Raw genomic sequence first — 144,179 nt, 5'->3', positions numbered from 1 at the left:
TCAGGTGAGTGCCCCCGAGCATGAAGGTCGCAGACAGTTTGCTAAAAAGTCGCGTAAATGGGATAGGCCCTTTACAGTGAATGCAACGCCGGAGACCCGGGATCGATCCTGACTGAGGGTGATGTATGTATGGAGTTTGCACGTTCTCCCCATGATCTGCGTGGGCTTTCTCCGAGATCTTCGGTTTCCTCCCACACTCCAAAGACGTACAGGTTTGTACGTTAATTGGCTTGGTAAATGTAAAAATTGTCCCTAGTGGGTGTAGGATAGTGTTAATGTGCGGGGATCGCTGGTTGGCGCAGATTCGATGGATCAAAGGGCCTGTTTCCACTCTGTATCTCTAAACTAAACTCAACTAAACTACGTAGCTATTATCCTACAACTATACAGCTCTTCAACAATACTACACAACAATTCTTCAACAGTTCTACACAATACTAATTTTCGCTTGAGAATGAAACACTACGGACCTCTTGCTCTACCGTCAACTTGTTTTTTTCCTCTAAATATGTTTTGTACTAACATTTTGTTTTAACACAGTCCTCTTTTTTACTATCTTGCAGAATTATATGTGTAAGTTATGTATAAATTATAATTTTGTGTGTCTGAGTCTATGATGCTACTGAACAAATGATTTTCATTGTACCTGTACCTCACCAAACTTGTGCATATGATGATAAATTCAATTTGACTTGACTTGAGAGTCCAAATGTCTCTCCTAATAATTGATTGTAGCATTTTTCCAAAAATAGTTGTTAGGCTAATTGGCTTACAACTCTTGTGGCTTTGTCTCACACCCGTTTTGAATAAGTGCTCTCACATTGGCAATTTTCCATCCTCTGGCACTGTTTCAAAAATCAAGGATATTTGAAAGGTTATAATTAATGCATCCACTACCGCAGTGCACACTTCTTTTAGGAACCTAGCCATCCAAGCCAGGTTACTTATCGGTTAGTTTACCTAATTCCAATTCTCACAGGATGGTGATAGTGTTTAATTTCTCCCCGGCATTATCCATTAGTCATAGAGTCACAGAAACAGCATGGAAACTTGTCCATTTGGCCCAATTTATCCATGCCGAAGAAGATGCCAATTTACATTAGGGTGGCATAATGGCACAGCGGTAGAGTTGCTACCTTAGCTCACCAGGGACCCGGGTTCCATCCTGATTACAGGTTCTGTCTGCATGGAGTTTGTACATTCTCCCTGTGACCTCGTGGATTTTCCCAGGTGCTCTGGTTTCCTCTCACCTTCCAAAGATGTGCAGGTTTGTAGCTTAATTGACCTCTGTATATTGTCCCTAGTGTATAGGATAGAACTAGCGTGTGAGTAATGGATGATCAGTGTGGATTCAGTAGGCCGAAAGACCTGTTTTCCATTATGATTTTCTAATACAAAATTAGTCCCATTTTCTTGCATTTGGCCCATATTCTACCAAACTTTTCCTATCCATGTAGCTGTTCAAATGCCATTTAAATGTTGTTTTGTACCTAGATCAACCTCTTTCTCTGGCACAGATTGATCAGTGACAAGCATCACAGATTTGTTGGTGGGAAATCCTGATTATCTAATTGAATTTTTTGAAGAGCCATCTCAAGTTTCATCAAGTTTATATTAATCCCATTTACCCCAAACTCAACCTCCAGCCTTCAATGCCAAGTATTCATTTAAATACACTTACATGTTCATAAATATCTCCCGCCATCATTGCCTAAGGTGGTATGTTACAGATTTCAACCACTTCCTATTGTGTGATGTTGTACATAGAACTCCAGCTGCTGCCCAAATGACATTTTGCTTAAATGTACCTTAATTGATGAGATTCAGCCTTCTGCAGAGTAGCTTTCTATAGGTGTGTGGTGGAATGCATACTGACTGGTCACATCATAATCTGGTTTGGTAACTTGAACACCTAAGAACAAAGGAGCCTGCACAAAATGATGGATATTCCCTGGTCCACCACGGGAATAGACCTCCCCACCATTGAAGGGATCTACAGGTTGCGTTACCTCAAGAAGGTTGCTAGTATCATCAAAGACCCACACCACCATGGGCATGTTATCATCTCACTGCTACCATCAGGAAGAAAATACAGGACTTCGAGAACCGTTCCCTCCAAGTTCAAGAACAACTTCTTTCCATCAAGCATCAGCTCTTCAACCACCCTGCACAACCCAAAATATCCTTATCTCAGCATTGAACTGCTATGGGTTTAGCTACTCTATGTACTTTAGCTTGCATTATTATGGTCAGGTAGTGTAAATGATAATTAATTTTATATTTATTTGTTGTAATGGTGAGTTTAATGTACCACTAAAGCTGCAGCATCCTAGTGTCAAACAGTCTAAAAAATGCCACCTTCAAACAGTCCAATCTTTCACTATTTATTAGCTACTAAAATAATGCTTACAACGACTTTCTATAGCTGATGGTTTTCTGAGGAAGTTGGTTAAAATATAGCCTCTGCTGTGAGAGTGCCATAGGCCAGTGGAGAATGTGTGGAGTAGTTAACTAACAAAGAGCGAGTGGCACGGGCGCATAGCTGGTAGAGTCGCTGTACAACAGCGCCAGAAACCTGGGTATAACCATGACCTTGGATGCTGTCTAACTGGAGTTTGCACGTTCTTCTTGTGACCAGGTAGGATTCTTCCAGGTGTTCCGGTTTCATCTCATATCTAAAAGACATGCGGGTTTATAGGTTTATTGCCCTTTACAAACAGCGCCGCTAATATGTAGGGATTGGAGGAGAAAGTGGGATTACATAGAACATAGAACTAGTGTAAACGGATAATTGGCATGGATTTGAAGGACAAAAAGACCTTTCCTTGTTGTGTCTCTAATCCTAAAACTAAGATGGGCTACAATAATGTGGAAAGTAGCAGTTTACAAAACAACTGAATTGTTCACTTAATTACTGAATAACAAATTTGGACTTGAATCATACAAAATTGTGGCAGAAACATGATAACCCTTGTGGACTGTCCCAGTGTAATATATTATTCCTACACTCTTGTACTTAGGTATGATTATAAATACCTATGATTATAACTATATATAATAAGATTTTTACTGAACTGTAACCAAACAAGGAATTTCATCTTATAGAAACTTACAAAATTCTTAAGGGGTTGGACAGGCTGGATGCAGGAAGATTGCTCCCGATGTTAGGGAAGTCCAGAACTAGGGGGTCACAGCTTAAGGATAAGGGGGAAATCTTTTATGACCTAGATGAGGAAAACATTTTTCACATAGAGAGTGGGGAATCTCTGGAATTCTCTGCCACAAAAGGTAGTTGAGGCCAGTTCATTGGCTATATTTAAGAGGGAGTTAGATGTGGCCCTTGTGGCTAAAGGGATCAGGGGGTATGGAGAGAAGGCAAGTACAGGATACTGAGTTGGATGATCAGCCATGATCATATTGAATGGCGGTGCAGGTTCGAAGGGCCGAATGGCCTACTCCTGCACCTATTTTCTATGTTTCTATGTTTCATTGTACCTGGCACTGTAAGCACTGTAAGACAGCAACTCTACTGCTGCACCACCGTGCCGCCCTGAGACAGCTGACAACAAAGTAGCATTGATCAAATACTAGAGAACAGAGCATTGCAGTGAGATGGGCAACGTTTAAAGGCGATGTGCAGGGCAAGTTTTTTGTACACAGCAGAGTGTACTCAGGAGTGGTGGTTGAGATAGATAAGATAATGGTGGATAAGAGGCTTTTAGATAGGCAGATGGATATGATGGGAATGGAGGGATATGGATCATGTGTAGACAGTGGAGATTAGTTTGGCATTATGTTTGGCTCAGACTGAAGGGCTGAAGGATCTGTGTTTGTACGGTACCATTCTATGTTTTATACGGTGAAATAAATCCCAGATAAGTGATGTGGGTGGAACAATACCTTAGCCAAATTCACTTCCTCCTCTGCTGCAACGAGTCAGTCTGAAGGGTCTGTTTCCGTGCAGTATGACTCTATGACTCCAACCGTTCTATGATTCAGATTGCGGAAACTTCTTCTTGTGAAGAGTTGAGACTGGATCATAACCTGCATGAACAATCCATCATAATGTTTAAAGGATTTTCTTTTCAGCTGTAATCAAATATTGACAAGGAGTTATATATTAATTAGCACCAGGCACACTTAGCTTATCTTAAAATGTCTTACAATAAATAGAGTGCATTTTGAAGTGTGTTGCCAATCCTGATGCAAGAAAAACAGAACAGGACTCTCACACAGTCAGCAATGTGTTAACAGTTAAAAATTTTATTTCTGTTACCTTGATTGAAAATAAATATTAACCACGGCATTGGGTATAACTCCCCAGATCTTGAGCTAATGCCCAGGGACCACTTTAGGTTAGTTTAGTTTAGTTTAGTTAGTTTAGTTTAGTTTAGTTTAGTTTAGTTTAGTTTAGTTTAGTTTAGTTTAGTTTAGTTTAGTTTAGTTTAGTTTGGAGATACAGCATGGAAACAGGCCGTTCAGCCAACCAAGTCCACGCCAACCAACAATCACCCATACATTAGTTTTATCCTATAAACTAGAGACAATTTACAGAAACTAATAAAACTATAAAGTTGTATGTCTTTGGGATGTGGGAATAACCGGAGCACCTGAAGAAAACCTACATGGTCACAGGCAGAACATACATACTCCATACAGACAGCACCCATGGTTAGCAACGAACTGTATCTCTGGCTCTGTAATGAAGCAACACTACCGCTGTACCACTGTGCAGCCCAGGGTGGAGTCAGATAGTGCACTATTTTCTGCACACTGTATTGGGGTGTCACCGAGAGTTTTGCACATAAATCTTAAGCTTTGGACTTACACCCTCAACTTAGAGAGAAGGCAGTGAGACTGTTAATAAGCCACAGCTAACATTTGAAACCACAGGAAATAGCAAGATGCTGGTGGTTTTTGTATGTTCAAGAAAGCAGCACTGGTTACAGACATTTGAATATCTGAAGAAAAATCAAGTCTGCAATTTATCCCATCAGATAAAGCGTAAAAAGAAGTTTAATTTGATACCTAACTCATTCTCATATCTTCAGTATTTAAATATTTATGGCGATTTCCATACTCGGAAATTAGCATCATGTTCCCTATTGCTTTTTCATTGACAACTCAAAAGCTGTGATTGAGGCCATTCAAATGCTCATAACGTTCTTAAAAATTAAGAGAACTGAATGAAATTTCAGTTATCATAGATTGAAGCATTCTGAAACAAATATGAAACATCTTACTTGGATGACCTGAAATTAAAGCATATAATTAGTTAATTACCTAATTGTAGCCAATTACAAAATTGACCGTTGTGACGGAAATAGTAATAAACACCCAGCCTGCCTTGAAAATTCAAAAATGTGATATTCTCAAGATCAGAACTTTAATATTACTGTATTATATGCTGCAGGTCCATAACAGATAGGTAAAGAAATTACAATTTCTAGCAAAAGACCAAGTCTTTATGGAGAAGATCAGCTACTAGCTAGTACATTGGCATTTCATAATCAGTAGCATCATCATACTCCTCAGTTGCAACCAATAAGCAACTCTGTACACCTTGTTTTCCCTCACCTTTTCAATTTTGGCATTGTAAACTACAAGTTTTTGCTCTTCAAACCACGTATGACATACCTTTCTATCCACTATTTTTCCATTTAGAATGTCCTGTAGAATCTCTGTGAATGCTGTTTAAATCAGTCTCTTTCAATTTTTCTCTAGTGTTTTCCTCTCTTTCGTGTCCCGAGCATGCTCCTTGCCTTTCTGTCGCTTGATGATTTCTGCCCTCAATTCCTTCTGTTTTTCCTTCCATCTGTTCCTCTGCAATCTCCCCCATGTCACTGCCTTACAGAGCACCTCCTCCCTACATTGCTCCTCGAGATTATCAAGGTAATTGACTGTTCTATTCTTGCAGGCCCGCATCCCACATGACAAATAACACATGGTGGCATTGGGAGATTTCTGTTACGATGAGCTAAACATCCACATTATTTCCTCTGCATCAATGTTGTGTGATCTTGCTGATGCAGTCTCCTCCTTCAGTTTCTCAAGTACATCAAGTTAAAAGTATTTACTATACTGCCTCTCCAACACAGTGATGACAGCTTGAAGACAGCTCCTCATCTTTGAACTGAACTGTGGATGTACTGGTAGCTCCCGAAGAGGGCATCAAGATGTACCTCCTCACCGAATAAATCTTCCTTTGCCAATATCAAGTTGTCTGGATCTTCTGTGGCTTCCTTTAAAGCAGCAATCACCCCTTTAACCACTTTGATGCCATCAACATGGTTGATCTGATTCTGGCTTGAAGTGTAGAAGCGCTTCATCCAAGGCCCAGTCAGATATTTGCCATGTAAGCCCAATATCTGAAGTTCTACTTTTGCTTCAGCCTGGGTGAAGCCATGGAGGATGGCGCTTTTCAACCCCCATAGGATGTTCCGCTATTCAGCAGGGCAACAAAGTCATCATAATGTTGTATGAACTTGCCACTAATATGAAACAGTATATGCAATCTGTTGCCACGGTACCGTGGGAGGACACTTTGGGGGATGTTCCTGTCATCCAAAAACGCGACAAATCCTTTTGGGTCCCCTTTTCCGTTCTTGTACCGAAGTTTGCTCATCTGCAGTATGGCATTTAATGCTAGACTGTCTTTCCCAAACAAGAATTTTCCTCTGGATTGGTTCTGCATTTTGAGGGCTGAGCGAACTAATGTTGCGATGGAGTCAAGAGGATGCAAGTGGCAGTAGGGCTCATTCAAAGATGAATCACTACTCACAATCCTAATAGCAGCATGTTTAGCTGCACTCCAGTCACTTATTGTGTTTGAAATGGTATTGATTATCTTTTGCCTGGTATCTTGAAAATCTGCTTGCTCATTGAAATAAGTGTAAGTTTTATACAAATTGTCAACTGTTTCGCCAATATGTTGCACATAGTCATCAACACTCCCACCAGCCAATTCATCGACTGCTGCAGAAAGACATTTGTCTGTGGTGGTGAAGTGTACACTGTTAATGTGGGTCTCTTCCTGGGTGATTGCATCAAAACCCACAGTCAAACCCTTTGTTGCTAGGATCATCTCTGTTGTTTGCAACTCAGCAATAACTACCAATTCTCGGGCCATAACTTCAACTGCACTGCGTCGAGGAAAATGATCCAGATTAAGTTCACTCCGCTTGTAGAACTGGCTTATCAGGATTGGAATGTTTGCTGTGGGAGTTTTGTTTACAACTCAGTCAAACACATGCATCCTTGTTGTTGAGGAGTAACACCTTTGACGACAATACTGGCAGCCTGCAGAGTTTCGATTGTTTATTTGACGACAAGATTGCCAAAATCAAGGCGGCTCACATCCTATTCCCGATCCTTTAATTTTTCATGAACTTTTCTGTACTGGTGAATTGAAACAGTTTTTCTTACCGCATGAAACTTTAGCAATTGTCTGTGTGCTTTTTTAAGTCTCAAAAATTCTGCCTTGGTTTCAGCAAGCTCTCGTGTAAAAGTTTCCGCCCACGTAATTTGGTTTTGAGTTCCTGAACCTTTCTGTCCATTAAATCTATTTGGTTTTGCTTTCTCTTTAAGGCTTGATTAACTGCACATTTGGGAATTTTCAAATGTACCCTAAGTTCACTGATCTTTGTGTGATACTTTTGTGTAAGAGCAGCCTTGGATTCGGACAGAAATTTTAGTCCTTTCTTCAATTTCTGTTTCCTTGGTGAAAGACTTAGAAATTCTCTGCTACATCTTGTTGAAACACTACATGTTGATAGTATTGGTTCAGGTGAGGCAGCAGCTGTCGTTGGCGTTGCTAGATTCAGTGGAGGATGCAGACTATGTCTATGTCCTCAGTGTCTTGAAATATGGGCACTTGGCTTTTGGCTGATGTCAAGGATTCAGGATCTTGAGCACCAGGCGGTGGAATGTCATCTAAAGAAATGTGTTGACTGCCCTCTGGAAGATTAAAAGATTCAACACAAATTTTCATAAATGCTCCAACTCATGCTCTCCACACCTCGAACATCTGGCTGTGAAGTGCCATCCTACCTCCCAAGGGAATTCACGTCCATCATCCTGACCACGGTCTACATCCCACCCCAGGCAGTCATCCGTCTGGCACTCGAGGAGCTGCACGCTGTGGTCAACAAACACCAGAATTCTTACCCCAAGGCATTTACCACCATAGCCGGGGACTTCATAAAGACAAACCTCAAGAAATCGCTCCCTAACTTCCACCAACATGTCTCCTGCTGCACCAGAGGACCAAACACCCTCGACCACTGCTACACCACCATCAAGAATCCCTACCGCTCTATCCCTCGCCCTCACTTTGGTAAATCTGACCATACCGTAGTGCTGCTTCTTCCTGCCTACAGGCAGCAATTAAAGAGCGCACCCCCAGAGGTGAGGACAGTACAGAGCTGGTCAGGGAAAGGGGGGCAGATGAACAACTCCAGGACTGTTTGGAGTCTGAAAACTGGGCAAATTTCAAGGACTCAGCAACGGACTTGAACGAATACGCCACAGTTGTTACAGACTTCATAAAGAAATGTGTGGAGGACTGCATCCCCACAAAAATCGTCTGAGTGTTTCCCAATCAGAAACCTTGGATGAACTTTGAGATCTGCACTCTTCTGAAGACCAGACACCGGGCATTCATCTGATGATACAGTGGTCTACCAGAAGTCCAGATACGACCTTGGTAAGGCCATCAAAAAGGCCAAAAGGGACCTGCTCCAAACTGGAGGATGAGACAGATGTTCGGCAGCTATGGCGGGGCCTGAATGCAATCACCTCCTACAAGGCGAAATCAGGAGGCAGCTCGAATGTCGGCGAAACATCACTCTCTGACGAGCTCAATGTGGTTTACGCATGCTTTGATAGGGAGAAAACTGATGTGCCTTCCCAAGCCCCCATTCGCTATTTCAGTCACAGTCACAGTGCCAATGCCAGGAAATCCTTCTAAAAACCTGTGCGGTCCAACTGCTGGAGTTTTTGCGGACATTTTCAACCTCTCACTTATGAGGTCTGAGGTTCCCACCTGCTTTATAAGGGCATCAATTATACCGGTGCCCAAGAAGAGCAAGGTGACATGCCTCAATGACTATCGACCAGTGGCACTAACATCTGTGGTGATGAAGTGCTTTGAGAGGTTGATCATGGCCCAAATCAACTCCTACCTCGACAAATACCTGTACCCACTGCAGTTCGCTTACCGCCACAACAGGTCAACGGTGGATGCGATCTCACTGGCTCTCCACTCCGCTCTGGACCACTTGGACAACAAAACTCATATGTCAGACTGCTATTCATTGATTACAGCTCTGCATTTAATACAATCATCCCCTTCAAGCTGGTTACCAAACTCGCAGAACTGGGTCTCGGCGCATCCCTCTGCAATTGGATCCTCGACTTCCTCATTCACAGACCACAGTCTGTTCATGTTGGTGGAAATGTGTCAGCCTCGATAACAATCAGCACGGGAGCAAATCAAGGCTGCGTGCTCAGCCCCCTGCTGTACTCACTCTATACTCATGACTGCGTAGCCGGTCATAGTGCGAACTCCATCATCAATTTCGCTGACGACACCACTGTTGTGGGGCGTATCACTGATGGGGATGAGTCAGAGTATAGAAGAGAGATCGAGCGACTGTCCATATGGTGCCAGCACAATAACCTGGCCCTCAACACCAGCAAAACCAAGGAACTGATTGGGGACATTGGAAGGAGTAGGATGGGGACCCACAGTCCCGTTTATGTCTCTGACCTCTCTTCCATCGAGGGGATCTATCGCAATCGCTGCCTCAAAAAGGCTGGCAGTATCATCAAGGACCCAGATCATTCTGGCCACACACTCATCTCCCCGCTAACTTCACTAGATGGTACAGGAGCCTGAAGACTGCAACGACCAGGTTCAGGAATAGCTACTTCCCCACAGCCATCAGGCTATTAAACTTGGCTCGGACAAAACTCTGAACATTAATAGCCCATTATCTGTTTATTTGCACTTTATCAGTTTATTTATTCATGTGTGTATATATTTATTTAATGGTATATGGACACACTGAACAGTTCTGTAGTCATGCCTAGTATGTTCTGTTGTGCTGAAGCAAAGCAAGAATTTCATTGTCCTATCAGGGACACATGACAATAAACTCTCTTGAATCTTGAAGCTTGAGTTCCTTGGGTTTTTTAAACTTAAGCAAAGTCCAGTTAACGAGAGCCTTCACTATTCACTTAACAGCACCAAATGAATAGCCTTCTGCATCCGACAAAGAGAAATGTGAACTCAGCGATTTCTCTGTTTTGGACAGACTTTTTCCAAATGAGGTATACAAGTACAAGATGTGTCCATTTTTAAGATCCCTCTTGGACTCGGGCATGACAGAGAAATTCACCAAGTTGTACTCTAGCTATGCCTGGCTGGGCTTTTGGATTGACAATTTTGCATTTCTTCTTCGGAGACATCTGTTTATAATGTAAATTTAAAAAAAACACTGAACAGCATTAACAGAAACAAGTTATTATTTGCAGTTTTAGGAAAAAAAGGTAGAAATGATAAAGTTAAACGCTAAAAAAAATAGTAAATACCCAACAAGAAATTCATATACATCAGTTTCATCAAATCATTTTAATCATGAATTTAATCATCAATTTCATCTAAATTCAATTACTAGATCTAAACATCTATCCATTTCTTAAGAAAAGGTAAACATTTTTAAATAGCCTAAATGTCCAAATAATATTCACACAAGAATTCACAATATAACATGATTTTTAAATCTCACTGACATGAACTTATAGGCGAAAAGGAAGGAATTTAATGTTGAATTCCCATAAATTAATTCAGAAACATCCACTCAAAATATAATCAAAATTATTGTTTTTTGTACAATACATGTGACTCAAACTGTTGTGAATAGATAGCATGGGCATAGCCCACTCTGATAGAGTGGGCTATGCCCATGCTAATGAAAAGTATCGACACCAGCTTATGTTCCTTTTATCAAAGTATCATAGAAAGACAAAGCCTTACAGATGTACATAACACAGACATAAGTTCAACTCATTGGAGTTTGCAATGACCTTGAGTAAAGCTAACTAGGTTATACCCACTTCCTATGCCTCATATTTATGATCTGTAGTCTTCAAGCACTCAATTCAGGCACTTCTGATAATACAGTGAGGGTTTCTGCTTTCATTGACCTAGTGAGCTCCAACTCCCCACCCTTCGGCAAAAATATCTTTCCTTCATCTTCTACCAATTAACTTTAATCTATATTATAGAAACATAGAAAATAGGTGCAGGAGTAGGCCATTCAGCCCTTCGAGCCTGCACCGCCATTCAATATGATCATGGCTGATCATCCAACTCAGTATCCCATCCCTGCCTTCTCTCCATACCCCCTGATCCCTTTAGCCACAAGGGCCACATCTAACTCCCTATTAAATATAGCCAATGAACTGGCCTCAACTACCTTCTGTGGTAGAGAATAGTAAGATTAAACGAGAACTTACCAGTTTGAAGTTTGATCGTTATTTTATGAAGAGTAGCGTTGAGGGAATACGTGAAGAACCCCGCCAGGACGCATGCGTGTCATTTTTCAAAGCAGCGGTGTGAAATCACAGATAAATGTAATGACTAAACATAGTAAGATTAGAGAAGAGATACCAGTTGAGTATATGATCAAGGGTGGGAGCGGCGGGCACGTATTCCCTCAACGCTACTCCGCATAAAATAACGATCAAACTTCAAACTGGTAAGTTCTCGTTTAATCTTACTATTTTACTTCGGAGTCACATGAGTGACTACGTGAAGATTTTAAAGCTCTGTGATTTCATGCCGTGGAAAAGAGTCCATGCATCACATCTGCCTTGATTATGGGGAGAATAGTGTTAACATCATTAGACATCAATACGATATTGAAAACAACGAAAAATTTATTAACACCAAATCATAGCCCCTATTTATGGGGTAAATCATATTACAGAACTTAAAAGTGTTTCTGCAAATATTCCAGGTTCAATGACTGGTTTATTATAAAAAGGTTGGAAAGTTCTCTTCGTTGGCCATCCTGCTGTCTTGAGGATTTGGTCCATTGGAACATCCAATTGCATTGCTGCTGATGTGGCTGCAGCCCTGGTGGAGTGAGATTTAAAAATATTAGTGTCTACTCCAGCCTTTATTAGGGCCTGTTTTAGCCATCTTGAGATGGTCTGGACTGTCACTTTTTTTGTGTGGCTGTTTGTAGCTGATTAAAAGTGCCATTTCTTTGCCTCTGATGATCCATGTGTATTCTATATATAATAGTAAGCGAGTTACAATACAGAGGTGATCATCCGTCGAGTAGGCCCTGAAATCTATTTTTAGCCCCGCCGACCCCTGTCTGTTCTGTTTGACTAATTCATGGATATGAAAAGTCAAATTCCCAGATGAACTAGTCAAGTTGTCCAGCCTTAGTTTCTGTAGTGACTGGACCCTTTGTGCCGTGACCAAGGCCATCAGCATGACTGTTTTCATTGTTAGTTTCTGTAGGGACAGAGCTGTAGGTGGAGACCAGTTTCTTAACATGGTCAGTACAATGCTCACATCCCAAATTTGGGAGTACCTGGTTCTTGGAGGATTAGTATTGAAAATGCCCCTCATGAATTTGGTTACCAGGGGGTGTGTCCCTACAGAATGACACTCTGTTCCTTGCCACAGGTATGTTGACAGAGCACTTCTGGCACAGTTGATGGCACTATAACTGAACCCCTCATCGTAATGGAGGCTGCCAGAAATTACAGAACAGACGGGATGTTGATTGATCTGTGGTTGAGGTTATTGTTGTGACAGTACTTTCCCCATTTCTTGATGTACACCGTACTGTTTTTTGGTGGACTGTCTGTGGGCTGATGCAATCATATCCACTGTTCGGTCCGTCAGCCCAGGTGTAGTAGAGGTGCTTTCAAACTCTACAAATTAATAGGTTTGTATAATTATTACATGGGTGACTTTCCTTTGTTACTGGATGGACCAGTAAATTAGGTCTATGATGGATGGTGATGCATGGTTCTAAAACCATGTCGAGTATCACCGGAAACCATGGTTGAGTAGGCCAATCGGGTACTATCAAAATACCAGACGCAGAGTCTTGCTGTATTTTCCTTAATACCCGACTGATGAGGCAGAAAGGAGGGAATGCATAAATAAACCCCCCAATGCAGTGAAAATGCATCTGTTGCCGCTGCCCCAGGGTCTGGTTCCCATGAAACATAGTTTGATAACTGATGATTGAGCCTGGATGCGAAAAGATCAATATCTGATGTTCCATACCGTGCTGTAATTTCAGCAAATACATTTTTATCCAACATCCATTCAGTGTTTTCATTGAATTTGCGTGACCCGGTGTCTGCCCCTAAATTTAGTTTACGTGGTAAGTAGGTAGCTGATATCCAAATATCTCTCTGGATACACCATTGCCAAATTGTGTTGGCCAGATTGTCACATGATGTCGATTTGTTTCCACCCATATGGTTGATATATGCTACCACGGTGGTGTTGTCAATTTGTAGTCTAACATGCTGGTGATATAACCCATAACAATATGACTTAAGGCCATGGAATGCACTTAACATTTCCAGGTAGTTTATGCCCAGTGTTTGTAATAATGATGCCTCCTGTGCATTCCATCTCCCTCCACAGCTGGAGATGGAATTGGTAGCACCCCAACCAAGTGCACTGGTATCAGTTTGTAATACAATAGACGGGTTGCTGATAATTATTGGATTGGGACAATACCTAATGTTATGTTCCCACCATTTTAGTTCCATTATGGCCTCTGTTGGTAGCTTCATTGGTCTGTCAAAATGGCCACCATTAATTTTGAGTGCTCTTATTTTTGCTCTCTGTAAATTTCGATAGTGTACAGGTCCGAATTGTGTGGCTGGAAATGCAGCCACTATCTTCCCAATTATTCTAGCTACCAGTCTAATGGATGGTTTGGTGATGTCAATAATTTCGCTACAAGCCTCTATTAAGGCTGTAACCTTTTCTTTCGGCAAAGTCACTGACATGAGAACCGAGTTAATGGTGAACCCCAGATAATCCATTTTTGTTGAAGGCGTTAATTTAGACTTAACTGGGTGGATGATAAACCCCAGTTTTTCAAACAATTGTTTTGTGGCTGTTACCGCTTGTTTAGCCAATTCCAAAGTTTTGCCAACAATAAGTATGTCATCTAGATATGCCAATACCATGTGTTTTTGTTTCCGCAGTAACGCTAGGGTTGGTTTCAACATTTTTGTGAACAGCCTGGGGGCTGATGTTAGGTCATTAGGTAGTGCCCAGTATTGCCAGTGCTGACCCATCCAGTTGAATTTTAAATAACATCTGTGGTCACCTCTTATGGGTACTGTATAGTAAGCATCTTTTAAATCGATGCTTGCCATTTAGTAACCTTTGGAAATCAATTGCTTAGCAGTAACAAAGGGTTCCATCTTGAAATGAATATATTGTACGAAGGTATTTAAAGTAGTCAAATCGATGATGATGCGGCAACCACCATCTTTCTTGTTTTTTATAAAGATGTTGGACACAAATTCCTGTGATTCGTGTTGGGTTTTCTCAATTACTCCTTTTTTATAAAGCCGCTGTAGTTCAGCATGTGCTTGTGATTTTTCTATGCCTGTAAGCACGAACATTCGGTTCAGTACATGCTGAACTGGAGGGTTATGTTTTTGTATAAATTCTATGGTATAATCCTGGATACTGCTTAGATTATAAGTGTCGGTAGTTAACTTATTCCATGCATTCAAATAGTATCGTAATCTCCCACCAACTTCCATGCTCCCTTTAATTCTTAAGGAACCAGACCCACCTACCTCCATGGTTACCAGTGGTAGGTGTGTTACTTTTTCGGCATCCTCCGTGGACGTTGAGGCGCCGTTGTCTGGGTCTGTAGTTGGGTTGTTGTTGAGGGTTTGTGCATTTTCCAGGAAGGCCGGTCTGGGCCATGGCCTAAAAAAGACGGATGTTGGGTGTTCCTGGTTTTTGCGCTTTCTCCAGTTTGTCTTGGCCGACTGGTGGGGGCGTATGGGGTGATGTTTTTGGCCGTAGTAGCTTTTGGATGCTGCTTTTATAAACCCCAGGGTTTTAGACTTCGTCAAGTTCTTTGGCCTGTTTGGATAAGTCCCCTCCAAATAGTAGTAATGGTGGTTTGGAGGTTCCAGGTTTGCAGAGGCCTGCAAATTTGGTGTCTAAAGCCGGTTGGATGGCACTCTTCCTAATATTGTTTAACTCGTATTGTGAGTTGCAGAGTAAAGCCAGTGTATCTTGGTGGTCTAGGGTCATGTTTTGTTCATTCAATGTGCGGGCAAAAGCCGTAATTCCTGCTGTTAGGACTTTTAGGACGTTCTGTATTTTTAAGTCCCTGGCTCTAATTGATGCCCCGACATGTTTCCAGATGCACTGGTTGACACTGGGAACATTTAGCGACTTGCAGTTCCCTGGTGGTAAGTGTCGTGCCGTGGTGTCCAGTAATGCCTGTCCCTGTAGTTGGTTAAAAGACATGTAGTCAATGCTTGCCGCTATTTTCGGCTCCAGGATTTGGCCAGTTTGGTCGGGTTGGATAAACTGGGACACCATATCCAACATGTTTTCTTTCACCCCATGTACACTAGGGGTATGTTGATCACTCCCCTCTTCAGGGTCAGCCCAGAATTGACCCTCCGTGCTCCCCTCTGATGAGGGAGAAACACTGTGCAGTCCCACAAGGGGTACTGCTGTGGGGCTTACTAACTGCCCACTGTGGCTAGCCTCCATCTCCCGGAGCCTGCCACTTGGAGTATTTCCTCCAGCAGCCGCTGCAACTGGCTCTTATGCTGTCGGGCATAGGCTACTCACGGCTGCTCCTGATCCTGCAGCTGCTCCAACAGGCCCCAATGCTCACGGGCACTGGCCGCTCGCGGCTGTTCCTGGTCCTGCAGCCGCTCCAACCGGCTCCAATGCTCACGGGCACTGGCCGCTCGCGGCTGTTCCTGGTCCTGCAGCCGCTCCAACAAGCTCCAATGCTCACGTGCACTGGCCGCTCGCGGCTGCTCGTAATCCTCCAGCCGCTCCAACCGGCCCCAATGCTCACAGGCAATGTCCGCTCGCGGCTGCTCAAAGTCAGACTCATCGGAGTCTGCCATTCTGTCTGTTTTTTGCTTCGCTTTCCTGCCCGGCCGTGGTGTAGATTTGGCCGGTGCGGGAGCGAAGTCGGGCACAGCTGTTCCCATTTTGGGAGATTGGCGTGCCGTCGGCTGCTGCTGCTGGCTGCCCGCAACTCCGCGGTTCTCCCCCGCCAGCTTTTACGCAGCCTTCCTTCTTGTGGATCTGTCCATGCTTCCACCTGTAAGGTAAGTGGGAAGAATGCAGAGTCTCCTTACCTGCTGTCCCCGGCTTTTAAATTCTGCCACTAAGGGGAACGTTGTTCCCCCTGCTGTGACTCGTTGCAATGCGTGTAGCGATATGACACGCATGCGTCCTGGCGGGGTTCTTCACGTAGTCACTCACGTGACTCCGAAGTAAAATTCCACAGATTCACCACTCTCTGTGTAAAAAATGATTTTCTCATCTTGGTCCTAAAAGACTTCCCTCTTATCCTTAAACTGTGAACCCTAGTTCTGGCCTTCCCCAACATCAGGAATAATCTTCCTGCATCTAGCCTGTCCAACCCCTTAAGAATTTTGTAAGTTTCTATAAGATCCCCCCCTCAATCTTCTAAATTCTAGCGAGTACAAGCCGAGTCTATCCAGTATTTCTTCATATGAAAGTCCTGACATCTCAGGAATCAGTCTGGTAAACATTCTCTGTACTCCCTCTATGGCAAGAATGTCTTTCCTCAGATTAGGAGACCAAAACTGTACGCAATACTCCAGGTGTGGTCTCACCAAGACCCTGTACAACTGCAGTAGAACCTCCCTGTTCTTATACTCAAATCCTTTTGCTATGAATGCTAACATGCCATTTGCTTTCTTCACTGCCTGCTGCACCTGCATGCCTGCTTTCAATGACTGGTGTACCATGACACCCAGGTCTCGTTGCATCTCCCCTTTTCCTAATCGGCCACCATTCAGATAATAGTCTACTTTCCTGTTTTTGCCACCAAAGTCGATAACCTCACATTTATCCACATTATACTGCATCTGCCATGCATTTGCCCACTCACCCAGCCTATCCAAGTCACCTTGCAGCCTCCTAGCATCCTCCTCACAGCTAACACTGCCCCCCAGCTTCGTGTCATCCGCAAACTTGGAGATGTTGCATTCAATTCCCTCATCCAGATCATTAATATATACTGTAAATAGCTGGGGTCCCAGCACTGAGCCTTGCGGTACCCCACTAATTGCCTGCCATTCTGAAAAGGACCTGTTTACTCCTACTCTTTGCTTCCTGTCTGCCAGCCAGTTCTCTATCCACATCAAGAGTTGAGATAAATAAGTTCTTCCTGTTCAATCTATGCAGCATCTTACAGTGTTATATTCATGAATTAAATCTCCTTTAGGTTTTTGGTTTAGTTTGGTTTACTTTAGAGGTACAGTAAAGAAACAGGCCCTTTGACTTACTGAGTCCACACTGTCGATCACCTGTTCACATTAGTTCTATGCTATCCTACTTTTCCACACACTATCCATGCATGGCAATTTTAGAGGCCCATTAATTTACAAACCTGTACTTCCTTGGAATGTTGGAGAAAACTGGAGCACACAGAGGAAACCCATGCAGTTACAAGGAAAATGTGAAAACCCCATGCAGACATCACCCAAGTCTCTGGCACTGTGAGGTAGATGTTCTACTAGCTGTGCCACCGTGCCGCCCCAATGTGGTACTGAAAACTAACCAACCACAGCCAAGATAGTTTCTCCCCTTCAAGTCATGGAGTAATGTCCCTGTCCCATTTAGGAAACCTGAACGGAAACCTCCGGAGACTTTGTACCCCACCCAAGGTTTCCGTGCAGTTCCCGGAGGTTCCCGGAGGTTTTTTATCAGTCTCCCTAATGGTCGAAAATGGTTTCCGCTTCTTCTATGTTCCGGTGATTATTTCCAAATATTCAAAACTTGCCGCGACTAAAGTTTTACCTTCCACTACCTGCAACCTCCGGCAACCACCTTCAACTAGCATCGCAGCCGGCTTCGACTGAAAAATTACCGATTTTAAAAACGGCAACCTATTTTTAGTTGCGGCCGGTTTTGAATTTTTTGAAATAATCGCCGGAACATAGAAGAAGCGGAAACCACTTTCGACCATTAGGGAGACTGACAAAAACCTCCGGGAACCGCACGGAAACCTTGGGTGGGGTGCAAAGTCTCCAGAGGTTTCCGTTCAGGTTTCCTAAGTGAGACAGGGGCATAATACAACACAGAAACGGAACTTCAGCCCATCAAGCCCATGCCAAGCATCAAGTAACATCTGTCCTGTTTATTAATCAGCATTTGGTCCTTGGCCTCTATATCGGAGTATTATAAGTTCTCGTCGAGATATTTTAACTAAAATTTTGCAACCCAGGGAACATTCTCTCAGAATCCTTTTGTGCCCACACATTATTTGTGTAGTGTGGCATCAATAAATAAACTCAATAGCTTATCTGACTCTTAGTACCAAATGAGATTTGAGTCCACTAAATATGAGGTAAGCTTGGGACTCTTTCAAGTAGGTGCATTTTATTTGTGACTGATTTTTTGCAGTTCCCATACTGTGCAATATGTTGTGTAATCTTGGATCATCTTCAAATACTTTAATGTTTTGAGAAAGAATGATTGAGTGAAGAATTAGGAACAGAAAGCTGGCTTGCTTTCCCTTCCCATCAAAGAGATTCGAAGTAAAATGTTATCAGGACTGAGATCAGCTAAATCAGCAGAAAGAGACCTGGGATTTAACCATTCTCTACCAATCAATTATTATGGAGTCAAACAGTTGTGCAGCATAGAAACAGGCCCTTCGGCCAAACACATCTATGCTAACAATCGTGTCTTTTTATACTAATTCCACTTGCATGTGTTAATATCATATTCCTCTATGCCTTGATCATTCACATATTTGTCCAGATGCCTCTTACATGTTGTTATTATTCCTGCCTCTACAGCTCATTCCAGATCCAATTGCTCTGTGTGTGAAAAAAGTACCCTTCAGATCACATTTAAACCATCTCCTCTAAACCACCTTTATTCCAAGCACAATGGACTCAGCCGGTCCAATCTCTCCTGATAACTAGCCCTCCATTCCAGGCAACATCCTTGTGAATATGTTTTGCACCCTCCCCTGCTTATGTGCATGTATCCTTGCTGTGGTCTGGCAACCAGAACTGTATACAATACTCAAGTACAGCCTAACTAGTATTTTATATAACTGTAACATGACGTCCCAACTCTTGTACACATTGTCTCAGTCAATGAAGGCAAGCATGCCACTTATCTTCAATCTGTCCATTTGTGTTGCCACCTTCAGAGAACGATGTACTTGCACACCAAGATCATTTTGTTCAAAAACAAACTGGAGCAAAAGAGGATGAGGAGTGATCTTATACAGGTGCATAACACTATGAGGGGAATAGATAGGGAAAATAAGCAGTATTTTACCAAAAATAAGGGGAATAAAGAACCAGGTTTAAGGTAAGAGGTAAAATATTTAATAGGAAAACAATAGTGAGAGAGGCAAGTTTTTCACACAGATGGAGGTGGGTACATGAATGAGCTGCTAGAGGATGTAGTTGAGGGAGGTACTATAACGTTTAGAAGGCACATGAACAGGTACACGGATAGGAAATGTTTAGAGGGTTATGGACCAAATGCATTGGGACTAGTGTAGATGGAGCATCTTGGTCAGCAGGGGAAATTAGGGCTGAAGAGCCTCTTTCCATGCTATATGACTCTTTATGGCTCCATAACAACTCACTGGCACTGTCATTTGCTGTGCATGTCTTTCCCAAAATGTATCCTTTTGCACTTCCCTGAGTTAAATGCCATCCACCATTCCCTTGCATAATTCCCCAGTTGGTCTGTAGCCTGCTGTAACCTTAGACAACCTTCAGCACTTTTTATTATACCTACAATTTTGCGTCACATAAAATTACTTATCATGCCGCCTACAGCCTTATGCAAATCATTAATATATGTCAAGCAACAGAGGAACCAGCATCGATCCCAATGCACACCAAAGTTCTCATGCCTCCAATCTGAAAAGTATTCACTACCAAGCCAATTTTGTATCCAATTAGCGAGCTCGCACTGGATTCAATGTTTCTAACTTGGATACCATGCATGGCCTTGTCAAATGCCTTGCTGAGGTCCATTAAGAGAACAATTACCTGCATCAAGCCACCTACCACCATCAAGCCACCTTCCTACCACCCTGCCTTCATCAATCCTTTTAGACACCTTTTCAAAATCTCAATCTAATTCATAAACATGTACAAAACTATGCTGTCTGTTGCTAATCATTTCTTACCAATCATTTCCAAATGTTAGTAAATGCTGTCCCTCAGAATTCCTTCCAGTAACTTTCTTACTACTAATGTATGGCTCTTTCTTCGTTTATTCTTCTGTCTGTCTCTTGCTCTCCCTCTCTTTCTCTTTTTCACTAATTAGTCATAGAGGCATTGAGTGATACAGTGTGGAAACAGGCCCTTCAGCCCAACTTGTCCACACCGCCCAACAATGTCCCAGCTACACTAGTCCTACTTGACTGCGCTTGGACCATATCCTTCCAAACTTTTCCTATCCATGTACCTGTCCAACTGTTTCTTAAATGTTGGGATAGTCCCAGCCTCAACTACCTCCTCTGGCAGCTTATTCCATACACCCACCACCCTTTGTATGAAAAAATTACCCCTCGGATTCCTGTTAAATCTTTCCCCTTCACATTGAACCTATGTCCTCTGATCCTCGATTCCCCTACTCTGAGCAAGAGACTGTGTGCATCTACCTGATCTATTCCTCTCATGATATTGTACATCTCCATAAGATCACCTCTCATCTTCCTGCGCTCCAAGGAATAGAGACCCAGCCTACTCAACCTCTCCCTATAGCTCACACCCTCTAGTCTTGACAACATTCATAAATCTTTTCTGAACCTTTCCAAGCTTGACAATATCTTTCCTATAACATGGTGCCCAGAGCTGAACACAATATTCCAAATGCAGTCTCACCAACGTCTTATACAACCTTATATACCTGGTACTCAACCTTCAAGGAACCATGCACCTGTACTCCTAGATCCCTCTGGTCCCTTCTGGCAGTTTCTGTTGAATGAAAGGATAATTATATAATGTCTGTAGACGTGGAGAAATCAGATCATTACATTTTTTATAAAATTCAGAGTTTAAACCATCAGGGCCTGCTGCCTTTCCGTTTTCCAAAGATCTAATGGACTTTTCAATATCTTTTACTGATATTTCAGCACCCAATAATTCTCTCTCTTTCAGGTCTAAGCCTGTAAGATTACATTTCTGTAAGAATGTTTCCATTCTCGCAGGACTATCTGTCGTTTTGGCTGAAGTGTTTGATTATATTGTAAAAATCTGTCATTGATATCCTTGGGCTATGTGAGTATTTCTCCCATATCTGATCTAATTTTATGAATTGTTTTTTCCCCATCCAATTTACGAAGTTGACGGGCTATTAATTGTTGTGGTTTATCACCAAAATCAAATTGTAGTTGTTTAGTGGGTTGATAAAGTTTTATGAGTTGATCTGAATATATTTGATTTAACTTATATTTAAGTGCAGAGATTTTATTATATTTTATCATGGAAGGGACTGCCGCATTCTCTTAAAATTAGTTTTTAATAATGCTCAGGGTCCGGTTTCAATATTCTCAACTTGCAGTTGTTTCATATCTTGGAGTGTGCCAACAAAGCAAACTAAAAAACCTGCAGGATACAGCTAAAACTCTACAGGTTATCAATCTCTACAATGCTACTTGCTGGTTCAAACCCAATCAGCCATGTTGTGTCCCTTCTTTATTGGTCCTGATCCAAGGGGAACGGTTGGCAATACCTCCTTACCATTGTCCGGAGAAGGGGTTGTTGTTCACAGTTCTGTCTGGGTGTTTATCGATTACAACCTTGAGTTCACAAGCTGTTCCTTGTCTCTGGGCTTAAGTTCACAGATTGCTCTTTTTAAGGAGTCAACCGTTTCTAACAAACTCACTCCAGCAATTCTCTTCAAATCCCTCCAGCGTTCCGTTCCTTTCACAGATGTTGCCTGCAGTGGCGTAGGGTGGGTTTTGAGCACCCGGGGCAGTTTAAAGTTTTGCGCCTCCTCATTAGCGGGGGTGGCGGGATGGGGGCAGGGGCGGGGGGGGGGCAGAGGCGGGGGCGGGGCGGGGCGGGGGCGAGGCGGGGGCGGGTGGGGGGGGGGGGGGGGGGGGGTGCAGGGGGGGGCAGAGGGGGGGAAGGCAGCGGCGGCTGGGACAGCGGCAGTGGCGACCAGAACTCGGAGCTGGGGCGGCGGCAGCGGCGGCCTGGCCCGCGCTGTTTTTATACTCAGAGCTCCAGGTAACCCCTCCGCGCTCCAACGGCTCCCCAGGCCTCTTAATTTTATTTTTTAAATGTATTCAATCATTGTTTTTTTTTTTTTTTTTTTTTTTTTTGCGCCCCTAAAAATTTAGCGCCGGGGCAAAATGGCCCTCCCCCCCACCCCCCCCACGCTATGCCACTGGCTGCCTGACCCACTGAGTTAATCTAGCATTTGGTATTTTGCCCAAAATTGCAGCTTCTGCAGTTCCTTGTGTCTCCATTCCTCTGTTCATTACAAAATCATGTTGACTATCTCTGATCAGTCACTATCTTTCCAAGTGATCATTAATCTTCTCTTTCACAGGTTTTCTTTTCCCCAGTATCTTCCTCGCCACTGATGTTAGGTTCAAAACTTCAAGGCATGGGATTTAAAATCTGGAAACACAGATATTTACTCTTTGACAATATGGGTTACAGCTGGAAGCATAGGTTTTAAATATCTAAGGCTGTGTGTTTTTAAACAAGGCTGAACGTTTTTTTTGTGCAGGAAGGAACTGCAGATGCTTTGTCAATATGGGAATGGGAAGGATTGGCGAGACCAAGCACAGACTGGGCAATCATTTTGTTGAACACCTTCGCTCAGTCCGCCTTGGCCTTTCTCTTGCCATCTCCCGGTTGCCAAATGCTTAAACTGCTCTTCACATTCCCACACAGATCGCTCCATTGTCAGAGTGAGGCTTAATGGAAATTGGAGTAACAGCACCTCATATTTCACTTGGCAGCTCACCCCCAACTCTAACTTTGTAACCTTACCTCCCCACTCTAGTCCCCCATCTGACTAGTTTCATAGTCGTTCTGCTTAGTTTCATTGCTTGCATCCACTCGATATCACATTCTCCACAGCCAACAATAAATCATTGTGGACTCCACTTTTCCTTGATCATAGTTGCTGGATTTGATTTGTCCCTTTGCATACCTTTCATTCATTTAGTCTTTGTACCTTTTTATGTCTCTACTTTCCTTCACCCGCTGACTCTCAGTCTGAAGAAGGGTCTGGGCCTGAAAATACATCTATTCCTTTCCTCCAGAGATACTGCCTGACCCGCTGAGTTACTCTAGCATTTTGTCTATCTTTGCACAGTTTTTTATTGTGTTTTTAAATCAACAGGTGTGGAGGTTTAATTTCTGAATGTTCAGGTCTCTGGACTTGCATCTGTAGTTGTTTTCGATTTCAACGTGCGGGAATTTAAATCTCCAAAGTGTGCTTTTAATGTTTCCAATCAAGAAGCTTGGGCTTTGGTGCATTTCGTTAGAAGAGTGGCATTTTAACGCCTGGAAGTGCAGTTTAAAAAAAATGTTGCCATATCGGGTTTTAATGTTTGAAAACGTAATGGGGCTGCCCCACTTGTTTCCCGAGTTTCCCCTGATTTTAAATCCCGATACTCTGGCTTTTAATGCTTAAAGGCGTAGATTTGAAAAGTTGGAGGCGTAGGTTTTTATACCTTAAACAGGCTGATTTTTAAACCCGAAAACACGTCATTGCATGAAAGTGTTTTAAACCTGGAAACGAGTTTTAATGCCTTCAGACATGCCCTCGAGTCCAGATAATTTTATACCTAAAAGTTGTTTTTATATATGAGGAAAAAGGTGTTTGAAAATCTAGACAAATGCATTTAATGTTGGAAAGTGTGTGTTTTAAAACATGGAAGGGGAAACTTTTAAAGTTTCATTACAGATTTATTTTTCAGGAATAAAATCATTTATTGAGTTTTTAAATCATTAATTTACATTTTTTTCATTGTTAACAATGAGGTATTTAGAACCTGGAAGTGCGGCTTTTAAAAAAAAAAAGCATCTTCATTTATTTACATAATTTAGTTTTTAAACCTAGGATGGTGTATTTATAACCTCATGCCGAACTAGTCTGAACGAAAAGCGCAGTCTTTGTGCACAGAAAATATGTGTTTGTGAACATTGTGTTAATTTTCGAAGATATGGGTTTTCTTTAGGCAAAACACAACGTGCTGCAGGATCTTTAGTGGGTCAGACGGCATATGTGGAGGGTAGACAGAAATGCTGGAGAAACTCAGCGGGTGAGGCAGCATCTATGGAGCGAAGGAAATAGGCAACGTTTTGGGTCGAAATAGGCAACCCTTCAGGTGTGGGCGGCGCGGCCGGTGTCGCAGCAGCCTCTGCAGTCTGTCAGTGTTTTTTTTTTGTTTTTTTGTCCTGTTGAGGGTTTAGTTTGTAGCTGTTTATCGGGTTTTTTTTAAATGTGTATGTGTGGGGGGTGGGGGGTGGGTGGGGGAAACTTTTAATCTCTTCCCTGCATGGGGACCCGACCTTTTCCCTGTCGGAGTTCCGTTGCCGTTGGGGCCTAGCGCCGTGGGGCGGCCTCCACCGGAACGACCTGGAGGCTCAAGTCATGGAGCCTGTGGAGCTGGGGAGCTGCTGAGGAGCCGCGGAGCCTGTGGAGCCTGCTGTGGAGCTGAGGAGCTGCTGAGGAGCTGCTGTGGAGCTGCTGAGGAGCTGCTGTGGAGCTGCCGTGGAGCCTGCTGAGGAGCTGCTGAGGAGCCTGCCGAGGAGCTGCTGAGGAGCTGCTGCAGACTTACCTACGTGGAGCTGGCCGGCTTCGGGGCATGGAGAGCGGCGGTGGCGCGTTGCTGCGGCCCGGCTCCAGTGGATGGAACATCGGGAGCTGCTTTGCGGGGCACCGGCAGCGGCGACTTCTCCCGCCCGAATTGCGGGGTTGAGAGTGACCTGGAGGGGGGCCCTACAACGCCCGGCGCGGCCTTAATTTGCCGCGGACTAGCGCCCGCCGGGGGCTTTGACCTCGACTTCGGGAGGGAAATGGAGTGCAGGGGAGAGACAAAAACTTTGCCTTCCATCACAGTGAGGAGGAGAGCCACTGTGATGGATGTTTATGTGAATAGTGTTGGTGTGTGTTTCAGACCTTCTTCATATGTGGAGGGAATGGACGTTGTTAGTTTCCTGCTTCAGCCTGAAGGATCCCGACCCGAAACATCCAATATCTCGTCCTTCCACAGTTTCTGCCTGACATGCTGAGCTCCTTCAGCACTTGGTGTTTTGCAAGTTTGCAGTATCTGCAGTTCCTTGTGGATTTTCAAACATGGATAGGGAAGTTTTTAATACGATAGGGTACATATTCTATTAAACCTGAACGGTGAGATTTTGTAAAACCAGGAGCATGGTACTTTGGAAGTTAGACAGGCCCAGAGCATCTGAAAGTTGTAAAACTGTGAAAGAGCAGATCTTTGGTGCTTGGGCATCCTTGTCGTGCATGTTTGTTGAGGGATCGAGGCGCTGAATTTGATAAAGTGCATTTTAAAAATCTGTAAGTGCAAATTCTCCTGGAAAAGATGATTTATAAAGTTGTAGAACATGGAAGCATGGTTTCATAATGCCTTTTTTTTAAATCCGGGAAGTAGTGTTTATGATGCCACAGAGATAGTGAACCAGCCTACAGCCGTGGGATGTTTCACAAAGAATGCGTGAACTCTTGATTCCAAGATTTTAAGTGTAGGTTTTTAAACCTAGAAGAATGGGATTTGAATGCTTTCTTTCTTCTAATATTTGATTCTGGAAGCATAGGTTTATGTTGGTCAAGTTGCTCGCTTTCTTTTCTGATGAAATGTTGATTTAATTCTGGGAGATATGCTTTTCCTGCACTGAAATGTGGATGTTTTTTTACTTACTTTACACCTTAAGGTTTTACACCTTAAAACCTGCCTAGGAACTTGGTTGCATGGGCTTTATTGCATCAGCGGGAATGTTCTTAGGCCTGAAGAAGCTTATTTTTAGCACGGAACCAGGCCCTCTCATCTCATACATGGCGACCAAGATGCCCATCTACATTAGTCCCATTTTTCCACGTTTGACCCAATTCACTCTAAACCTTTCCTATCCATATGGTGAATCTCTGGAACTCTCTGCCACAGAAGGTAATTGAGGCCAGTTCATTGGCTATATTTAAGAGGGAGTTAGATGTGGCCCTTGTGGCTAAAGGGATCAGGGGGTATGGAAAAAAGGCAGGTATGGGATACTGAGTTGGATGATCAGCCATGATCATATTGAATGGCGGTGCAGGCTCGAAGGGCCGAATGGCCTACTCGTGCACCTATTTTCTGTGTTTCTATGTTTCTATATGCCGGTGTCTGCCTCAACCACTTCCTCTGGCACCTTGTTCCATATACACACCTCCCTCCCTCTGTGTGGAAAAAGTTGCATGTCAGCATCCTTTTAAATCTTTCCCTTCTCACCATAAACCTACGCCCTCTAGTTCATGATTCCCATACACCTGGGAAAAAGAAAGTGTGCGTTAACCATATCTATGCTCCTCGTGACTTTATACGCCTGCTATCCATTCTGCGGCACTTTATCAAAGGGCTTCTGAAAATCCAACTAAGCACCATACACTAATTCCTGTTATTTACCTCCTGAAAGAATTACAACAAATTTGTCAAGCAACATATCCACTACGCAAAACCGTGCTGACTTTGGCATTTTTTCATGTGCTTCTAATTATACAGAAGCCCCCTTCTTAATAATGGATTCTAAATTCTAACCATAGGCTAACCAGCCTATCGTTTCCTCTCTTTTGCTTCACTCCCTTCTTGAACAGTGGAGTAACATTTGCAATTTTCTAGTCCCCTGGGACAACTACTGACTCTAGTTGTTGTTGAAAGATCACCACTAATGCCTCCACAATCTCTAAAGTTACCTGTTTCAGGACTCTGGGGTGCAGTCCATCTGGTCCAGGTGAGTTATGCACCTTCAATCCTTTCAACTTCCAAGCAGTTTTTTGCCCATGCTGAACAAGATGACCAAGTTATGCTAGTCCCCCCCTTCCTCTCGTTTGTTGTATATCCCTCTAAACTTATTCTATCCATGTAGCTGTCCAAATGTTTCATAAATGTTATTATTATTACTGCCTCAACTACCTCCTCTGGCAGCTCGTTCCATGTACCCACCACCCGCTGTGTGAAAAAGTTGCCCCCTCAGTTTTCACACTGGTTCTTGATTCCCCTACTCTGGGTAAAATACTCTGTCCATTCACCTTATCTATTTCTCTCATGATTTTCTACACCTCTCTATGATCACCCCTCAGCCCCCTGCACTCCAAAGAATAAAGACTTAGCCTGGCCAATTTTTTTTTGTTTTAGAGATACAACGTGTAAACAGTCCGCACCGACCAGCAATCCCTGCACATTAACATTACCCTACACACACGAGGGACAATTTACAATTGTACCAAAGCCAATTAACCTACAAATCTGTACGTCTTTGGAGTGCGGGAAGAAACCAAAGATCCTGGAGAAAACCCACACAGGTCATGGGGAGAACATACAAACTCCATGCAGACAGCACACATAGTCGGGATCGAACCTGGGTCTCTGGCGCTGCAAGTACTGTAAGGCAACAACTCTACTGCTGCGCCACCTTGCCACCTAATAGCTCAGGCCCTCAAGTTCTGGCAACGTCCTCGTAAATCTTCATTGCACTCTTTCCAGCTTGACAACCCTTCCCATGGCAGGGTGATCAAAAGTGAACACAATACTCCAAATGTTGCCTTACCAATGTCTTGTACATAGTACTCAAGAAGGGTCCCAACCCAAAACATTGCATATCCATTTCCTCCAGAGATGCTGCCTGTGTGCCGAGTTACTTCAGCATGTTGTGTTACACTACTTTGTCAAGGCCAGTTAAAGATTGCCAATAAAAGCCCTCCTGAATGGAATTTGTTGATAACAATTCTTCTACATCTTCAACTAAGGATTTTGTCATACTTGGACTGTGATCCAATTTGTTATGAATATTGAAAGGATCTGAAGAAGTCCCAGCCCAAAATGTCACCTATCCATGTTTCCAGAGATTCTACCGGACCCATTGAGTTTCTCCAGCACTTTGTATCTTTTTTGCAAACCACCATCTGCAGTTCCTCACATCTTCAGTCATTGATATCTGTTGACTAATGCTTGCAGTGATTCATCAAGAATGGGAGGAGCTGCTTGCTAATAACGTCCTGCTCGGAATTATAGTTCTATATCTCTTGCTAGATCTGGGGGTCCTTTGGTGATGTGGATTTAGGTGCTCATGCACATCTTCAAATTCTGTTCAGTCAAAGCGGTCATGGTGGCGCAGAAGTCGGTCACGGTGGCGCAGTGGTAGAGTTGCTGCCTTACATCGAATGCAGCGCCGAAGACCCGAGTTTGATCCCGACTATGGGCACTGTCTGTACAGAGTTTGTACGTCTCCCCGTGACTTGTTTTCTGTTTTGGGTTTTCTCCGAGATATTCGGTTTCCATCCACACTCCAAAGACGTACACGTTTGTAGGTTAATTGGCTTGGTAAATGTAAAAATTGTCCCTAGTGGGTGTAGGATAGTATTAATGTGCGGGGATCGCTGGTCGGTGCGGACCCGGTGGGCCGAAGGGCCTGTTTCTGCGCTACATCTCTAAACTACAGTAAACTAAACTAAGTGTTGGGAGATGTCCAAGAATGCATAAGGTACTATGAGGAAACTTTTTTACACAAAGGGTGGTCTGTATATGGAACGAGCTGCCGGAGGAGGTAGTTCTGGCAGGAGCTGTCACAAAGTTTAAGATAAAATTGGACAGGCACATGCAGAGGATAGGTTCAGAGGGATATGGCCCAAAAGCAGGCAGGTGGAACTGGTGTAGATGGGGCATATTAGTCAGCGAAGGCAAGATGGGCAGAAGGGTTTTTATGCATGCTGTATGATTCTTGGTAGGTTCCATTTTGGTACTCATGTCTAATGCACAGTCATGCCATTTCAAATTGATTTTCATTCATTTTACAATTGACTTTGAGCATACCGAAAATAAGTGCAAATAAAATGTTATAAGCTCATACTTAGAAATATAGTTTTGAAGTGCATTGTTATTTAAATATTTGTATCGTCTGACCCTCTGAGTTTTTACGACAAAAATATGCAGAAAGATTGACCTGAGCACTCATAACTTTACCTTGCTTTCATGTTTTACCTCAATATGCATATCAACGATAAATATAACCAGTTGCATCCGTTTGGGGTTTGTTTAAGAACTTGTTTCCTGAGCAACTCATTTTGTTAAATTAATATTTTCCTACTCAGAACATGTGATCAGCAGCAGATAAAGGAAAGCAGAACACTTATTCTAATCATTAAAATCTTTGTTCATATGCCAGCATAAAGGGTCCAGTGGATTTTTAAGTATCTTTTTCAGTTTTTTAGAGATACAGAGGCCCTTCAGCCCACCGAATCGACACTGACCAACGATCACCTGCAAGCTCTGTTATCCCAATTTTGTATCCTGCACACGAGGGATAATTTATGGAAACCAACTAACCTACAAACATGTTGTTCAAGAAGGAACTGCAGATGCTGGAAAATCGAAGGTACACAGAAATGCTGGAGAAACTCAACGGGTGCAGCAGCATCTATGGAGCGAAGGAAATAGGCAATGTTTCGGGCTGAAACCCTTCTGCCCTTTATTCTATTCCAACTACTTTTTATTTGCCCTTCTCTCAAGAAGGGTCTGAAGAAAAGTTTCAGCCCGAAACGTTGCCTATTTCCTTCGCTCCATAGATGCTGATGCACCCGCTGAGTTTCTCCAGCATTTCTGTGTACCAACCTACAAACATGTCTTTGGAGTGTGGGAAAAAAACCAGAGCACCTGGAAAAAACCAAGGAGAATGTACACACTACACACAGACAGCACCCGTAGTCAGTATCAAAGCCAGATATCTGGTACTATGAGGCAGCAGCTTTGGCACTGTAGGGCAGCAACTCTACCACTGTGAAAATGTGCTGCCCTTTATTCTATTCCAGCTACTCTAGTTGAACTTTGTATTCATCATGATCACCAGCCAAGAAGGGTGTCTTCATGCGCCAGCATAAAAGGTCTCATAATTGTTTTCCACTACGTTTTATTTGCCTCTCTCTCAAGAATTTCCAGCTGGGGATGCAATTATATGCCACTGCTTAAAATCTCACCAAATTGGTCAAATATCTTTAGGGATTATTTATGATTATTTCATGGTAGGGTCGCAAGGTCATGCAGCCCCTTCAGCCCAGCTCATCCATGCCGACCATGATGCCCAATTCGAGCTAGTCCCATTTACCCACATTTGGCAAATATTCCTCCAACCATTTCATATCCCCATCTCCCACAATGGGTATCAGTGCAGGATTTTGTTGACCTGCACCTCTCTCGCGTATAATGTATCTTTAGTTAATGACAGACTAACTAATTAAACAAGAATTTTAACCAAAGCTATATTCTGTATCTGGTTAACCAAACTGAGGAAATAGAAATTGCGGCACATTTGGATAGCAGTAATAGGATAGCAGTAACATGCCGAGTCAGCATGGATTTACGAAGGGGAAATCATGCTTGACTAATCTTCTGGAATTGTTTGAGGGTGTAACTAGGATAATGGATAAGGGAGAGCCAGTGCATGTAGTGTACCTGGACTTTCAGAAAGCCTTTGATAAGGTCCCACATAGAGGCCTCAATAGAACCCGACCACGGGTGAACATAGAGGAAGTGAACTGAACTTTGCTGCCTTCCCTCACAATGGGAAACGTTGATCCTGCTGTGGGAGGATGTTTTTTAAGTTTAATGTTATATTCTATAATGTTGTGTTCATTTTATTTGTGTGCTGCAATGGCAACTCATATTTCACTACACCAATTGGTGTATATGACAATAAATGTCCTTTGTCCTTTGTCCCTTAGTCCCTGTATCATCTACTTCCTCTGGCACCTCGTTCCATATACCCATCACATTTTTGTGTGAAAAAATTACATGCTTGGATTCCTATTAAATCTTTTCCCCTTCACCTTAAACCTATGTCCTCTGGTCCTTGATTCCCAGACTATGGGCAAGAGACTCTGTGCTTCTGCCCTATCTATTCCTCTCATGATTTTATACACCTTTATAAGATTACCCCTCATCCTCAGGCATTCCAAGGAATAAAGTCCCAGCATACTGAACCTCTCCATATAGCTCAGACCCTCGAGTCCTGGCAACATCCTCGTAAATCGTTTAACTGGATTAGATCATATTTTCTCGAAGGAGAGATTGGGAAAATTTGAATTGTTTTCTCTGGAGCATCTATAGTATATAAAATCACGAGATTCATAGATAGGGTAGACAGTCAGAACCTCTTTCCTAAGGTGGGAATTGTTAAAGACATGGGGAATAGCTTTAAGTTGAGAGGGGCAGAGTTTAATGGAGCTGTGTGGAGCAAGTTATTTTTTAACACAGAGAATAGTGACAGATTGGAATGCACTGCCAGGAGTGCTGGGTGAGGCAGGTACGATAAAAGCATTTGAGAGGCTTTTAGATAGGCACAGGATATGCAGGGAATTGAAGGATATGGATCACGCGCAGGGAAATGAGATTAGTTTATCTTGGCATCATCGGTGAGCCTGTTCCTGAGCTGTACTTTTCTGTGATCTATATTATACGGTTTACTAATGCCCTTCAGCAGAGGAGATCCATATTTCTCTGGTCTGGGTATGTATGACTTCAAATACATTAATGTGTAGATCTTATTAAAGATGAAACGGCTTTCTGAGAATATTTAGAAGCATCTAAGTGCAAGGGGAATTGAAGATGAGTAAAATCCAATAAGTACACAGAACGTTTTATCTATCTATCTTCCCTGCTCCTGCACATATTTAACCCCCAACCCCATGTCGCCTGCCACTTCTGTGTAACAGCCCATCAGTTCACGTTTGACACTGCTCCCCTCTACCTTCCTTTCTGGTGTACTGTCCATATATCTCTCTCCTGTGACAAACACATCAAGACACCTATTTTCTCCCATGGAGAGTGATATTCGTCCCCTTATGATGCACCCTTAAGCCTACTCAGAATACTCCTGAACCCACCCTGTCATTTAAAGACTTGCTGCATTTTGAAAGGCTGCTTCGAGCCAAGACTTCGAGCCAAGACTTGGATAGAGTGGATGTGGAGAGAATGTTTCCACCAGTGGGAGAGTCTAGGACCAGTGGTGCACTGGGTCTAAAAATATTGGTTGCCAGGAGACAAAGGGGGCCCACTTCATCAGGGGCCCACTTGATATAGGGGGCCCACTTCATCAGGGGCCCACTTGATATAGGGGGCCCACTGCATCAGGGGCCCACTTGCCATCGGGCAAGCTGCCAATCCGCCACTTTCTAGGACTAGAGCCTCAGAATTTAAGAACGTTCCTTTAGGAAAGTGATGAGAAAGAATTTCTTTAGTCCGAAGGTGTTAAATCTGTGGAATTCTTTGCCACAGAAGGCTATGGAGGCCAAGTCAATGGATATTCTTAAAGCAGAGATAGATTGATTCTTGATTATTATGGGTGTCAGGGGTGATGGGGAGAAGGCAGGAAATGGGGTTTGGAGGGTTAGATGATCAGCCATGATTGAATGGCCTAATTCTGCTCCTATTACTTATGAGTATGACTTTATGAAACCACTGAATCATGGAACATTGAACAGTACAGCACAGGAGCATGCCCTTTCGTCCACATATCTGTGGCCTATAATAACAAAATAAATCCAGTTTAGTTTGGAGATATAGGTGGAAAGCGGCCCATAGGCAAGTCCACGATGACCATCGATCTCCCGTACACTCGCTCCATGTCCTACAAAGTAGGGATAATTTACAGAGGCCAATTAACCTACAAACCTGCACATCTATGGAATGTGGGAGGAAACTGGTGCACCCAGAGAAAACCCATATGGTCAGAGAGAGAACATATAAACTCCAAACAGACAGGGTCAAAGCTGGGCTACTATTGCTGTGAGGCAGCAGCTCTACCACTGCTCCACTCTACTGCTCGCTCTCCCTATTGACAATAAATTGAAAGGAAGAATAGAACTCTAAATACCCATTCAATTCATGGCCAATCTTACCCATGATACCTACTGTGTTTCTAAAAAACAATGTTGAAAACATTTCCTTTCAAGATAAGCGAATAGAGTTCTAAATTACCTCACTAATGTCATCTATGAACTTTCAAAAGTTCATCAATGCTATTAATCCACTGGCATTAATGGAAGCCCAGGGTTTGTATGGCTTGAGGGTGCAACCGATAGTACTTATACTTCACAGCTCCAAGGATCTAGGTTCGATCCTGATCTCTGCTGCCGACTGCATGAATTTTTTTCCACTGGATGCTCTGGTTTTCTTCCACATTTCAAAAATGTGCTGGTCAGTAAATTAATTTAATTTGCCCCTTGTGCATGAAATAATTGTATTCAACTTTTAAGAAACAATTAGACAGGTACATTTAAACTATTGCAGATACCAATCAATAATTTAAATTGTAATGATATAAACATCAGTTCCACTTTTTTATTGGGTCAACATGTGACCTTTGGGTTGTGCTAATGTGTAATGTCCCTGGTATGGAACAAGTGATCACAGAGGAAATGCACACCAACAACTAAACTGGAAGAGTGAATGAATTATTCTAAGAACTTAACCTAACAACCACTCATCTTCACAGGAAGTATATGCTGGTTTCTACATTCCAGGATGCTACATGTTTTGTGTGTGTGTGTGTGTGTGTGTGTGTGTGTGCGTGTGAGTGAAGAATGACGTGAGCTGTGTAATAAAATGCTATTCATATGATCAAAAGCAAAACTGGCTTTATCTCTAGGAACTATCTCTATTATCACAATCATCTCTAGGAACATCATAGCTGGAATTTTTTCAGCCAGCACCAAGTCAGACTGGGTGGACCAACCTCAAAATAAAAATCCAATATTGACTCAGTTCTGCAGTCCACATTTCTCTTGTTTTCCATGGTGAGTGACTCTTTAATACCAATTAGAGTCATACAACATGGAAACATGCCCTTCTGCCCAACTTGCCCCTGCGACCTAGATGCCCCATCTACATTAGTCACACGTGCCTGCATTTAACCCATATCCCGCTAAACCTTTACCGATTCAAACTTGGAGCCAACCAAGCTGTCCAACAATATTAACACATCATTACAATTCCAAATTGGATCAATTCAAAATAATTTTAGTTCAAGGTACAAGTTCAAAACACATGATGCAATCATAAAGAAAGCCCTTCATCATCACTGCTTCTTTAGAAGTTTGAGGAGATTTGTGTGACACATTGCCGCAGCGGTAGATTTGCTGCCTTACAGTGCCTGAGAGACCTTACAGAGACCTTACAGTACCTTACAGAGACCTGACTACGGATGCTGTCTGCACGGAGTTTGTACGTTCTCCCTGTGACCGTGTGGGTTTTCTACAGGTGTTCTGGTTTCCTCTCACACTCCAAAGACCATACAGGTTTGTAAGTTAATTGGTTTTGGTAAAAATCGTAAATTGTGCCTAGTGTGTCGGCACTGCAAGTATACGGGGTGATTGCTGGTCAGCACAGTCTTGGTGGGCTTGTTTCCATGCTGTTTCTCTAAAGTAAAGTCTAAAGTAAACTAAACTAAAGAGATTCATTATGTAGACGAATACTCTCGTGAACTTCTACAGGTGTACAGTGGAGATCACATTGACTGGTTGTATCATGGCCTGGTTCAGTAACCTGCCCAGGAATGAAGGAAATTAAAATAACTGGTGAACACAGCCCAGCCCAATATGGCTATTAACCTCGGCACCACCTCAGATGTTCCAATTGAGACAAATGGACAAACACATCTGCCAAAGATGTGGGGACAGAATCTCCTTGATCCAAGCAGTCCCACAGACTTGGCTTTGACTTAGCCCCGACTTGGGGTTGCCAAGCTGCTCCCCCATGGAGCCTAATCGGGACTAGCTGTGCAGATCGGCGCTCTGCACAGCGAGGTCGGTATAAATCATCTTTATTTATTATACTTACCAGACAGGTTGCACCTGCTAGTGACTCCGAGTCCTTGCTCCCTTCTGGAGCTTCAACGGAGTATTTCAGGGAGGAAATAGAGCGCAACCCTGTACCAGGTGTTGTTTCCTCAGGCCTCTGGCCCCCATATGACTCGGATGAGCCGGCATTATAATCGGATTCACCTCTTTCTGATAGTCCGCTAGACAGAGTGGGAGAAATACTGCAACCCTCACAGGCAAATTACTGGAGCCGTCTGTAATGCCTCCAGTATACGGACACAGTTCATGTGATTTAAACAGAAGCATGGCCACATTGGATCAAAGATTCGACTGCTTTGTCGATATTCACATGGTTGGGGTTTCTTATGAAAGATCTCCAACAGTCCCCTCTACTGAGCGGAAATTATCATGATGCAACCCTGCACCAGGTATTGCTCCACAGGTGTCTAATAGACGCAGCTGAAAAAAGGCTTCCCAAGCCAGGAGCTCCTTTCTGGAGCCTCAATGGAGTTCCTCCGAACAGCCACATGCTCCAGTGGAGCTCCATTCTGTGCCGTATTGGCAAGTCACATTTTACAACACCATATGGTGTATGATAATAAATGTCATATCTGTTGTGATAGTCACAAACGTGACCGAAAAGCAACTGCTATTAAAAACTGCCAGCTCTATTTATCTTACCTTAATCTTACCTTATATCCGCACCGGCAGCACCAACTCCTAATGGAGCTTCCACGGCGGCCTCCAAATCCGGCCGCCTGCTCCCATTCGGAGCTCCAAAGCCGGCAGCCGCAATATCAAAACCGAGCTCCTATGGAGCTTCCACGGCGGCCTCCAAATCCGGCCGCCTGCTCCCATTCGGAGCTCCAACAGCGGCAGGCGCAATATTGCATCTAGCTCCTAATGGAGCCTCCACGGCGGCCCAAGTCCGGCCGTCTCCATCAGCTACTCCGGGCCCGGTGTCCGCAGCGGCTGCTGAAAGTAAAATTACTTACCTGCCGGAGCAGTTGCGAACTGCTCCGACTCGCGCCCCATGCGTTCCGCGTATTGACGAACATGCGGGCTGGCGGGCACTTCACGTGACTTTGAAATAAAATCATAGACCAGACCTCACAATAGACAATAGACAATAGACAATAGGTGCAGGAGTAGGTCATTCGGCTCTTCGAGCCATGGCTGATTATCCACAATCAGTACCCCGTTCCTGCCTTTTCCCCATATCTCCTGACTCCACTATTTTTAGGCAGGCAGTACACGTATCACCACATTTCTGGTGCTGACAAAGTGACAAAAGTTCACCAAACAGTCCTATCTGATGCCTGCCGCTCCACATGGCAGCAGGCGGCCCCCTCATCAGGTTCACCCTTCATTCTCCGCGCCTCCCCTATGCTCTCGGTGGTCCCCCTCCCCCCACCTCCCCTTACTCTAGGAGACTTGTTATTCTTGAGCATTTTTAAAATAAAATATTAATGTGGAAAACGATCGGAAATTCCCAAATCATTTCCTTTCCAAATAAGAAAGGAAGTGGTGAAACAAAAGTGCGAAACACCAGTGCGATTTAATGACCAAAAGTTAACATTAGGATGCCTAATTTGCTCTCACACTTTGAGGAAATAAATATTATCAGTAACAGAAAACATTCATCTCCTGAAATTCTTGGCAACATTCACAATGTTTATGCAAATTTTCATGTGTTATGTAAACATACCAAGGAGCTTTAGAGCTAGTTACGGTAGGGGTGCTGTCCTGTACGGCGGCCTGTCCTGCAGCTGTCCGTTTTCTTCACTTTTTTTTATTATTTTTAGTGCGTTAAAGTGTGTAGTCGGGGGGTCTAATCTTTTTATGTGTGGGGGGTGGTGGGGGGGAAGGGGGAAACTGCTTTTCAAGTCCCTACCTGGTCGGTGAGGCTGCCTTCCTCCGAGCAGCACCTTCGACCTGTCCTCGCGGCCTATCAGCGGGTCCTGGAGCAACGTTTTCTGAGGGGACCTGGCCAGAACCTCGGCTTTGGCGGCGACGCAGCGCTGGGGCACTGTCGCGGAGCAGGCAGAGCGGGCGATGCCTTGCCTGGGTCGCCACGCTGGAACTCCAGTATGCTGGGACCACCGATGAAAACATCGTGGAGCCGCGGTTCTGTGGAGCGGCCAGCTGCGGCGCTGAACTTTACATCTCGGAGCCTGGGATCTTTCGCTGAGATCGCCAGTGTGTGAAGCTTCGTCCAGCACGGTCTGTTGGACTGGAGGCCGCGGTCTCCGGTAAGAGGGCGGCCGTTCCTGGCACCCCAAGCCGCTGAGGGTTCTACCGACGCCGGAGTACCATCACCCGGCGTGAATGGCCGGGAACATCGGGCCCCGTAACGGCGACTGTGGAGGCCTCAATAGGCCTGAATCTGGGTGGACAAGAGGATGGGGACTGGACTTTGTGGGACTGGACTGGACTGGGATGTTTTATGTTTTAATGTTAAATTTCTTGAATGCTATGTTGTGTTTTTATTAGTGTGCTGCAAGGACATCTGAATTTCCCCTGAATAAGGGGATTAATAAAGTAATAATCTAATCTAATCTAATAGGATATTGCAGCAAAGTTCAATTAATGGCATGAACAACACACACATCTGGTCAAGAAGGATCCAAATAAAATGTTTGAGCCCTTGGAACAGACAAAACATAATTACTCTAGGGGCACTGTGATTCCTATTAATAAGTATTTCATCGGTTTTAATACACTTTGAGGTACTCAGAGGTCATTAAACAATCTAACAAAACATCTCCTCATTCTACAGTGGTGCAGTGCCAGAGTCCTGGGTTCGATCCTAACCTCGGATGCTGTCTATGCGCAGTTTGTACGTTCACCCTGTAACAGCGAGGGTTTCCTCTTGGTGCTCCGGTTTCCTCCCACATTCCAAAGACATGCAGGTTTGAAAGTTAATTGGTTTTCATTAACATGCCCCTAATGTGTGGAAGAGAACTAGCGTAGGGGTGATCGATGGCCTGTGAGGACTCAGTGGGCTGAAGGGCCTGTTTCCAGGCCATATCCCTCAACTCTAATGTTAGCTTTGCCGATTATTTCAGGAGTTGAATCTTTTATTGTACTATTAACGATATTTAATTGTGGCCATACAAAGCTGAAGTTGTAATTAATGGACTTTTGAGTTTTATTAATAGAACATAGAAGGTAGAACAGTACAACACAGGAATTATCCAATTGGCCCACAATCTTTGTGCCGAACATGATGCCTAACTGAAGTAATCTCAGCTGCCTGCACATGATTCATATTCCTCTATTCCCTGCACTTCTGTGTGCCTATCCAAAAGCCTCTTAAAATAATTACTATTGTATCTGCCTCCACTATCATCCCAGGCACTGTGTTCCAGGCCTTCTCCACCCTCTAAACAGTTATTACTTAAACATTTATTACTTTTATTGGAAAGCAGTGACATGATCGGTCGAAGTCAACATGGATTTACGAAGGGGAAATCATGCTCGACTAATCTTCTGGAATTTTTTGAGGACGTAACAAGTAGAATGAATAAGGGAGAGCCAGTGGATGTAGTGTATCTGGACTTTCAAAAAGCCTCTGACAAAGTCCCACACATGAGATTCAGAGGTTAGTGTGCAAAATTAGAACACATGTTATTAGGGGTGGGGTATTGACATGGATAGAGAACTGGTTGGCAGACAGGAAGCAAAGAGTGGGAATTACTATAACGAGTACTTTTCAGAATGGCAGGCAGTGTCTCGTGGGGGTGCCGCAAGGCTCTGTGCTGGGACCACAGTTATTTACAATCTATATTAATGATTTAGATGAGGAAATTAAAAATGACACCACCAAGTTTGCGGTTGACACAAAGCTGGGTGGCAGTGTGAGCTGCGAGGAGAATGCTATGAGGCTGGAGAGTGACTTGGATAGGTTGGGAGAGTGAGCAGATGCATGGCAGATGCAGTATAATGTTGATAAATGTGAGGTTAGTCACTTTGGTGGCAAGAACAGGAAGGCAGATTATTATCCGAATGGTGTCAGATTAGGAAAAGGGGAGGTGCAACGAGACCTGGGTGTGCTTGTACATCAGTCATTGAAAGTAGGCATGGAGGTAGAGCAGAAAGTGAAGAAAGCTAATGTTGCCCTTCATTGCGAGAGGATTTGAGTTTAGGAGCAAGGAGGTCCTACTGCAGTGTACAGGGTCCTGGTGGGGCCGTACCTGGAGTATTGTGTGCAATTTTGGTCTCCTAATTTGAGGAAACACATTATTGCTATTGAGGGAGTGCAGTGTAGGTTCACCTGGTTAATTCCCGGGATAGCAGGACTGACATATGATGAAAGAATGGATTGACTAGGCTTGTGTTCACTGGAATTTAGGATGAGGGGAGGATCTTATAGAAACATATAAAATTATTAAAGGATTGGACAGGCTAGACACAGTAAAAATGTTCCTGATGTTGGAGGAGTCCAGAACCAGGGGGTTACAGTTTAAGAATAAGGAGTAGGCCATTAAGGACTGAGATGAGGAAAAACTTTTTCACCTAGAGAGTTGTGAATCTGTGGAATTCTGTGCCACAGAAGGCAGTGGAGGCCAATTCACTGGATGTTTTCATGAGAGTTGGATTTCGCTCTTAGGGCTAAAGGAATCAAGGGACATGGGGGAAAAGCAGGAACGAGGTACTGATTTTAGATGATCAGCCATGATCATATTGAATGGCAGTACTCCTGCACCTATTTTTCTATGTTTCTATGCATCTTCACACTGTGGATGGCTTGATTGTAATCATGTATAGTCTTTCCTCTGACTGAAAAGCAGGCAACAAAAAAGCTTTTCACTGTAACTCAGTACATGTGGCAATAAATCAAACAAACAAACAAAAGCAAAAAAACTCCACTGGTCACTGACCAGTGAGAATATCGACCTTCCACCATGACTACTGTCTTCTATGAATAAGTCAGTTCTGAATGACCAAGTCATTGTGAATCCCTTACATCTTAATCTTCTGGATCCACGATCAGCTGGCATTTAAACGACTCCCACGAGTCCCCTGTAGATTTGCCGATTAACAACGGATCCCAATCTACCTTCCTTAGCTCCTGCAAATGGACATTGTAATCTGCATTGCCCCAATTCAGTATCTTCCCTCAACATCCAGACCCGTCCCTATTCAAAACGATCTGAAAACTTATAGAGTTGTAATCATGTTCCCCAAATTCTTCTTCTTCCACTGCAACACCAATCACCTGACCAGGTTTGCTTTCCAATACAAGGTCCAGTATGGTCTCTCCTCGTGTCCTCGAGGAATAATTTGACATTAGACAGGTACATGTATAGGACAGGTTTGGAGGAATATGGGCCAAGCGCAGGCAAGTGGGACTAGTGTAGCTGGGACATTGTTGGCCGGTGTGGGCAAGTTGGGCCGAAGGGCCTGTTTCCACAATGTACCACTCTATGACAATGATTAGTTTAATAAAGCAAATCTTTTCCAAATTATTAGCCAGCAGGAATTTTAGCCATGGAGATTATTCAAAGTACTTCTCTAAGGATGCTCAAAATTCATCAATTGATATTCATGCACGTGTGGTATAACCTGATTCTTATTATTTTTATGTAATAACAAGAAACTGCAGATGCTGGTTTGCACTAAAGAAAGACACAAAATGCTAGATTAACTCATGATCCACAAATGGGGGGGGCGTCGGGGAAAGTGGGGGGTGGGTGGAGAATGGGAGAAGGGAGGGGAGAGAGGGAGAAGGGGATGTGAGGGGAGGGGATAGTGGCTAAGGGGGAGAAGAGTGGAGCGGGGAGAAGGGAGGAAGAGGGGGGAAGGGAAGAAGGGGGGGTAGAGGGGAGGGAAGAAGGGTGCGGGGGGAGTGGAGAAGGAGGGATGGGGGCGGAAGGGGGGGAGAGGGGATTTCAGTCCACACTCACTTAATCCATCCCCGTGAAAACTTATAGAGACGGTGATCGGATCTGGAACCGGACCAATACATCTATAAATAAAACTGAACGACTCAGACATCTTTTTCATTTGCACAATTGATTTTATTGTATTAATTTTAATATATTAACTAGACCAAGTGTAGACCAGTTGGGTCTGTTTCCCCAATGAGCGTTTGTGTGGGGGGGGGGGGGGGGGGGGGCGGCAGCGGCATCACACTTTACATTAACCACCCCCCAAACACACAGGTGGGGGGGAGGGGTAGAGGGGTAGGGGGGTGGGAGAGGGGAGGGTGAGAAGAGGGGAGGGAGGGGAAAGGGAGAGGAGGAAACGGGAGAGATTTGGGAGGGAGAGGAGAGCGGGGTAGGAGGAGGAGAGAGGGGGAGGAGAGTGGGTAGTGGGAGGAGAGTGGGGAGGGCAGGACGGGGGGGGGTGAGAGGGGTAGGGGGGTGGGAGAGGTGTAGCGGGGTGTGGTGCAAGAGAGAGGGAAGGGGGGGGTGGGGGGGAGATGGGGGTGAAGAGGGGGGGGAGGGGGGGGGGAGTGAGGGGTGGGAGGAGAGGAGGGAGAGGAGTGAGGAGAGAAGAAGATGGAGAGGGGGGGAGAGAGGGAAGGGGGGGGGAGGGGGGGGAGGAGGAGCGTGGGGTGGGGGAGGGGATGAGAGGGGTGGGGGATGGGGGAGAGAGGGTGGTGGAGGGGGAAGAGAGGGAGGAGTGGGGAGGAGGGGGGGAAGGAGGAGGGAGAGGGGGGGAGAGTGTGTGGAGGGAATTGGAGAGTGGTAGGGGGGGGGAGGGGGGTAGGGGGAGGGGGGGAGGGTTGGGGGTTGGGGGGGGAGGAGGGGAGGGGAGAGGGGTGAGGAGAGAGTGAGAGGGGGAGAGAGGGGGGAGGGGGAAAGGGGAGGAGAGAGGGGTGGGAGAGGGGGGGGGAAAAGAGTGTGGGGGTGGGGGAGAGAGAGAGGGGGAGGAGGACGGGATGGAGGAGGGAGGAGGGGGGAAGAGTGTTGAGGGAGGGGGGAAGGGAGTGGGGGAGAGAGAGGGAGGATGGGGTGGGAGGAGGGAGTGGGAGGAGAGGGAGAGGGGTGAGGAGAGGGGTGAGGAGAGAGGGGTGGGGAGGGGGAGGAGCAAGGGGAGGGGGAGAAGTGTAGGGGAGGGGAGAGGGAGGGGAGGAGGGGGATGGGTTAGGGGAGGAGAGAGAGGGAGAAGAGTGTGGAGGGAGGGGAAGAGTGGGGAGGGGAAGGGAGTGGGGCAGAGAGGGAAGGAGGGTGGGGGGAGGGAGGGGGGGGGGGGGGGGGAGAGGGACGGGGAGTGGGGGGAGAGATGGATGGGGGGTGGTAGGAGAGGGAGAGGGGTGAGGAGAGGCCGATGGAGAGGGGGGGGGAGGAGTGAGGGGTGGGGGAGGGGGGGAGATAGGGATGGGGGAGGGGGAGAGAGGAGGTGTGGGGGGGGGGGGAGAGAGAGGTGGGGGGGGGAGAGAGGTGTGGGAGAGGGAGGGGAGGAGGGAGATGGGGTAGTGGGGTGCGGTCAGAGGGAAGGGGGTGGGGGAGAAAGGGATGGGGGGTGGGAGGAGGAGGGGGGAAGGGAGGGGTGAGGAGAGGGGAGATGGAGAGAGGGGAGGAGAGAGGGGTGATGTAGGGGAGGAGAGAGGGGAGGGGGGAGAGAGAGGTGTGGGGGAGGAGGGAGGGAGGGGAGGAGGGGGGAAGGGAAGGAGAGGAGGGAGGGAGAGGGAGGGAGGGAGGGAGAAGGGGGAGGAGGGGGAAGAGGAATGGGGATGGGAGGGGGAGGGGAGGGGGAGAGGGGAGGGGTGAGGAGTGGGAGATGGAGAGGGGGAGGAGAGAAGGGTGGGGAGGGGAGGAGAGAGGGATGGGGAGGGGGAGAGAGGTGTGGGGGGGGGGGTGGGGGGGGGAGGGGGAGGGAGGGAGAGTAGGGGAGGGAGGGGAAGAGTGTGGAGAGAGGGGGGGAGATGGGGGGGGGGTAAGAGGGGTGGGGGGTAAGGGATGGGGGGGAGGAGAGGGGAGAGGGAGAGGGGTGAGGGAGAGAGGGAGGAGAGAGGGGCGGGAGAGAGGGGGGGGGGGAGAGAGGTGGGGGGGGGGAGGAGGGAGGGGAGGAAGGAGATGGGGTAGGGGGAGAGGGGAAGTGTGGAGAGGGAGAAGGGGGTAGGGGAGAGGGATGGGGGTGAGAGGAGGAGGAGAAGGAGAGGGGTGAGGGGAGGGAGATGGAGAGGGGGAGGAGAGATTGGTGGGGAGGGGAGAAGAGAGGGGAGGGGGAGAGAGGTGTGGAGGGGGAGGGAGGGGTGGAGGGAGGGGGTTAGGGGAGGGAGGGGGAAGAGTGTGTGGAGGGAGTGGGAGAGGGGGGGGGGGAGAGAGAGGGGGGAAAGAGTGGGTGAGGGAGAGTGGGAGGGGGGGGGGGGGGGGGAGAGAAGTGGAAGAGTGGGGAATGAGGGAGGAGGAGTGGTGGAAGAGGGACAGAGGGGTAGGGGAAGGGGTGGGGGAAGAGAAGGGATGGAGGGGCAAGGGAGGGGGGGAGAGAGGGGTGGGGGAGGGAGAAAGAAATTCCTCCTCTTTACCATTCTAAAGGTACGTCCTTTTATTTGGTGGCTCTGCCTTCTGGTCCTAGACTCTTCCACCACGTCCTCTCCACCTCCACTCTGTCTTGGCCTGAAGATTTTTCTTGAGCTTATTACCAAGGCATTTGTTGCACATCACTTTATTATGTGAGATTAAAGCGACTTCAAGACAAAAGGAATTATAACTCTCAGTTCTATCACACTGACACCCATGTCCCATGTCTACTGTCCTGTCCACCGTCACCAAATGCAAGGAATTTATGTACGTCTTCGCAATGACATCAACTGCTTAATGGAATCTGCCATTTTTACTTGGCGTTTACTTTTTGATATTTTATCTTGCACCTGAAACTTGGTAAGGAGAATAAAGCGGTGATGCCTGAAACATCCTATGACCAAACAATTGTCACTCGGAAACCTCTGGAGACTTTGCGCCCCACCCAAGGTTTCCATGCGGTTCCCGGAGTTTCCCGGAGGTTTTTCTCAGTCTCCCTAATGCGATGCTAGTTGAAGGTGGTTGCCGGAGGTTGAAGGTAGTGGATGGTAAGACCTTCCACTACCTGCAACCTCTGGCAACCACCACCAACTAGCATCGCAACCGGCTTCGACTAAACAATTACCGATTTAAAAAACGGCAACCTATTTTTAGTCGCGGCCGGTTTTGAATTTTTTGAAATAATCGCCGGAACATAGAAGAAGCAGAAACCACTTTCGACCATTAGGGAGACTGACAAAAACCTCCGGGAACCTCCGGGAACCGCACGGAAACCTTGGGTGGGGCGCAAAGTCTCCAGAGGTTTCCGTTCAGGTTTCCTAAGTGGGACAGGGGCATTACCCAAAACATCATGATACATAATGCTGTGTGGAGATTAAAGAAGAGTAGCAAATGTACTATGAATGGTAAGACCCTAAGTTTAGGGTTATTATTGTCATGCTTACTGAGGTACAGTGAAAAGTTTTTTCTTGCATACTATGCATAAGCACAATCAAGCCAAACTCAAGTATAATAAGTAGAACAAAGGGATAAAGGGTGTATATGAACAAAGGTCTACAAAGGTGGCAACACAGATAGATTGGGTAATGAAGGCAAGTTACATGCCTTCATTGGCTAGGGTATAAGAGTATAAGAGCTGAGAGGTTATGATACCAATTTATAAGTCATTGGTTAGACCACAGCTGAAATGATATGCTCAGTTCAGGTCACTACAGTATAGGAAGGATACGATCGTACTGCAGAGGGTGCAGGAGAGATTCACTGGGATTAAACATTTCATGTCTGGGATGAAATAATTTACTTATGAGGAGAGTCTAAATTGGCTAAGCCTATTTCCTTGGAGCAGAAGAGGGTACGGGGGAAGCTGATGAGGCATAGAAAAGTATGAGAGGCATAGATAGGGTGGATAATAAGATTTTTCCGCCACGGCACATGTATGGAGACAAGGCAGGTACAGGATACTGAGTTGGATGATCAGCCATGATCATATTGAATGGCGGTGCAGGCTCGAAGGGCCGAATGGCCTGCTCCTGCACCTATTTTCTATGTTTCTATGTTTTCTATGTATCTCAGCGAGCATAGATTAAAAGTGAGGAGTAAGATGCTTTGAGGAGATCTGAGGATATGAAGAAACTTTTCATGCATACTGCTGAGGCAAATAATTTAGTTTATTTTAAGTTTCACGATACAGTATAGAAACAAGCCCTTCAGCCCACCGCGTCCATGCCGGCCATTGTAAACCATTCACTCTAGTTTTATGTTATCCAACTCTCCCATCCACTCTCCATACCTTAGGAGCATTTACAGAGGTCAATTAAACTACAATCCTGTAAATGTATGGTATGTGGGAGGTAACAGGGGGCCAAGCAAACTCCACATAGACAGCATCCAAAGTCAGGATCAAACCCAGGTCTCTGGCGCTGTGAGGCTCCAGCTCTACCAGCTGCACCATACTCTTCCAACATTTATGAAGCATCTGGATGAACACTTGAATCAGCAATACATTGCTCATGCTGAGCTGAAAGATCTGTTTCTCTGATGTATAAATCTATGACCATGAAGGCCAATGAAGCAAGATGGTCCATTGTCAGTCAAGGTCCTATGGTCCTTGAGTACGTGCTGAGAATGATGAAGGATGAGAATGGATACACCATGTAGAAACAAGGAATTGCAGATTCTGCAGTCTTGACCAAAACACAAAATGCTGGATAAACTCAGCAGGTCATTTGGATGAGAACATGCATGGCAAGATTAGCAAGTTTGCAGATGATACAAAAGTGGGTGGTTTTGCAGATAGTGAAGATGGTTGTGAAAAATTGCAGCAGGATCTTGATCGATTTGCCAGATGGGCTGAGGAATGGATGATGGAATTTAATACAGAGAAATGTGAGGTGTTGCATTTTGGGAAGTCTAACATGGGCATGACCTACACAGTGAATGGTAGGGCTCTGGGGAGTGTTGTAGAGCAGAGGGAGCTAGGAGTGTAGGTGCATGGTTTCTTGAAGGTGGAGTCGCAGGAGATCGGGTGGTCAAAAGGCTTTTGGCACATTGGCCTTCATCAATCAGAGTATTGCGTATAGAAGTTGCGAGATCATGTTGCAGTTGTATAAGACGTTGGTTAGACCGCATTTGGAGTATTGTGTTCAGTTATGGGCACCATGTTAACGGAAATATGTTGTCTAGCTGGAAATGGTTACAGAGAAGATTTACAAGGATGTTGCCAGGACTCGAGGGTATGAGCTAGAGAGAGAGAGGTTGAATGGGTTGGGTCATGAAGTGCAGGAGGATAAGGGAAGATCTTATAGTGGTGTATAAAATCATGAGGGGGATAGATCGGGTAGATGCACAGAGTCTCTTGCCCAGAGTAGGTGAATCGAGGACCAGGAGATATAGGTTTAAGGTGAAGGGGAAAAGATTTAATAGGAACCTGAGGGGTAACTTTTTCACACAAATGTGGGTGTATGGAACAAGCTGCCAGAGGTGGTAGTTGAGGCAGGGACTATCCCAACATTTAAGAAACAGTTGGGCAGGTACATGGACAGGACAGGTTTGGAGAGATATGGATCAAACATGGGCAGATGGGATTAGTGTAGTTGGAACATGTTGGTCAGTGAGGGCATGTTGGGCCGAAGGGCATGTTTATGACTAAGCAGCATCTGTGAATGGATTTGATAGGCTACATTTTGGGTTGGGACCTTTCTTCAGACTACACCATAGTTATCTGATAAACGTCCTGTAGAGCATGACATTTAAAATAAACTACAGATGCTGGAAATCGGAAATTAAACAGGAAACACTAGAAACAATCCATCATGTCAGGCAGCACTACCAACTTTGTTTCTCTTGCCTCAGCAACATCCTGACATGCTGAGTCTTGTTGTTGAAAGCAGGGATTACTTTTTCTCATCTTGACAATACACACATGAATCCCTGTTTCCTGTACCCTCTGGGCTTCTCTATGTCCATTATTACCAGATGCCTGGAGAAAGGAATAGGTGACTGTTCAGGTCGAGACCCTTCTTCAGACTGAGAGTCAGTGGAAAGAGAAACGGGAGATATAGACGGTGATGTAGAGAGAGATGAGGAACAAATGAATGAAAGATATGCATATGTAATGATAATAAAGGAAACAGGCCAGTGCTAGCTATTTGATTGGTAAGAACGAGTGCAGACAATGAGAATCAACAAGATGACTGAAGCTGGTGCAACTTGGGTGGGGGAGGGATGGAGAGAGAGGGAATGCAGGGGTTAGATAAATCAATATTCATACCACTGGGTTATAAGCTGCCCAAGCAAAATATGAGATGCCAGTCCTCCAATTTGCATTTAGCCTCATTCTGGCAATGGAGGAGGCCTAGGACAGAAAGGTCAGTGTGGGAATGGGAAGGGGAAATAAAATGTTTGGCAAGGTTCAGGCAGACTGAATGAAGGTGTTCAGTGAAACAATCACCCACTGTTTCACTGAGCATCTTGGCTCAGTCCACCTGGACCTACCTGATAGGGCGATCATTTCGATCATCGTTTCATAGTGGTACTTATGAGGTTTTTTGATAGGATATTTATGGAGTGGAAAGATATGGAGATCGTACAGGCGGAGGAGATATGTTTAACTGAGCATCATGTTCAAACACAGATAGCAGCCTGTTCTTTTGCTGCACTGTTTATGTTCTGAATCTAGTGTTAATAGATAATTTGACCCACATTTTATCTCTTGAGGGGAAAGCGTGTGATTGGTAACTCCACCCTAAATGGTGCTGCAAAGTAACTGACAACATCTCTCTTTGCTTAACTTGTCTCCAGCTTCAGGTATCTTCTTTTATACATGCATTCTGCCATTTCAGGAACCAACATTTACTGGTGCATTATTGGGTGCAACCTAATTATTAGCTATAATGACATATATCATGGATATGGAACCATATACCACAGGAACAAGCCCTTCAGCCCACGAGGTCTGTGCCGAACATCATCCTAAAACAAACTCTTATCAGCCTGTACATAATCTGTGCTAATCTAAAAGCCTTGTAAACTACACAATTGTATCTATTTCCACCTCTAGTCCTGGCAATGTGTTCCAAGCACCCATCAGCAACTGTGTAAAATACTTGCCCTGCACATCTCCTTTCAACTTTGCCCTTCACACCTTAAAGTTATGTCCTCTAGTATTTGAAACTTTAATCCTGGGGAAAGGTTTCAGACTGTCTACCATATCTGTGCCTGACATAATTTTATATACTTAATCTCTTCTCCGAAGGTTGTATAAAATCAGTAATGAGCTTTAGTTTTTAGAGATACAGTGCCAAAACGGGTCCTTCGGCCCACTGCCCAGAGATCACGCAGACCGATGATCACATTGTCCCTAGTATGTAGGATAGTGTTCATTTCACTACTTTACCAAATCCAATCAACCTACAAGCCTGTATGTCTTTGGAGTGTGGGAGGAAACCGGACCACCTGGAGGAAACCTACTCAGGCACAGAGAGAACATACAAACCCTGTACAGACAGCACCTGTAGTCAGGATCAAACCAAGGTCACTAGCACTATAAAGCAGCATCTCTACAGCTACACCACGTTGCTACCCCAACCATGGTCACAGGCCCTTTGTCCCCGCCATGTCCATGCTTTTGGTCCACCGGGCTGCGCATGGATCTGCTCAATAATGCGGCATTTTCACCAAAATTGTTTTTTTCTGTTCCCATCTTTGTGAACTCTATAGTTGTAGAGTTCAATGTTCACTGCTCTTTGCAATGTTTGCAATTCTGTTGTAACACAGGTAGTTCAACATTGCTGTGATTGGTCTGCACTAGTCAATTAGTCTGCAATTGACTGGTGGTTATATTAGCTTCAAACGGTAGCATTAAACAAACAAAGTTAGCTAGCTTACCCAAAATAAACACTTCTCTCTGTTGGAACTATGTTAATGGATAACGCAGCAGTCTTAAATCCAAATTAATACGCAATATCTTGGTGAAATAAATCCATTCCTCTCGCTTCAAGGCAGCTTTCAAGACAACCTATCCTCAAGTGGCAGTGATCGGTTTGACAAGACAACATATCCTCAAGTGGCTGTGAGGCTCTTAATGCTCAACTTTAAAAGCTGAACAAGTGGTCAGATTTAATCAGGGTTTTTTCTATGGTATAATCTTTTGTAATAGAGTAGGCAGAGATAAGGAAGGTTGGTAATAATGTTAGTTATAGACATTTGTAGCAATTCTGTTACGGCATTCTGTTTATTGAGCTATTCTGTCCTGATGAACAGCGTTGTCCAGTATAAATATAGGATGGCACATGGGTGATGCATATGGCTCAAGCAACAGGCGGATTTCCCCTGGGTGCTCCAGTTTTCTCAAACATCCCAAAGGCGAGCTGGGTTAATAGTTTAATTAGCTCCTGAACATTTCCTCCACAGTAGGTGGTTGATGGAAGAATCACGGTGGTTTTAATGAATAGTGGTGAAAGAATAGGTTATAGGGAGGAGATATAAGCAAAGGAATAATGTTGGTAGGGTTGCTTTGAAAGCTGGCATTGACTTGATAGACCAAATGATCTACCACTATGTTAAAACAATGTGTGAAAAATATAAGATCCCTTGTTCCACTGTCAGTCAGTTCCCTGGTCCCGGTTGTGGTCAGGTCATTGGCGTGAGGTGGGCATTTATACTTGGAATCAGGAAAGCCCTGAGATCCAGTGAGAGGACACTTTGAGAAAGAATGTGTAGGATGGAACTGCAGATGCAGGTTTACACCGAAGAGAGACACAAAATTCTGGAGTAACTCAGCGAGACAGGCAGCATCTCTGGATAGAAGGAATGGGTGATTAAGGGTCTGGTCCCAAAACATCACCCATTCCTTCTCTCCAAAGATGCTGCCTGTCCCGCTGAGTTGCTCCAGCATTTTGTATCTATACTCTGAAAGAAATTCAAGCACAGTATTAGGTAGGCGCCAGGGTCTATAATTACTGCAAGGAAATGAGAACAGCAGGGAGGGCAATGACTGACAAATGTGCAAAGAGAAAATAGCTCAGAGCTGGAGATCTGAAATTAAAAAAAATAAAACTCTGGAAGTTATCAACAGGATATTCAAAGCCATTTTATGCATATCTTTAATTACAATATGGTGACCTGGAATAATGTGTGACACTAAATTCAGGGAATACATGAATATGCATCTTTTACCCATGGCAGCAGCAGGTATTCAATCCTTTGTACATAGGGCACAAAGCTCTGGAGCAACTCAGCAGGTCAGGCGGCATCTCTGGAGGACATTGAGAAGGGTCCCGATCCAAACTGTTGCATACCCATGTCCTCCAAGGATGCAACCTGACCCGCGTTTTGTGTTCTATGCAAAATTCCGACATTTCCTGTTCTTTAAACATCCGAATAAATTATCCTAAATGCAGCTCAAGATCATATCCCCAAAATTAATTTGTTGAAAGGGAGCTTGTGATATCCACATGATCGCTTTGTGAACCCATATGCCCAGGTTATCAATCCAGACCACTTAAACCTCCTACTCCCAGTTACTTATTTCGTAGCTTACAATTTTGAGGTGCTTTTACCTTATAATTTGGGTAGCAGTGACAGATTATCTACTATGTTGGACCTCACTCTTCCGGCACTGAGAATTTACCTTCCAGGTGCTGACATTATGGTGTGCTAGATCACACTGTCCTGATATCCCGATCTCAGTCAGTTATCTATTAGAGGAACCTTTTCAATAGTGGCCCAAAAGGAGGCGAGAAAAGATCAGAGGGAAGATGTTTATCTATAACCAAGCGTGCCAAGGCACATTACAGAGAAAGTATCAAGAAATAGAAAAATTGCAACCAATTGTTAATTATCTTCCACAACTTTACAACTGATTCAATTTGTGACGCTCATTGCTTTTACATGCACTAGCATTTGCTAATTTGTTAATCTTGTTCATCAGAATTTGCATATATTTGGGTTTGAATGCAGTTTTAAAAATATCTCTGTACAATGAATTCTTGATAGATTTACTCAGTTTCCAATTATACTGTCTTCCTTTGACTGCTTTCAGTTAAATCACTAATCTGAACGTCAATTGCTTTGAGATCCGGTCTTGCATTGATAGCTGCATTCAGTGACAAAAATAATGAGATATGCAAGTGGCATAGTCATAGAACCATACAGTGTGGAAACAGACCCTTCGGCACAACTTGCCCACACCAACCAACATGTCCCATCTGCACTAGTCCCATGTGCCTGCATTTGGCCCATATACATCTAAACCTGTCCTATTGATGTACCTGTCTAGTTCCTTCTTAAACATTGTGATAGTACCTGCCTCAACTACCTCCTCAAGCAGCTCGTTCCATACACCCACCACCCTTTGCGTGAAAATGTTACCCCTCAAATTCCTATAAAATCTTTCCCACTTCACATTAAACCTATGCCCTCTTGTTCTCAATTCCCCAACTCTATGCAAGAGACTCTGTGCATCTACCAGATCTATTCCTCTCATGATTTTATACACCTCTATAAGATCATCCTTCATCCTCCTGGCAGAAGGATGGCAGCCCCACCAATATTCTGTCTGTTTTTTTGTCTATTTTTGTTTATTTGTAGTGCATTTAAAACGTTTGTGCAAATGTTCCTGCGTTGTTTTATCTGGGGGGGAGGAGGAGGGGGTCGGGGGAATTTATTTTTCAGTTTCTTACCTTGCCGGAAATGCGATTGTTTTCCGGGTTGCATCTCCGGCCGATCTGCGGCCTAATACCGATGGAGTTGGAGGCTTCCTTGGACTGACCTTGAATGCCCCCGCGGGGCGTGGACTTTACATCGGAGCTGATCCCTTACCTGGGATCGCTCCAACCACGGCCTGCGAACTTTACCATCTAGCTTGCAGTCTCGGGAGAGGCTAGTCTGGAAGCTCCAATGACGCAGAGGCTCAACGAGCCCCACAGGGGGAGCTGACATCCCCCCCAATGCAGGAGCTGATCGCCCCGACGCGGAGGGCCTGCCGCAAGCTACGGGAGTCAAGATCGTCCCGTCAACGGAGTGCTCGAGAGAGCAAACAAGGGAAGAGATTGAACTTTTTTTTTGCCTTGTTTTGTGTGTTCTGTTGCTTTTTATTTGTATGACTGACTTGGTAAATGAAATTCCTCGTATGTTGCAAAACATACTTGGCTAATAAAGTATTATTGTCATTGTGATTATGACTGTGATTTGGTTAATTTTAGAAACAAATATTGCAAAGGCCACAGAATGCTTTTGTTTAAAGTGCACAGATTATCTGATGATTGATCAATGCCCAAGTAATCAAGACAAGGAGGAAATGAAACAATGAACTGCAGATGGAAAGATAGACACAAAGTGCTGGAGCAACTTAGCGGGTCAGGCAATATCTCTGCAGATAAAGAAGAAAAAACATCCTTTTTCACCAGAGATGCTGCCTGACATGCTAAGTTACTCAAGCACTTTATGTCTATTCAAGGAAGAAATGACGGGCAGATCCAAGCAAAATCAACTCCAGAACAAATTAGGATATTCATAGCATTGAGATATTTATTAGTTCATTGCTCAGGATGTCATTTGGCAGTCTGGAGATTTTATCGCAGATGATCATAACCTGATAAGGGAGGGTGAGTCATAGAGTCACAATATCACAATGTCAGAGAGCAAGGAAACAAATCCTTTTGTCTAACTCGTCCATGCCAACCAACATGCTCTATCTGAATGCTGTTATAATATCTGCCTCAACTGCCTCCTCTGGCAGCTTGTTCCACATGCCTATCATTCTCTGAGTGAATAGTTGCATAATGGATATTAAAGGAATCAATTCCAGACCTTGGACCTCAACTGAAGGAATGGCCATTAATGCTAGAGTACTTAAAATACTGGATATGTAGGAAGTAAATATTTCAGAGGGTTGGAAATGTTGCAAAAATGAGGAATGGAAGAAGTCACAGTGAGATTTGAGAGCAGAGATGATTGTTCTCGTCAGCTAAGTATCTTCATCTCTTTGGGACAGAGAATTGCCATCATTCACTCATCCTCTGAGTAAAGACAATTCTTCTCAAGTTAATTTTAAATGGATGAGCTTTCTTTCTGAGATTCTGGCCTATAATTCTAGACCATCCAGCCAGGAGTAACACACAATGAGCATATTCACTTTCAATTCCCTAACAATTTTATATGTTACAAAATAATCATCTCTTAATCTTCTAAATTAAAGGGAGTATGGACTAATTATATTTAACCACACCTTGTAGATCAACCCTCACTCCACTGGAATCAATCAAAACAAAATGTGTTGCTCCCTTTTAGACAAACAATTATAGTTCAACAGAAGCGATAAGTTTGTTGCAAGGAACACCAGTCATTTCCTTTGTAGGCCCTCAGCAGGAAATCTAACTAAACTTTAGACTTTAGAGATACCGGGCGGAAACAGGCTATTTGGCACACCGAGTCAGTGCCGACCAATGATCATCCCATACACTAGCAGTATCCTCCACATGAGGGACAATTTACAATTTTATTTTACCAAAGCCAATTAACCGACAAACCCGTAGCCCTACGTCTTTACAGTGTGGGAGGAAATTGGAGTACCCAGAGAAACCCCACGCGGTCAGAAGGAGAGTGCACAAACTCCGAACAGACAGCACCCGTAGTCAGGATCAAACCTGGGTCTCTGGCGCTGTAAGGCTGTAACTCTACCACTGTGCCAACGTGCTGTCCTAATGTATATGGGTATCTTGTTCTGCAAGGATATTTGACCAAACGGCCTGCACTATTTCTGTTTCAGATTCTCAAAAGTACAATTGATTGCCATTATTTTTTAATATGTTGCATCTTTTGCTATGAAGACAATCAGAAAATATTTGTTTTAACATCTTAGTTAGTGCTTTAATTAGGGGATTAAAGTGCCCTATCATGGTTCTTCTCTTTCTCAACATCATTTAGTTTAGGGAAGTTTAACTCACATCTTTTGCACAGTTGTGAAATATTTTCAGATTATTTGTCTAGTTTTGCTTGTTCATTTTATTTACTATGCCACCACACTTTATCACTTTATAAGGTCATAAGGTCATAAGTGATAGGAGCAGAATTTGGCCATTCAGCCCATCAAGTCCACCATTCAATCATGGCTAATCCATCTCTCCCTCCAAACCCCATTCTCCTGCCTTCTCCCCATAACCCCTGACACCCGCACTAATCAAGAATCTTTCTATCTCTGCCTTAAAAATATCCATTGGTTTGGCCACCACAGCCTTCTTGATTTCTTGATTATTCTTCAAAGTAACCCCTTTCTGGGGTTTCTGTTTGTGTTTGGCAATGGGGGAAATTTTATTTTAGTCTATTAACCTGTCCCCTCATTGTTATTCTGAAAGCTAATGGAGAATTTTACTATTTTATGATTGTCCTACTTCATCACTCAACAGGTACTCCTGATCCTGCATATATTTATGTAATGTTTACATTTTGAGTGAATGCAATTCAGAAAGTTATTAATATTTAGATACTAAATGAATAAAGATGTTGATGGTGTATAATGTGAGATCTCAAATGCGAGAGTAGATTCAAGAACATCTACTATCAATAAGATTTTATTATTGAAATGCTTGATAGATACAGTATGTAAACAGGTCCTTCAACCCACTGAGTCCACACCACCCATTCAGACTAGTTCCATGTTATCTCACTTTATCATTCACTCCCTACTAGACTAGAACCAATTTATGGAGGCTAATTAACCTACTAACTGGCACATCTTTAGGATATCGGAGAAACCCAAACTTCCTGAAGGAAACTCATGGGGTCACAGAGAGAACGTGCAAACTCTACACAGACAACACATGAAGTAGGATTGAACCCAGGTATCTCATCCTGTGAGACAGCAGCTTTACCAGCTGTGCCACTGTGCCACTGTGCCACCTTATAAAGGATGTATAGATAGTGGATCCAGAGAGGTTGAGCTGGTGCTCATCAGTGTTGACCATGATGCCATTAATTAACTCTGAATCAAATCCACCCTAGATCTAAAATTGTAAATGATATCACATTTCTGAGCATCTTACACATAGATTAGGGGTCATATTGCATGGAAGTAGGCTCAATTTGTCCATGCGAATCAATTTGCCTATTTAAGCTGGTTTCACATGCCTGTGTTTAGCAATGTTACAAAATTTTGAGATTTAAAAAATCAAGTCTGCAATTTATCCCATCAGATAAAGCATAACAATAAGTTTAATTTGACACCAAATTCACTTTCATATCTCAAGTAATAAAAAAGTTATTGCCATTTTCATACTCGGAAATTAGCATCTTGTTCCCTATTGATTTTCTATGGACATAACAAAAAAGCTGTGATCGAGGACAGTCAAAAGCCCATAACCTTCTTAAAAATTAAGAGAACTGAATGAAATTTTCAGTTATCATAGATTGAACCATTCTGAAACAAATATAAAATAATCTTACTTGGAGGACCTGAAATTAAAGCATATAATTAGTTAGTTACCCAATTGTAGCTAATTTCAAACTTCAATGACTAGATCTAAACATCTATCCATTTCTTAATAAATGATTAACATTTTTAAATAGCCTAAGTGTCCAAATAATATTCACAAATAATTCGCAATAAAACATGATTTTTAAATTTAATTAGGCCAAATGGAAGGAATTTAGTGTCCAATTGCTGTAAATTAAAGTCAATTTAAATCAGCTTTCTAGTGGGTTCCTGTGAACGCGCTGGTTTAGAACGTTCACATTGCAGTGGATTTGTGCCCCCAAATGCCCAGAAAAATACTGCGGGATATAAAGAGCCCAAAATGAACTATTCGCTATAGAAAACTTTATTTACAGGGTTCTTAAGAAGCCCCTTTTAATGTAAAAATAAGGTACATACCTTTAATTGTTTGCTTTATAAAACCCTGGGGCTGCGAGAGGTCGCGGGTTTAAAGAGTGGTTTTTAAACTACTAAAACTATTATACAAGGCCATAAAAACTAATAATACCTTTTGCGACGGGGTCTTTCAGCGATTTTCCGTTAATGATTTACTAGGCTGAACATTTTCGATTGGAACAGCCTAGTAAAAATCGCGTTTTAAACCCGCCCCCTCTAAACAGCGCCAAAATCACACACACGGGGCTGGGACAGATTCTCAATGACGATTCAGGTAGGTTTTGTAACATACCTACTGTGTTCAACCAATATCCCTCTATACCTTTCCTATCCGTGTTGCTGTCCAAATGTATATCAAACTGTTGTTATTGGACTTACCTCAATCACTTCCTCTGATAGCTCGTTCCATATACAAATCACCCTCTTTGTGGACAAATCTGCCGCTCAGGTTCCTAGTAAATCCTTCACCTCTCACATTAATCCACAATAAACCCTCTGGTTCTTGATTCCCCAATCCTGGGAAAAAACACTGTGCAATGCACCTCAAGATTTTTATCATTTCTGTAAAATCGCCCTTCAGTCTCGAACAACGAAAGTCGTAGCCTGCCCAACCTCTCACTTTAATTTGGTCCCTTGAGTCCATGGCAATATATTTATAAATCTCATCTGCACACTTGAGAGAAGGAATGGGTGACGTTTCGGGTCAAGACCCTTCATCTGAAGAAGGGTCTTGACCCAAAACATCATCCATTCTTCCTCTCCAGATATGCTGCCTATCCCGCTGAGTTACTCCAGCATTTTGTGTCCATCTTCGGTTTAAACCAGCAACTGCATTTCCTTCCTACACATTTTATTTGCAAATTCATTTTTTTGGCCACTGTGCTGCCTGACACCTGAAAATCAACAAATACAAACTTCTCAATTATAACTCGACAAGCATAATTTTTCTTAGAAAACAGAGATTAGGCAAAAAATAATTTATTCAGATATAAATATGAACAACAATAACATCAATTTTACAATATAAAAAATATGTCCACATTATCATTTAAAACAAAAACCTTTGGACTAATTCCTTACAAGAATCTCAATGAGAGAATCGCATAATAAATAAATAAATACTATATAATTTTTGATTATTACATTCCTTGGAAACTAGATCATAAAAAAAACAACATATTCAATTAATCTCATCAATTAATTTGAAAATATCGTAAGCATTTGAATTGAATCAAATCACTGATTAATTAACCTGTTGGTGTAGCATGCTGTAACGTTTCCCTTTCAAGGTTTTTCAGTCTAACCAAAGTCCAATGTTATCTTGGGTTTAAGTGTCTTCTGCTCCGGCTGTTTCTGTTAATGACTTGTAAAAGGTCAGTGAACCTTGTCAGGAACTCTTGAGACCTCACTTTCGCCACTTCAGGCTGCCGGCAGTCTATTCTTGACTAAAATGTATTTGAAATGTTTGATCAGTGGAAAGAAAATTCAAAATGGTGATTCTGTAAGAAGATATTCTAAAGAGATGTGACATACCGAGTTTCCCTTTTCTACTTCTAAGTTTGACAGGATGCGTTCCATAACAACGCTGAGTTCACCACGATTGCCATTCGACACGTTGACTTTCTTCAATCCTTCGTGGAACTTGCCAAGAACCCCGTTACTACATGCAATATCCTAATGGGAAAAGCAACAGTGAATTAGTTTTAGTGCATTAATTGTTTACCTTTAACGGTGAGCTTTTGTCTATCGGGATTCTGCTGTAAATCATCTACTTGTGATATTAACTTAATTATTGCCTTTCTGTTAGCACAGCCTGAACAGCCACAGCAATCATTCAGTCCTGAATTTCGCAATGTATTACATTTCTTTGTATTAGTACCCTCCACCTATTGACAAATAAAATTTTAAAAGGCCAAAGTATCGGACGTTAAACCAGGATGGGACATATGCAATAAATGGTAGGATGCTGGAGAGTGTTGTAGAATAGGCAGACTTGGGAGTACAGGTTAATTGTCCCATGAAACTGGCAACACAGGTAGACAGGGTGATGAAGAAAGTTTGGCATGCTGGCCTTCTTCGGTAAGGGCGTTGAGTATAGGCGTTAGGAGTTGCGTTACAACTGTGATGCAACAGAAGACCTGTTGGGCTGCGGAATACCAGGTGGGCCATGCAACTGAATGCAGGAGGCTCAGCAAGCTGCAGCCTGCAGAGGAAAGCTGCCACACCATCCCCCGAAGGTCAGAGACAAGACAGGAGGGAGCTGGTGACGATGAACATGAGGTGCAAGGCCAGTAGGCGAGCAAACACAGGGGTCTTGTCTTCCACACCGTCAATGCCAGCTGTGGGTGATGCCTCTGGGGTCACAAAGGCAGATGGGCAAGGAGAAGGACATGGGTTCACTGGATGATCCAGACAAAGGTGATGGCTGGAGGCATGCCACAGCCTGGGATTCGCCTGGATCAGGCTCTGCTCTATAAGAACTAGAGTGCAGACCGGACTGGACATCAGAATGGCACCAAAATGTAGCGCCTCTTGCAGGCCGTCTCAATGAGTGTTTATATACACACTTAGCTAATCAAGGATTGTGCTTAGGTCTGACAATACATTACTGAACTACTCAATTTTACTTCGGAGTCATGTGAGTGACTACGTGAAGAACCCCGCTAGGACGCATGCGTGTCATATCGCTACACGCATTGCAACGAGTCACAGCAGGGGGAAGGACGTTCCCCTTAGCGGCAGAATTTAAAATTCGAGAAGAGCAGGTAAGGAGACTCTGCGTTTTTCCCACTTACCTTGCAGGTGGAAAGATGGACAGAGTCACGAGAAGAAAGGCTGCAAAAAAAGCTGGAGGGGGAGAACCGCAGAGTTGCGGGCAGCCAGCAGCAACAGCAGCAGCCGACGGCACGCCAATATCCCGAAATGGGAACAGCTGTGCCCGACTTCGCTACCGCGCCGGCCAAATCCACTCCTGGGCCGGGCGGGAAAGTGAAGCGAAAAACGGATCGAATGCCAGACTCCGATGTGTCTGACTTTGAGCAGCCGCGAGCGGCCAGTGCCGGTGAGCATTGGAGCCAGTTGGAGCGGCTGCTGGAGCTGGAGCAGCCGCGAGCGGCCAGTGCCCGTGAGCATTGGAGCCGGTTGGAGCGGCTGCTGGAGCTGGAGCAGCCGCGAGCGGCCAGTGCCCGTGAGCATTGGAGCCGGTTGGAGCGGCTGCAGGAACTGGAGCAGCCATGAGTGGCCTATGCCCGTGAGCATTGCAGCCAGTTGGAGCGGCTGCTGGAGGGAATACTCCAAAGTGGCAGGCTCCGGGAGATGGAGGCTAGCCACAGTGGGCAATCAATTAGCCCCACAGCAGTACCCCTTGTGGGGCTGCACAGTGTCTCTCCCTCATCGGAGGAGAGCACGGAGGGTCAATTCTGGGCTGACCCTGAACAGGGCAGTGAACAACATAGTCCCAGTATACCTGGGGTGAAAGAAAACATGCTGGACATGGTGTCCCAGTTTTTCCAACGAGACCAAACCGGCCAAGACCTGGAGCCGAAAATAGCGGCCAGCATTGACTATATGTCATATAACCAACTACAGGCACTGGCCCTATCAGACACCATGGCACGACATTTACCTCCAGGGAACTGCAAGTCGCTGAATGTTCCCAGTGTAAACCAGTGCATCTGGAAATATGTGGGGTCTTCAATTAGAACCAGTGACTTCAAAATTCAAAAAGTCCTAAAAGTTTTAACGGCAGGAATGACAGCTGTTGCCCACACTTTGAAGGAGCAAAACATGACCCAAGACCACCAGGATGCACTGGCTTTACTCTGTAACTCACAATATGAGTTAAACAACATTAGAAAAAGTGCTATCCAACCAGCAGTAGACCCCAAATTTGCCCGCCTCTGTAAACCAGGAACCTCCAAACCGCCAATTCTACTTTTTGGAGGGGATTTACCTAAACAAGTAAAGGAACTTGATGAAGAGGCGAAAACACTGGGGCTCATAAAAGCAGCAACCAAAACCTATTACGGCCAAAAATATCAACCCTACGGACCCCCCCCAGGCGGTCAACACAAATCGGAGCAAGCGCAAAAACCAGAAGCACCCAACATCGGTCTTTTTTAGGCCATGGCCCAGACCGACCGCCCTGGAAAATGCGCAAGCCTTCACCACAAACCCTACAGCAGACCCAGACAACGGCGCCTCAACGTCCACGGAGGATGCCGAAGAAATAACGCCCCTACCACTGGTAACCATGGAGGTAGGCGGGTCTGGTTCCTTATGAATTAAAGGGAGCATGAAAGTTGGTGGGAGGTTACGATATTATTTGGATGCATGGAATAAGATAACTACTGACACTTACATTCTAAGCAGTATCCAGGGTTATACCATAGAATTTATATTAAAACATAACCCTCCAGTACAGCATGTACCGAACCGAGTGTTTGTGCTCACAGGCATAGAAAAATCTAAAGCACATGCTGAACTACAACGACTATATAAAAAAAAAGGAGTCATTGAACACACCCAACACGAATCACAGGAATTCGTGTCCAATATCTTTATAAAAAACAAGAAAGATGGTGGTTGCCGCATCATCATCGATTTGACAACTTTAAATACCTTTGTACTATATATTCATTTCAAGATGGAAACCTTTGTTACTGCTAAGCAATTGATTTCCGAAGGCTACTACATGGCAAGCATCAATTTAAAAGATGCTTACTATACAGTACCCATAAGAGGTGACCACAGATGTTAATTAAAATTCAACTGGATGGGTCACCCATGGCAATACAGGGCACTACCTAATGGGCTAACATCAGCCCCCAGGTTATTCACAAAAATATTGAAACCAGCCCTGGCGTTACGGCGAAAACAAAAACACATGGCAATGGCATACGTAGATGACATATTTATTGTTGGCAAAACTTTGGAATTGGCTAAACAAGCAGTAACAGCCACAAAACAATTGTTTGAAGAACTGGGATTTATCATCCATCCAGTTAAGTCTAAATTAACGCCTTCACCAAAAATGGATTACCTGGGGTTCACCATTAACTCAGTTCTCATGTCAGTGACTTTGCCGAAAGAAAAGGTTACAGCCTTAATTCAGGCTTGCAGCGAAGTCATTGACATCACCAAACCATCCATTAGACTGGTAGCAAGAATAATTGGGAAAATAGTGGCAGCATTTCCAGCCACACAATTCGGACCTTTACACTATCAAAATTTACAGAGAGCAAAAATAAGAGCACACAAAATTAATGGTGGCCATTTTGACAGACCAATTAAGCTACCTACAGAGACCATAATGGAACTAAAATGGTGGGGACACAACATCAAGTATTGTTCCAACCCAATAATTATCAGCAACCCGTCTATGGTACTACAGACTGATGCCAGTGCACTGGGTTGGGGAGCTACCAATTCCATCTCCAGCTGTGGAGGGAGATGGAATGCACAGGGGGCATCATTATTAAAAGCACGGGAAACTACCTGGAAATGTTAAGTGCATTCCATGGCCTTAAGTCATATTGTTCTGGGTTAAATCATCAGCATGTTAGACTACAAATTGACAACAACACCGTGGTAGCATATATCAACCATATGGGTGGAAATAAATCGATATCATGTGACGATCTGGCCAACACAATTTGGCAATGGTGTATCCAGAGAAATATTTGGATATCAGCTACCTACTTACCAGGTAAACTAAATTTAGTGGCAGACACCAGGTCACGCAAATTCAATGAAAACACAGAATGGATGTTGGACAAAAAGGTATTTGCTGAAATTACAGCACAATATGGAACACCAGATATCGATCTTTTCGCATCCAGGCTCAATCACCAGTTACCAAGTTATGTTTCATGGTAACCAGAACCTGGGGCAGCAGCAACAGATGTATTTTCGCTGCATTGGGGGAAATTATTTATTTATGCATTCCCTCCTTTCTGCCTCATCAGTCGGGTATTAAGGGAAATACAACAAGACTCTGCGTCTGGTATTTTGATAGTACCCAATTGGCCTACTCAACCATGGTTCCCGGTGATACTAGACATGGTATTAGAACCATGCATCACCATCCATCACAGACCAAATTTACTTGTCCATCCGGTAGCACAGGAAAGTCACCCCTGTCATAATCATACAAACCTATTAATTTGTAGAGTTTGAAAGCGCCACTACAACACCTGGGACTGACGGACCGAACAATAGACATGATTGCATCGGCCCACAGACAGTCCACCAAAAAAACAGTACTTGGTGCACATCAAGAAATGGGGGAAGTACTGTCACGACAATAACCTCAACCACAGATCAAACAACATTCCGTCTGTTCTGGAATTCCTGGCCAGCCTACACTACGATGAGTGGCTCAGCTATAGTGCCATCAACTGCGCCAGAAGTGCTCTGTCAAATTACCTGTGGCAAGGAACAGAGCGGCATTCTGTAGGGATACACCCCCTGGTAACCAAACTCATGAGGGGCATTTTCAATACAAATCCCCCAAGAACCAGGTACACCCAAATTTGGGATGTGAGCATTGTACTGACCATGTTGAGAAACTGGTCTCCACCTACAGCTCTGTCCCTACGGAAACTAACCATGAAAATGGTCATGCTGATGGCTTTGGTCACGGCGCAAAGGATCCAGTCACTACAAAAACTAAGGCTGGACAACTTGACTATTTCATTTGGGATTTTCACTTTTCATATCCATGAATTAATTAAACAGAACAGACAGGGATCAGCAGGGCAAAAAATAGAGTTCAGGGCCTACCCGACGGATGATCGCCTCTGCATAGTAAATCACTTACTATTATACATGGAACAGACAAAAATCATCAGAGGGAAAGAAATGGCACTGTTAATCCGCCACAAACAGCCACACAAAAACGTGACAGTCCAGACCATCTCAAGATGGCTAAAACAGGTCCTAATAAAGGCAGGAGTAGATACTAACATTTTTAAATCTCACTCCACCAGGGCTGCGGCCACGTCAGCAGCAATACAGTTGGATGTTCCTATGGACCAAATCCTCAAGACTGCAGGATGGTCAACGGAAAGAACGTTCCAACGATTTTACAATAAACCAGTTATTTGGAACATTTTAGAAACACTTTTAAGTTCTGTAGTATGATTTTACCCGTAAATAGGGGCTATGATTTTGTGTAAATAAAAATTTTTGTTGTTTCAATACCGTATTGATATCTAATGATAACACTATTCTTCCCACAATCAAGGCAGATGTGATGCATGGACTCGTTTCCATGGCATGAAATCACAGAGCTTTAAAATCTTCACGTAGTCACTCACGTGACTCCGAAGTAAAATAGTAAGATTAAACGAGAACTTACCAGTTTGAAGTTTGATCTTTATTTTATGAGGAGTAACGTTGAGGGAATATGTGCCCTCCGCTCCCACCCTTGATCATATACTCAACTGGTATCTCTTCTCTAATCTTACTATGTTTAGTCATTACAGTTATCTGTGATTTCACACCGCTGCTTTGAAGAATGACACGCATGCGTCCTAGTGGGGTTCTTCACATATTCCCTCAACGTTACTCCTCATAAAATAAAGATCAAACTTCAAACTGGTAAGTTCTCGTTTAATCTTACTATTTCACTGTGCAGTTGCATATGTGAGAATAGAGCACCATTGACTAAATGTACACATTGATGGTGAGACAAACATTGGAGTACCATAATCTGTTCTTGTCATTGGCAGGATGCCATTAAGCTAGAGAAGGTTGCAGAAAATATTCACGGGAATCTTACTTGGACTGGAGGGACTGAGTTGTAAGGAGATTCCGGATAGGCTGGGACTTTTTTCTTTGAAGCAATGGAGCCTGAAGGGTGACCTTATTGAGGTATAAAAAACTATGAGGGGTACAGGTAATCGTCACACTCTTTATTTCTCAGAGTCATGGAATCTAAAACTAGAGGGAATACGTTTAAGGTGAGAGTGTAAAGTTTGAAAAAGAACCTAAGTAGCAATTTCTTCCACACACAGGGTGGTGGGTAAGTATTAATATTGTCACGAGTACTGAGATACAGTGAAAAAAAATGCTATCCAGAAATATCATACCATACAGGAAAACTTCTGGTAGTGCAAAAGAGAAAATAAACGGAGTGCAGAATGCAGTATTACGGTTACAGAGAAAGTGCAGATAATAAAAAGTGCAAGGGCTGCAAAGTGGTAGATTGGAAGATCAGGATCCTATAGATATGAGAGGTCCCCTGGAGAGTCAAGTATGTGGAACGAGCTGTCAGAAGAAGCTGCAGAAATGGATATAGTGCAAATGTTTAAATGTTGAAAGAACTTAAAATACATTTGGACAGGTATCTGAATAGAAAAGATTGAGAAGGCAGGTGGGACTAGCTCAAATGAAGAGCTTGGTTGGAAAGGATGTGTTGGGCTGAAGGGTTTGTTTCTGTGCTGTATAATTCTTTAATGCTTTGACTTTATGACCTCTACAGTTTTACAGCTAAACCTCATGGCAATGCCGGTTCTATCCTATAGTGGATCTACCCTCTGTCTTACTGATCCCCTACCCTGCTACTTTCTATACTGTAAACTTACTTAGATTTCTCTCTTGTTCATTTTTAATGAAGAGCTTTTAATTTGTAAAGCTAACTCTGTCCCTCCTTCTACAGATACTGCCTAACCAGCTGAGTGTTTCCAGAATTTTTTTTTTTCAATTTAAACTTTCCACCATCTGCAGGGCTTTTGTTTCCATTTACATGTTTAGTTATCTGTTTGTTTTCTTATGAATATGTGAAAGGTGAAGTGTACTGTTCATGGAATTACATTGAAGTAATAGTTGGAAGATGATTCCAGAATCATACTGGAAATCAATCCAGCTCAGGTAAAAAATCAGAGACTGGATAGAACCTCAGTCCTATATTATAGGGAGAGTTTTTAATGCAATCTGAATCATTGGGAGGATATGTAGGGTTTATAGTTCCAAATAGATTTATCAGGATACATTTATTTGGTTTCATAAGTGATAGGAGCAGAATTAGCCCACATTTCTACTTCTCCATTCAATCATGGCTGATCTATCTCTCCCTCCTATCTAACCCATTCTCCTCCCATCTCCCCATAACACCTGACCCCCATATGGTTTGCAGTGCAGATAGAGTAGACAGTCAGAATCTTTATTCCCGAAGTGGAAATGGCAAAGGCTGGAAGGCATAGCCATAAGATGAGTGGGGCAAATTATAAAAGATATGTGTGAGACAAGATTTTTTGGTGAGTATCTGGAGCACACTCTCAGGGATGATGGCGGAGGCAGATACGATAGATGCATTTAAGAGTCTGTTAGATTAGTACATAGATATGTAGAGAGTGCTGAGATATGGATCACCAACAGGCATAAGATTAGCTTATCTTGGCATTATGTTTAGCACAGATATTGTGGGCCAAAGAGCAGGTTCCTGTGCTATACTTTTCTATGTGCTATATGCTATGTTCCAAAGGACTACAGTTCGAAGAATAGATTAGAGAGGCTGGGATGTTTTTCTGTAGAAAAGGCTGAAAGAGATCTGGCAGAAGTATATAAAACATTGAGGTCTTCACATAGATGCTGGGTGAATGTATTGGTGGATAGAAATTTACAATGCAAAATAGGGCATGGGATTGGAATTAATGAGTTGTTCCATTTGGGGGCAGTCTGGACATAATGGAGTGGCATGCAGAACATGATGTGGTGCTTCCACCACCACCCACTAGAGCATGTTCCAGGCACCCACCAACCTCTGGAAAGTATTTTTATATAGAGGGTGGTGGATGATGGGAACTTGCTGCCAGTGTTGAAGATGGAGACAGGTACGATGGTAGATTTAAGAGAAGATTTTAAATAGGCAAATGGATATCCAGGGAATGGAGGGATCTGAATCACATGCAGGCAGATGATTAGTTTATCTTGGCATCATGTTCAGCATGGGTATGGTGGGTCGAAGGGCTTGTCCCTCTGCTGTAGTGTTGTTCTACGTTCTATGATTGGTCTCCTTCAGTGCTGGAACCATTCCATATTCCATGATAGATCAAGCAAGGAAGATAACCCTAATTTTGTAAAGTCCAGCTTCCTGAAAATGGTTTCCCCTCTCTTGCCCTCTGACCTGATTTTTTTTTTAAATATTAGGCATCATGTAAATTCCTTTCTGAAAATTATTATTGAATCTAGTTCCATCGCCTTTTCAGGCAAGCGTCAAATTAACAATGATAAAAATCTTTCACAAGTTTATTTTTTCCAATATTTTGCATTTCTGCCTCCCACTTCTGCATCTCTTGATTGCCTCTTCGGGACAGTAGAACGTGTTTTACACTGGGATGCTATAAATGAAGAGCCACTGACATTTTCTCGGGGCTAGTAAATAAATTAAAGTCCTCAGTCCAAAGAAAACTTTCATTTTTCATAATACTGTAATTGATTAAAAAAAACTTACCAGGTTAATCCTTGGTGTGTCCATATTTCTTGGAAGTGCCTAAAAAGAATGAGATTTATATATATTTAGGTCTTACAAAAGGGAGTGGAAGCCGATGAAGTGTGGAGCGAAGTTTGGGCACTTCTCAGCCTTCGTTGTGAAGCATTAGATAACACAGGAGAAGGTGGGTTGAATCTGCACGGCACTATGACCTCTGTACGGTCGGCTGCAGAGCTGAGGGTGGAGTTCCTGGTCACAGCTGTCAAAGTGCGGGGAGGTGCAGAGTTAAAGCCAGACACTCCCCCTCAGGAAAGGAGGCAAAAACCAGGACGACAACTCACTAAGTTTGCTCTTGCACTCTAAAAGTGGACCTGGGGAGAGACTGCTGCCTGATCTCCTGGCTAAAGACATACTCTCACCAGTGACAAATGCAGGGTGTAATCAATCAAATAAACTGCTGAAAATATACCTCATGACATTTGAATAGATATTAAACAAAAAAACCGCTGTCAATAACAACTGGACTTACCTTTAAAATCTTATCTTTGTTGGCTCGAATGTCCTGTAAAATCTCTGTAATCCTTGAAGAAGCATGGCCACAATAGTTACAATAACTAAACAAAATCAATATGTACAGAGAGATCATCTTGCCACAATGTTCAAAAGATGCTGGATGTACTAGTTCCACACAGTTGTTATTGCTAATATACACACATGTGTAATTCAATTTATAAACAAAATGCAGGAATAGTACTATTGTCTTGCTGTGGGTGGAGTGGGTGGGGAATGCCACTTACGGTTATTAAGTGTTTTCATTTCTCATAGCTATTGCAACCGTGTTTGTGCGCTGTTTCCGCTGAGGAAAAAAATGCTTAGTCTGGAGAACACGGGATTTTCTGAAGCAGAGTAGTTCCTAATTTTGTTGACTCTAAAGTTCCGGCTTTCACGGCATTACCAAGGTTACCACTGGCATTGGTATCTGCTGTGATTTATCTCCCATGCATTGTTCCATGAACTCTCTGCTGCACCCTGCTGCTTTTCCGCTTTTCTCTGTGCACACACCAATTTCTCTGATGTATTCTACACTGAGGTGACAGTTTGTTTAAACAAGGGTGCCGCTCTTCAGGAATTGAGAATTACTGAAGTTTATATTATCTAAATGCTGTCAAGTTAGGAAAAGGGGAAGTACAACGGGATCTGGGGGTCCTTGTTCATCAGTCTATGAAAGTAAGCATGCAGGTACAGCAGGCAGTGAAGAACGCGAATGGCATGTTGCCCTTCATAACAAGTGGAGTTGAGTATACGAGCAAAGACGTCATTTCTGCAGTTGTACAGGGTCTTAGTGAGACCACACCTGGAGTATTGTATACAGTTTTGGTCTCCAAAATTTGAGGAAGGACATTATTGCAATTGAGGGAGTGCAGCATAGTTTCGCAAGGTTAATTCCCAGGATGGCGGGACTGTCATATGCTGAGAAAATGGAGTGGCTGGGCTTGTATACTCTGTAATTTAGAAGGATGAGAGGGTATCTTATTGAAACAAATAAGATTATTAAGGGTTTGGAAACGCTAGAGGCAGGAAAAATGGTCCCGATGTTGGGGGAGTCCAGACCAGGGGCCACAGTTTAAGAATAAGGGGTAAGCCATTAAAAACGGAGATGAGAACACACTTTTTCACACAGAGTTGTGAGTATAGAATTCTCTGTCTCAGAGGGCGGTGGAGGTCGGTTCTCTGGATACTTTCAAGAAAGAGCTAGATAGGGCCCTTAAAGATAGCAGAGTCAGGGGATATGTGGAGAAGGCAGGATAAAGGTACTGATTGTGGATGATCAGCCATGATCACATTGAATGGCTGTGCTGGCTCGGAGTGCCAAATGGCCTACTCCTGCACATATTATCTATTGTCTAATATCTATAAGGAATCGTTAAAGAAATCGTTGACCCTCACAATGCAGGTGGTTGGGAGGGCAGTTTACTCGATTCCATCTCCAGGCTGATTATTGACGCTGTTGATTGTCCTGTAGAGAATTTCACATTGACTAGGTTCTTGACTTTGATTTAGGAATCTCCATTTGAAAACTATCTCTCTGCTAGTCATTGGTTGTGCAGTCAATGTATCCGCCCTCCACTCTACATGGAGATGTTCTGTTAAGTTGTCCCTCTGGTGGCTTTCCTTGTGTGCCTGATGTTTTGCCCTTTCCACCGGCTCTTCATCAGTCTCCAGATCTGTGCATTACCCTTGTTCTGACACTGACCCATGCCTTTGGATTGCAAGACTGCAGAGCAAGCAATGTTGACGTCACTGCACCTGACTGTCCCAGGTTGTCCCAGTCTGGAACAGGTACCAGAATCTCATTTCCAAATGGACTTGTGATGTTTCCCACAGCAATGTAATGAAGCGATTGTGCTGGGTCTATGTATTAATGAGGAGAAGGAAGAGTAGATGGTTGTCTCCTTTCTCTGAGATATATTTCTCCATTGCTGAGTGGAGAAAATATTTGGCAGTGCATTCCCCCTAAGGATTAAGGCATTGTGTTTCTAGAAGCATGGCATCCATCGACAGGATGATCCACACCGACCTGCCTTTTGAGGAGAAGGTGTCTAAAGCCTAACATAGAACAGTACAGAATGGACTAAGCCCATCGGCCACCAATACCTGTGCTGAACATGATGCCAAGCCTAACACTTATCTGCCTGCACATAATGCATATCCTTCCATTCTTTGGGGGAGCTTGAGCATAGCCTTAGTGGGAAACCAGCAATCCTGACAAATGTCAGGGCCCAACATGACACCTGCACCGCTCCATAATGAACGCTGATGATATCACATATGTGTCGCTGAATGGTCTCTCTGATGCTGTGGTGTCAGTGTATTGGGGGGGATTGGCAAACTTGGAAAGATCAGGGGATGAAGAATCTGAGTCAAAGTGACCTTGAGATCAGTGTGGGCTGTAGAGCCTGTCCAAGACCTTGTCCCATAGAACGGTACATATCTCAACAATGACAAATTGATTATCATTCATTTCTCAGTGCTAACATATTGCACATTATAGTTGGGAGGAGAGGCTTGAAAATGTTGACAGCATGAAGAGAGGATATATTGTTTGCACTTTCAACAAGTTTTCTCCGGCAATTGCATTTAAGAGATTTTCGGATATGCACGTGGATATGCAGGGAATGACGGGATATGGATTTTGGCAGGCAAATTATGTTAGCTTTGTTATCGTGCTCGGCACAGACATTGTGAGCCAAAGGGCCTAGCCCCGTGCCTACTGTTCTATGTTAGACTTTAGAGATATTGTGAGGAAACAGGTCCTTTGGCTATGAGTCCATGTCGATCAGCGATCACACACCGTACACTAACTGACACACCCTAGGGTCAATTTTACAATTTACTGAAGCCAATTAATCGTCTAACCTATATGTCTTTGGAGTGTGGGGGAAACCAGAGCACCCGGTGAAAACCCACACGTTCGCAGGGAGAATGTACAAACTCCGTACACAGCACCCATAGTCAGGATTGAACCCAGATCTCTGTAAGGCAGCAACTCTGTCACCCATGTTCTGTGGAATGAGTCAGTTCTTTCAATGTCCCGAGGTGGTTAGTCACCGGCCCTTAATCCATGCTGCTTCTTCCACTATAGCACCCGCTGTGGTCTTCCACTGAGGGACTAGCTCTGATGCTCGGCCATATTGGAGTGCAGTGTGAGATGCAGGCACATGGTGGCACTCACAGTATGGCTCTGACCACCAGTGAGACCCAAATTCAAGGCCTATCGGCTGCCAAAGTAATCATGGAAATTGAACATTTGTGAACGTTTTTGATATTCACAAACTCTCAAAATATCATGATGCCACATTTCAGTACAGAAATAAAGCTAAATGATCCCAGGAATGATTGGGTAAACATATGATGAGCTTTTGACGGCACTGGACTTCGCTGGACTTTAGAAGGCTGAGGGGACCTCATTGAAATCAAATAATGAAAGGACTGTATAGAGTGGATGTGGAGAGGATATTTCCACTAGTGGGAGAGTCTAGGATCAGAGGCTGTATCCTCATAATAAAAGGACATACTAGATAAGAGATGAGGAGGGATATCTTTAATCAGAGAGTGGTGAATCTGTGGAATTAATTGCCACAGAAGGCTGTTGAGGCCAAGTCAATGGATATTTTTAGGTAGAGATTGATAGATTCTTCATCAGTACAGGTGTCAGGGGTTTTGGGGAAAAGGCAGGAGAATGGGGCTGAGAGGGGAAGATAGATCAGTCATGATTAAATGTTGGAGTTGTTGGGCCGAATAGCCTAATTCTGCTCCTGCAACTTATGAACATAATATCATGAATTTTACGATACAATTTATTGGGAAAGAAACAAATTGTGCACAAATGTGCAATTGAGAACAACTGCATTGAATAAAACTTCCTACTTGCTTTCTTCCCACTGATTTTAATCGGGCAGCTATATTTAACTAACCTAGCATTAGCTCAGTGAGTTGTCAATGCAGGCTGAGGGTTTGGTTATTTGCAAGGCATCGAAGCAGCAAAGTGCAACCTCAATGCAGGTGACTTTGTGGAAGCTGAAATCAGTGGCTTAGTGTCACACCAGCTGTGAATGGCACAACTGCTGCAGCGGAAAGCATCTAAACTTCAGGCTAAGCACTCATGTCAAGTCTGAAGATCTGACTACTCTGCTGAACGTTCAGCCTTTGTAAACAAGCATTTTTTTTTTAGTTTAGTTTAGTTTAGTTTAGTTTAGTTTAGGCGCTTCAGGCGCTTCAGTCTATCGAGTAGGTATGTTGCAAAACCTACCCAAATCACCATTGAGAATCTGCCCCAGGCCGTGTGCGCGATTTTGGCGCTGTTTAGAGGGGGCGGGTTTAAAACGCGATTTTTACTAGGCTGTTCCAATCGAAGATGTTCAGCCTAGTAAATCATTAACGAAAAATCGCTGAAAGACCCTGTCGCAAAAGGTATTATTAGTTTTTATGGCCTTGTATAATAGTTATAGTAGTTTAAAAATCACTCTCTAAACCCTCGACCTCTCGCAGGTCCAGGGTTTTATAAAGCAAACAATTAAAGGTATGTACCTTATTTTTACATTAAAAGGGGCTTCTTAAGAACCCTGTATATAAAGTTTTCTATAGCGAGTAGCTAATTTTGGGCTCTTTATATCCCGCAGTATTTTTCTGGGCATTTGAGGGCACAAATCCAGCGCAATGTGAACGTTCTAAACCAGCGCGTTCACAGGAACCCACTAGAAAGCCGATTTAAAATTGACTTTAATTTACAGCAATTGAACACTAAATTCCTTCCATTTGGCCTATAAATTGATGTAAATGAGATTTAAAAATCATGTTTTATTGTGAATTATTTGTGAATATTATTTGGACACTTAGGCTATTTAAAAATGTTAATCATTTATTAAGAAATGGATAGATGTTTAGATTTAGTAATTGAAGTTTGAAATTTGCTACAATTGGGTAACTAACTAATTATATGCTTTAATTTCAGGTCATCCAAGTAAGATTATTTTATATTTGTTTCAGAATGGTTCAATTTATGATAACTGAAAATTTCATTCAGTTCTCTTAATTTTTAAGAAGGTTATGGGCTTTTGACTGTCCATGATCACAGCTTTTTTGTTATGTCCATAGAAAATCAATAGGGAACAAGATGCTAATTCCCGAGTATGAAAATGGCCATAACTTTGTTATTACTTGAGATATGAAAGTGAATTAGGTGTCAAATTAAACTTATTTTTATGCTTTATCTGATGGGATAAATTGCAGACTTGATTTTTTAAATCTCAAAATTTTGTAACATTGCTATATCAAGTCCACACTGACCATTGATCACCCGTACACTAGTTCTATTCTACACACTAGGGACAATTTACAGAAGCCAATTAACCTACAAACCCACATGTCTCTTGGAGTATGAGAGGAAACCGGAGCACCAGGAGAAATCCCACACGGTCATGGGGAGAACATGGAAACTCCCAACAGACAGCAGTAGTCAGAATCGAACATAGGTCTCTGGTGCTGTGAGGCAGCAACTCTACCACTGCAGGACTGTACTTTAATAACAGAGAAATGTAAGCAATGAAACATCTCAGGGGATAAAATCAGCCTTTCGTCACCTGGTTACATGAAAGGATGACAACGGTTACATGAAAGGATGACAACGGTTTGTAAATACAAAATATGTTTTATTTGCATAACATTTTTCACCATGAAATAATTCGTCAATAATTCATTTATGAAGTGTATCATTATTTAGTAGAGGAAGTGGACCCAGCAAGTTTTAATAATGAGATGAATGAGTGATTGATCATTTTTCAGAGTGTTGCTGCTGAAGGAATGAACACTGAAAAACAGCAGAAACAAGGAAATGCAGATGCTAGAACCGAAGACACAAAGTAATAGAACTCATGCAACGGGTCAAGCAGCATCTCTGGAGAACATGGATAGGTGATGTTTGCAATTGGAACCCTTCATCAGTCTCATGAAGGTTCCCTAACCAAAATACCACCTATGCATGTTCTTCAAGTTTGCTGCCTAATCCATTGAGTTCTTGAAAAACGGTATCTTATTTCAATGTGGCTCTGGGATTTTATGGAAATAAAACATCAGCTGAATATTTTATCCAAAAGAACAGCCTAGCTGATGAGACTGTAACTTTCCAATTCACGGATGAGTCACAAAATGAATCAGAGTATTCACCGGCTTCCAGATTCATTTTTCAGAGGTATGAGAATTTATGCCAATGATGTCAACTGTTGCCCGCTTTTAGATGCTGGGGAAATGCAGGTGTGTATTTGGATTGCTGAGGCAATCAGCAATGATGATATCATGATGTGATACCCACAGCAACTTGAAATATCTTTTGGAGGGTAGAGGACCACAAAGATGGAAAATGTTGACAGAGCAATGGATCATACCTTGGGGAAGGGTTTCATTCAAAAATACTGATTGTAGTTTCATACTTATGACGTTACCCGCATGCCGCAGCCAGCAACATTTCCTGGTGAGTCGCGGCAGCAAACAGCAAGTCTAGCACGCCCACTGCAGAACTAGAAATCCACCCAGAGAGGAAAGCCCAGCAAGCCCGGCCCCTGCTCGCCCTGAAGACCAGGAATTGGAGAGGAGGGTGGAAGGAGGCAGCGGCAGATGCTGGGCAAGAGGCCTGGTAAGAAGAACTGGGAGGGGGGGGGTCTTACCTTCCGAGTCTTCAAGGTCAGCTGTGAAAATCGCCCCCTGAGGAACAAGGGCTGAAGTAGGCGTGCAAGGAGAGGGACGACGGCTCGCAGGACAACCGGAATGGAGGCGTCTTTTGACCTTTGTTGTCAGGTGGGACTGTGAAATGGTGTCAAAATGGCACCTCTTGCTTTACATTCTTGGATTGTGTTAATGTATTCTGATAGTTTTGCTGTCTGCCAAAAAAGTATTTCACTGGAATTTGGTACACGCGATAATAAAGAAACCATTGAACCATTCTACACAGTCACAATATATTTGTTGGTATTTGTGACTGCTTCGATTTTTGTTGTGAATGTGATTGAGTCGAAACATTTGAGGTGAGGATAAATTAATTCTGTTACTTATAATAATAATAATAATAAGTTTATTTATATAGCACATTTATAGTCAATTTTCATTGACCCCAAAGTGCTTTACATAATTTAAAAATCAGTTCCATACAAAGCATAAAGATGGGTTAACAAAATAATAAAATGCATAAACAGGACACAACATGTAACATAAACATCCACCACAGCATTCATCACTGTGGTGGAAGGCACAAAAAATTTTGGCCGTCCTCCTCCATTTCCCTCCCCCCCGTGGACAAGACCAGAGTCCAGAGTCCAGTCCAGGATCGGTCTTTCCTCACCGGAGACCGCGGCTTCAAGATTGTGTAGGCCGCAGGCCGGCGGTTGAGATTTAAAGTCCCCGCCGCAGCCAGAAGCACCGTAGACTGCAGGGCCGGCGGTCGAAGCTCCCCTCCAGGGGTGATGGTAAGTCCATGCCGGGCCTGCGGTAGAAGTTATCCGCGGGCCGGCAATGGCGGCTTCTTCTTCCCCCGGGTCCCCCACGAGGGATCCCGGGCTGTAGACGCCGCAGCAGCTGGAACTCTGCAGACCGCGGCTTCAGGCTGCGACTTCAGGCTGCCGGCTGCCCCGGGCCAGTGAAACGGAGCACTCCCCTCCGGCGAGCCCCAGCGAGGGCTCACCCGCTCCACGCCGAGTCCACGCTGCGCCTGCCGCTGAAGCCCCGGGCACGTCTCCGGGAAAGACCTCGCCGATCCTTGATGGTAGGCCACGGGGGAGGCGACCTGGAAAAAGTCGCCTCTCCATGGAGGAGGCGACCGAAGCGGTTTCCCCCTTACACCCCCCACACCACCCCCCACAAAAAACACAAAAAACCCCACTAAATACACACTTTAAAACATACTAAAAATAAAAAATAAAATTGAAAGGCTGACGCGCTGCTGCCATGGCTGCCGCCAGAACAGCGCCCCCTTCACATCATGTTGATAGATCTATGACAGGACAGCACACGGCCCTTTACATTAGAAACATAACTACTTCTTTTAACAAGTTTCAGAAAGTCCTCAAATCTTTTCAGGAACTGTGTTCGGCCCACCTTTTCATTAGGACACTTAGAGTCTTCTATCTGTAAAAGAGACATCAGTCATGAGATAATTGTCCAGATATTGGATTGCATAACCAATGATTTATGGTCAATTTACGTTAATCCGACAATTGTTATTTTGGAATATTCATTATCTGACACTAATTTTTGTGAAGTAGATCATAACTCAATAGGATGGCTTCAATGTTTTAAAAATTGTCACAGAATCAAAGCATTCATTCTTTCTGGAGAGGCTGTCTATGGCCATGTCTGCACAAGGAGGTCGACTCCACCTGAAAGATGATCTCACATCATACAGCCATCATGATGTCTACAGCATAGACAAAATGGGACTTTCTTATAGACTGGTCCAATGCAAGATTAGTTTTCCGCATTAAGTGAAAACAAATGCAAAGATTGCATTGCTGCAACTTGTTGCATCAATGAACATGGAAGCCACAACCTTAAACTTCCAGGTGTAACCAAGGTTAGTTACCGCCAAGATCATAAAATTCAATAATCCAACAAGCTTGATAATCCGACATTTACAAGGCATGTCGGAATAACAGGAATAGACTGCACTTAGCATAGTTGAATCCCAAAACAAAGCAAGCTACTGTAAATTATGCCAGCTAACATTTACAAAATTGAAATGGTCACTTCCAATGGGGATCCATGTTATCGTGTGTGGTGTTGGCTCAATGTCATACATGCATAAAATAATATAAGATAACAAGAAATGGAAATCGGATGCCTTCAGGAAATAACTGCAGATCCTAGACCCAGAAGATGACCGCAATTAGGCACTACAAGAAATATAACTCATTGAGCTTGATTATTGAACCATGTTAAAGGTCACTCACTCATGGCAGGACACCTAACAAGTCTAAAACATATTGGAGACAATTTGTATCTCCAATGGTCACACTGAAGCTTCTTCTGTTATTTGGTAAAGCATTAAGCCCAGAAGGACCGTTGTCATCGAGGTTGCCTTCTTCCTAGTCCTGGTGGTGTTCTTCCTCAAAGGAGAATATTGATAGAAATCAGTTCCCTACCCAAAACATCACCTATCCATTCCTTTTTTAGATGTAGCCTACCTAACCCGCTGAGACAGTTCCAGCACTTTATGGTTTATTTTATTTTAATTACAAAATTGATCTTTGAGTGAGAAATTATCATGGGAATACGACAGGGACTGATGGGAAATAAAAATCTATGTGGATGTGTGAAACATAAGGTGGGGTTGTGGATTGTGTGCAAGTTTGTATGCACGTATGTGAGAGTGTGTTTGTATGGGTTTGCTCAGGTGTTCTTATGTGTCCGTGTGTCTTCATGTTTGAATGCATATGTGTATGAATTTGTGGCACATCAGCATTATGGAGCAGTAACTGAAGTCTGGTGATGTCCTAATTATTTTATTTTTTTGAGTCACAGAGTTATACAGCACAAAATAGGTCCTTTGACCCAACTCATCCATGCCAACCAAGGTGCCTGTCTGACAGAGTCAATTTTGACTGCATTTTATCCTCATCCCTCTAAAACTCTCCTCTCCGAGAACCTGTCCAAATACCTTTAAAATGTTGTTATTTCCGCTGGCAGTTCATTCCACATAACCACACCATTTATCTTTAAAACTTTACATTTTTTCCCTGTCACTTTAAATCTATGCCTTCTAGATTTTGAGGGCATAGACAATATAAACTTAATATAATAGCTGGCATTGATTTATAATAATCAAGGGCATAGATGTATGCTCTGTTCTACTCAGGAATCACTGTAAAAGGATAATGACTACATACCATATACTGTATATGCCCCTCGATTGTGCAAATGGCCCTTCCTAAATCAATGCATCTTTCTCCGAATGTGTTTGAAGGAACTGCAGATGTTGGTTTAAATCGAAGATAGACACAAAATGCTGGAGTATCTCAGCTGAACAGGCAGCATCTTCTGATTAAAGAAAGGTCTCGACCCAAAACATCACCCATGCCTTCTCTCCAGCGCTGCTGCTTGTCCTGCTGAGTTACTCCAGCATTGTGTGTCGATCTTTATATTTCTCTGAAGATATTTAATATTTTTCCTACTGTATTATAACATACACTAGCTCCTCAATATCTCTTTGAGGCAAAATTGGTGTTCTTTCTGAGCCCTCTTCAGTAGATCATGGTTTAATAGGTCTGTTTGGGGGGAAGCAACACTAATATTGCCGAATGGTTTTTTTCTCGTCAGCCATTTGTGGCAGAGAGGGTGCAGACAACATTCACAAGTTGCCTGGTTTGAAACATATCAGCTATCAGATTGGATAGGTTAGGTTTGTTCTTCCTCGAGCAGGGGAGGCTGAGGGGTGATCTGATACAACTTTATAAAAAGATGAGGGTAGATAGTAAAAACATCTTTTATCCATGATGAAGCCTTCCAAAGGCCCTTGGGCATAGTTTTAAGGTGAGAGATAGGGAATTTAATAGGGGCCGAGGTGAATTTTTTTTTACAGCGAGGATGGAATGCATGATCTGAAGAGCTGGTGGAACCAGTTACTCTTCGAAATCATGAATTGCCATGAATTGCGTAAAAACGCAAGGACCCAATGTTCATGAATGGGATTAGTGTAGTTAGATACAATGGGTGGCATGGACATGATGGGCCAAAGAGCCAGGTTTCTGTGCAGTGTGATGCTATGACTTAGCTGTGCAATTTTTGGAAAGCCCCAATTAGATTCCAACACCACACGTAACATTACTACAGCACAATAGAAAAAGGAGAAATGCAATCACAAGGCATATCCCTTCCATAGTCAAATGTTTGATTACAATTGTGTCAAGTACTTACATTATTGAATTTCAATAACTGTAAATTGGCGACGATTCCATCTACAACATTGGTGAGGTTTGTTGTATTAATATTGCATATGCCTTTAGTAAATGTGTTGATTTCTGCATTACGACACTTGTAAGCCTGAGGAGATTAACAAAAAAGTCTATCTTAATAAATCATCAATTAGTCTCTCTTATGCTGTGATGATGAGACTCAAGTTATTTGACCACACAAGCAACCAAGATATCTGATCAACATTAAAAGCAGAAAATGCTGTTAATACTCAGCAGTTCAGGTCCATATCTGTGGGGAGGGAGACAGTTCAAAGGTTTTCAGTTCTAAGCTTTTCAGTTCAAAGGTTTGTCATCATAACTGAGAAAGAGAGAAAAGAAAGAAAAGCTGATTGAAGTGCAGGAAAATGTGGGGGAGGGGTTGTGCTTTTGTTGGAGTAATACTCGAGCATTCACTGCAAACAAGGTTATTTGTTGATTGAGTCAATAGGAGTGGTGAGAGAGTGGGAATTTATACAAAAGATTGTTAAAGTTATAAAATACAGAGCAGGAAGAGACATTTTGCGGCTCAAGCTGGGCAGATACTTCCTATCTACATCCAACGGAACAAATGAAAAAACAACCTGATACTAGAACCTGAATCTAGATTTCAATAAACTATCCAGACAGAAGATAAGACATTACCCGTGATCAGTATAGATTTCTCTGTGTCAAACAGGCTAGAACTTTATTCCTGGGAGCGCAGCAGGGTAGGACTCTATTACATTACATTTAATTTAATTTAATTGTCATTTGGACCCCTTGAGGTCCAAACGAAATGCCGTTTCTGCAGCCATACATTACAAAGACATAGACCCAAGACACAACAATAATTACATTTTACATAAACATCCATCACATAGCTGTGATGGAAGGCCAAATAAACTTATCTCTCCACTGCACTCCACTGCACTCCCCCCCCCCCCCATGTCAGAGTCAAAGTCAAAGCCCCCGGCTGGCGATGGCGATTGTCCCGCGGCCATTAAAGCCACGCCGGGTGGTGCGAGGTCGCACACCGGGTCTTGGTGTTAGAGCCCCCGGTGTGCGCTCGCAGAGTCCCGCGGCCATTCCAAGCCGCGCGGGGCAGTGATGTATGCCCCGCTCCAGGAGCTCTTCGACCCCGCAACTCGGGCGGGGGAAGTCGCCGTTGCGAGTGCCCTGAAAAGCGGTCTCCCTCCAGGGACCCGCGGGCTCCCGGTGCCGCCGTCCACAGACCTGCCGTTGGAGCCTCCGACTCTCCGGTCGGGCCGCAGCAGCAGCAGCAGCAGCAGCAGCAGCAGCGCTCCTCCACCGCTCCACCCACTCCGGACTCGGCCAGCCCCGCGACGGCGACGGTGAGTCGTAGTACCGCGACCTAGCTGAGGTTAAGAGTATTCGGGACTTCCCTTGAGCATAAAGGAGAGTTCCTATGACCTCATAGGACCATGTATCGACCATGCTGCGAGTTTGAGTCGAGGGCAAACTCGCCTGAACTCGCGGATTGGGTCGTCGCGGTGGGACAGCCCCTTTAAGGCGAGGGGGAAAGATTTAATAAGAACCTGAAGGACAACTCTTTTACACAAAGAGTGGTAGATGTATGCAACGAGCTGTTGGCAGTGGTAGTTGAGGCAGGTAATCATAACGTTTAAGAAAGATTTAGACAGGTAGATCGATAGGACATAATTCGATATTTAGATATAGGCAAAGGCAGGTGGGACTAGTGTAGATGTGGCAAGTTGCTCTGTGTGGGCAAGATTGCTGTATGACTCTATGAATTACATATTTGTCATTTTCAAAGGTTTCAAAGTTATTTTATTGTCACGTGTACCAATTAAGTTACAGTGACATGCAAATTACCATGAGTTGTTTAGTTTGCTCTTTTTATTCTCACTGGCAGTGGACGATACACTATATCTAGTGCTACATATAGATGATAGCCATATCTTTCTGCTCTGTTTTGCAAGTGCCATATTCTCACTCTCAAACTGTTCCCCTTCATTCATTGAGCAGATAACTCGTTGCCAGTGTCATGGTCCCATGGTCACACTGGTTCTAGCCAAGAAGAAATTTGCACAACCCTCTCTACAACTTTATGAGGTTCTTTCTCTCCTTCCCGGTTCTGACACAAGGTCTTAACTTGAAACGTTAACCTGGGTGCTTCCAGCATTTTCTGTTTTTTATTTCAGATTTCCAGCATCTACACCTTTTTAGATTTTCAAGTTATCTCATCAATATCCTTTGAAAAGCAATATTCAGCACATTGTAAATCTGCAATACAAATTGAAAAGAATTGCAGAACTATGTGGAATAGATAGGGCGAATGCACCCAGACTAAGGTAATCAAAAACAAGAAGACATAGGTTTAAGGTGAGAGGAACAAGATTTGATATGAACCCAAGGGGCAACTCAGAGGGCAGTGGGTATACGGCATAAGCTGCCACAGGAGTTCATTTGAGGCTGACATGAGACAAAAGTGAAGCACCTGGAGGGAACATAGGGAACATTTAAACACCACACAGTCAGCACCTGAGGTCAGGGTTGAACTCAGGTCGCTCGTGCTGTGAGGCAGCAACTCCACCAGCTGTGCCACTGTGCCACCACAGTGCTCTTGTATGGAAAGCAATTTCAGAATCTAGATGGATCGTACATCATATATGTATATATACTGTATATGTGTGGGTGAGTGAGTGAGTGAGTGTGTGTGTGTACATACACACACACACACACACACACACACACACACACACACACACACATACATATATCTATATATATATATATATATATAAACATATATATGGGCAACAACACCAAAGGTCTGCCGACTAATGACAACACCGCCAGCGTGCTGGCTATCAAAGCTGAAGGGAGGTCCATCGCTTGGGATGTGCACACATTCTCGTTGTCTGAGCACGACGTGAGGAGGGCTCTGACACGGGTGAACACAAGGAAAGCTGTAGGCCCAGATGGCATCACGGGGCGAGTACTTAAGTTTTGTGCTACGCAGTTAGCCCCGATGCTCACTACGATATTCAACCTCTCCCTGGCCAGGTCCGTGGTCTCAGCCTGGTTCAAAAGATACATCATTGTACCTGTACCTAAAAATGCCTCCCCAGCTTGTCTGAATGACTACCGTCCAGTGGCCCTCACCTCGGTAGTCATGCAGGAGTACGTGCTAAGGGACTCGCTGAAGCTTGGTGCAGCCAAAGCCAAGGCTCGGTGGGGGAGGGCCACAGTCTAGGGTCCTTCCGCTGCTGGACATAGGGGGCATGGTATGGTGGAGATGCCCCTCAAATTAAATTAAGGGAAGGTATCCCACGCCAGGGGGTCACATGAGTGGCACGGGTGGTGGAAATTATTTGTGGAAGTGAAAATGTCAAATGGAATTTTCGCACTGTAAACACTGTATATATTTATTACTTGGACAGGGGCCACAGAGTGGCACGGGTGGGGGACTGTTTGGTGAAATTTGACAAATGTAAAAAAATTGTACTGAAAAAACTTGTATAGTCTCCGAAAATGTCGGATGAATTTTGTTTGTTTGAATGGTTCAGGTATTGTATATATTTATCAATTGAATAAAGTCTATTTTGAAATTAAAAAAAAAAAATGAAATGCTTTGAGAGGCTGGTCAAGAAACACATCAGCGCCTTCCTCCCTCGCAACATCGACCCGCTACAATTCGCATACCGTCCGAACAGATCCACAGACAATGCGGTCTCCCAGGTTCTGCACACCGCTCTCTCTCACCTTGACAACCAGAAGGGGGGGATGCTGTTCATAGACTTCAGTTCAGCCTTCAACATGATAGTTGCCACCAGATTTGCTGAGAAGCTGCTGGAATTGGGGCTCAACACCCCCCTGTGTGCCTGGGTTCTGGACTTTCTCACCGCCAGGCCCCAGGTAGTCAAGTAGGGAGGAAATACATCAAAGTCCCTCACCCTAAGCAGAGGATACCCCCAGGGTTGCGTCCTCAGCCCCCTATTGTACTCCCTGTACACACGTGACTGTGTGGCTAGGTTCAGCTCCAACTCTATAAACAAGTTTTCTGATGACACTGTGGTGGTGGGCCTGATCTCAGACAACGATGAGAAGGCCTACCGGGAGGAGGTGGCTGATCTGGCATTCTGGTGTCAGGACAACAGCCTTCTCTTGAATATTAAAAAAAACTAAAGAGCTGATCGTGACCTTTACGAGGGCACATCATCCTAGGACATACACACCATTGAGGATAAATGGGGATACTGTGGATAGGGTGAGTTGCTTTAAATACCTGGGATTCCACATCTCAGAGGATAAGACATGGACGTCACACGTTGCAGCACTGGTGAGTAAGGCAAGGCAGCACCTTTACCACCTCAGGCAATTGAGGAAATTCACAGTGTCTTTGAGGATCCTCCAGTGCTACTACTCAGCGGCTGTGGAAAGCATCTTGTCCGAAAACATCACAATTTGGTTTGGGAACTGCTCTGTCCGGGACAAGAAGGTTCTGCAGAGAATGGTGCGTTTGGCCGAACGCACTATAGGAACTACACTCGCCCACCCTGCAGGAACTGTACATCAGAAGGTGCAAATCCAGAGCCAACAAGATCATGGGAGACCCCTTCCACCCCAGCAAAAGATTTTTTTTAATGTAAGTGAGCTCCCGCACATGTGCTGCTGGTTGTCTCTCTCCCCCCCCCCCCCTCCCCCTCCCCCCCCCTCCCCTCCCCCTCCCCCCCCTCCTCCCCCTTCCCCCTCCCCATCCCCCTCCCCTTCCACGGCTCCATAAATAAATGGACAGTTATGAAACCTCTCCTATATTCCACCCCCCCCCCCCCAATGAAAACCACAATGTTTTTTTGGTGGTGGGGGGGGGGGGGGGGGGGGGGAGGGGGAGAGGGGTGGGTGGCGTCGATGCTCACCTCCCACTCCCACCTCCCCACAATGAAAATCTCAAAAATTGTTTTATAAATGAATGGGCAGTTTATGTAAATGAGATGCCATGACATCATATGCTGCTAAGAACAAGTGTGAGCTGTTTAAATTTTTTTTAAGTATCTAAATTAAGTTTTAAATGTCAATAACTTGTAAAATATAACATCTATCTGTACGAAAGTTGATACAAACCACCACATGCCAATTGTGAGTCAGGTAGTCCAAAAGTTGTAGTGCTATCATGTACCATTTTGGCGTAGTTCTGCGATCATAGGTAAACACCGGCAGACACACACACACACATAGTCACAGACAATGAGCATTTTAGTAATAAACTAAACAAGGGTGACCCGTTGGGTCCCATTCCCTCAATGCACAGTTGCGGGGGGGAGGCGACCTGCGGTGTCACACACTCACACGCAAAGATTATAGAGGAGCAAGATAGACCACTCCTCGAAAAACGCGTAGTATCACGTGTGTGATTGTCGACGCCATTTTTTGAGGCATTTTATTGGGCTTCCCCCACACCATAATCTTTGCCCCACACTGTCATGGCGTCCTTATCTAAATTTCATCTCACTGCTCTGCTATCAATTGTTCTAATCGTAAATCTAAACGACCCGACCTGTCATTCTTTAGGTTCCCCAATAAAAAAGAAAGGTGAGAAAATATTATTATTATTTTCAGTCGATATTCTGTCGTGAAAATGTTATTTTCTGTTCTCCCATCAATGGCCATTGGGAAATTAGGTTTGTCGGCACATTAGAAAGTTAGTAGACTTATTTTTAATAGATCTTTACTTACCATAATAATAAAGACAATTTTAACACTTCTGTACGTTTTTGGTTTTGTTCTTGTAAGGGATTGGTCTCCAAAATATGGCCCGCGGGACACATTAGGCCCAGTGACCAGGAGATTTTTCAAGCTCAGATTCAAGTCCGAGAACGCGATGGCTGTTACCCGTTATATCCCTCGAATTGTCGAGACATCACAAGCAAAGATCACAAGCCCACCGTGAAGCAGGGTGCAATCAAAGATTATACAACTCTGCTGCACCCGCTGAGTTTCTCCAGCATTTTTGTGTACCTACTGTTCTATCATCTTTAGGTGCAATGGTGGCCGCGATCAAAGATACTAGAGGAGCTCTGCTCTATAATCTTTGGTCGGAATGGGACGGCTGCGCGTTATAATGTGCTATCGTTCCACTCCCCCCCCTTCTCCCTGTCCCCCCTTCTCCCTCTCCCCCTTCTCCCTCTTCCCCCTTCTCCCGATTTCTCCTCTCCCCCTCTCCCTCTCTCCTTCTCTCCCCTTCTCCCTCTCTTCGATTTCTCTCTCCCCTCTCTTCTCTCGATCTCTCTCTCCCTCTCTTCTATCGATCTCCCTCTCTTCTCTCGATCTCCCTCCCTTCCCTCTCTCCCTCCCTTCCCTCTCTCCTCTCCCTCTCCCTCTCTCCCTCCCTTCCCTCCCTTCCCTCTCTCCCTCTCCCTCCCTTACCTCTTTGTGAGAGTTGGCAGCTCTGCTATGCCTTGGGTCCAAAAGAGGATAGAAAGAAAATACTTAATGGTCTTTGTAAGAAGATTTTAATAAGCTCTTCTACATTTAAGGTAAATTGACATATTAGAGGCAAAAAGCATCTTCAATATACAGGTCTCTCCACACAACTGAAAACAATTGCATTTAAGTGATATATCATCCATTGTTCAGGCATGTAGTTATGATCATTTTTTTTCTTATTAGTTAATCCTAAATGATATCTCCTGTAATTTCAGATGTCAACAGTGGGTCCAGAATACTCGTCGACAAGATCTCCTGCACCGAACTGCAGAGTATTTGTCAAATAACTGCCGTCTTATGTACATTGTGTGAAATTGTGATTTGTTAACTGCACAAAATTAATGCAAATGGCGATATATTTATTATTGTATCTACGTTAGACATTTTGCTCTTTGGTGTTAGAACGCGGGGTGGGAGATTGCAACCTTCACGTGGTCCACCCTGTTTCGACAAATGCAATCCGGTGTGCACAGTCAAATAAGGTCAAATAGAATAAGTTGTCCTACAACTTTAGGCTGTGCACGCCATACGCAAGAAGAAGAAGAAGAAGTGTCAGAACGCAGTGTGAAGAAGGCTTCCGATCTGCAACGTCACCTATTCTTTTTCTCCAGTGATGCTGCCTGACCCACTGAGTTACTCCAACATTTTGTGTCTATCCCTGTTTAGATTGCTCGTGGGTGAAATGGCGGCCGTGACGTTCCGTCACGTACTACAAGTCAGTCCATTGGATTTTGGAGGAGTGGTCTATCTTGCTCTGCTATAAGATCTTTGCTCACATGTCTCACCCCCCACACAAACCCACACACACACACACCAAACCCCCGGCTAGAGAGGGAGAGGGAGCAGGAAGAGAGGGAGAGGGTGAGCGGGGCAGAGAGGGAGGGGGACGGGGGTAGAGAGGGAATGGGAGGGAGTAGAGTTTGAGGGGAGCACGAGACATCACAGGGGAGGGCTGGTTCCCAAATGCAATACTCCACCACTCACACATAGGCCCTAAAACTCACCACTCCCAAGAGAGGGACGGCGGCAGAGAGGGAGGGGGGGTAGAGAGGGGGGGGGGGAGCAGAGAAGGAGGTGGGGCAGAGACGGGGAGGGGGGGACAGGAGGGGGTTCAGAGAGGGAAGGGGGCAGAGAGGGAGGTGGCAGAGAGGGAGGGGAGGAGGGGCAGAGAGGGAGGGGACAGAGAGGGAGGAGATAGAGAGGGAAGGGAGAGAGAGGCAAGAGAGGGCAGAGAGGGAGTGGGGCAGAGAGGGAGGGGGCAGAGAGGGAAGGGGCAGGGAGGGGAGGGAGGAAGGGGGCAGAGAGAGGAAGGGACAGAGAGGGAGAGGAACAGAGAGGGAGAGGAACAGAGAGAGGGAGGGGGGCATAGAAGGAGGAGGAGGGTGTGGCAGCGAGGGAGTAGGTGGGGCAGAATGGGAGGGGGCAGAGAGCGAGTGTGGGGGTGGGCCAGAAGAGTGAGGGGCAGAGAGGGAGAGGTGTAAAGTTTGAGGGGTGGGGGGGGGGGGCGCACAGCATCACAGGGAGGGCATATCCCCAAACACCACACCGCCTCACTCCAGCTGCTGGCTCTGCTCCAGCCCAGGAACAGTCTCCAGGCTCAGCCTGCGGCAGCAACCTCCCCACCACGTGCCAATCCGAGGACCACGAGTGGTGCGGCCAGCGGGCGGGCATCGACCAAAGGTCCGCGAGTTCATGTCCATGGCCTGACATCATCTCCGGCGGCGTCTTTTGAATAACGGGAGGGTAGGGGGGAAGGAGGGGTCTGGGTGATGTTACTCGCCGCGAGTCAAACACAGCACAGACTCATTGTGAAGTCATCAGCGAAACCATCTCGTTTAGATTCAAAGTTTTTTCAGATTTTTGAACATTTTCATTAATAACTCGAGAAATAAAGCAGGAAGTTTTAAGATTTTGGACTACACGGAAAAAATCTCTACCAGAATATGTAAAAATGTCACCCCCCATACACGCACACTAACCACCCCCCTTAATATTATATTAATATTATTAATTCGCTCCTTTTGCCCCATCCCTGCCCTATGTACTCACACATAGCCCCTAACTCGCAGACGCGTCTAGAGAGGGAGATAGAGAGCGAGCAGTGACAGAGGGGCAGAGAGAGAGAGAGGTGGAGATGGGGGGGGGGGGGGGGGGAGGGGGGGGGGGGGGAATGAGGGAGAGATACACGGGCAGTGGGAGAGAGACCCGAGGCACAGAGAGATGGCATGCAGTGTCACAGGGCAGCGCTGGTTCCCAAATGCAATACTCCCTCAACAGCTCCAGGATCAGCTCCAGCCCAGGTCCAATCTGCAGCAGCAAGCTCCCCACCATGCATCGGCCCGTGGACCCCCGAGCGAGGGGGGGTCGCGGCTGTTGCGAGCGGGCAGCCTTGCGACGTCACTCACAGCACGTGAACTCAGCATGCAGCCATTGTGACATCATCACATCATCAGCCAAAGCCAACCGGTTTTATTTTCTAATTTTTTCAGATTTTTTAATATTTTGATTAATAACTCGAGAATTAATGCAAGAAATGTTCGGACAACGTGATTTTTGACTTCACGGCATACATCTATCGGGATATGTAAAAATGTCACCGTTAGCGCGTTGTTTTTTCGAGAAGCGAATCACACACAAACATCACACACACAAACAAATACACATCCAATATCAGAGTTTTAATAGTTTTATGGATATGATAGATGACATGATATGATGATATGATATGATGATAGATAGACAGATAAATTAGTCAAATAGAAACGTAGAAACTTAGAAAATAGGTGTAGTAGGCCAGCATCGCCATTCAATATGATCGTGGCTGATCATCCAAAATCAGTACCCCATTCCTGCTTTCTACCTACATCCCTTAATTCTGTTAGCCCTAAGAGCTATATATAACTCTCTCTTGAATACATTCAGTGAATTTGCCTTCACTGCCTTCTGTGGCAGAGAATTCCACAGATTCACAACTCTCTGGATCAAAAAGGTTTTCCTCATCTCAGTCCTAAATGGCATACCCCTTTTTTGGAAACTGTGACCCCCCCAACATGGGAACATTTTTCCTGTATCGAGCATGTTCAATCCCTGAAGAATTTTATATGTTTCTATAAAATCTCCTCGCATCCTTTAGAATTCCAGTGACTATAAGCCCAGTCGACCCATTCTTTTGTCATATGTCAGTCAAATGCGGGAAATGGGGGAAATGAGTGGCCAATGGGGCATCTTCATCATATGGCTAAGCTGGGCCGAAGGGCCTGTTTCTGTGCGATATTACTCTATGACTATAAAAGTTTTCAATTCAGAATGTACAGAATGTACAGCAGGAAACATGTTCCCGATGTTGGGGGAATCCAGACCCAGAGGCCACAGTTTAAGAATAAGTAGTAAGCCATTTAGAATGGAGACGAGGAAACACTTTTTCTCACAGAGAGTGTTGAGTCTGAATTCTCTGCCTCAGAGGGTGATGGAGGCAGGTTCGCTGGATGCTTTCAAGAAAGAGCTAGATAGGGCTCTTAAAAATAGCAGTCAGGGGATATGGGGGGGAAGGCAGGAACGTGGTGGTGATTGGAGATGATCAGCGATGATCACATTGAATGGCAGTGTTGCCTCGAAGGGCCGAATGGCCTACTCCTGCACCTATTGTCTATTGTTTATTGTCTATTATCAATATTTATGATAGCTAGATTTATATGACAGAACATACTAATTAATTGTATGCAAATATCCCAATCACCAGGATGGGATCCAAACTCAAGATCAATCATCCACATCTCCAGATGGCTTTGCAATGTTAAAGCTGCCACATTATTGTGCTCTGAATGAACATGAGAGTAGAGATCTCAGGTCACAGTTGCTCGACTAATCAGTTTACTGATATCTTTGAAGGAAATATACCAGTCAATTGAAACCTGCCTCACCTCCATGTGACTCATTCCCAAACCTAAGTGGTTAACATTAACTGCTCACCAAAATGAAATAGAATCTAGTGCACTTGTCTCAAGTAGCTCAAAGAGATAAGGATGGAAATGCAACAAGATCTTCTGCTATCCTCACTACAAAGTGTTTTCAGCCCCAATAAAATTTAATATTATCTTGGTTTCAAAATACAAACAAAATATACTACAATTAAATAACATGGATTCAATTATGAGAGAATTAAATAGGTTGGGCAGTCGGAATCTTTTCCCAGCATGGAAATGTCAAAGATGAGAGGACATAGCTTTAAGGTGATGGGGACAAAGTTTAAAGGAGATTTAGGGGGCAATTTTTTTAACACAGGGATTGGTAGGTGCCTGGAACACATTGCTGGATTGTCATAGTTTCATAGAATCAAATAATTATGGAGGCATACAGCATGGAAATAGGTCCTTCAACCCAACTTGTCCATGCTAACCAAAATGCGCCAAGTAAATTAATCTCATGTTTGGCACATATTCCTCTAAACCTTTCATATCCATGTACCTGTCTTTTAAATGCTTTTATATTACCTCTCTCAGCTACCTCTCTGGAAGATCATTGCATATACCTATCACTTTCTGTGGATGGTGGGGGAGACAGATATAATAGAGGCATTTATGTGGCTTTTGGATGGGTGCATGGATATGCAGGGAATAGAGGGATATGTGTCACATGCAGGCAGAGATTAGTTGAACTAGGCATTATGTTCGGCGCAGACATTGTAGGTTTTACAGCCTATTCCTGTGGTGTTATGTTCTATGTTCTATCCAATTATTAGTTACATTTGATTACGCAAGACAAAAAATCCATATTAATTATATACAACAAAATTCCAATAATGTAGCATCCTGACAGACCAATAGATTTTCTGGACTCTTGGATGTTATTCCGAGTAATACCCAAAGATAATTTTAGTAGTGTTATATTTACTTGTTGCACGGTATTATAATAAGTGGAGTGGACCTTGGCTGTGGCTCTGACCACACATTCTGCACCAGGGAATGCAAACTGGATTAAAGAAACACCCAGATGCCATCCAAACAAGATATATGAAAGATCAGATTTGGAAATATCAGAGTTTTACTAAACTGAGGAAACAGTGCTTGTATAAACATATAATATTGCATTTATAAATAAAGGACTTACTTTTATTTTCTTTGGTGCATCTATCTCATCTGGCAGAGCCTGAAAATGGAGAAAGTATATTTACATTTGGGGTTGTCGATAATAAAAGATTAGTAATTTAAGAGAAGTTGATTTCATTGTCGGCTGGGCTCAGTCGGTAGCCCATTGCCGCTGAGTCAGAACGAACTGGATTTACGCTGCAATCTGAAAACCGAAGCACAATTACCCAGTCTGGAGCTTAAGTACGCCATACTACTGGAAATGCCTTCTTTCAGCATCATAGTAAACTGACCTATTTTTTGTCCTTCCTGGTGAATTTAAAATATCTCATGCTAATATGCTAATATTTATCCCAAGCTAAATGTCAAGCATTTGGAGCGGTCCAGCGGTAGAATTTCTGCCTTCTTGCGCTGGAGACCTGGGTTTGATACGGGTGCTGTCTGTACAGAATTTGCACATTCTCCCTGTTCTTCAGTTTCCTCCCACATTCCAAAGACATACAGGTTTGTAGGTTAATTGGCTTCTGTAATTTGTAAGTTGTTGCTAGGGTGTAAGATAATGCTAGTGTATGGGGTAATGGCTTGTCGGCATGGACTCGGTTTCCATGCTGTATCACCAAAATCTAAATTTTAAAGTCAAAATATTTTGAAGAAAATCCATCATTCATTGGATCCTAGCCAACTCTTACCCTTAAATATGCATTATTAGAAAGTTATTAATATTGTGCTCTGTTTGAGAGACTGCCACAAATTGTCTGCCACAATTCCTACATTTTGCAACCACACTTCAAACAAATTAAAATAGTTGTAAAGCATTTCAGAATTTCCTGGCAGGAATTAAAAAATACATTATACATAAATGAAATATTAACACCAAATTTAACAAAAATAATCAAAAAATTGCAAATTCTGGAAATCTATACTAAAAATATAAATCAGGCATTATCTTCAGAAAAAGAACCAGTTGATGTTTCAAGCCAGAGACCAAATAGTCTCTGCTTTAATATCGGTATACACAATAAAAAAACAAATAATTGTCAGAAATTAAACTCACTTTTAAGATGCTGTCCTTATTAACGGCAATCTTCTCTAAAATTTCTGTAACTAGATTGCCGGCGTGGAGGCCTATAGCACAGCAGGTAAATAAGATAATGCTGAAATGGAACATTTTCTTCAGAGTGATGGCAGAGTTTGTCTTGTTCTCTGTTTTGTAAGGTGTCACAACATATGTAAGTGGCTTCAGCCCTTTTATATGTTCAGATCGGAAATGTACCTATCAATTTCAAACTAATATGAGTGGTCATAGCCCCAAAAAAACGTCATATTTCTTTGGATATACGCCTTTTGACATGCCACAATTTGCTTGTTGTTTCATGTCGAATGTGGTCGAAAATGCATTTTTTGTTCATATTTGTTCACAGGATATGGCAGGGAGGTGTTTCTAAGTCACTAAAGTCAAAAAAGTGGTATGATGGCATCTCCTCATGGAGGACGCTAGACATTGAAACCTTTAGCTGTGACTAATCAATGTGAATGCCTTGCTCCTGCAGGCTGACCACTTGGCTGTTCTCCACCACATCTCGTTGCTGCTGGTGTTTTCCCAGCAGGTACATCTGACTGGTGATTTCCCCGGCAATATTGACCCTGTGGTATTGGCGACAGAATGGACAATTCCTCCAGACTTCTGGTGGAAATCGTAAAGCATGCAATGTCATGCAACGCTTTCAGTATCCCTGCAGGTGGAGTGCAGCCACAACTCTCCTGGTGGAACAGCTCAGCCAGATCTATTCCTTTTCTCCAGCGATGCTGCCTGACCCACTGAGTTACTCCAGCTTTTTGTATCTATCTTTGGTGTAAACCAGCATCTGCAGTTCCTTCCTACACACTGGATATGCACGTGTTTAGTTTAGATATACAGCATGGAAACACGCCCTTCAACTGTGTTGGCATCAAAGGGCATCAAAGTCCATGCCATCCATTGATCACCCATTCACACAAGTTCTATACTAGCCCCCTTTTGCACCAACTCCATACACACTATGGGCAATGTTACAAAACCCAATTAACTTACCAACCTGCGTCTGAGATGTAGGAGGAAATCTGAGCCTCTGGAAGCATATCCCATGCAATCACAGAGAGAACATGCAAACTCCACATAGCTGTTAATATTGGCCAAATTAAAGACACCATAAAATGGAGGATTCCTGCATTCGTGTGCGGATGTGGCGCCGACAGACAGAAGCTGAAGCAAAGAAGCCGAAGCCAAAGAACCGAATAGAAACGAGGCCGAAACACCAATGAACCGAAAGAGTCCGAAGATGAAACGCCTACTAACCGAAAGGATAGGACGCCTAAATGCAAACTAACCTAAAGGGCGGGACGCCTAAACGCCTACGAACCGAAAGGCTGCGTCGCCTAAAAGCAAACTTACCGAATGGCCGCTCAGTCGAAACGCCACCTACCCGAATGGCGGCGACACCTGCAGGCCAACGGACCGACTTCCGCTAAACAGAAAAGTCCAATTACGGACTTGACGTTGCCGGGGAGCGGGACTTGTCAGCGATTGGTCCAGACCCCCACGTCCATCACATCACTGTGAACGCATGAACATTGTCCCAAACCTCCGCTCCAGCCGATCCGCAGCCCGTGGAGGGTAGCCGTGGGAGAGTGGGGGCTGTCCCGAGGGATGCACACCTTCGGCCGCTTTCTACTTGGTGCTTGGGTTCAGATTGCCCAGTCACCTATGGCTTGTGTGGGAATATGAACCCCATGCTCCCGTCTCCCTCTTCTCTCCCCTCTTATCTCTCTCCCCTCTTCTCTCTCCCCCTCTCTTTCTCCCTTCTCTCTCTCCCTTCTCTCTCCCCTCTCTCCCCTCTTCTCTCTCTCCTCCTTCTCTATCCCCCCACTCTCCCCCCCTCACCCACTTTCTCCCCCTTCCCTTTCCCCTTCCCTCTCCCCTTCTCTCCCCCTTCTCTCTCACCTCCGTCTCCACCCGCGGGAGCGTCCCACAGTCACTGACCTCGATGCACCACCATTGGACCCCAACCTCCGCACCAGGGTGATCCCCCCCTCCGACCCCCGGTTTTTGACACCCACACCAGGGTGATTCACCCGGCCGCGGGGACAGTCGGTTTATTTATTACCGTCTCGGTGTTTGCGGAATGCACCCAAGCTCACAAAACAGGCAGTATCTCTGGAGAGAAGGATTGAGACCATTCTTCAGAGTGCGTCTGAAGGGTCTCGACCCGAAACGCCACCCATTCCTTCTCTCCAGAGATGCTCCCTCTTCAACTCCAGCATTTTGTGTCTATCTTTAATGTGACAGTGTCATTTCATCAGTTTCGTGTATTGCGCGCCCAGGACAGAAGCTGGACATGCCGATTGCATCTATTCAAACAAGTGCGCTTAAATTGAAATCCCACATTAACCATGTTCCCGAATGTAAGAACGATTTATACTTGTAATACATGATATACACCAGCTAATTAACCATGTATAAATGTATATCATGTATTACATGTATAAATTGCTCTTACATTCGGGGACATGGTTAATGTGGGGGAGAGAGAGAAGAGGGGAAAGAGAAGAGGGAGACAGGAGCGTGGGGTTCATTTTCCCACACAAGCCATAGGTGACTGGGCAATCTGAACCCAAGCACCAAGTTGAAAATGGCTGAAGGTGTGCATTCCTTGGGACAGCCCCCACTCTCCCACGGCCACCCTCCGCCGGCTGTGGATCGGCTGGAGCGGAGGTTTGGGACAATGTTCATGCCTTCACAGTGATGTGATGGACGCGGGGGTCTGGACGATTCGCATACAGGTCCCGCCCCCCGGCAACATCAAGTGCGTTATTGGACTTTTCTGTTGAACGGCAGTTGGCCTGTAGGCGATGCCGCCATTCGGGTAAGTGGCGTTTCGACTGAGCGACCATTCGATAAGTTTGCTTTTAGGCGATGCAGCCTGTCGGTTTGTAGGCATTTAGGCATCCCGCCCTTTCGGTTAGTTTGCATTTAGGCGTCCCATCCTTTCGGTTAGTAGGCGTTTCATCTTCGGACTCTTTCGGTTCATTGGCAATTCGGCCTCATTTCTATTTGGTTCTTTGGCTTCGGCTTCTTTGCTTCGGCCTCTTGCCTGGCGGCGCCACGTCCGTGTACCCCCTGCATTTATCAGAATTGCTTAACCTTTGTCAGCTGAGGTATGTAGGCTTTGGATGGCGCCAGCCAGTCTAGGCTCAGACTGATATGCAGGATGGTGAGGGATCACTAGTCCCACCAGCCTGCATTTGGCCAATATCCCTCTAAAATTGTCCTATCCATGTACCTGTCCAAATGTTTTTTCAATGATCCGATAGTACTTGCCTCAACTATCCTCTTTCATACACCTACCATCCTTTGAGTAAAAAAGTTGTCCTTCAAGTTCCTATCAAATTCCCCCCTCCCCCACCCCCCACCTCAGCTCATGTTTTTCCTTCAGTCATTGAACCGCAGCATGCTGATAACTTTTTGCCTATGTGCATACTCAGAGCTCAAATTTATTATTGACTCATTCACTGAAACATGTGAGAGTATTGTTCCAATACTAAATACAGGGACAATTACACCACTACGCCCACTGCATCAAACTTTCCCTGGAAAAACTGGATCACTTAGTCTATCGCAGAAGCTACCTCACAAAGGCAGACATCGATGAGAAACCTAACCAATATATCAGAATGCACTTTGATCCACTGAGGATCCAAAATCAAGGTCTCATTACCAGTGCAGGAAGAAGGTAATCTGGAGATGAGGTTACAATTTGATGACTATGAATTAATTATATTGTGGATCGGGCTCAAAGGACTGAATGGTCTATTTTGGCTTTTACACAATTTGTTTGTATGTTCACCAAGCGCATCTTGTATCAGTGGTGATCTCTGCACTTCTGTATGCCTCAGAGATACGAACTACTTATAGCCTGCACATCAAAGCACTGAAACATCCTCATACTTAAATGCTATTTATCTTACATTAATGCAGTTAAAAGCAAAAACCATGATCATATTTGTAGACATAGATCTTTCTTTTGGGATCCATGTGACTCAGGGAAAATTGAATCAACTTTATAATACCCCAAGTTTAAAGCAGATACCATTTCCAGCTAAAGGGATCTAAGACGGTACCCGGATGTGGCTCCGACAGACAAGAAGCCGAAGCAAAGAAGTCAAAGCCAAAGAACCGAATGGAAACAAGGCTGAAATGCCAATAAACCGAAAGAGTCCGAAGACAAAACGCCTACTAACCGAAAGGATGGGATGCCTAAATGCAAACTAACCGAAAGGGCGGAACGCCTAAAAGCCAATGAACCAAAAAGCTGTGTCGCCTAAAGGCAAACTTACCGAATGGCCGCTCTATCGAAACGCCACCTACCCAAAAGGCGGCATCGCCTACAGGCCAAAGGACCGACTGCCGCTCAACAGAAAAGTCTAATAACGGACATGACGTTGCCGGGGGCCGGGACTTGTCAGCAATTGGTCCAGACCCCCGCGTCCATCACATCACTGTGGAGGCATGAACATTGTTCCAAACCTCCGCTCCACCCGACCCGCAGCCCGTGGAGGGTGGCCGTGGGAGAGTGGTTCAGATTGCCCAGTCACCTATGGCATGTGTGGGAAAATGAAACCCACGCTCCCGTCTCCTCCTTCTCTCTCTCCCCTCTTCTCTCTCCCCCCCTCTCCCTCTCGCTTCTCTCGCTCCATTCTCTCTCCCCTCTACTCTCTCTCCTCTCTCCCCTCCTCTCACTTTCCCTCCTCTATCCCCCCACCCCATTCTCTCTCCCCTTCTCTCCTCCTCCTCTCTCTCCTCGGTCTCCACCCGCAGGAGCATCCCACAGTCACATGCACCGCCATCGGATCACAACCTCCACACTCTCCAGTTGAAAGCGGCCGAAGGTGTGCATTCCTCGGGACAGCCCCCACTCTCCCACGGCCACCCTCCACGGGCTGCGGGTCGGGTAGAGCGGAGGTTTGGAACAATGTTCATGCCTTCACAGTGATGTGATGGACACGGGGGTCTGGACCAATCGCTGACAAGTCCCGCTCCCCTGCAACATCATGTCTGTTATTGGATGTTTCTGTTGAGTGGCAGTCGGTTCGTTGGCCTGTAGTCAACGCCGCCTTTCGGGTAGGTGGCGTTTCGACTGAGTGGCCATTCGGTAAGTTTGGTTTTAGGTGACGCAGCTTTTCAGTTTGTTGGCTTTTAGGCATCCTGCCCTTTCAGTTAGTTTCCATTTAGGCGTCCTTTTGGTTAGTAGGCGTTTCGTCTTTGGACTCGTTCGGTTTATTGGAGTTTCGGCCTCGTTTCCATTCGGTTCTTTGGCTTTGAATTCTTTGCCTCGGCCTCTCGTCCGTCGGCACCACGTCCGCACACGTCTAAGACTGACTGGTACAACTGGTCAGTGAAATTCTGCAAGAAAAAGTGTGAGCAGACAAATTATATTGGGAAGAAAGATGAAGGATAATATATTAAGAATTGCATGATTTTAAAGCGAGCAGAAGAAGATAGACCTGTGGGTGATGTGGTGAGAGAAGGGGAGACTGCACAAAAAAGTGGTGAGACATACATATTAAAGATGGCACAGTGGCATCGCTGTTAGAGCTGCTGTCTCAGTGTGCCAGAAACCCGGGTTCAATCCTGACCTTGGGTGGTATCTGTGTGGAATTTTCACATTCTCCCTGTAACCATCTTGGATTCCTGGCGGTGCTTTGGTTTCCTCCCACATTCAAACGACAAATGGGTTTGTAGGTTAATTGACCTCTATAAATTGCCCCTAGTGCAGAGGCAGTGGATGCGAGAGTGGGATAATATAGAACTAGTGTATGCAAGTGATTATGGTTAACGTGGACCCAATGGGTTAAAGGGCCTGTTCCATGTCGTATCTCTAAACTGAACTAAACTAAACTACACTAAACTAAACTAAGCCAAAATAAACTAAACTAAGCTAAACTGTTTGAAGGGAATCAACCTCAGTTGAGAAAGGTCAAGGTACAAAGGTTAGTAGTTTAGCTCGGCAAGAGCTATATTGCCTTTCTAATATATATTTTTTTGTATTATATTTCCAAATGTTGTAATATTTTGTATTTTCTGAAGTTGGCAAGGTAGGCTCACAAGGAACTTCCAATAAATTATATGGGATACTGAGCTTTATTGAAAGGGAATTTCACCAAACCTATATGAAATAGAAGTTTTCTGGAATAATTACCTGGATCGTGTCCTTTCCAATGCCTTCCCATGAGTGTGATGGACCTCTGAAGTGAAGATGGTTCAAATCAATGCAGTAACCCACTGATCATCAATTCCAATTAATTGTTTTAGGAGTCAGTTAAGCTACATCTCAAGGCGAAGCCAAGAGTTAGTTATCGACTTCAGGAAGCATGGTGGAGTACATGTCCTGATCAGCTCCAAGTGGAAATGGTCGAGAACTTCAAGATACTCGATGTGAATATCACGAACAATCTTCCCTGGACCCACCACATTGGAGCTATGGTCAAAAAATGCCCACAAACACCAACACTAATACCTGTACTTCCTCAGGAGATGAAGGAAGTTTGGCATATCTTCAACAACTCTTACAAACTTCAACAGAGCGCCATAGAAAACATAAAGTCGGATTATATCACAGCTTGGTTTGGAAACAAATCTGCACAAGACCACAAGAAATTGCAGAGAGTTGTGGATGTATCCCAGTCCAACACATAGCCCAGACTCCCCATCATTGTCCATCTATGTTTTATGCCACCTTGGAAAACCAACTAATATTATCATGGACCTTTTTCACCATGCTCATTCCCACTTCGCCCCTCTCGCATCAGTCAGAAGATACAAAAGCTTAAAAGCATATTCCATCACACTCAGGAACAGCTTCCTCCTTGCTATTATCAGACTACAGAACAGTCCCCCCATGAATTACGGAGTCCTAATCTTCCAACCCACCTTCATTGTGCATGCTAAACATTTTATCTGCAATTGCAATGCTACAATGGTTCTTGGTTCTTGGTTTCTTGGTCCTCCAAAATATTGCAAATGGTATTTAAACTGGAGGTGGTGGAGGAAGGACCTAAGCCAGAATGGGTTATTGGGAAGAAAGAGCTACTTTAAATTTAGTTGCATCTGGTTGGGTAACTATAGTTTGGTGGAGATTATTCCATGCTTTAATTGTGTGGGGTAAGAACGAATTGCTGTACACATCTGTCTTGATTGATGCTAAGCTCATTGCTGTTTGTCAAGATCAATGCTAGATCAATGGTTTTGGATGAGGTGTACAAGGCATGATTAATATGTTTGTAGATAACACAAAGTGCTGTAGATAGTGAAGATGGTTATCAACAATTACCGCGGGATCTTTCTCAGCTAAAGTCTTCAAAATGGTGTAACTGGTAGAGTGGCTACCTCACAACACAGGAGACCTGGGCTTGATCCTGACCTCGGAACCTGTCTATGTGAAGTTTGCATGTTCTCCCTATGATCGTATGGATCGTAAGGAGCTCCAATTAGCTACTACATCCCTATGTGTGGGTTTGCAGGTAATTGGCTGTTGTAAATTACCCCTTGTAAAGAGGGAATGGTTGCAAATGTGGAATGGCATAGAACTAGTCTGAATGCGTGATCAATAGTCCACACGGATGGTGGGCCAAAAGACCTGATTGTTTTATCTTTTGCTATATCTTTTAACCAATCAATCAATCAAGCTGAGCAAGTGGAGGAAGAATGGTTAATGGTTTAATTTAGATAAATGTGAGGTGCTGTATTTTGGGGAGTTGAACCAAGGCAGACATTCCCTGTTAATTATAGGACTCTGGGAAGTATTGAAGTGACAAAATGACCGTTAGTCAGGGGGGGACAAAAGGACTGTGAGTCAGGGGGGGTTAGCATAACTTGGCAGCTGCTTTAATCCAGAGCCCGGGCGTTGGGGGGGGGGTTATTGCAATGTCATCTAGCTCGATGGATTTTAAAAGGATGTCCGGTTGTAAAGTCGGGGGGGGGGGGGGGGGGTTAACATAACTTGTCAGCTGCTTTAATCCAGAGCGGGGTGGCTGGACCACGAGCCGGGTAGGTCACGAGCAAAGGCATTCTGACGTCAGCAGTTAGATTTGAAAAAGATGTGAGATTGGTGAACAATTTTAGTAAAAAACTCAGGAAATAATGAATCAAATTTAGAGAGGAGGGGATGTTTGAAACCATGAGGTCAATCTCTATCGGAATATGTAAAAGTTTCACCGTTACCGTGTTGGGTTTTCGAAGAGATGATAATCACAGAAAAAGTTCACGTTTGAAAAGCAAGAGGGACAAACAACCAAACATCCAGAGTTTTAATAAGTAAATGATATCTTGATTGGCATGGATGTTAGACCAAAGGATATGATTCCACATCATGTGATTTCACGACTCAATCATTCTGCATTTTTGAAAATGTCTCTGAATGTTTGCTCTTTAAATGTCCAGCAGAATTCCTGACTAATAGGACTGCAGAACTTTGATTTGATTTCTTCATCATGAAATCAATCATTTTCAACAGAAGTGTACTCCCAGTTTGTGGTTAACAGAGATGGCACTGTTAATATCAACCAATTGAAAGTCACCATAAACTGTAGGATCCCTGTCAGAATCCTGACAGAACAATTTGTCAGGATTGCTTAACCTTTGTCAGTGGAAAATTACAGTGCTTTGGATGGCGCTGATTAGTCTGAACCTCAGAATGATATGCAGGATGGTGAAGAACATAGGTGTTCTCCTCATTTCCCCTTAATCGATAAAATGTATAGAAACTTTGGAAACTTAAACACATAGACTACAAAAAGCATTGTATATATTGTAAATAACATTACCAGACATGACCCTGCTGTTTGTTGATTGGCCAAAGTGTTAAGTCCTGGCAGGGTTGTTTTGCATTATTCAAGTTAAGTTAGCTTCCTCTGGAAGCTTCTTCTGAAACAATGTATGGCGGGATTCTGTTATTGGTCTGGTAACTGTCAATAATATATTGTTGTAATTAATATGTTTGATTGGATTGTAAAGAGACCACCCCTATGTAGTTCGGCCCCTCAAGGTTTGGACCTATAAAAGGCAGCCCCCATGAGGCCCTTTGTCGATCTTCTGGAAGAGCGCTTGGGAATGCGTGACCTTTTGGAGTGTGTCTCTCTGCTTGCACGAGCTGAAGAGCTTGGCCAGGCAGACACAAGGATCGAACCCGTGGTGATTTAGATATTGTATAGGGGAATTTGCTGTTCAATCTAAAAATAAATTTTAGTTGTTCCAGTGCTTGACTCAGTGCTTTACCAACTGAACATGACTGGTGGGAAGTTTAGAAGAGCATATTTACAGTGGAGGTTCATCCGGGATCTCCAAACTCAAGCTTGTGATTAAGGATGTTGAACTGTCCCAATCGCGAGTGCAGAAATCGGCGCCAAGGTGGGGTTTTCACATCGGTTTTCGTCATTTCACTAATCGGAGCAGATCGATCATTTGCGGGCTTGGGAAAGGGTCCCAACGAGATTGTAGAACAGAGCACTGGGCGCAAAGGGCTTGGTTAAAGGTCCTCTCCTTTGGGTTAAAGGCCAATAAAACAGGGTTGCGTTAAAGGCCCTTTCCTTTCCTTGGGGTTAAAGGCCGTTACAACTTGTTTGTAGTCTGTAGCTGCAGCTGCTGGCAAAAACCAAAAAATAATCTGTGAAAATAAAACTAGAGGTTTGAGGCCCTATCCAGGTCAGGTATCCAATTTGGTGGGTGTTTCAAGATGACCTGGGTGCATCAGTGCTAAGCGGCTATATCGTTGCTGGGAGTGCAGATTGGAAGGACACTCCAAAAAAACACTATGTCGTTGCTGGGAGTGCAGGTTGGAAGCACACTCCAAAAATCGGCATCGACTGTGAGCGTGAAGAGGTTATGCGCTGACACCCGGTGCCAAGCAAGTGAAAATGAAGAAGCCTTTTTGACAGGGTGAGCCTTTGTTGGTTAAGGTCCACGCCTGTTTGAGGTATCAGGATCTCTGAAAAGACGGGGGAGGACCCTCGTAAAGGCATGGTGGTTATTCTTCTTGCAATCCCCTTACTTTAAATACGCATTGAGTAGCTTGCGAACAGAATAGATAATCAGATTCTGTGCTACAGGATTCCTCAACCCTGAATGCTCCATTAATAGTAGGTAGTCCAAGAGTTCACAGTACCAGAAGCCAAACTAGAAAGAAAACTCATGTAAAGGACAAAGAAGGCATAAGAAGGGTACAGAATCCAGGGTATTCTTGCGAGCTGAACCTAGACAAGTTGAACGAGTAGCGAGAGAAGAAAAGGGGTGATTTAGAAAGTATCGTGAACCCCTTAGTGAGGGGGAAGATACATCTGGGGGTGAGACCACAATTGAAGAAGCCGAGATAGATCTTGATATGGCAGAAAGTACAAAAACTAAATAGACAACCCATAGGCAGTTCCCTGTGAGAGAAATGCCTAATCCTTCATTTGATCCAGCCAATGCAGTGAGTGCAAATAATCCCCAAACAATAAGAGTCTATTCCCCATGGAAGCCCAATGAGATGATGACCATATTAAGTCAAATACCCGATCGTAGAAAATCACCAGCTTCCGTTGTAGATCACCTAAGAACTACAATGCCCGTTTACCACGCAGACTCCCGAGATCTATGGGCAGTGATCCAGCAAATAATTACCCCAAGCGAACACACCAGGTTCATAACAATTCTAGGACATCTATCTCACGAAGCTCTAGCAAATATAATAGCAAACTATATTGCAAGGGAAGAGGCTGTTTTAATGGCCCTTGCTAGCACACTTCAAAAGCCGATTGACTTGGCCAGAATCCTAGATGTAAGACCCAAAACAGGGAGATGGAGCAGATTAATTTTTAGAACAATTCTCCAAATTATATACGGATAAATCTTGTGATTTAAATTATCGAAACGGAGTAAATTCCCCACCATACTGAGCAATCTTATTGAATTGCCATCCCACCAACGTAACGGAATCCATTAAAACTAATAACACGGACTGGACAGAAAATTATGCCAGCTAAATGGATAGGGCTGAAAGATATGACTGGAGGGACAAAAAGAAGAAGGAGAGTCTGCCTGCAGTAAAACAAAAGACGGAATATGTAATCAGAAAAAAATTGCCAAAATCTGATCCTGAACCATGGATCCCCAGAGTAAAAGCAAATTCTGGATTGGGAGGAATTAGAGTCCCGGAATATTTGGACCGATATCACAGAGAAATACCTGCCCTAGAGCCAGTCCACCAGAGACCAAGTTTAAGGAGATACCAACCATCAGGAGAGGGCCAGTGTTATACTTGTGGAGGGATAGGTCACTGGAGTAAGGAGTGCCCAAATACAGAAAAGAATGAAAGAGGGGGTCACAGAAGAAATTTCCAAGACCAAAGAGAATGGAGAGATCAACGGGATCCTAGAGAGCACAGAGGGAACTGGCAGGAACATCAAGAATCAAGGAGGCAAATCTCCTTCACCCAGAATAATCCATTTACACGCCTATGATCAACAAACCTAATGGTGACTGGATGCAAGTCTGACGAAGAACCTATATTGTCTCTACAGGTAGAAGGAAATATCTGCACCTTCTTAGTAGACTCAGGCGCATCCACATCATCCCTTCAATCAATTTATAATCTCCCAGAATCAAAAGCAGTTCAGAACCTGTCCAGGTTTCAAGGCCAAGTCTGCTAGTATCCCATCTCTGAGCCAGTAAAAGTAGTATATGGAGGAAAAGCAATCAGACACAGATTTGTGATAACCACTGGATTAGATTGCAATTTGATGGCTAGATATTTGCTCTGTGCTCTCCAATTAAAAATAGAATCTGATTACATATTCCGTCTTTTGTTTTACTGCAGGCAGACTCTCCTGCTTCTTTATGTCCCTCCAGTCATACCTTTCAGCCTTATCCATTTAGCTGGCATAATTTTCTGATGCATAGTAGTGACCCCCTGGGCTCCCTTATGGCAGTGTTACTCCATAGTGACCCCGTAGTGGTGGTTCTTAGATTTGGATGCAGAACCCCCATCTCACAACATACTGACTTACGACAGGAGTGGGAAGGATAAAGAGCTGGAAGCCTTCTTTAATCCATATGAGGAGCAGGATTGGGAGGTGGAAGTGTTGGCACTAGTTGAAGGAAAAGAGGGAGCTGCCGAATACATTAAAATACCAGCATATTTATGGAAAGAACTGAAGTGGCTCCTTACATTACCTGAAAGGGTGAACTACCTGGCGAGAGCTAAAGACCTAGGAACGATGGTAAGAAAGGCAATCACCATGGCAAACCCGAATAATTATCAAAAGCATAATTTGTCTAATCAATATATTGTTGAATTTTATCAAGCCCCAAGGACAGTGGTTACCTGGGGAGTGAGGTATACGAGAATATGGACCCTCAGGTGTGGGAGGAGGACACAGCTCAGGTAGGATGCACGAACATCAATCCCATCCATTTAGCTCTCCAGAAAGGGGTAACACTTCCTTCAATACAACAATATCCACTAAAATTACAGGCTATCAGCAGCATTGACAAATTAATTCAGGGTTTGCTAGAACAAGGAATATTGGTGAAATGCCAATCAATTTGTAACACCCCTATTCTTGCCGTTCCAAAGCCGGGAAAGGAGGGCCAATATAAACTTGTACAAGATCTGAGAGAAATCAACTCTGCTGTAGAACCGTTTCATGCTCTAGTGCTAAACCCTGCCCATATCCTAGCCCAAATACTGGCTGAAGCAAAAAACTTTTTGATAGTCGACTTGCAACATGCATTTTTCTCTCTGCCTCTACATGAAGACAGCCAATATTTGTTTGCTTTCACATACAGAGGCCAACAATATACCTGGACTAGATTGCCTCAGGATTTATCAACTCACCTACCTTATTTTCCAGGTGTCTACAAGATCAATTGAGTATTTTTAAATTAAAAATGAATTCAGCATTGGTGCAGCGTGTTGATGATTTATCAGTGGATAGCAAAAATGAATCCAGTAATTGGCAAGATACTGCTCAACTACTAAACCATCTAGCTGATTTGGGATATGTAGTCTCCCCGTCAAAAGCACTGATGGCCAGGAGAAAGTAAGCAGTTTTAGGGATTATAATTTCAGCTACCGAAAGGAGTCTTGAGAAAAGCAGACTTGAACCCATCTGTAAATTCCCAATTCCAAAAGAAGCCAAACAAATGAGGCAATGGCTTGGCATGGTCAATTATTGTAGACGTTGGATCCCTAACATAGCTTTGAAAAGCGCAGAGCTAACACCTTATACCAGCAGGGAGGGTGATTTGAATGAGAAAGCACAAGAGGCCTTTGAAAACTTAAAGAGATTGGTAATGCAAGTTCCGGCATTAGGAAGAACATTATACAACCGACCATTCCAGCTCTATTGTACCATTTATCTGAATGTGCAACTTCAGTTCTGACTCAAAAACACGGGGATAGACATAGACCAGTTGCGTATTACTCCTCTAAATTAGATCCAGTTGCCAGGGGATATCCGCTTTGCACTCAAATTTTAACTGCAATATATAATAGTTTACAATCAGCTGCTAATTTGACCCTCCAGCAGGAGATTGTAGTGTACGGTTCACATTCGGTATCGGCATTGTTGGGGCAGCTTCAAACCCAGCACTTAACAATGGCCCACCAAAATAAGTATGAGATCTAACTTTTGAACAACCCAAAACTGCAATTCAAACATTGTACATTGATTAACCCAGCCTCTGTACTTGTTTCACCCACAGAAGAGCAATCAGAGGCAGGACATGACTGTCTATTTGTCATAGAGGAGGAGACATCTGTCAGAGAGTACTTGAGGGATGCACCCATAGAGGACTCTGGCATCACATTATATGTGGACGGGAGTGTATCTATTGGACCATGGGGTGAGAGATTGTCTGGGTATGCAATTGTTAATCAGAAAGCAGACACTGTAGAAGCAGCCGCCTTTGAGTGGCAAGCTGAATTATTTGCTTTAATTCGGGCTTGTTTTATTGGGGACATTTTTTAAGTAAATATTTACACTGATTCTCAGTATGCATTTGGAATGGAGCATGATTTTGGACAATTATGGAAAAATAGAGGATTTCTAACTTCTGCAGGAACCGAAATATCAATAAATAATTGGTGACATATGTGTTGAAGGCCTTAATGCTACTGAGACAAATTTATCTTATGAAATGTAGTCCTCTACTACTAGAGGACAGACTCCAGTAGATATCGGGAATCATAATGCTGATTTGGTAGCCAAGAAAGTATCGAGGGAACGTAAGGTGGTAGTACCTGTACCTAAAATGATGAGGCAGACTAAACGTATAACTAACAAGTCCCCCTCGGAGAAACTGATGCCAACCATCCAAGAAATTGTTCGATTACAGGAGGAGGCTACTGACAGAGATAAGGAACGATGGAGACAACTTAGGTGTGTACTGGATTGCATGACTGGATTGTGGACTACTCCAGCAGGGCAGACCTGCATGACAGATTGATTGGCAGTATAGGTTATAGCGTGCATGCACTGTGCAACCCATCGTGGTGCAAGGGTGGTAGGAAACACTCTATTGGCTTCTTGGTGGCATCCAAAACTACAAACTTAAGCTCAGAAAGTGAGCAATAATTGCTTGGCTTGCTAGAAATACCATCCAGGAAAAGGAATAGGATGTGAAGGAGGGAAAACACCATTGCCAATGGGTCAGTTAGAGACATTGCAGATGGAAAGGTGCCAGGGGTATAAATACGTACTTGTCATAGTCGATGTATTCAGCCGGTGGATCGAAGCTTACCCAACCCTTGATAACAAAGCAGCTACTGTTGTCAAGGTGTTAATGAGAGAAATTGTCCCCAGATTTGGTAGCCCCATTCGACTTTGTTCAGATAACGGTCCACACGTTATTGGACAAATCAATAAAATATGTTGTGAACAGCTAGGGATCCAGCAGCAATTACACTGTGCTTATCGACCACAGGCTGCTGGGCTTGTAGAAAGAGCAAATCAGACCCTTAAAACTACATTAGCCAAAGTGAAGGCAGAGACTGGACTTGGATGGAATAAATTACTCCCAATAGCTTTATTTCAGATGAGAGTCACGCCTGTAGGGAAATCTAGATTGAGCCCAGCAGAAATTATTCATGGTAGACCCTTGAAAACATCTTAGAACCAGAATGCAATGCAGTCCGTCTGTGTTTTTATTATTTTCTGTCTCGTTTTTATGTAGTTTTTGTTATTTTTTTTGTTGGGGTATGTGTGTGGGGGGGTGGGGGGGGAGGAGGTAACTTTAAAATCTTTCCCCTGCACGGGAGACCCGACCTTTTCTTTGTCGGGTCTCTGTGTCGTTGGGGCTGCAACGTGGAGCGGCCTCCAACAGGAACGACCTGGGGTTCCAGCTGCGGAGCTGCCGACTACTCACCGTCACGGGACTGGCTGAGTCTGGAGCGGGTGGAGCGGTGGTGGAGCGCTGCTGCCACCCGACCTCCGGAGATTCGGAGGCTGCAACTGCGGGTCTGGAGGACGGCGGCACCGGGAGCCCGGGTCCCTGCTGGGAGACCGCTTTTCAGGGCTTCCGCAACGGCGACTTCTCCCACCCGCGTTGCGGGGCTGAAGAGCACCTGAGCGGGGCCTTACAGCATCGCCCCGCGCGGCTTGGAATGGCCGCGGGACTTTGCGAGCGCACGCCGGGGGCTCTATCAACTAGACCCGGTGTGCGACCTTGCATCACCCGGCATGGCTTTAATGGCCACGGGACAATCGCCATCGCCAGCCGGGGGCTTTGACTTTGACTCTGACTCTGACATCAGGGGGGGAGAGTGCAGTGGAGAGATACGTTTTTTTTTTTGCCTTCCATCACAGCGATGTGATGGATGTTTGTGTAACGGTGTTGTGTCTCGGGTCTTTTTTGTTTTGTAATGTATGGCTGCAGAAACGACATTTCGTTTGGACCTCAAGGGGTCCAAATGACAAATAAATTGTATTGTATTGTATAATCAATTTCCACCATATGACTGTGAATATTACATTCTAGCATTGACTAGAACCTTAGAGGATTCATAGAATAGAGTAAATGCGGCCAATAGTGAAATGCCTGTGTTAGAAACTCCTATAAAACCCGGAGACCATGTCATAAAGAATTGGGTGAGGAAAGGATTGGAGGTTTGTTGGGAGGGACCTTACCAGGTTCATCTAATGACTACAACAGCTGTGAAAGTGGATGGACGAAATGCATGGGTACATCTCCATCACTGTAAAAGCATCAGTGAAAATATGGATTGCTAACTTATTTCATCCCACATTCTCTTTGGAACTGTAAACTCTATTATAAATAAAGTACACATTAACTATCAAGATTGATGGATGGCATTCGCGCCCACGAAAACTCTGGAGGTGAAGATTCATCAGACGGAGATCATGAAGCTATGTCCATAAAAACTCGGGAAGCTTGATGAAGTTCTGGGAAGATGCATCAGCAACTTTTTGTTAGAACATTTGTTAACGTAAAGCAGTCGTTATTGTATTTTGAGTTGTCATTAATGACGCAGGTTATCATAAATGATAAAACGGGGGAATGTTAATATTGACCTAATTAAAGATACCATTAAATGGAGGATCCCTGCATTTGTCAGGATTGCTTAACCTTTGTCGGTGGAAAATTACAGGCTTTGGATGGCGCCGATTAGTTTGAGCCTCAGTTGCAGGATGGTGAAGGATCCAGGTGTTCTCCTCATTTCCTCTTAATTGATAAAATGTATAGAATATAGAAATGCATGGATATGATTGGATTACTGCAAAAAGCATTGTATATATTGTAAATAATGTTGCCAGACAGTTACCATGCTGTTTGTTGATTGGCCAAAGGGTTAAGCCCTGGCAGGGTTTTTTTGAATTCCTGGGTAAATGTTGCATTATTTAAGTTAAGTTAGCTTCTTCTAGAAGCTCCACCTGAAACAATGTATGGGGGGGATACTGTTATTGGTCTGGATAACTGTCAATAATGTATTGTTGTAATTAATATGTTTGGTTGGATTGTAAAGAGACCACCCCTATGTAATTTGGCCCCACAAGGTTCAGGGACCTATAAAAGGCACTGGCTGAAGGGCTTGGCCAGGCAGATACAAGGATCGAACCCGCAGTTTGAATTTGTTGTTCAATCTAAAAATAAAATTTAGTTGTTCCAGTGCTTGACTCAGTGCTTTATTAACTGAACTAGACTGGGGGAAAGCTTAGAAGAGCATATTTACAGCACCACACATTTAGATTCAATGGTTCAATGGTTCTTTATTGTCACATATGCACAGCAAGGTGAAATTCATTTGCACAACCCACAAGTGCATAGTCACCATATATTGGCGCAGTTTACAAAGAAATAGAAAAAGTCCAATGTTTTTGCAGGATGTGCTGGAGTGCCCCAGATCCACGTAAGCCCAGATAAGCCCCAGTCTTCTGCAGTCTAACGACCCCTACTCGCCCAACAGCCTCTATGCCCCAGAGGGTGCCGACTGCAGCCGATCTTGAAGGTGCTGGAGCCTATACCCTGGTCCCACTTCTACTGATCCACTCCTAGTGCCGTGGTCACCAGCGGCTCCCTCCTCGACGTCCTCCTGTAGGCCTGCCACCACAAGTGGCCTTGGGCGTCTGAATGGTCTTTGTTCTCGCGGCTGTTTGAGTTTGATGGCAGGATCCGTCCTCACTCTCGGTGGGTCGCTGGATGTTTGCGGCTGCCACCAGGTCAATACTTGCACTCGGCCGGCTGCCTGGACCGCTCCTGCACAGCTCCACAGTGCCTGGATACCTGGTGTTCTTCCCAGTATTTCCTCTTTCATCCTGCAATCCACCTTGTTAATTATTCTCCTAATTTTCATATGATCTTCGTGTTTGTATTAACCTGAAGTGATTTTACAGACCTGAGGCAATGTGTCAATACCTTTTTTAATTAAAATAATGTTTCAATGGCGTGATCTATAATTTTATCAATTGTCTGATAGTTATTTAGAAATTCTATGAAGAAATATGGCCAATATCAATACTGTATTGTTAGTACGTTGCTAGAGGCAAGAGGACAAAACCGTATGAACAATCGTTCACAAGCTTGTGTGGAATAGGATTGGAAACAAGCATTGGAACAATTGAAACAATTAGACCAGTACAGAAGCAGGCTCAATGGCCCACTGAGTCTACTTGTGTACAGTTCAGTTCACCCCACTAGAGGAAGGACATGCATGAATGAACGAATGAATGAATTAATGATTGAATACTTTATCAAGTGTGACAAGTTACAGTGAATTGTTTTGCTTGCATACCCAAGGTATGTAAAATAGCCACATAAAGGCCGTTAACAAAGTTGCAAAGTTACAAAATCCATGCCAGGTCCCCCCTTTGTTCTCTCACCCCCCCCCCCCCCCCCCCCGACCTCACACGGCAGTTTCCCCCACGCTTGGCCCTCCATTGTTCATTGATCTTCCCCCTCCCTCACAGCGGTTCCCCTACGCTGGGTCCTCCTTTGTTCCTTCCCTCAGCTGCGACGTCCTCGCTTCCACATGGCCCATCCTCATCCATCCATCAGCGCCATCATTGACTGCCGCACCGACCTCTCCACTATCACTCTAAGGCTGGAGAGATTACAGAGGAAATTCACCAGGGTATTGTCCGGATGGGGGGGACTATGTGCTGTGATTTGCTAGACTGTTTTCCTTGGAGCACAGGAGGCTGAAGGGTGTCCCGATAGAAGTACTATGTTTTAGCTTTTGGTTTAGATTTATTATTGTCACATGTACTAAGATACAGTGAAAAGCTTTATGTTTGCATGTTACGCAATCAAATCAGAAAACGCTATACATGAATACAATAGAGCAAATCTCAAGTACAAACTTGAAAAAGAGAAAGATACAGAATGCGCAGTATGGGTTCTCAATATTGCAGTGTAACAGTTCCAGAGAAAAAGTCTAATGTTTGCAATTAGTTAGTTTGGCGAATCAAGACTGTACCCTAGCGTATTGAAGGACCATTCTAAAGACTGATAACAGTGAGAAAGTAGCTGTTCCTGAGTCTAATGATGTTCGTTATGTAGGCTGCTTTCCCAAGGCAGTATGAACTCTAGATGAAGTCTATAGTGTAGTCTGGCCTGTGTGATGGACTAGGCTACATCCACAACTCCCAGAAATTACTTGCGGTCATGGGCAGAGCTGTTCCGAAACCAAGTATCACAAATTTGAGAAGGAGAAGGTTAAATCGGATGTGGCAGTGGTGCAGAAAGGGGACTATGAAAGCATGAGCGAGGAGCTGGCCAGGGTATGACCATATGTCCCTGCTTTTAATTCCTGCATATGCCCCCCTCAGGAAAACTGCTCCTACCATCACAAAGACAATCACAACTTGGCCTGATGGTGCCTCTCAGCAGCTGCAGGACTGCTTCGACAGGACCAACTGGGATGTGTTTGAACACCAGGACCTGGAGGTGTTCACAGACAGTGTACTATGTTACATTAAAAACTGCATGGACACTGTCACAGTGGACAAACACATCCAGGTCTACCACAACCAGAAGCCCTGGATGACCCGGGAGGTCCAGCGGCTGTTAAAGGAGAGGAACACCGCATTTAGGTCTGGCGATAGGGCTTTATACAGCACGGCCCAAGCTAACCTGAAGAGAGGCATCAGAGAGGCCAAATCAGACTACAGGAGAAGGATAGAGGACCACCTGGACAGTAACAACAGCAGGCAGGTGTGGCAGGGGATCCAGTACCTCACCAACTACAAGACCAGCCTTGGAGCTGCTGAAGGTGACGCCTCATTGGCAGAGGAGCTGAACCTATTCTTTGCTCGCTTTGAAGTGGAGCCACCAGAGACAGCCACATCACACCACATGGTCCACAGCAGCTTAACCCTCAAAATAGAGGAGCATGAGGTGAGGCGCACGCTGCGGGCCATCAATCCGAGGAAGGCTGCTGGACGCGACGGCGTCTCTGGACGCGTGCTCTGGTCCTTCTAAACTCCAGAGTGTACAAGCCCAGCTGCTCCATTCTCTCAGCATATGACATCCCGCCTTCCCGGGAATTAACCTTGTAAACCTACGCTGCACTCCCTCAATAGCAAGAATGTCCTTCCTCAAATTAGGGAACCAAAACTGCACACAATACTCCAGGTGTGGTCTCATTAGGCACTGCCTCCCTCCTCCCCACCGGCCAACTTGTTAGATTCCATCCCCCCCCCCCCCCCCCCCCCCCCCCCCCCCCCCCCCCCCCCCTACCCCCCCCCCCCCCCTGCCCCCCCCCCCCCCCTCCCCCCCCCCCCCCCCCCCCTCCCCTTCCCGCAAACACAAAAACTTTCCTGCAAGTTACTAGATGTGCTACCTGATAGTGGCAGAGAGGAAATAACTTGTACGTGACAGAAGATAGGCCAGACCACTTAATAGTTTCAACTTAATTGAGAGTCAACCAGAGAAACTGTAGATAAGGAATTCTATTTATGTCAAGTTCAAAAGAAATTATAAAGAGATAAAAAGTGTGGGAAGGAACTGCCGATGCTGGTTTAAACCGAAGATGTACATAAAATGCACAGACTCTGACGAATGATTCTCGAACCAAAACCACACATTTCTTCTTTCCAGAGATGCTACCTGTCCCGCTATGTTACTCCAGCATTTTGTGTCTAAAGAGATAAAAATGTCAGATCAAGGGAAAGAGGGTGGGAGAGAGGGAGAGAGAGAGGGAATGAGGGAGAGAAAGATAAGATAGAATGAATGAACAGGGATTATCACCAAATAGTCATATCCTGAAATGTGTACATCTGCCAATACTTCCTATCTACAATGAATGATTTCCATTGCTGAAAGAATATTATGCCCATTACTAATTTTGCTTGTGTGGCATTGATTTTAAACCTGCAAAATTCCAGGTAGCCTTGGGTCCTGCTGCCCTTCCACCTATTCCAACCTTGCTACTTCTCCTCACCCCCACCCTTGCACTACCTCTCACCGCCCCCCCCCCCCCCCCCCCCTTCCCCTCAGCCCCACACAGCAGCTCACCCGGGTCTCCCTCCTGCCCTCTGTCCCCAGCTCTCACCCTTGTCATGTTTTCACAATCTACCTTGATCTACCTCTTTTGGATGCAGAATGGTCGGTCCACAACAGAGGCCTTACCTTTGTACCCCTACGGCCACACCTCAATGAGTTCTGGGCCTGCCATAATGTAGAGCTCCTCTTCCATTGCCTCTGCCTCCACTTTTTCTAAGGGAAGAAGTCCTCACCTCCTCGTGATGACCCCTTCTCCCAGCTCCAACATTCCCCCTCCTATTGGACTCTCACCCCCCAGCCGAGCTTCCACCCTCTCAACTTTATTTTCAACTGCCAGTGTAATATTAACTGTCTCTACTCCCTTGACCCATTCCAATTTCACACCCTCTGAACCTACAGTCCTCTGCTCACTTAGCAATCATCCCAACATTGGCATTGAAACCACCAACAAGGGAGGTGCTGTTGTAATCTGGCGTGCTGACCTCTACCATGCTGAGGCCAGGTGCCACCTCCTCATACCTACCCCTTGATCATGAGCCCCACAGACGAACGAACATCAGTCCTTCCAGGTGAGACAGACTTTCATGTGCACCTCTTCTAACCTTATCTCTTACATCCTATTTTCCCGAGGTGACCTGCTGTACATCAACGAGACCAAGCCTAGACATGGCGACCGTTTTGCCAAACACCTGCGCTCGATCTGCACTGGATCGCCTGGCTGCTAACCATTTTAACTTCCCTTCCCATTCCCATACTGAACTTTCTGGCCTGGTCCTCCTCCGCTGCGTGATACACAAACTGGAGGTAATACACAAACTGGAGGAACAGCACCTCATATTCCACTTGGGTATATTACAACCCAATGTTATGAACAGTTTAAGTAACCTCAAACAACACCCGACCACTCCCTTCACTCCTCATATACTCCTTTGTTCTTCTTTCCCCTCCCCCTCCCCCTCCCCCCCCCCTCCCCCTCCCCCCTCCCCCTTCCCCTTCCCTCTAGTGTATCTGGATTTTCATTGATTCCTGCACCCCCCCCCCCTCCCCTCTCCCATTTGCGACTCACCCCCCGCGCCCCCCCCCCCAATAACAAACCCCCCCTTCCCCCCCCTTCCTCCCCCCCCCCCCCCCCCCCCCCCCCCCCCCCCCCCCCGCTACATTCCTTATCCTGGCTTTACAATTTGCAATTCCTTCTGCCTATTATCTTCCACCCTTGCCTGTGATCATCTACCATCTGCCACACTTTGTCCTGACTATCCTCTCTCTCAGCTTTCTTTTCCTCTACCCAACAATCAGTCTGACAAAGGGCCCAAATCCAAACGTCACCTATCTACGTCCGCCATAGATGCTGCCTGACCTGCTGTTACTCCAGCACTCGGTGTCCTTTCCAGAATTCTTTATTTTGTTATCTGCAAATGTAAAAAAAACTTTAAAAAGACTGGAAAGGGATCCTAGCAGGAATGACGGTGGAACAGCAATGGCAGGAATTTCTGGGCATAATCCGGAAGACGCAGGATCATTTCATTCCAAAAAGGAAGAAAGATTCTAAGGGGAGTTGGAGGCAACCGTGGCTGACAAGAGAAGTTAAGGATAGAATAAAACTAAAAGAAAAGATGTATGACACAGCAAAGAGTAGCCGGAAGCCAGAGGATTGGGAAACTTTCATAGGACAACAGAAGGAAACAAAATGGGCAATACGGGCTGAAAAAATGAAGTACGAGGGGAAGCTGGCCAGGAATATAAAGAAGGACAGTAAATGCTTCTTTAGATATGTTAAGGGAAAAAGAGTAGCAAAGTCAAATGTAGGTCCCCTGAATGCAGACATGGGAGAAATTATTATGGGTAACAAGGAAATGGCAGAAGAGTTGAATAGGTACTTTGGATCTGTCTTCACTAAGGAAGACACAAACAATCTCCCAGAAGTACTGGAGAACAGATGATCTAAGGGGGTAGAGGAACTGAAAGAAATTTTCATTAGGCGAGAAATAGTATTGGGTAGGCTAATGGGACTGAAGGATGATAAATCCCCTGGGCCTGATGGTCTGCGTCCCAGGGTCCTCAGAGAGGTGGCTCTAGAAATAGTGGACACATTGGTGATCATTTTCCAATGTTCAATAGATTCAGGATCAGTTCCTGTGGATTGGAAGATATCTAATGTTATCCCACTTTTCAAGAAAGGAGCGAGAGAGAAAACGAGGAATTACAGACTAGTCAGCCTGACTTCGGTGGTGGGAAAGATGCTGGAGTCAATTATTAAAGAGGTAATAATGGGGCATTTGGATAGCAGTAAAAGGATTAATCCAAGTCAACATGGATTTATGAAAGGGAAATCATGCTTGACTACTCTGGAATTTTTTGAGGATGTGACAAGTAAAATGGATGAAGGGGTGCCAGTGGATATAGTGTATCTAGACTGTCAGAAAGCCTTTGATAAGGTCCCGCATGGGAGACTGGTGACTAAAATTAGAGCAAATGGTATTGGATGTAGGGTGTTGACATGGATAGAAAATTGGTTGGCAGACCGGAAGCAAAGAGCAGGAGTGAACGGGTCCTTTTCAGAATGGCAGGCAGTGGCGAGTGGAGTGCCGCAAGGCTCGGTGTTGGGGCCGCATCTGTTTACCATATATATTAATGATTTGGAAGAGGGAATTAGGAGCAACACTAGCTTGCGGATGACACAAAGTTCGGTGGCAGAGTGAACTGTGAAGAGGACGTTAGGAGGTTGCAGGGTGACCTGGACAGGTTGAGTGAGTGGGCAGATGCGTGGCAGATGCAGTATAATATAGATGAATGTGAGGTTATCCACTTTGGCGGCGAAAACAAGGGGGCAGATTATTATCTCAAGTTCAAGTTCAAGTGAGTTTATTGTCATGTGTCCCTCTGTAGGACAATGAAATTCTTGCTTTGCTTAAGCACACAGAAAGTAGTAGGCATTTACTACAAAACAGATAAATGTGTCCATATACCATGATATAAATATATATACACATGAATAAATAAACTGATAAAGTGCAAATAGCAGAAAGTGGTTATTAATAATCAGAGTTTTGTCCGAGCCAGGTTTAATAGCCTGATGGCTGTGGGGAAGTAGCTATTCCTGAACCTGGTTGTTGCAGTCTTCAGGCTCCTGTACCTTCTACCTGAAGGTAGCAGGGAGGTGAGTGTGTGGCCAGGATGGTGTGGGTCTTTGATGATACTGCCAGCCTTTTTGTGGCAGCGACTGTGATAAATCTCCTCGCTGGAAGGAAGGTCAGAGCCGATGATGGACTGGGCAGTGTTTACTACTTTTTGTAATCTTTTCCTCTCCAGGGCGCTCAAATTGCCGAACCGAGCCACGATGCAACCAGTCAGCATGCTCTCTACTGTGCACCTGTAGAAGTTAGAGAGAGTCTTCCTTGACAAACCAACTCTCTGTAATCTTCTCAGGAAGTAGAGGCGCTGATGATCTTTTTTGATAATTGCGTTAGTCTTCTCGGTCCAGGAAAGATCTTCAGAGATGTGCACGCCCAGGAATTTGACGTTCTTGACCCTTTCAACCATCGACCCATTGATATAAATGGGGCTGTAGGTCCCCCTCCTACTCCTTCCAAAGTCCACAATCAGTTCCTTGGTTTTGCTGGTGTTGAGGGCCAGGTTATTGCGCTGGCACCATATGGACAGTTCCTCGATCTCCCTTCTATATTCTGACTCACCCCATCAGTGATATGCCCCACAATAGTGGTGTCGTCAGCGAACTTGATGATGGAGTTTGCACTGTGGTTGGCTACGCAGTCATGGGTATAGAGTGAGTACAGCAGGGGGCTGAGCACGCAGCCTTGAGGTGCTCCCGTGCTGATTGTTATCGAGGCTGACACATTTCCACCAATACGAACAGACTGTGGTCTGTGGATGAGGAAGTCGAGGATCCAGTTGCAGAGGGATGCGCAGAGACCCAGTTCTGCGAGTTTGGTAACCAGTTTGGAGAGGATGATTATGTTGAATGCCGAGCTGTAATCGATGAATAACAGCCTGACATATGAGTTTTTGTTTTCCAAGTGGTCCAGTGCGGAGTGGAGGGCCAGCGAGATCTATTTTCTATGTTTCTATGTTTCTATGTATTGCCTCACAAAATTAGCATTTGGTTTTAATTCATACATTTTTGTGTTTTCATTTCATTTATAAATATTCATTGAATAGACAAAGAGGCCATTTTTTTAATTCCTTGTATGTTGAATGTTAAGGATTCAGGATAGAATGGAAAAATAATCAGCAAAGAAAGTTTTTTGTTAGCACAGACTTCTAAATAAACACACATGTGTTTAAAATCTTGCATGAGATAAGGTAAATTTGTTTAGTATACTCCTTATCTGTTTACTTATATAGTAATTGAATCAGCAAATTAATTCTTGCCAGCACAACTCTCTGTTTAATACAATGTTCAAATTAAGCCCTGCCTGAGTGATTGCTTGAGGTATTGACCAATATGAAGTACTACTCACCCATAACAGGAAAGGTGTGGAGGCTCTAGAGAGGATGCAGATGAGGTTTATCAGAATGCTGCAGAAAGGAACTGCAGATGCTGGTTTAAACTGAAGATAGACACAAAAAGCTGGAGTATCTTAGCGGGTCAGACAGTATCACTGGAGAAAAGGAATAGATGACATTTTGGGTCGTTTCCTTCTTCTGAGAATCAGCGGAAAGGGAAATGAGAGATACAGATGGTGATATGGAGAGATATAGAACAAATGCTGCCTGCCTTGAAGAGTTTCAACTATGGGAAGAGGTTGGATAGACTTGGATTGTTTGGTTGAGAGGAGACTTGAAAAAATGATATACAATTATGAGAGGCATAGACAGGGAAGGCAGTCAGAAACTTTTCGCAGGGTCAATATGTTCATCATTAGAGGTGTAAATAGTTTGTTCTAAGCTCCCCCCCACCCCTCCCAGTCTAGTTTCAGTCAATAAAATACTGAATCAAGCACTTGAGCAACTAAAGTTTATTTTGGATAACGCAATACAAAATTCCTCTATACGATGCCTAACCACCGCGGGTTCGATCCCTGTATCTGCTTGGCCAAGCCCTTCTAGTCTCGTGCAAGCAGAGACACTGCAAAAGGTCACGCAGTCCCAAGCACTCTTCCAGAAGATCGACAACAGACCTCATGGGGGTTACCTTTTATAGGTCCCCGAACCTTGAGGGGCCGAACCACATGGAGGTGGTCTCTATACAGTACATGATTGACTTCCCCAACCCAATAACACAGTAACTAATACATTGTATCTGGTAAGGCTTCAAGAAGGAAGCAAACATAGATGAATAATGCAACATGTGCCTCGGGATTCAAACAACCCAGACAAGGCTTAACATTTCAACCAATCAACAACTACGGGGTAACTGTCTTGCAACATTATTTACAATATGTTTACTTGGTTTGCATTGATCCAATTAACTCTTTGCATTTCACACTTCATTATAAGACCTGCACAGATGTCCCATTCTTTCTCTGCAGCTCCTATCTGGGCCACAGACATGTTGGCACCATTCAGCAGCTTGTCTCAGTTCGGCAGAGGCGCATTTAACTGGATCAAATGACCTAACAGTACACAATCCCTTACTCAATTTTGAAACCATAGATACCCCGTTTTTGCCAGAATTAACAGAGGGCGCAGCTATAAGGCGAGAAGAGGAAGAGTGGAGCAAGTTTTTTACACAGAGAGAGGTAATGGATTATAATGCACTGCCATGCTCATCATTGTTTAATTGTCATTTGGGAAAGACATAAAGACATGAATATTTGGAGGGAAAGAATACTTAAAAAGAAAGGAAGAAAAATAATTGAGACTTTAGGCCATTATGAGCCCTGACGAGACTCCACCTGGAATAGTATATATAAGAAGGAATATCTATCTATCCCTATCTAAGAACGAATATACTTACAGTGTACAGAGCACCACAATGAAGGCTAATCAGAGTGATTCCTTGTTTGGAGGTGGGTTTTGTGAGGAGAGATTAAGCAGACCTGGCCTTTCCTCTCTAGGGTTTAGGAGAATGAGAAGTAAACCTTTTGAAACATGTTACGTTTTTAAGGGATAGGGTAGATGTTTCTCCTAGACAGGGTGTCTAGCAAGGAATTCAAAATAAAGGGTCGTTCATCGCTGAAATGAAAATACATTTGTACACCCAGAGCTCAGTGAAACATTGGAATCCCCTCTGCAAAAGGGATAGAGATTCATATGTTTTTGCACAGTAGAGACACTAAGGGATATGAGATTAGTGCAGAAAAATGATGCGAGGAAACAGATCAGACATGATCACATCGAATGGTAGAGCAGTCATGAGGGACTAAATAACCCACACCAGCATCGAACTTGCTCACACATTCAATTTTATTCTATTTACTAATAATCTTCTCATTGTCCACCGTATTTTTTTAATTTTCTGGGCCTAAAAACATTAGCACTGACTAAAACCATTACTAATGATGAGTGGCACAGTGGCGCAGCTGGGTTTGATCCTGACCTCCGGTGCTGTCTGTGTGGAGTTTGCATGTTCTCCCTGTGTCCGCATGGGTTTTCTCCGGGTGCTCTGATTTTCTCACACATCTCAGAGACGTGTGTGCTTGTAGGTCAATTGTCCTCTGAAAATTGACCCACCTGTGTAGGGAATGAATGAGAAAATGGGATTACATAGAATTAGTTTGAACGGGTGCATCAATGTTGTATCTCTAAATGAAATGAAGTCAAAATGTTTTTATTTTAATCATTTCTGGACAGTGACAACCATGACAAAATTTGGTAAACAGAATACAAAACATGTAAGCGGAATGAAACAAAACAAAAAATAATGACCAAAAAAAAAGAAAAATAGTAAAGACATCAACAATACACAATTCAAAGAGAGAGCAGCGGCAGCTAATCGCGCCAGCGTTCACGCTCCCTTCCGGCAGCCATCTTGGAAACGGAACAATAAGGATCTTTAACATGGAAACATCCCCCCACAATGTTTACCATTATGGGGGAAGGCACAATATCCAGTCCCCATCCCCAGTTCACCCATAGTCGGGCCAATTGAGGTCGCCACAGTTGCCTCTACGGAGGCCCGATGTTCCAGGCCGTTCTCGCCGGGAGATGGTTTTTCCGGCGTCGGGACAGTCCTCTCAGTGGCTAGGGACACCTGGAACGGCCGCTTCCTTACTGGAGACCGCAGCTTCCGAAGCCGACAAGGCCACGACGGTTGGAGCTCCACCACTGGCGATCTCATGGAGAGATCCCAGGCTCCAGATGTTGAAGTCAACGCCGCCGCCCGCAGCTGCCCACTCCGCAGCTGCCCGCTCCGCAGCTGCCCGCTCCACAGCTGCCCACTCCGCAGCTGCCCGCTCCACAGACCAGCAGCTCCGCGATGTTTTTATCGGCGGTCTTCAGCTCACCGGAGCTCCAGCGCGGCGACCCAGGCAAGGCATCGCCCGCTCCGCTCCACGATAGCGCACCAGTGCTGTGCCGCCGCCGAAGCCGAGGTGCTGGGCAGTCTCCTTGGGAAAACGCCGCTCCAGGCCCACTGGTAGGCCGCGAGGACAGGTCGACGGTGAAGCCCGGAGAAAAGCTGCCTCTCCGACCAGGTAGGGACCTAGAAAGCATTCCCCCTCCCCCCCCCCCACATAAAAAAGTCTAGACCTCCTAAAAACAAACACTGAAACTCACTAAAAATTAAAGAAAAGAGTGAAAAAGACGGACAGCTGCTAGCTAGCAGCCGTGCCCCAAGATGGCGCCCCCTACTTTTTAATACAACAATCCTTCACTGTTACATCTCTTTTCCACATGCAAACTATATTGTGTTTCTTTCTCTACGCTTTACATTTTGTACTTGAGTTTGACTTCATTGTATCATGTATGGTATCATCTGATTTGATCAGATAGCACACAAAAAAAAGCTTTCAACCGTATGATCGACGTGACACTAATAAACCTAAACCTAAGCTAGTGTGTAACTCACTATGAAGTATTTATCTATCAGTGGCCCTTGCACCTCTTGTTTGCAGAGATTGAGGTATGCAACTAAAGAAGAGTCTAAAGAAAGGTGTTTGACATGAAACATCATATATCCACATTCTTCAGGGATGCTGCCTGACCCGCTGAGTTACTCCAGTACTTTGTGTCTATCCTTTGTAAACCATCATCTGCAGTTCATTGTTTCTACTAAGTAACTGCACTGCAGATTTATGGAGAGATAGATCTTGAAATTTGAGCAGTATTGTCTTCTTTACTGAATGGTGATTTCCAAGTACTCTATCACACCAACAATATTTCACTCATGAGGTTGCAGTTTCTAACTTTGGACATTAAAAACTGCTGAACAGCCGCCACATATTTGCTTTTGCGCATTGCATTTTCTTTTGTGTGAATTCCAATGTTCAAGACTGAGGCTAAATCGATTGGTCTCCGGGTATGTGATGGTTAGTAGAAGACATCCATATTGGAGCTCAGGAATGGGACACATGTTGTTCTTGCTTGAAGATCACAACCCAATGGGAGAGAATGATTAAATCAGAGATCAAAGAGTGGCTTCAGCCGGGGAGTGGGGTGGGCAATCGCTTTGGGTATTGGCAAGTTAGCTCTCCCTTTCTTCAGAGTGTAAAATTGTGGGAATCAGAGAGTGCTATGGTTCTTCATTTTCATGTATGCACAGCACAGGGAAATTCTTTTGCACAACCCACAAATGCACTATCACCATATTTTGGCACCGTTTACAACAAAGAAGAAAAAAAAAGAAAAAGTCCAAAGTCCAGGGCACATGCTGGAAGTACTGGAACACCTCAGATCCAGGCATGTCCAGGTAAGCCCAGGTAAGCCCCAGGCAGCTGCAGGCCCCATGACCTGATGCCCCTCTCATCGTCCAACTGGCTCTGTGCCCCGGGGGCTTGAAGGCGCTGGAGGCAATACCCCTGTCCCTCTCCTACCGGCCCACTCCTCACGTTCATCACTAGTATTGGCACACCTCTTTGAATCCCTGTTCTTTGGGGCTTCCATGCTTCCCCCTGCTCCAAAGAGATGGGACAAGTACCGGCTGATTAGATTAGGAGACAAGGGTGTGGGGGTCCAGCAAACATTTTATAAAGGATGGGAGGATCCCAGAGGAGCGTGCAAAATAGAATCACTGTGTCATGAAGGATAAAACAGCCTCCTCAGCCCACAGAGCTGGCTGGCCCATACACAACTTTCCATCAATCCCATTTTCTTTTCTCCCCACATCCGCATCAACTCACTCCAGATTATATCACTAAACTACAAACCAAGAGCTATTTACAGTGGATGATTAACCTAGGCCAATTAGCAAGACAAAGGAGTAAGTGATCAACTTCAGGATGCAAGGCGGTACATATACCCCGATATGCATTGAAGGCGCTGAATTAGATATGGTTGAAAGCTTCGTTCCTAAGAGAAAATATCACCAGCAAATTGTCCTGTACCACCCATATCAAAGCAATAGAAACATAGGTGCAGGAGTAGGCCATCGAGCCTGCACCGCCATTCGATATAATCATGGCTGATCATCCAACTCAGTATCCCGTACCTGCCTTCTCTCCATACCCCCTGATCCCTCAAGGGCCACATCTAATTCCCTCTTAAATATAACCAATGAACTGGCCTCAACTACCTTCTGTGGCAGAGAGTTCCAGAGATTCACCACTCTCTGCGTGAAAATTTTTTTTCTCATCTCGGTTCTAAAGGATTTCCCCTCTATCCTTAAGCTGTGACCACTTGTCCTGGACTTCCCCAACATCGGGAACAATCATCCTGCATCTAGCATGTCCAATCCCGTAAGAATTTTGTAAGTTTCTATAAGATCCACCCTCAATCTCCTAAATTCTAGCGAATACAATCCAAGTCCATCCAGTCTTTCTTCATAAGAAAGTCCTGACATCCCAGGAATCAGTCTGGTGAACCTTCTCTGCACTCCCTCTATGGCAATAATGTCCTTCCTCAGATTTGGAGACCAACACTGTACGCATTACTCCAGGTGTGGTCTCACCAAGACCCTGTACAACTGCAGCAAACCCTCCCTGCTCCTATACACAAATCCTTTTGCTATGAATGCCAACATACCATTCGCTTTCTTTACTGCCTGCTGCACCTGCATGCCTACTTTCAATGACTGGTGTACCATGACACCCTGGTCTCGTTGCATCTCCCCTTTTCCTAATCGGCCACCATTTAGATAATTGTCAGCTATCCTGTTTTTGCCACCAAAGTGGATAACCTCACATTTATCCACATTATACTGCATCTGCCATGCATTTGCCCACTCACCCAGCTTATCCAAGTCACTTTGTAGCCTCCTAGCATCCTCTTCACAGCGAACACTGCCCCCCAGCTTTGTGTCATTCGCAAACTTGGAGATGTTGCATTCAATTCCCTCGTCCAAATCATTAATATATATTGTAAATAGCTGGGGTTCCAGCACTGAGCCTTGCGGTACCCGCACTAGTCACTGCCTGCCATTGTGAAAAGGACCCGTTTACTCCTACTCTTTGCTTCCTGTTTGCCAGTCAGTTCTCTATCCACATCAATACTGAACCTCCAATACCACGTGCTTTAAGTTTGTATAATAATCTCTTATGTGGGACCTTGTCAAAAGCCTTCTGAAAGTCCAGATATAACACATCCACTGGTTCTCCCCTATCCACTCTACTAGTTACATACTCGAAAAATTCTATAAGATTCGTCAGACATGATTTACCTTTCATAAATCCATGCTGACTTTGTCCAATGATTTCACCACTTTCCAAATGTGCTGCTATCCCATCTTTAATAACTGACTCTAGCAATTTCCCCACTACCGATGTTAGACTAACTGGTCTGTAATTCCCCGTTTTCTCTCTCCCTCCCTTTTTAAAAAGTGGGGCTACATTAGCTACCCTCCAATCCTCATGAACTACTCCAGAATCTAAAGAGTTTTGAAAAATTATCACTAATGCATCCACTATTTCTGGAGCTACTTCCTTAAGTACTCTGGGATGCAGCCTATCTGGCCCTGGGGATTTATCGGCCTTTAATCCATTCAATTTACCTAACACCACTTACCGGCTAACCTGGATTTCACTCAGTTCCTCCATCTCATTTGACCAGCGGTCCCCTGCCATTTCCGGCTATTATTTATGTCTTCCTTGGTGAAGACGGAACCAAAGTAGTTATTCAATTGGTTTGCCATGTCCTTGTTCCCCATGATTAATGCACCTGTTTCTGACTGCAAGGGACCCACATTTGTTTTTACTAATCTCTTTCTCTTCACATATCTATAAATCTTTTGCAGTCAGTTTTTATGTTCCCTGCCAGTTTTCTTTCATAATCTATTTTCCCTTTCCTAATTAAGCCCTTTGTCCTCCTCTGCTGGTCTCTGAATTTTTCCAAGTCTGCTGGTATGCTGCTTTTTATGGCTAATTTGTACTCTTCATCGTTTGCTTTGATACTATCCGTGATTTCCCTAGTTATCCACGGATGCACTACCTTCCCTGATTTATTCTTTAGCCAAACTGGGATGAACAATTGTTGTAGTTCATCCATGCAGTCTTTAAATGCCTTCCATTGCATATCCACCGTCAACACTTTAAGAATTAATTGCCAGTCAATCTTGGCCAATTCACGTCTCATACCCTCAAAGTTACCTTTCTTTAAGTTCAGAATCATTGTTTCTGAATTAACAATGTCAGTCTCCATCCTAATGAAGAACGCAACCATATTATGGTCGCTCTTGCCCAAGGGCACACGCACAACAAGACTGCTAACTATCCCTTCCTCATTACTCAATACCCAGTCTAGAATAGCTTGCTCTCTCGTCGGTTCCTCTACATGTTGGTTTAGAAAACTATCCAGCATACATTCCAAGAAATTCTCTTCCTCAGCACCCCTGCCAATTTGATTCACCCAATCTATATGTAGATTGAAGTCACCCATTATAACTGTTTTGCCTTTAAGATAAGATAAGATAAGATAAGATAAGATAAGATAAGATAAGATACATTTATTGTCATTTGGACCCCTTGAGGTCCAAACGAAATGCCGTTTCTGCAGCCATACATACAAACACATAGACATAATTTACATAAACATCCATCACATTGCTGTGATGGAAGGCCAAATAAACTTATTTCTCCACTGCACTCCCCCCCCCCCCCCCCCCCCCCCCCCCCGATGTCAGAGTCAAAGTCAAAGCCCCCGGCTGGCGATGGCGATTGTCCCGCGGCCATTAAAGCCACGCCGGGTGGTGCGAGGTCGCACACCGGGTCTTGGTGTTAGAGCCCCCGGCGTGCGCTCGCAGAGTCCCGCGGCCATTCCAAGCCGCGCGGGGCAGTGGTGTCAGGCCCCGCTCCAGGAGCTCTTCGACCCCGCAACTCGGGCGGGGGAAGTCGCCGTTGCGAGAGCCCTGAAAAGCGGTCTCCCTCCAGGGAGCCGCGGGCTCCCGGTGCCGCCGTCCACAGACCTGACGTTGGGGCCTCCGACTCTCCGGTAGCAGCAGCAGCAGCAGCAGCAGCGCTCCTCCACCGCTCCAACCGTTCCGGACTCGGCCAGCCCCGCGACGGCGACGGTGAGTTGTAGCACCAGAGTCCCCAGCTTCTTCCTGTTGGAGGCCGCTCCTCGTTGCGGCCCCAACGACAACGGAAACCCGACGAGAAAAGGTCAGGTCTCCAGTGCAGGGAGAGATTTAAAAAGTTTCCCCCCCCCCCCCTCCCACCCCACCCCCACCCCCCCCCACACACACACCCCAAACAAAAAATAACAAAAACTACATTAAAACACAGACAGTTCACTTTTAATGTTTTGAAGATAATGCTTTTAATGCTTTGTTGCATGCATTTCTAATTTCCTGTTTGATGCCATCCCCAACTCCACTACTACTGTTAGGTGGCCTGTACACAACACCCACTAGCGTTTTCTGCCCCTTAGTGTTTTGCAGCTCAACCCATATTGATTCCACATCCTCTAAGCGAATGTCCTTCCTTTCCATTGCGTTAATCTCCTCTCTAACCAGCAACGCTACCCCACTTCCTTTTCCTTTCTGTCTATCCCTCCTGAATATTGAATTTCCCTGGATGTTCAGCTCCCAGCCTTGGTCACCCTGGAGCCATGTCTCCGTGATCCCAACTATATCATAATCATTAATAGCTATCTGCACATTCAACTAATCCACCTTATTACGAATGCTCCTTGCATTGAGACACAAAGCCTTCAGGCTTGTTTTTACAATATTCTTACCCCTTACCCAATTATGGTGAAAAGTGGCCCTTTTTGATTTTTGTCCTGGATTTGTCAGCCTGCCACTTTTACTTTTCACCTTGCTACCTATTGCTTCTACCCCTATTTTACACCCCCTCTGTCTCTCTGCTCACACATTTATGAACCCCACAACCTCTTATTCTCTTTTTATTATAAGTTTGGCATATGCCCAACTACTATCAAAGATGAGTGGGAAGCAAGAGAATTGGGAAATGTTTAAAGGGCAACAGAACATAACTAAAAATGCAGCGAGAAAAGATGAGGTACGAAGGTAAGCTAGCCAAAAATATAAAGGAGGATAGTAAAAGCTTCTTTAGGTATGTGAAGAGGAAAAAAATGGTTAAAACCAAAGTTGGACCCTTGAAGACTGAAAAAGGTGAATTTATTATGGGGAACAAGGATGAGTTGAACAGATACTTTGGATCCATCTTCACTAAGGAGAACACAAACAATCTTCCTGATGTACTAGTGGCCAGAGGATCTGGGGTGACGGAGGAACTAAAGGAAATCCACATTAGGCAGGAAATGGTGCTGGGTAGACTGATGAGGCTGAAGGATGATAAATCCCCAGGGCCTGATGGTCTGCATCCCAGGGTACTTAAGGAAGTTGCTCTTGAAATCATGGACACATTGGTGATAATTTTCCAATCTATAGATTCAGGATAAGTTCCTGTGGATTGGAGGGTAGCTAATGTTATCCCACTTTTTAAGAAAGGTGGGAGAGCGAAAACAGGAAACTATAGTCCATTTAGCCTGTCATCGGTGGTGGGAAAGATGCTGGAGTCAATTATAAAAGATGAAATAGCATCACATTTGGATAGCAATAACAGGATCTGTCCATGTCAGCATGGGTATACGAAGGGGAAGTCATGCTTGACTAATCTTCTGGAATTTTTCGAGGATGTAACTAAGAAAATGGACAAGGGAGAGCCAGTGGATGTAGTGTACCTGGACTATCAGAAAGCATTTGATAAGGTCCCACATAGGAGATTAGTGGGCAAAATTAGAGCACATGGTATTGAGGGTAGAGTGCTGACATGGATAGAAAATTGGTTGGCAGACAGGAAACAAAGAGTAGGGATTAATTTCAGAATGGCAGGCAGTGACTAGTGGGGTACCGCAAGGCTCAGTGCTGGGACCACAGCCATTTACAATATACATCAATGATTTAGATGAAAAGATTCAAAGTGACATTAGCAAATTTGCAGATGACACAAAGCTGGGTGACTGTGTGAACTGTGAGGAGGATGCTATGAGAATGCAGGGTGACTTGGACAGTTTGGGTGAGTGGACAGATGCATGGCAGTTGCAGTTTAATGTGGATAAATGTGAGGTTATCCATTTTGGTAGCAAAAACAGGAAGACCGATTATTATCTAAATGGTGTCCAGTTGGGAAAAGAGGAAGTACAATGGGATCTGGGGTCATTGTTCATCAGTCAATGAAAGGAAGCATGCAGATACAGCAGACAGTGAAGAAAGCAAATGGCATGTTGGCCTTTATAACAAGAGTTGAGTATAGGAGCAAAGAGGTCCTTATGCAGTTGTATGGAGCCCTAGTGAGACCACACCTGGGGTATTGTGTGCAGTTTTGATCCCCTAATTTGAGGAAGGACATTCTTGCTATTGAGGGAGTGCCACGTAGGATTACAAGGTTAATTCCCGGTATGTCGGGACTGTCATATGCTGAGAAAATGGAACAGCTGGGCTTGTATACTCTGGAGTTTAGAAGGATGAGTGGGAATCTTATTGAAACATATAAGATTGTTAAAGGTTTGGACACGCTGGATGCAGGAAACATGTTCCCGATGTTGGGGGAGTCCAGAACCAGGGACAGAATAAGGGGTTAGCCATTTAAAACCAGATCAAGGAAACACTTTTTCTCACAGAGAGTTGTGAGTGTGGAATTCTCTGCCTCAGGGGGTGGTGGGGGCCGGTTCTCTGGATACTTTCAAGAGAGAGCAAGATAGGGCCCTTAAAGATAGCGGAGTCAGGGGATATGGGGAGAAAGCAGGAAGGGGGTACTGATTGGGGATAATCAGCCATGACCACAGTGAATGGCGGTGCTGGCTCGAAGGGCCGAATGGCCTACTCCTGCACGTATTGTCTATTGTGTGTTGTCTATTACCAACTTCTCCTGATGTGCCACAGAATGCATTTTATCGGGATGCATCACAGCATGGTTTGCGAACAGCTCCATCGAAGACCGCAAGAAATTGCAGAGAATGTGGTTGCAGCCCATACCATCACAAAAAACAATCTTTCTTTCCATTTCCTTCATTTACCTTCCGCGCTGCCTCAGCAAGGCTACCAGCATAATCAAGGACGAGGCTCACCTCAGTCATTTCCTCTTCTCCCCTCACCCATCAGGCAAGAGGTACAGAAGTGTGAAAACACACACTTCCAGATTTAGGGTCAGTTTCTTCCAAGCGGTTATCAAGCAACTGGACCATCCTGCCAATAACTATAGAGAGGTCCTGAGCTACTATCTACCTTATTGGAGACCCTCGGACTATCTTTAATCGGACTTTACTGAACTTTACCTTGCACTAAACGTTATTTATTTTAACATGTATCTGCACACTGTAGATGGCTTGATTGTAATCATGTATAGTCTTTCTGCTGACCAGTTTGCAAGCAACAATACCTGCGGTGAGGATTGAGCCCAGTTGACTGGAGGTGTGAAATTGCATGGCTAATTTTTCTTTCTAGTGCAAACTGAAGACCATTTCAAACCCATAATGTCACCCATCCTTTTCCCTCACAGTTGCTGCCTGATCTGCTGAGTTCCTCCAGCACTTTGTTTTTTTGCTCAAGATTCCTATGTTTACAGTCTTTTATGCCTCTGCTTATTTTCCTTGTTATCGATTGGGTAGATCTGATCTTGATACTGAGGTGTAAAGATCACACACATCAATAACGTTTCTGCTGAACTTTGTTTCCACTGAAGTCAATACGTAACACAAACTAGGCTGCTGGTTCACTGTCAGCCATTTTACACAATTGCAAAATAATCCTCACAATTGGACTTTGGGATCAGTATCATTGCTATCTACCCTTTTCACCACACTTTCCAAACTTTGTACTGTACGGGTTAGGTAGGATTAATCGGTGACCTCAAGGATAATTGGGTAAATGATGCAACATCTTTGGAGCGAGGGAAATAGGCAACGTTTCGGGCCAAAACCCTTCTTCAGACTAATGTGGGGGGGGGTTAGGGGTGGGGGGGTGGGTGGGGGCGGGCGGGAAGGAAAGGAAAGGGAGCGCAAAGACCACTCCCTTCATAACTCCCTGGTCAATTCTTCCCTTCCCACCGCCCCCGGCCACTTTCCCTTGCAACCGCAGGAGATGCAAAATTTGTCGCTTTACCTCCCCTCTCGACTCCATTCAAGGACCCAAGCAGGCGTTCCAGGTGCGACAGAGGTTCACCTGCATCGGTGAGACCAAGCCTAGGCTTGGCGATCGTTTCGCCGAACACCTCCGCTCAGTCCACATTAACCAACCTGATCTCCCTGTGGCTCAGCACTTCAACTCCCCCTCCCACTTCGAATCCGACCTTTCTGTCCTGGGCTTCCTCCATAGCCAGAGTGAGCACCACAGGAAATTGGAGGAGCAGCACCCCATATTCTGCTTGGGCAGTCTGCACCCCAGTGGCTTGAACATTGACTTCTCCAATTTCTGGTAGCCCTTGTTGTCTCCTCCCCTTCTCAGCTCTCCCTCAGCCCTCTGGCTCCTCCTCATCCTTTCTTCTTCCTGACCCCGCACCCCCCACCCTACATCAGTCTGAAGATGGGTTTCAGCCCAAAACCTTGCCTATTTCCTTTGCTCCATAGATGCTGCCTCACCCGCTGGGTTTCTCCAGCACTTTTGTCTACCTTCGATTTTCCAGCATCTGCAGTTCCTTCTTGAATAATTGGGTAGATGTTGAGTAACTGAGTGCTCAGGTTTGAACCAATAGCACCAAGAAATATGAGACAAGGGGGATGAGATGAGGTGAGATGTTTTCCATTTAGTACAGAGATGAGAAGAATTTGTTTTGTTCATGCGGTCATAAATCTTTGGAACTGTCTACCCCCATTAAGTTGTTGATCCTCAGGGAAGGACTATATGTGCCATTTGAGAAAGGTTGGCATGGTGGAGCAGCTAATAGCACCCAAGCTAATAGTGACCCAAGTTGAGGAAGGGCCTTGGCCCAAAACATATTCATTTTCTCTAGAGACACTGAGTCACTCCAGCCTTTTCTGTCTGTCTTCCATTCTGACCTTCTGCACTGTAAACGTGGTGTTTGCACATTCTCCCTGTGACCAGGGAAGTTTCTGCTGGGTGCTCTGGTTTCCTCCCATATCTAAAGGCTTGTGGATTGGTAGGTGAAATATCAATACTAAGCTGATGCAGAGACTTTGTCATGCATTGCATGGTGGATATCTTTATTGATTAAAGGTGGCAGCCATTGCTGGAGTTTAGTTTATTTCAGAGATACAGTGTGGAAACAGGCCCTTTGGCCCACCAATCAGCGATCACCATACATTAACACTGTCTTACACACACTAGTGACAATTTACAATTATACCAAGCCAATTAGCCCACAGACTTGGACGTCTTTGAAATGTGGGAGGAAACCAGAGGTCCCAGAGAAAACACACACAGGTCATGTGAAGAGCGTACAAACTCTGTACAGACAGCACCCATTGTCAGGGTTTCTGGCGCTGAAAGGCAGCATTTCTACCACCGTGCCACTGTCAACCCTTAGAGTTTAGTTTAATTTAGTTTAGTTTAGAGATACAGTGCGGAAGCAGGCTCTTCGGCCCACCGAGACCGCGCCGACCAGCGATCCCCACACACTAATGGGGCTGTCCCACTGTACGAGCTAATACAAGAGTTCTCCCGAGTTTCCCCTGATTCGAACTCGGAGAATTACGGTAATAGCCGCTCGTAGGTACTCGGGGGTCTTGTGGACATTTTTCAACATGTTGAAAAATCTTCACGGGTCTTCACACGCTTACCGTGTTTCCAGAGTGCCTGCCGTTAGCGTTACGAGCCGCTAAGAGATGTCCCGAGCTCTGACATACCCGCTACATACATTCTTCGTACTTACCACGAGTTTGATTTTTTTTTAAACTCGGGAGAGCTCTTGAATTAGCTCGTACAGTGGGACAGCCCCTTAACACTATCCTACACACACACTAGGGACGATTTTACATTTATACCAAGCCAATTAACTACAAAGCTGTACATCTTTGGAGTGTGGGAGGAAAACAAAGATCTCAGAGAGTAACCATGCAGGTCACGGGGAGAACATATTGACAAGCTGACATAGTCAGGATTGAACCCGGACCTCTGGCACAGTTAGGCCGTAGCTGTTCCACTAAGCCATCGTGTTGCCCTAGCGGTTGAAGAGCAAAGTGACCTAGACCCTAAGGGCCATGAGATAGTGCATAATGACCAGCTGATACAAGAGGAAATGAAAAAGGAGCAAGGCTACCAAAGGAATACCCATGCCTTTCATATCCACTTTTCCTCACTGAACATGTTCATAAGTTTATGTTATAGGAGAAGAATGAAGCCATTTGGCCCTTCACGTCTACACAACCATTCAATCACGGCTGATCTAATTTTTCCTTGCAACCCCATTCTCCTGCCGTTCTATCCATAACCTTTGACACCCTTAAAGCCCTGTCCCACTGTGCGAGTTCACCCAAGAGCTCTCCCGAGTTTAAAAAAAAAATCAAACTGGTGGTAAGCACGTAGAATGAACGTAGCAGGTACTTAGGAGCTCGGGACGTCTCTCAGCGCTAAAGGCAGGTACTCGGAAAACGTGGTAAGTCGTGAAGATTTTTCAACATGTTGAAAAATGTCTACAAGTAAAATATACTCGGGATGGAAACATTTGATACTTTTTAACTCCTAGATATACGGTAGTATCTCGTAGGTTTACCGTAGTAGCTCTTCAGTTTATCGTAATAGGACCTGGTGTCCGATATCATTACTGTATGTTCATGATGGAAATAAGAATACTCAGTATATTCATTACCTTTGAATTGTAGTTTTATGTAATCCTCCCATAATTTCTGAGTTCCATTTCACAATATCTATCAGACATTCAGAATGTTGCAAGTTAATATTTTGCCCAAACTCAGTTGTATCTTTCTATCTCAATAAATATCACAAAATATGCCATTGTTTCAGCCACATTATGACAAAATACAGAATGTAGGTTATTTGTAATCAGTCACCCCATCCCAGAAATAAGTACCTAAAGAAGAACATTTGTTCTTTGTTCTAATTTACAAGCATAACCATACATAGTCCGTTGATCCATATCCAGCATAATGTGATAATTGCATAAAAGGTCTACAAAATTTGGTGTGGAATGATAATCCACCTCAGTACTCATTTAGACAAGTCCAAAGCTATAGATACCCGCAATCCCCCTCACCCGATCTTCGTTGAACCTACCATTTGACCAATCTTTTACTCAGCTGCTGTAACGTTTCCTTCCTATCAAAATCTCCGAGTGGCATCTCTGTCCCTATCTTTAAATTCCCACTTTGAAATAAAATATGACTTTCGACTTAAAAATTTCACAGCAGGATCGCGATTAGTCGATTCCCACGCATTTTCAATCATGGTTCGATTCAGTGTAATTTTCACACCTTGTTGATGTAGTTTTTTTTAAACATACAGAACAATAAATTGTTTCAAGCAACCCGGTACTAAACGCACAAACATTAAGGTGGTTACTGATGGTTCAAACGGTTATAAATGAATATAATTTCAAAGTGAAATAGGGGATTTCCGTGGAAAGAATATTTAACCAGAATATAAGGTGAGGTCGCTGCAAATGTCTTCTTTAGGTACTTATTTCTGGGACGGGGTGACTGATTACTAATAACCTACATTCTGTATTTTGTCATAATGTGGCTGAAACAATGGCAAATGTATGGTATATGCTTGTACATTAAAACGAAGAGCAAATGTTCTTCTTTAGGTACTTATTTCTGGGATGGGGTAACTGATTACAATTAACCTACATTCTGTATTTTGTCATAATGTGGCTGAAACAATGGCATGTTTTGTGATATTTATTGAGATAGAAAGATACAACTGAGTTTGGGCAAAATATTACCTTGCAACATTCTGTATGTCTGATAGATATTGTGAAATGGAACTCAGAAATTATGGGAAGATTACAAAAAAATACAATTCAAAGGTAATGAATATACTGAATATTCTTATTTCCATCATGAACATACAATAGTGATATAGGACACCAGGTCCTACTATGGTAAACTCATAAGGTACAACGGTATAACTAGGAGTTAAAAAGTATCACATTTTTCCATCCCGAGTATATTTTACTCGTGGACATTTTTCAACATGTTTCCCAAAAATCACGTTTCCCGAGTACCTGCCGTTAGCGCTAAGAGACGTCCCGAGCTCCGACTTACCCACTACGTTCATTCTACGTTCTTACCATGAGTTTGATTTTTTTTTAAACTTGGGAGAGCTCTTGGGTGAACTCGCATGGTGGGACAGGGCATTTACTGATAAAGAATTTGTCACTCTCCGCTATAAAATATCCATTGACATGACCTCCACAGCAATCTATGGCAATGAATTCAACAATTTCACCACCCTCTGACTACAAAAAATCCTCCTTATCTCTTTTCTAAAGGTATGTCCTTTTATTCTGAGGCTGCGCCCTCTGGCCTTGGTGGAAACATTAGTGAAAATATCCAGGCCTTTCATTATTCAGTTCGTTTCAATGAGGTGCCCCCTCAATCTTCCAAATTCCAGTGCCGTCAAATGCTCATCATGTGTTAACCCAATTGTCTCTGGGATTATTCTTGTGAACCTCCTCTGGACCCTCTCTAATGGCAGCACATTCCTCCTCAGATATGGGGCCCAAAACTGCTCACAATACTCCAAATGCGGTCTGTCCAATGCCTTATAAAGCCTCCGCATTATATCCTTGTTTATATATTTTAGCCTTTCAAAATGAATGCTAACATTGTATTTGTTTTCCTTACTATGTTTCAAATTGCAAATTAACCTTTTGGGAATCTATTCCCAGCAATTCCAAATCCCTTTCCATGGCAGATTTCTGAATCCCCTCCACATTTAGAAAATAGTCAACACCTTTATTCATTCCACGGCACACTTTGCTCCGCTCTATTCCATCTGCCACCTCTTTGCCCACTCTACCAACATGTCCAATACCTTCTCTGAATCCCTGCTTCCTCTACTCCACATGCTCCTCCACCTCACACACATACTTGGCCACAAAGCCTTCAACCCTTCATTGATATACAACGTTGAGTGGATGCTGCTACTGACTAACACCCATCCCAGCCGAACGCCACTAGCCACTGGCAGTCAAGCAGAAAAAGGCCTTTTAGTTCCCACTCTGCCTTCTGCCATTCAACCAGCCCTCTATCCATACTTGTATCTTCCCTCTAATACCATGGGTTCCCATCTTCTTTAGCAGCCTCACATGCAGCACATTATCAAAGTCAATCTGAAAGATGAGAGCTTTAGCAGTCTTACAATTTTCACTACCTGCATGGACTCTAATGGTGCAGGCTCGAAGGGCGGAATGGCCTACTCCTGAACTTATTTTGAATGTTTCTATGTTTCTATGACTCCCAAACAATGAGACAACTTTTGTAAAGAACCTGCAAATTAACATTCCTTAATACAATCCAAGTGTCTCCATTCACATGAAAATATTTAGCTTCAACACAATTTCCAAGAACTACTCTTGTATCCCAATGACTCATGAAACCTTACCACAACTTGCTTTTCATGCTCTTCTAATAATGCAACAAATGACTGAATCATTTCCTGACCATATGCTCGCTATAATTTCATCGTATCTTCTGATACAACCTACTTGAAGGAACTTGCTTATGTTGTCTGTACAGAAAATAACATGTGCCATGGGTCAGCATGACTCTCAAAGTGTAAGAAACAAAATGTTTGAGTAACTCCGTGGGTCAAAGTTTCAAAGGTTCTTTATTGGTCATACACCAATTAGTGTAGTGAAATGCTTATTGCCAATGCAGCAAATAAAAAAAGAATAAAGACATGACAATAATAAAGAAATTTAAACATAAAAAACATCCCCCCACAATGGTTTCCATTATGAGGGAAGGCACAAAGTCCAGTCCCCATCCCCATGTCCACCCACAGTCGGGCCTATTGAGGCCTCCGCAGTCGCCTTTAAGGAGGCCCGATGTTCCAGGCCGTTCTCGCCGGATGATGGTGCTCCGGCGTCGGGAGAAACCTCACAGCGGCTTGGGAAACCTGGAACGGCCGCCTCATTACTCGAGACCGTGGCTTCGGAAGCCGACAGGCCGCACTGGATGAAGCTCCACCACTGGTGATCTCGGCGAGAGATCCCAGGCTCCCGAGGTAAAGTTCAGCGCCGCCGCCTGCAGCTGGCCGCTCCACAGACCACAGCTCTGCAATGTTTTTTTCGGCGGTCTCAGCTCACCGGAGTTCCAGCGTGGCGACCTGGGCAAGGCATCGCCCACTCCGCGATAGCGCTCCAGCGCTGTGCCACCGCCGAAGCTGAGGATCCGGACGGTCCCGACAGGAGACACCGCTCCAGGCCCGCTGGTAGGCTGCGAGGATAGGTCGGAGGTGCTGCCCAGAGCAGCCTCCCCAACCAGGTGGGGACCCTGAAAAGCATTTACTGTGAAAGGTCCTGCTCTTGTTTCACTTCTCATAATGCAATACCTCGCACTTATCTGCATTAAACTCCATTAATCATTCCTCACCTCATGTGCAATTCCCTGTTTTAATTTCACTATCTAGAATCCCACACACTTTAGTGTCATCTGCAAACTTACTAATTATACCTTCTACATTCTCATCCAAATAGTTGATATAAACCAAACATTGATTTGCCCAGCACCAAGCTATGGCTATACACTAAGGAACACAAAAATGCTGGAGAAACTCAGCAGGTGCAGCAGCATCTATGGAGCGGAGGAAATAGGCAATATTTCGGGCCGAACTCCTTCTTCAGAAGGCTATACACTTCTAGTCACAGGCATCCAGTTTAAAAAACAATCTTCCACCTCTGCTTCCTTCCATGAAGCCAATTCTCAATCCAGTCAGCTGGATCTCCCTAGATCCCTCGCAATTTAGCCTTCCAGAGCAGCCCTCCTCAATTTTTTTGTTACTTCTTCAAAAAATGTCAATCTGATTCATAAGGCATGATCACCCATGTGCAAAACTGTACTGACTATCCCGAACTTCCCCCTGTCTAACCAAACGTATATATAATCATATAACCATATAACCATATAACAATTACAGCACGGAAACAGGCCATCTCGACCCTTCTGGTCCATGCCGAACACTTATTCTCCCCTAGTGCCATCTACCTGCACCCATAACCCTCCATTCCTTTCCCATCCATATACCTATCGAACCTGCCTTCACCACCTCCACTGGAAGTTCATTCCACACAGCCACCACTCTCTGAGTAAAGAAGTTCCTCCTCATGTTACCCCTAAACTTCTTCCCCTTAATTCTCAAATCATGTTCTCTTGTTTGAATCTTCCCTACTCTCAATGGAAAAAGCTTATCCACGTCAACTATGCCTATCCCTCTCATCATTTTAAAGACCTCTATCAAGTCCCCCCTTAACCTTCTGCGCTCCAAAGAATAAAGACCTAACTTGTTCAACCTTTCTCTGTAACTTAGTTGCTGAAACCCATGCAACATTCTAGTAAATCTCCTCTGTACTCTTCTATTTTGTTGACATCTATATTACTTAAAGTCTGATCTTGACCGCTTTTGGCCCACTGTGCTGCGATTTCCGAGAGAACGTCGCCACCTACGGCCGTCATTTTTGGCCACCTCGCTTAGAGCCCCCCTTTGCCTTCCGGGACCCGAGGATTTTTTCCATCGATGAAAAATCAGAGAGATATTAATGGGTTTTTTTAAATCCCCATTCTCTCTGCTGCCCCCGCTGGTGGCAGGGGGAGGGACTATAAAACCCGGAGGTGTAGCACCTCACTCAGTCTCTGCCAGACCCAGTACGCGAGAGGGTCACAGCTCTCTGAGCTGCAAGTAACACAACTCCACAGTGAGTCCCCTCGATGCGGCTGTAAAGTGGCTGCAGCCCAATTGTTTGCCTCGAGTTTTTTAAAAGTTTGTTTTCACAAAATGAATTTTGGTTGTCGGGTGGCTGCAGCCCAATTGTTTGCCTCACCTTTTTTAACAAGTTTGTGTTCACAAAATGAATTTTGGTTGACAGGTTGCTGCAGCCCAATTGTTTGCCTTGGCTTGGCTTTTAAAATCATTGCAACAGTTCGGCTGCCAGCCCAAGAATCCATAAGGGTCAGCACTACATGCTACAAATCTCAGCTGTGGAGACACTGGTATCGTTGTTTCATTGTAGGACATTGATCATTCTTTTAATCTGGATTTTTAATTCATGTATTGTGTTTATTTCAATATATAATTTATGATGCTTTTATGTGATATACTAAGATTTTATATGTATTTTATGATATTTTTTTAATATGCAATGCATTTTTATGTAATGTTGCCCCTCGAGTCCGTATTAAAGTTTTTTATTATTATTATTATTATTATTATTATTATTATTATTATTATTATTATTATTATTATTATTGTTATTATTATTATTATTACTCCTCTCCCCACCTTCCACCATCCCTGTCTGGTGTGTATTGTCTACCGCTTAGCCAGCTTGGTGAATGTTGGTAAGTTTAATCCGAAATCCTCTATAAACCTTCAGTTTTGCATTTGCTACCGATTTCGAACACCTGATATATGTTTCCATATTTCATGAAGGTTAGAAAATATCTTTAATTCATTGTACTTCCACCTATGACAGAGCTCAGGATGATGCACTGTCACACAGAACCACCTGAGTGTAACGAGGGAGCAATTCTGGGCACGTTGGCCTGGGAGACGATATTGATGTTGGTTCACTTATCAGGCTAATGAACTTTTAAACCAACAGTGTAGGAGATATTTCTCCAATGCTTCAATGTAAGGGCAGCAGGTAGTCCATCTCTAAAGCATTTAGGAGCATGGACAGCACTTCTACTAGGCAGATTATGTCAGATCTGATGTTTTGAACTTCTATTACATTTTCTCTTTAAATATGCAGAGGAACCTGACTATAACCTGGCTGCAGATGCGGCACGGTGGCGCAGCGATACAGTTGCTGCCGTACAGTACTTACAGCGCCAGAGATCTAGGATCGATTCCGACTACAGGTGCTGTCGGTACGGAGTTTGTATATTCTCCCCATGACTGCATGGGTCTTCTCCGAGATCTTTGGTTTCCTTCCACATTTCAAAGACGTACAGATTTGTAGGTTCATTGGTTTAGCATAAATGTACAATTTGTCCCGAGTGTGTGTGTAGGATAGTGTTGGTGTGCGGGGATCGCTGGTTGATGCGGTCTCTGTGGGCCGAAGGGCCTATTTCCGCACTGTATCTCTAAAACTAAAAAACTGAAACTAAATCATCTTGCACCCTCCTTTCAACTGGATCAAGCTCTTGCTCTTTGAAGTCTGTAGACAGCATGTAAAAGCTCCCCGCCATTAAAAGACATCATGTGCCGGCCACATCTACTGCACAGTATGAAGTTCAGGTTTTGGAACATCAGTAACCTCATGGATAGTCCCACAGCAACTGGCCTGAATATCACACCACTATTGTAGCCTGTAAACTCAGATGCATATTATACAAAACACGATAAATTCAAAATTGGTTTCCTCTTTCATTGGCTTTTTAGGGGTTATAAAATTATGTAGATATAGCAGCCATTAATTCAACACATGGACCAGTCTTAGAATGATCTAATGTACAGTGCAAGCAGTGATCAATTTGATATTATAAAGACAACTTTGTAAACAGGCAGGCTGCTTAATTGTATGACCGTGACTCATTCTTAGATGCATCCATCAATTGTAAGACAGAATGGGAGTACATTAATTCATCAACATCAAACCAGAGACTGAAAATGTAAGTTATTTCACAACCTTGTGATAGAAATGAAGGAAGCTTCCAAACAAGACTTGGTTGTCACTCGGCACATCAAGCCCGGACATGTTTGGCTGCCTATCCATAATTGGGTTATTTAAGATTAAGTTTAGGTTTAGGTTTAGGGTCATTTTTGTCACGTGTCCCAAGGTGCAATGCAAAGATCGGTAGCAGGCTATCCAAACAGTTCAGATATACCATACATAGATACAATCAGCCCAAATTCAAGTACAATAGGTAGAGCAAAGGAGAAGATACAGAGTGCAGAATATAGATCTCAGCATTGTAGTGCATCAGTTCCATTGACAAAGTCCCATGTCCTCAATGTGGTTGAAAGTGATTGATCAGTGACCTAAGTTATGGAAGAATAGCTCAGAAGGCTGATAACAGAGGAGAAGAAGCTGTTATGATATGATATGATATGCCATTTATTGTCACTATACATGTACAGTGAAACTGAAAGCTGCTCGTACTCAGTGCATACATACAATTTTACACAAAAAACAAGAAACAGAAAAAACAAAACAGAAGGGAGATGGGGGGGGGGGGGGGAATAGGTGCACAAATTCTACGGCGCTACATACATATATACATATATACAGATGGAAGTCCGTGTTGGGGCGGTGTAGTCAGTGCATGTGTGGATTTGAATTTATGGTAGATATAATTCACGGTAAGCAGCTATTCCTGAGTCTGTTTGTCCTGGATTTGATGCACCTATAGCGCCTTCCAGAGGGCAGCAGGTCGAACAGTCCAAACGCAGGATGGGAGCTGTCTTTGGTGATCTTCTTTGCCCTGCTAAGGCAGCGGGAGGTGTAGATGTCCATCAGGGAGGGGAGAGGGCAACCAATGATCCTCTGCGCTGTCCTGGTTACCCTCTGAAGCCTCTCCCTGTCTGCCATGGTGCAGCTGCCATACCATGCTGTAATGCAGTATGTCAGCAGGCTCTCGATGGACGAGCGGTAGAAGGTCAGCAGCAGGTTAGAGTCCAGGTTGTGCTTCCTGAGGACCCTCAGGAAGTGCAGCCGCTGCTGAGCCTTCTTGATGACCGCCGTCGTGTTGTCCGTCCAGGAGATATCAGCAGCGATATGGATGCCGAGAAACCGGAAGGTGTTGACCCTCTCCACACACTCGCCGTTAATGTGTAGGGGGACTAAGTCGGTGCTGTGCCTCCTGAAGTCGACAATGAGCTCTTTTGTTTTCCTGGTGTTCAGAGCCAGATTGTTTTCTGAGCACCAGGTTGTCAACTTCAGGACTTCCTCTCTGTAGGCTGCCTCGTCTCCCTTTGAAATAAGTCCGACCACAGTAGTGTCGTCAGCAAATTTGACGATGTGGTTGTTGTTGTGGGCCGGACTACAGTCGTAGGTGTAGAGACAGTATAAGAGGGGGCTTAGCACACAGCCCTGTGGGGAACCGGTACTCAACCTGCGAGTGGAGGAGAGGTGGGGGCCGAGTCTCACAGTCTGGGGCCGGTTTGTGAGGAAATCCTTAATCCAGGCACATGTGACAGTGGGGAGGCCGAGAGTGACCAGTTTACCAATGAGGATGTCCGGGATGATTGTATTAAAGGCTGAACTAAAATCCACAAAGAGCATCCGGACGTAGCTCTGCCCCTGCTCCAGATGGCTCAGCACAGTGTGGAGAGCTACGGTGATGGCGTCTTCTGTGGATCTGTTTTGGCGATAAGCGAATTGGTGGGGGTCGAAGTCTGTTCCTGAGTCTAGTGGTGCGATTTCAACTTCTGAACCTTCTGCTGGATGGAAGCAAGGAGGAGGAGGAATGACCAGGGTGGAACAAGTCTTTGATTATGTTGGCCGCTTGTCCCAGGTTGGTGAAATGCAGATGGAGCCAATGGCGGGAAATCTGATGTGTGTTATGGAGTGAGCTACATCTACAACTCTCTGCGATTGGTTGTGGTCTTGGGCAGAGCTGTTCTCAAACCAAGCTGTGATGCAACCGGACAGTATGTTTTCTATGGTGCATCTCCAGAAGTTTGTAAGCGTCACTAGACACATGCCAAATAATCTCAGTCTCCCCAAGAGTTGGGGAGGTGGGGTGTGGGGGGGTGGTGATGTGAGGTGTGGGAGGGTGGGAGGTGGGGGAGGGGGGGTTGTTTGGGGAGGGGGGTGTGGGGTGGTGTAGGGGGGGGGGGGGGTGTGGTGTGTGTGTGGGGGGGGGGATGTGGCCGGGTGGTTGGAAGGGGTGTGTTGGGGAGGGGGGGGGGGTGTGAGGAAGTAGGGGGGGGGGTGTGTGGGGTGCGTATGTGGTGTGGGGGGAGGGGGTGTGTGGGTTCACCAGTCCCCCGGCCCCGGCTCCGACCACACTCCTGGCTCCAGTTCCTGGCTCCGGACTCACTCAGCTGCTCCCGTCCCCAGCGCCTGTCACGCTCACAGCCCTCGCCCACGAACACAGCCCGCCCCCGCCCATGTAACACAGCCCACAATCCGCTACTTCAGCTTTATTCTCGGCGGCTTCTGGACGAGCGGCTTCTGGACGTGCTCACAGACTCAGACCTGCCTCCGGGGCTTTATTCTCCAGTGGGTTTTGGAATGGGCATTACCTTCATGGTGACAGACAGGCGAGAAAACCAATCTGCTGCTCTCACAATTTTTTAAATCTTCATGACTTTTCTCATCTTCCACCAATCCGAAAAAAAACTTGGTGCTATGGAGCAGAGGAGAACGGTGAGTAAGGTCGAGAAATAATGCTAGCGACATAGGGAACCGTTTTTGCTCAAATTTAAAAATAGATTATGTGGGGGTTTGGGGAAACTTTTTAATCTCTTCCCTCAACGGCGATGCTATTCCTTCCGTATCGTATCTCCGCCCACACTGCGGACTAACATCGTGGAGCTGGTGGACCCATTGTTAGGTCAATGGGTCGAAGCTCCAACCACAGGAGCTTCGACCGCCCTGATCGTGGGAGCCTCGATCGCCCCGTTGCGGGGGCTTCGATGGGCGACTGCAGGAACTTCGATCGCCCCAACTACAGATGTTTTGATCACCCCGACCGCTGGAGAAAAGGAGGAAGAAGGTAAAAGTTATTTGCCTTCCATCACAGTGGGGAATGTGAGGTCGCTGAAAAACAAGATGGACGTGCTGCCTGCGCTGGTGGAGACTCGGAGGGATTGCCGTGAGGGATCTGTGTTTGCAGGGACAATGCACCATGAGGACATCTGGTGCGAGTGTGGACGGCTTTCTGTCTGTTGGGGCGGACAGGGACTGCAGAGAGAGGGACAGCGGTCGGCACAACTCTGGTCACATCACAGTGAAGGAGCGTGTGTGTTGCCCGGACATTGAATTGATGGTGTGGGTCTCCGCTTATGCTGTGTGCTCTGGGGATTCTCACATGCCACTGTGGTGGCTGTTTATATCTAATCTTTATGCAGTTTTGTATCTTGGTGCTTTTTTGGTATGACTGTATGCTAAATCAAATGTTGTTGGTAATAAAGGTCCATTGTATCATTGAACTATTTGTCTGTCTTCAATCATGGCGTATTTGTGTACTCAGGAACGTCATGATTAACACTAATTTAGGTGTCTACCCTGAAAATGTTAAAGCTAGTTAATCATGGAAACAAGAAACTGCAGAGTTAAAGAGGGAACTGCAGATGCTGGAGAATCGAAGGTTACACAGAAAAGCTGGAGAAACTCAGCGGGTGCAGCAGCATCTATGGAGCGAAGGAAATAGGCAACGTTTCGGGCCGAAACTGCAGACATGGTTTACAAACAAAGACACAAATTGCTAGAATGACTCAGAATGACTCAGGCAGCATCTCTGGAGAATCTGGATTGATGATGTTTCGGGTTGAGACACTACTTGAGGCTGCCTGACCAATGAGTTACTCCAGCACTTTGTATCTTTAGTTTTAATTCAACGTACTTTTTATAGAGGGTCTCCAAGAGAGTTTATGGTTCTCTTGACAATAAAGACTTTTATATCAACCAGCTTTCGCCTACAAGTGTGTTGGAAGAAACTGCAAATGCTGGTTTAAAGTGAAGATAGACACAAAAAGCCGGCATAACTCAGCAGGTCAGGCAGCATCTCTGGAGAAAAGGAATAGATGTCGTTTCGGATCATGACCCTTTTTTAGACAGAGTCAGGGGAAAGACAAACGAGAGATTAGATGGCACATTAAACAAATGAATGAATCACACAGGGAGTGCAATAGGAGAGGGTGTCTCAGAACTATTGTCAGAGAGACAAGAACCTCTTTAAAGTAAGCATTTCTTTCGCAGTGGAGCAGACAAAATACTGTTCTTCCGACCCCGAAATGTTCCTTCCAACACACGGTGTTATCATCTGTTAGTTTTCCTTTGTCACCAGATGAACAGTGTTGCCGTCAAAGGTAGACAAAAAAGCTGGAGAAACCCAAAACCCTTCTTCAGCCCGAAACGTCGCCTATTTCCTTCGCTCCATAGATGCTGCTGCACCCGCTGAGTTTCTCCAGCATTTTTGTCTACCTTCGATTTTCCAGAATCTGCAGTTCCTTCTTAAACTGTTGCCATCAATATATTCAGGTTAGGACACAAAGTGTTGGAGTAACTCAACGGGTCAAGCAGCATCTCTGGAGAACAAGGATAGGTAACGTTTCAATAATTAATCATGATGGTTGCATTTGTCAAGTCATGCAGGCTCCCGCAATTCGAGTTCCCATAGTTGATCCCCAGCAAGAGGCCGCCAGCACCTCAATGTTAGGCCGCAGTGTGGACGGAGATATGATACGGGGAAAAATTGCATCTCTGTCGAGCCAAGAGATTTAAAAAAAGGTTCCCCCACCCACACCCACATAAAACAAGCTAAATAACACTAAAATATAAAATTTAACACATACTAAAAAAACAACAAAGGAAAAGGACGAGACAAACTGTTGGCGAGGCAGCCATTGCACCCGAAGATCAATAATCTTTGGGTAATGGTAGCAGTTTCAAGAGAGTAATGTCCCTCTGCAATAGAACAAAAAACACAGAAAAGTCTTGCACAGGAACAGGCTCCTCAGCCCGTGCCGAACATGATGCCAAATTAGACTAATTCCTTCTTCACAAGTTCATAAATTCAGAAGTTCATAAGTTTTAGGTGCAGAATTAGTACATTGTGTCCATCAAGTCTACTCCGCTATTCAATTATGGCTGATCTATCTTTTCCTCTGAACCCCATTCTCCTGCCTTTATCCCATAACGCCAGACACCCTTACTAATCAAGAATCTGTCAATCTCCGCCTTAAAATATCCATTGACTTGGCCTCAAAAGCTGTCGGCGGCAATGAATTCCACAGATTCACCACTTCTAACTGTATACGATTCATTCCCCTCCATTACCTCCATATCATTTGTCTATCTTAAAGCATCTTAAATCCCACCTTTGTATCTGCCTCCACCATCACTCCTGGCAGCACATTCCAGGCATCTACCACTATCTGCGTAAAATACTTAGCTCTAACATCTCCTTTAAACTCAAGTCAAGTCAAGTTTATTCGTCACATACACATACGAGATGTGCAGTGAAATGAAAAGTGGCAATGCTCGCGGACTTTGTGCAAAAAAACAAACAAACAAACAACCAAACAAACTACAAACAGAATGGAACAGAATCACATATTGTAATAAGTGAATTTACAGAAAACTCTGCTATAAGTGTCGAATAGGTCAGGAGGACACATTATTGGCATAAGTGTATTGAGTATAGGAGCAGGGAGGTTCTACTGCAGTTGTACAGGGTCTTGGTGAGACCACACCTGGAGTATTGCGTACAGTTTTGGTCTCCTAATCTGAGAAATGACATTCTTGCCATGGAGGGAGTACAGAGAAGGTTCACCAGACTGATTCCTGGGATGTCAGGACTTTCATATGAAGAAAGACTGAATAGACTCGGCTTGTACTCGCTAGAATTTTGAAGATTGAGGGGGGATCTTATAGAAACTTACAAAATTCTTAAGGGGTTGGACAGGCTAGATGCAGGAAGATTGTTCCCGATGTTGGGGAAGTCCAGAACAAGGGGTCACAGTTTAAGGATAAGAGGGAAATCTTTTAGGACCAAGATGAGAAAAACATTTTTCACACAGAGTGGTGAATCTTTGGAATTCTCTGCCACAGAAGGTAGTTGAGGTCAGTTCATTGGCTATATTTAAGAGGGAGTTAGATGTGGCCCTTGTGGCTAAAGGGATCAGGGGGTATGGAGAGAAGGCAGGTACGGGATACTGAGTTGGATGATCAGTCTTGAGCATATTGAA

The sequence above is a fragment of the Leucoraja erinacea genome, chromosome 11 (genome assembly GCF_028641065.1).
Source record: "Leucoraja erinacea ecotype New England chromosome 11, Leri_hhj_1, whole genome shotgun sequence".
Taxonomy (NCBI): Eukaryota; Metazoa; Chordata; class Chondrichthyes; order Rajiformes; family Rajidae; genus Leucoraja; species Leucoraja erinaceus.
This window is presented reverse-complemented; position numbering follows the sequence as displayed.